This window comes from Conger conger, chromosome 9 (assembly GCF_963514075.1).
Source record: "Conger conger chromosome 9, fConCon1.1, whole genome shotgun sequence".
NCBI lineage: Eukaryota > Metazoa > Chordata > Actinopteri > Anguilliformes > Congridae > Conger > Conger conger.
In genome coordinates this window covers 30,424,714-30,568,892 of record NC_083768.1, presented here as the reverse complement: position 1 = coordinate 30,568,892, position 144,179 = coordinate 30,424,714, and the positions used below count along the sequence as shown (strand labels likewise).

Below are 144,179 nucleotides of genomic sequence, written 5' to 3'. Positions count from 1 at the left end.
TAAATGAAACGTTAAATTTTGAGCTAATTGAGCGTTACTCTTCAGTCTTAAAAGGCCACAAGACATCTATATTTTCTAATTCAGCAGATCTTATTTGCCTTTGAAACATTAATTCACTTTATTATATTGAGTTTCAACAGGCATGAAATATATTGTAGCACATGTAATTTTGGACCATAAATAATGTCAAAAAGATACCTCCCTGTGTATAACCTTGTCCATATTAATGAAAAGAAGGAAGCCTGCACACTGATATGCTCTTAACACACTTATTGTAGACAATGTTTCAATCCCAGTGGATCTTCATCAGGTCTTAAAAGATCCACTGGGATCGAGACGTTGTCTACGATACAGGTGTGTAAGGACCATATCAGTATGCAGGCTTCATCTTTTCATTTATGCGTTTTTCAGCCCGACACCTTACTAAACTGGATGTGTATTTGCTGCCGATCTTGTTCATATTAGTTCCAAGACTTGGGCCACGTCTTGCATCCTAAGATGGTGACTTCCTGAGGCATACTGAGGTTTGTCCCTCACAATTGGCCTGCCTTGTGGCTCAATCAGAGTTTAATATGGCCAGGGCTGCCTGAGTTATTTTCAGTGAAAGGCACACTTTTCATCCAATCAGTGCTCTCTCCCCAGTGGTCTGGCAAGAAAATCACTCGTAGGCCTTGCTTCATGTGCGGTATTTGTTACACACATCACAAAGTACAGCGCTGCGTAAAGAGGCAAGGTTAGTGATTTCAAAATGGGGAACCACAAAAATGAGGAAAAATAACCCTCACCTTGGGTAAAGTTGAGAATTCATTGACTGGAAAACTGTTTGAAGTTTGTAATTCACCAGCTGGGGAAAGTGTAGTCCCAAAAGAGACAGCAAGTGAAAGAAGCACAGACTCAATGGACAACTTGGCCACATTAATCTGAGCTATATAAACTAGAACATGGGTTTCTGAGGCTGCTAACCCCAGATTTACTGTTATAACGAACAACCCCAGATTTACTGTAAGAACAAACATATAATGGAGGGCCATCTCTGCTTCTCTGCAGAGTAGGAAAAAAATGACTGATGGTAGGTGCTCTCTGTACTAGAACTAAATGTTGTTGTCTTACACGTCTTCTTTTGCTGCTTTAGTTAATTTCCCTATATTATTTAACTCCTGACATGATCTCAAAAGGGTGTTTGTCAGTGGTGTGCTTAAAATACTTTATTTATGAGGCATGTGGTTGATTTGGTTGATTCCTTAACAATGAAAGTTGCATTATGAAGTTCAAGAGCAAATATTAATAAGCATAGTGATCACGAATAACACATTTCTTCCTGCCAGGAAAGCAGTGCTTTTTAACGCCTCTCAGGTTTTGCCTCACGCAAGCGCTCCATCCGTTCTTGCGTGGCTCACTGCTGCCCCCTGTTGGCAAAGTGTAAAGCTGAGAGTATTTCCGAGCTGTTGATCCATCAGCATTTGTCTGGGCACGCCCTGCCAACCATGGGCCGTGAAAAAACTCCTGCCGTTTGTGCTACAGCGCACTTAATTAATCAAAATACCAAGAGCTCGGTCCCTCCTGGCTGGGCACAGCCAAAGTAGAGCAGGAATCTAATAAAAGGCTGAATTCAATCAGCGTTTTAATTCTCCTGGCAGTCTCTGTCTTGCCACACAAAGTTACAGTCCAAGGCTCGGCCTCCCACACACCACGTCGCCACAGGAATCCCTTCTGAGCCACTCGGCTCCGGTCGCAGTGGGCGTATGAAATCCTCATACGCAGCGCCCCGGTTCTGACAGGGCCAAAAGCGACTGCAGAATCGACTCGGAAGTGGGGTGTTGGGTTTCGCTTCGCTGTTTTCGTTTTGTTGGACGCTGTTTTTGTAATGCAATGTGAAGGAACTTGCTGTATAAAAAAAGTGTCAAATCATAGAACATTGTACGTGTTGTATGTCTGTGTTTTGGGTGACACTGCTAAGTGTATTTCATAAAGCATTCAGAGCTTAATAGGTGCCTAACGTATCTTAACTATTACAATAAGCAACATAAATGTTGTAGCCAGCTCTTGTTGCCAAGTTTTACTAGGAGTTGTGACACGACGGCATGTCACTAATACCATAATGATTTGTGCGTGTTTGTATTTTCTTATCACACGGATTACCGCCTTAGTTTATGTCGACATGCACACATATACTTGTCTATGTACACATGCTAGAATCCCTCTGTGTGTCTGTTTGTGCATTCATGTTTATCAGGCCGTCCTGGTCATGAAGCCACAGGGCGTAATATTATTGGAGCACTTTTTATTTAGACCTTGAGCTCCATTCATTCTCTCGGCCGTGGTCTCCCGGCCCTGGGGCTGCAGCTGTCCACTTTAATATGGCCACAGCGGTGTGGCTGTGCACTGTGCAATTATTGCCCGTTCTGTCTGCTGACAGTGGTAATGAATGAAGCCTAATTACATGCATTATCAGCGGACGCAGGTCCTTTTCCTTTTCCAAAGGCCTTCACTTCTCATTAGACTCTGTCGCTCCTCTCTGGCCATTAACCGTAGCTATCCTGTTGCTGCACTGCAGCTGAGCAGTTTAATGAAGGCCACTTCGTTACCTGTTAGTGAGGTGGCGATAGTTACTCTGCAGTACTCCATCTCCGCTTTAAGCTCTTGGTTTCAACAACGTTGGGTTTAACTTGTTTTTCTCATAAGCAGTAATTGCAGTTCCTTCTGGTTCAGATGTTGTTTGAAGCTGCTTGCATCAGGTAAAACAGTTGTATCAAAATTTGAATCTGTGACAAAGTTAAATTGCACTTCCGTCTAGCGCATGCCCATGTTGAGACCATACTCCATACTCTGCTCCATGTCAGCTTTGACTGACTTCTGAATGTTTAAATTCAGCCTCGCTGTGTCTCTCTCTCTCTCTCACACGTTCTTCTCTTTCTCCATCCCCAGCATGGCCAGCAGCTGTACAGGCACATCTACTTGGGGTGCAAGGAGGAGGACAACGGCCATAAGAACTTTGAGCTGCTCTTCACTGCTTTGGCCCTCATCACCATTGAACTGGCCAACGAGGAGGTGGTCGTGGACCTCATCCGGCTGTCCATCGCTCTACAGGTGATATCAGCATCGTTTCAGGATATTGACAGGGACCAAGGCTTCACCGAATGAAGCCTCATTGTCCTTGCTGTAGTCGTGGGCGCTAGGACCCTGAAGTGAGGTACCTGAATCACTGGCATGAAAACCTAGATGTACTGCATGAAGGGGACCTAGTCATTTTAGGAAGGCGACCCTGTATGACCGCTTAATATTCCAATTGTGCCTCATTTTAATCGTGGTCACGTGAGTACCATGCTGAATGGGATTCATGTGGCAGCACTCTTACGGCAAGCTTTTGCTCCGTCTCAAATGTGTAGAAATATGTACTGCCATACCAGTTCTGCTTGCTTTATTTCAGCAAAAGTTTCATTGCAGTGGGACTTGAATGTAGGGTCAGGCAAGGCTGCCGAGAAAAGTCACAATTCCGCCCACGTAGGCAGACACACCTGAACAGAGGTGACCTGAAGCCCCAGGAGGGGCACACTGCCCCTGTCATTCAGTCCCCTGCAGGTCAGCTGATCAGCTTTAAAGGTCAGACCAATGGCGGGGAGAACGCAAAGCGGGACAGCCACGCTCAGCGGATTATACACGTTTTAATCCCAATAAAGGGCTTTTCAGCGCGCGGGAAATTGTTTCCGCAGTGAAAAGGTCACCGCTGTCGCTGTTTGTAACGCTGCTATCTATGCGGCAGGAGTGGGCATGAGGTGAAACCAAAAAGATGGGAACTGTCACCGTCTTATTTTCTTGTGGAAGTGCTTTTTAATGATGGTAGGATTCTAAGGTGGAGCTGTGTAGATACAGCCAATTAAAATGTACTATTTCTTATTCACACCATAAACTAAATGGGGCTTATGGTTATGGTTGTTTGGCTCCTGATTGAATGTGAAGGTCCAGTTAACATTTTGTTTTTAACACCTAAATCATTTTTCTTAACACTTTATTCTAAGGCTGCTTGGATGACACATGCACAAACATACATAACTCTTCACAAATGTCTATTCCACTGGGTGTCGTCTGTCCTAAAGGGTGATTATGTCACTTTCAATGTCAAATTAACATCATCCTTTATGTCAACTGACATAATCATCAGTTGACATATGCTGTCATACTTCTATGTTATGATGCTTTCAACATCAAAATCACATAGCACTTTATGACAACTGACATTGCCATTCTATGTATTCCACATTAAGTCAAACTGACAAAGCAGTTTTTAATGGAATGACCTAGACAGCCTAGACAGGTTGGAAAATATAATATTTCAGATCAATCCACAATATCCTTACTTGACATTGGTTGTTGTGGCACCAAATAGTGGTATCAATTATTTGTTAACGCTTTACTGGAATCATTGCTGGAATTTTAATGGGATTTGAAAATAAATTCCCTGTCTCTTATAGCTGGGCATGTATGAAGGTTTGGGCAAGCGTATACTACTGTTCGTAACAGCTGTGAACACTGATATTCACCTAATCCAATCCTTATCCTAATCACTTCGTACCATATTGGGAAACTGATCCAGGACCAGCTAACCCAATCCTCATGCTTATCTCCAACCTTCTTCTGGAAGACTAAGAAACTGATCTACGGCCAGCTAATCTAATCTTTATCCAAATCCCCAAAGCTTCTCCCAGACTGTGAAATTGATTCATGTCCAGCTCTCAATCCTTATCGTAACCCTCAAATAATTTATTCTAGACAAGGGAACTGATCCAGGGCCAGCTAACCCTGTATTCATGCAAACCCCTAAACCTCTTATGCCAGAGAAGGAAACTGAACCGTGGTCAGCACACGCCAGTCACGACTCAACCTTCTGGTTCAAACCAGTGTGAGATTCTCTTCAAAATACACAGAGCGGCTGCTCAATCTATATTCCTGCTACACGGTTTCTCCCAGCTGAGATCAAGGACGAGGCTGCACGGCGTAATGCTGTCCGGACCTTACCCCTGCGGTGGTAAAAATAGAGGTGGCAGGAGTGATCGTAGGCGGCACGGATGCACAGAAAGGAGGTCCTGGGATCGAATCCCGGTCGGCCGGGGCCTCTCTGTGTGGAGTTTGCATGTTCTCCCGGTGTTTGCGTGGGTTTCCTCCGGCTACTCCGGTTTCCTCCCACAGTCCACATGCAGGTTAGGCTGATTGGAGAGTCTAAATTGCCTGTAGGTATGAGTGTGTGAGTGAATGGTGTGTTTGCCCTGCGATGGACTGGCGACCTATCCAGGGTGTATTCCTGCCTTTCGCCCAGTGTATGCCCCCTGTGACCCTGTTCAGGATAAGCGGGTTAGGATAATGAATGAATGAATGAATGAATGAATGAATGAATGAATGAAGGAGTGATCGTAGTGAGGGAGTCAAGGCCATCGAGGCAAGATGGCAGAATACAGCGCTTCACTCGAACGGCCGACATTGCTCGCATTGTGCATCTGCAGCATTAACAGACACATGATTACAGATGGTTATTAAAATAGTACCAAGCAGCTAGCTGGAAGAGCGAGCTTGTGTTGTGTCCTCTCCTTTGTGTTGTGTAGTGGGGTTTTAGAAGCGTCAATACAAAGCACCGTCTGGCTCTACCTCCCACATCTCCTTCCCCTATGCTATTTTTCAAGAAATCTTTAGCATTTAACGCTGTCAACGAATAGGTTTCCAGTTAAGAAATATGGGCTTTTCCCTTCACTTCTCATTCCACATCACAACACAACCAAGGCTGTTCTGTGAATTCAGAGGCTGTCGATGCTATAATTAGGACCGTAAACCCATGCTTGTTGTGAGTGCACTGCTCACTCCCGAGGGGACTCAGCTGGAGACGCCTTTGACCTTCCAGGCTATTTTCACCACAATCCAGCAAATGTGTTCAGTATTTAACAGCAGAGCTGCAGAAATGATCACTGCAGTCACCTTCCCCTTGGTAACATTAGCAATTTGGATGTCGTGCCCCTATGGTCACACTAACTTGTTCTGATGTATGTAGGGAAATATACTATAAAACAAATTGTCACTTGTAGTGCTTGCAGTAGTTCAATTAAAAAGAAGTGCTGATATAGTGGAAATGGGAATAGTGGAAATGGGAATACTGTGTTGGTCTGGATGCTTTAGTATTTTTACGGGTTTTATGTGTGATTTGTTCTTGAAGATTTTACTACTTTCTTGTAGAATGAGACTTTATAACCTCTTGTTCCTTTTAATCATTGGTTGTATGCTCAATGTGTGAGGACTACCATACAGGTCTTATTTTTATTTTTCATGAATGTATTTGCATGTTTATGTGTAGGACATGGCCTTGGCCAATGAAGAGAACATGGCTATGTTCATCCGCTGCAGCATCATGGCCTTGGTGGCAGCCTACCTGAACTTCCTCAGCCAAATGATCGCAAACCCGCCCTTCTCCCAGCACGTCAGCAAGGTAGGGCCCTCACCCTTCTGTCTCCATGGCAGCAAGGCCCCCTCCCCCCCTTTCCTTTTTTTCCACACTTTATCCCCCCCAGTGGTGAAATGACCCACCCACTAAAAAATGGCAACAGCAGAGTCACTGTCTGTATTTAACCACAGACTGAGAATGAGCCTGTTTAATTCCGTCATGGCTCACCTCATGTACTTTTAGTGGTAGGAGCCTCATTCGCTAGTACTACATTCTCCGTCTCCCTTTTCCGCTGACGATGGCACTTAACCGTATGATGTTGTTTACTGCATTTTCTGCTTCTAAGTAAGTAGTAACAGCTACTATTGGTTGTGATCCTAATCACTTGGCATCAGCTGCTCATTTGTATGCGCGTACGTATGTGAGTCACTCTGGATAAGAGCATCTGCTATATGCATGCAAGGTTGGTGCCACACTCTCAGCATGTCTGTTGGTTAGGGGGTCTGAGTTTGTCTGTAATCTTTCCTTTTCTTTTATATTCTCTATTTTCTGGCCAGTATTCCAAATGAAGTATAAATTTCCACGCCTGCTTTCTAGTACCTGAGAAAAAATTGAATGAAAAAATAAATTGCTTTGAAGGATTGTTTTAAAAAGATCAGTAATAAGCCATTTTTATGTCATAATATTCCAATATCATATTTAAGCTTTAAACTATTACATTTCTAAAGGTTCACGTAAAGTTTTAATTCATTGTATTTATCAGTGTTGTATTTTACTGTGCAGGTAGTTTAAATATACAGTTATGTCCTCAATCAATGAGTATGTAATTGTGCATGGATATAGTATAGTGAGCTTGGTGCTGATGCACCTTGATGGAGAGCAGGCTGATGTTAGCGTTAGGGCTAACAATTTAATTTCCTGTCATTTGAGGCTTTCAACAAATGCAAACATTTCACTTAAAACATACAGTTTTTGTGATTAATATGCCCTTCAGGTGAATATTTTGTCCACTGACCAGTGCTGTCTCTTCACTGTCTCCGTGTCTCCCTTCCCTGGCGGACGTACAGGTCCTAGAGATGCGCAACCTGGAGGCACCTTATCTTCTGCCCGAGCACGTCTTCAGGGAGAAATGCTCGTAAGTTTCCACAGAATTTCCCGATTGTTAAGATCTTATTAATAAAATCAGAAGTGTTTCCTGGAGAATATCAATTATCAATAGATCAGTCAAAATGGAACAACATTGTGTAAACAATTTTAATTTAGGGTCAAGGTCAATATAAAGAACAAAAAAAGAACACTTCAATTCAGATTCTATTTTTATCTGTTTTCATTAATTGAATTTAGAAAACCTTGTGTAAACTGACTGCATTTGCAGGTCTTCTGGAGATAAGATTTTACTTTTTTTTTCCATTAAGTAGATGTGTCCGCATCAAATTTGTTGCGAGATGTGGATTGTCTTAAATTCCAGCATACCTGCCGTGTGGTGTGCTTCCTGCAGAATGGTGTAATAAACTGTGGGAAAATAAGTATGCTGTATGACCTGCAATGAGGCTGAAAGTGCTCTTGGCTTCCCGCTGCTCCATTCCATCTTGCCGACTTCCAGGCTGCCCAGCACACTGGAGAGCGAGGACCACAGCCTGTACTTCCTGCCCAGTGAGATTGCTGAGTCATTAGCGGGCCCCGGCTACAACGTGGACAGGCTGTCCGTGCCGTATGTACCGCAAGTGACAGGTAAGTGCCCATTCCTGTCCCAGTGCTGTCAAACCATGGCTGTGCAGGAACGGCTGCGAGCTAATGATTTACACAATGAGCATTAAAGGGCACCTTGACTCGTCCCTGAGGCTAAGTCAATTTATCCTACTGGCGCAGGTCCAAACAATGCTAAAGTTTCTGAAAATTATTTTGAAAGCGGTATTAATCCTTGTCTGTGCTATACAAGTCACAAGTTAGAATGCACCAAACAATACTGCACATTGCATTAATCCTTCGTAGGGAGATTTAATTGCTTGGTGCATGCATGCTGTGGAGGAAAACCGATAACCTGTGTTAATCCTAAAAGAGCGTTTGACTTTGTGAACTCAGATTTGCTTTCGGAGGTTCAAACAGTCAGCCCGCCTTTGAAATCGCTGAATTGTTTGGAATAGTCTGAGCTTTGCTGGTATGAGAGGCAGTGCACGGAGACTACTTTTTCAAAGGCTTGCAGTTATTCAGACTCCGCGGATATCTGGGCTCAAAGGAAAGGTCTGGACGAATTCACTGCGAGTCCATTTGGATTAGGCTTTGGTGCAGGGAGGTTCTTACTGTTGCTGCTGATGTTATTCTGGAAGCTCGAGCTGTGTATCAAGGTAAATGTTCATCTTAAAATAGCGCAGCTATGAACAAGTGAAGGAACTGCTGAGGCAAGAGGAAAACAACGCTGGCATGTAATAATGTCACCGTCCTATCCAGTTACTTTTTTCAAAAGTCATTCTTTCCCAATTTTCCTCATGGTAATATGTCCATGTCCTATGTACATAAGATAGCTTATTTCTCCTCCTCTTTTTTTCCCCTTTTCTTTCTTTCTTTTCCCCCCACCTTTGAATCAGTACTTTATACTGTAGGGAAGATACTCCACAGGTGCAGGCAAACTTCCAGAGGTAACTTGTCAAAGCCGTGTGTGGACTTGAACATGACAGGCCACAAGTGTCCTTGTAGTTCTGACAGCATAGCTTGTGTAGAGAGAACCACTGTTCCCTGAATCCTAAACCCCAATCCCACCTTGAGCTTGGACATTTTAAAACCTTGAGCCACCACAACACTACCCTACTTCATAGCAGCTAGACCCATGTCATACCTATGACTGTACTGTACCATCTTTGGTTAACTTTGCAGTATTTGTGTTATATATATATTTGTGTATTTGTGTAGTAGTGTTACTAAAATCCCCCTCAGTCCATCACTTACCTGCACATGGTCACTTTTTCTCAAATTATACAAATATTGGACTCCTGCACACCGTCTTCTTGCATAAACTCTTTAATTGAATGGCAAATCTTTTGGAAATAACCATTCTTCAGTGTCTTGGGTAAAACGATAACAAAAGTCACCAACTTAATTCAACCAGTTTAAGACACTGAGGGAGGATTTATTTGTTTTTCAAGGAAAGAGTTTGTGCAAGATACAGGGTGCAGGAGTTCAATTTTTTTATATATTCTAATGTCTTTTTTTCCAAACACCTGTTTATTATCTGGTCTTTTTTTGTCAGGTACTCATCAGGTGTGCAAACCGTATTCTCTTTTTAATCACATTCTCTCGAGTGCAATTTTAGTGTAATGACTGGTATTCTGAGATAAATTACTACCACGCTTTCATTAATCTGATGATGAATCTGTGCCCATGTGTTTCTGAATCTGTCCTCCCTGTCAGACCATAAGATAAGTGTCAGCATTGCAGTATAGCTGCGTAGTGGCCTCCATTTTACATCATACTCTTCCTGGTTTGAGTGTTTCCTGTCCCAGTTGCACATGGGCCTGTTAATTCCCATTCACCCTCTCTGTAGATAAAATCCTGTAGAACTTCTAGATTACTCATCCCATTGAATACACTGTATTCAACTCCTTGCTTAGACAACAAGACAACTGTCCTGGTTATTGATATTGGCACTGCAATATACTGTACTTCAATTTCAAAAAGCTTTTTTGATTGTCATTGTGATTTCTCTATACAATAGCAGGTTCTAAATGTGCCCATTCAATCAGGTTTCCATATAGGGCAGAGATTGTATTAGCGCATACAGTAATGGTATGATGGGCCCTCCCTGGTAATTTGGGTACATTTTGGCTTTCCAAACCAAAGGGGCCCATGCAATGCGATTAGCAGATATGACTAAATTCCTATGTCATCCAAAACCTTTACTGACCAAATGGTGGATATATTCTGTCCTCCTTACTTTGTGAAGCATTGGTAAAAGATCAATCATTACCGAACTAGTCACAAGGCAACACCAAGCTAAAAAAATAACTATGACATACGTCAGAATCGCACCTCCTCCCTCACTGAAACTCAATGTAGATTTTTTGACAGAAGATATGGTCAGAATCCTCAATAGTTTTTCTTCAATAATCTTTGCTTGCACATGGATGGCCGGTATGGTGAGTAAGCACTTTCTCCAAGATTGTTTGGTCTTAGATGTCAGTGTATGTGATTATCTGTGCAGTGGAACTCCCAGCTGCAATCTCCCCAAATACTGCAGTTTGTGTTTCATAAAGCAGCTGTGTACAGTAATATCAGAGAGTGCAAGTCCTATGGAAGTTTTTTGTTGTTCTTTTTCCTTCATAATTCATATTCTCTCCCTGCCAGCACTGACTTCAGCTTTCATTTAAATTCTCCTGCGATATTGACTCTCCAAACCGTGCACCGTTTCTTTCCATCTAACCTAGAAGGGTTATAAATAACTAAAGAGGCGCAGGCTTTTAGTAGTTTAGTTTTACGTGTCTGAGAGCGCGGGGGTATACCATGGTTCAACGGGGGGCACAGGCCCGCTGGCACTTGGCTTCTCGATGAGGCCCTTCAACTTGGAAAAAGCCCTTCACACTTTGCAAGCAGGAGTTTAAGCTCTGATACCTGCCATCATTAGCAGAGCAGATCTAATGAAAGTGGCCGTACGGCGCTCTACTTCCACTTGTCCTCATTATCAGATCCATCTACCTCCGAGTCTTTTCTCCTAGCCCATTAAAGTTTTGTGCCAGACTGTTTGATAGTTGATTAGCCACAGCTCCTCAAGCCGGTCATTAAAATAGCAGGGTGCCATGTTATTGATGGGTCATTAGCCACAGCCAGGACACCTGTGGACTGGAGAAGCACCACCACCCACCATTTTGTCAATGTTCACCACCTGCCATGAGCCAAGAGAGGGGCTGTTCTTAAATCTGTCCTCCTCTCAGGAATAATGAAGCTACAACCAGCAGGGAATTCAAATTGAATAACTGCGCGTGTTGGGAGCTTGTGTGGCCCTATCAAAACATAAGCATAAGACCTGTGCATAACTGGATTTATGACACAGTTGAGGATGCCTCTGTTATTAAGCACTATTAAGCTATTTATGATGATTGTTTCTTTGAATGTGTGTATATACTGTATGCGGTAATTGGTTCATTACATTAACTACATTTATTTTCTTGAAATATTGCATGCCATATTGTGCTTGTTATAGTCTCTCTATTTATGGTCTGATTGTGTAGTAAAGTAGCTTTTCAGTTGATGTTTTACAGCTTTTACAAAATTTGTGTCAACCTTGTAAAAATCCTCATTTTCATTTTCAGCCTTGACCACATTTTCATAGTGTTGTATTTGTGCCGTGTTCATGGACCGTGAATATAATGGCCTGAAGACAAAGAATTATCATCGAGTAGTCTCCTTTAAACTGAATATAAGAACTTCTAACCAGGGGCATAATAATTAAAAGAACATTTCCTTGTATGGATCCCATTGCTCTTCAAAATAGTATAATAGACTCAATATATTCTTTATAAATATTTTTTTTCACAAGGTAATTTCAGTTGACTACTTAACATAAAAATATGTGAGAACAGTATGTGAATCTAGTGTAAACATTTCTCAATGTGATACACAGATTTTCCCCCAAATGGTTCAAAAACAGTCTGTCACCTGTCTGTCCAGACGAAATCATTAGAGAAAAAAAAATATCTCTGAATTAGTTCAATGGTCAAGGGAAATTTCTCACTTAATCTGAACTTCCATTCCTATGAGAAATTTCCGGTCTTTCATGTACAAGTCTCCAAGAGAGCGGCTAGACAGCACAGGTGCAGGGCTGTGTGTCAGTAAATTAAATGCAAAGTGAATATGACATTTTAGTAATGTGGAAGTGCAAGGAAGGCTTCCACATTTCACACACAAAATGGTGGTGCTATGATTTTTTTTTTTGGTGATTGAATGACCGGAATTCCTAACCAAGGGAACATTGTTCCATCGAGTTGTTTACTTTGATTGGCTAATGTGAACTCACGACTGACTTTACAATAGATTGCAGGTCACCCTTCCACAAGTATTGATTGTCCATTGCTAACATTTGGGATTTAATTCCCCATACATGTAAGATGTTGCCAGAAACCAATACATGTTTCTATGGTAGAGGCTTAGTCACCATTTAGGCATTGTGAAATGTTTTTTTTATCACCATTTTATCCTTCATCTTAGTACAGCATTCTTGCTAGGCTCTATGGATCAACGTTTGTCTGTGAAGCTCCTTTGAGATTTCTCCTCACTCCTCAGATGAAGACCGGCTCTCCAGAAGGAAGAGCCTCGTCGACACAATTTCCCTCCAGGTGGATATCCTGTCCAACAACCAACCAGACAAGGTAAAGCCCTATGTGATTGGATAGTTTAAACAGTACTCACTGTTGCTTGAAAAAAAACTTAAACCACATATTCATTTAGTTGAAGAATAAATAATTGCACTTGTTGTAAGAAGCAGATCAGGGGTTCATTTAAGCACAAAATAGCACCAAAGGATCTGAACCAATGATTTATGCTTAACTGAGCAGAACCAAGTAAATGCTTTGCTCTCTACAGCAAGTACATTTGGCTCTTTCAAAGTCGGTTTATTGTTAATGAAATTAAGCAGGTGTTAAAAGTGTCCACCACTAATTATATGCACATTAAAGGACTTCGGGTTTATGACAAAATAAGGACTACTTATCACTCCTTCAATAAATATGATTCTTAATTCACAGAGAATTCACAGAGAATGTACATATGAGCACTATGTATAAGCCAAAGCAAATTCAAAAATATTCCTGTGAGCATTTCACAGGATTGTGCTATGTGCCTAAACAGTACTGCAGATTTTCTGTTAAGATTCGAAATGAGAGCGCTGAAGATAAGTGATGGATTGATATTGGGTTTCATATACTGGCTTGAAAGCTTCAGGCTTAATGGGCTCTTGTCTGCATAACTTAAGCCTTCCACCGCCCTCAGCGAGCTTTCCGTCAAACCACAGCTCGTTGCAGCGAATCTCAATAGATCCCCGTCATGTCACCCAGTTGTCTCAGTTTTCCATTGGTTCCATGCTCCAAGCTCATCAGCAAGATTGATGATGTTGCCCTCCAGCCATTAAAGTCTGCTCAAACTCTGGTTGATGTGTCAGCTGATTCATTCAGAAGCACACTTCGACAGCCCTAGGACATTCATCAATTTACACATAACGTCAACATTGCAGTGTTGTTTAGTTTTCTTCAATAACGTTTCTTTTTCCTCCTTTTTCAGTCACAGCTGGCTGAGGAGATAACCTTTGAGACCCTGAAGAAAGCCATTGGTGAGTCTAGTTAGTGTACAATATGCCGCCATAGACTAGTAGATGTCAGTTGTGTGTATGCCCTTCACTTATCACCCCATTGTTATAAGAGCAGTTCCAGTGAAATACCTGGGCATACCTCATGTTTGACCAAACCTGTTTAGTTGGACCTTATGCGACAACCTCTCTGGCATTCTGTTTTTATATTATTTGAGATTTCAGTTTTGAGTTTTTATTTGCACGTTATCAGATTTTGTTTGTCTCAGATGACTGTTTAGTGATTTCAGTGATGATAGACTGAGTTCTATTATGGTGGCTATTTAGACATTAGATTTGTATGCCATTGAAATGGCATTGTGGGTAATATACAGAAAACTGATAAAAAAGTGACTAAGGGAGTTTCACTGTCAGAACCTGGTACAACTCTCAACCCCAGGACTCTGGTGACCTGAGTTATGAAAATTGTATTCATATAATTCCCTTTTTAATTTTTACTGTATGTCACATTTGAACCCAGAAGATGAATCTTTGAAACAATTAGCATAATTTATGTAAGGCACAGTTCAGTCAAATATAGATGATGAAAATTGAAGTGAGGAATCATCCTTGGGAACTGTGCTTTGGCCATTCAGCTAATTGGAATTTAATAATGAAATTGAAAGAATATCGGAATCTTTGGGGACAGACTTTGCATTTATTTCCGACTGTTCCCAGTTTTACGGCACATTTTGTTATTGAACCTGAATACTCCCACCTGGTTGATTATGTACAGAGAAGAGCAAATGCTATGCATGATTTCTAGCTGAATGCATCAAGCTTCATTGCAGGACTGAAGCAGTGAACTGGAACGGTGTGAGATTTTACCTGACAAACATGATTCTGGTAAAGCCAGCAGCAACAAAATACCGCAGCTTTAGTGCTTGATTCATGCAATAGAGGAAAGACACCTTTTGTGAAAGCTGCAAATTTAATTTTCAAAGATGTTTTCCTTACCAAAGCTATTTGTTAAGAAATGTACTTGAACCGCTAAGAAAGGAAATGTAATTCAGTGAGACTGAAATGAGTATATGCTGGTATACCCCAGGGAAATTTTACTGCCTACTGTGCAGCAGTGCCGTAATGCCTCCCTAACATGCAGCAAGGCCTCATTGATATGAGTATATGTTCGGCTCCTCCTCAGACACCACAGGCATGGAAGAACAGGAGAAGGAGAAGAGACGGCAGGTGATTGAGAAGTTCCAGAAGGCTCCGTTCGAGGAGATAGCTGCTCACTGCGAATCCAAGGCAAGGATCAATTTAGCAACTTGACAGTTATATGGAGTTCACACGGTTACCCTTAAAGGGGTAGATTTCCACTGAATAATAAAAATATAATTTTGGAGAATAAGAAATAATAAAACTGTAAAGAACAAACTGAAGCAGAAAGCCATATGAAGGTATACCACTGTTATGTTTTGAGACCTGCTTTAATTCTGACATTTTCCTCATTTCTTTTCTTTGCTTAAAGTTTACCATTGAACTGAAAAATATGTTACATTATCGTTCTTTATATGCATTTAAATATAGCCAATATTAATCTATTATTATGGAGTTGTCTTAGGTCTCTATATTCACTGTGCTAAGCTGCAAACTGTTCTGTTGGTTTTACAGGCAAATATGTTACACAATCGATTAGCACAGATCTTCGAGCTCACGATCCGGTAAGTATTAAGTTAACGACCAGTTTCACCTTAGACCAAGCCTCCCAAATGACATGATTAGTGTTTGTTACATTATCCAACATGTACCTGATATATATATATATATATATTGCATTACATTCAAGTGGCAGGTGCTCTTACCCAGAGTGGCTTACAATGTAAATGAACAGATCTTCATTTTCTTAAAGTTGTAGCAACAGCATCAAATCTGGTTTACAGATTTTCCAGACCGGCCATTTTATGTGCAACATGATTAAAGCACTCAATGTAGGCTAACTGACGGCAACCTAGAATCATATATTATGTTGACATCCTTAGCCATATAGCACACGAGAAGAATTATATTACACAAGATGTGGATGAGAATAGGGATGAAGTGATGGCCGTTGATTCTGCTCTCCTGAAATCCATTCCACCACTGGGTGGCCTGTATTGGCAGGTATTGTGACTGGGTCAAACAGCCAGGAAGGAAGGAGAGGATCGACATATGTAATCTTAAACAATATGTATTTTTAAACTCCTTTTATCTCTCTTTCCCTCCCTCTTTCTCTGGTGCATTTAAGTGTTTCTTCAGAGGAGCCTAGAGGGTCATGTTTATGTGGCTAGTTGCCAGGCTTATTGTCAACTGGCCTAACAAGGGTAGTGCATTCCTTCACCTCTGTGTGAAAGGTCACGATGGAACAAGCAGGTAGTGTGTTTGTCTGTGATGGCTGGATGCATTATCTCAGTTATCTCAAGTCGTATAACCAAAATCTCCTCTACTGTGGTCTGTGGTAGCCGCAAGGATTTGTTTCTGCAGCAAGCTCCCAGCTCCTGTGGCTGTACCCACATGCCTTAAAGGGCATGGTGGTTCTTTGAAGAGGTTCTGAATAAACATAAACTCACTCCTCTGTTTTTTTATGTACAGATAACCACTGGTGTTTTGCTGTGAGTCCTGAATTATGGATTACATATCACAGAAAAGATTGGAATTGAGCTGTAATTTTGTCACTTGATTTCAGACCTCCCCCCAGCCCTTCAGGCGCTGTGACCATCACGTCTGGCCACGCCCAATACCAGTCTGTGCCCGTCTACGAGATGAAGTTTCCGGACCTGTGCGTCTATTAGCACCAGGCCAGTGGTGTAGTGGCTTCAATTGGCCTCTGTGGTTCTTATCCTAATGGTAAACAAATATGCTGAATAAGGAAATACCTTTTATTTACTTTTCTTTTCCAGAACTTGAAGTGGCTAGATTAACCAAGCTGAAAAAGCTAGTGTAATTAGCAATTCATTGGTACAAGCGCTGTTTTAGAAGTGCTTACACGTTCGGTTCACATCACATTGGTACTTTTGGACTTTTGGACTGCATTTTGGCAGAGGGTTTAGCTTCATATTCGGGTACTCCACTTGGGTGCCTAGGTTAGACTTGGCTTACCAACGTAAATGGAAAATGCACTAGGATATGTTTATTATGAGGCAAATCCTGCTGACTGCCTAATAACTGTGATAAATTTGTGAAAGGGTATAAACGTCATATATGAATATATGTTAAGATATGCATTATGATCCTCAAATCTAGGGTGTCATTTTTAGCATATGTCAATATTGACTGCGTACAGTAAGTCTTAATAGAGGTGATACAGGTTAACCGTCACACTCACTCAACTTAAACTTGCTGAATGAATCTTGTCCATGCACTCACCCAAATTGCATACACTTTCAAAATAAAAAAATGGTTTTCAGTGGTTTTGAAAATATAGCAGCCCTAACTGTACCACTATAGCATATATTTGCCACTTTTATCATGGTCATTTTTTGTACAGATTGCAGATAGATTTCACATTTTACATAACATATTCTTTAATACATGCATTAGGTGAGGATATTGGCAGAGTCTATATTGCCTTCAGGTGTGAGAGTGAGTGAATGGTGTGTGTGCCCAGTAATGGTAAACCTGTCCAGGGTGTATTTCTGCCTCACACCCAATGCACATGCTGACATAGGATTCAGCCCTACAACCCCAGAACTAAGCAGGTTACTGTAGATGATGGATAGATACATTTACATGAATGTGGAAAGTATATATTTTGAATGTGTCCAGTACCTACATTTGCAAAAAAATTAAATAAATTTAAAGGTACAATAGGTAATTTCGGATTTCTAACGGTCAAGAGAGGAATTGCAGCAACAAACCCGCTCAAACCAAAACACTGTTTATCCCACCCCTTCTCTGTGAACGCACTGACGTTGAAATGCCATTGGCTGTGGCAATTAGAACCAATTTTCGACCAATGAGCTTGAATTATTGTTTTGGCACAGAGTGCCGGCCCGTCAACTGCATATTTTGAAACTCGAATTTAAGGACTATAAACACAGGCAGAGGGTGAGTCAATCTTACCTATTGTACCTTTAAAGTTTCTTCTGCCATGTTTATTTTGCAATGATTGCACAATGTGCTGACAATTATTGAAAAGTATTATTGTAAAATGTGTTAGATTATATGAATAAGATCATTTATGGGAGTGGTAATACTGTTGTAGATTTTAGCAAATGAGATAAAAACGAACTTTAACATATCTTAACATATATTTACATATATTTCTTTTCCATGAGGAACATATGATGGACATTGGGCCATGTGATGGGCGGTAGGCAATAGAATATGAAAATCTTTGTTTTCAGATTACTATTATGTCATCAATTAGAGGAATAGCTGTGTAAAATCATGTCAATCAAAAGGACAGCAGTAATTTTTCATCACAATCCAATTTAGAAACCGGTGCATTTGATTTCTGCACTTTTTAGAGATTTCTCAGAATGCACATGGGTTTTCAGTCTTAATAAATCGTATAAATATTCAGTCACATGAGCAACAATAAGAGCCGTAGTCCTCTTAAATGGCAGTTTATTAAGCAAAGACAAGGGTTGATCAAGTCCAGGTAATCTGCAAATGAAATCACTAAGGACTCTGGGTCAGCCTGCGCTCAAATTGTGTATTCCTTATGGATATAGGCTTTCAGGCAAACAAGTCAACATAGAAAATGATAAACATCGGTATACAATGGCACACTAAAAAGCCACTAACAGGCCACAGTATTCTATGATATCTTTCAATGCAAAGCGTTTATTCTGGTATATTTATGTACAGTATGTGTATTCCAAGACAGTCTTAAAAAAAGAGGAAAAAAACAAGAGGATGATGTCTAAATATGCTTTTCCCCAGCTTTACACAAGTGTAAGTGGAATGGCTAGATAATATCTGAATGATCCGTACACAGTTAACGGGATTGCTAGCTTGTAATTTCTTGTAATATTAGACGAGTATAGAATGAGCATGTGTTGTGTTCTACTGTGTTATTTGTTATTGGCCATCAGCAAGAAGCAAAGCACAAGTTCAAGTAAGTGATTTTATATGAAAGGTAGCAGGAAGTGCCGGGAGTGTGGCAGGAAGAGGAAATTGCGGACATTTTGTTTGGTGTAAAGAAGCAGTGGTGATTCTGGGTCGGTGTAATGACAGGCAAGATTGTGAGGCAGGTTTTTTTTCGTTGTTTGTTTGTTTTTTGTTGGTGGCTTGCAATTTGTGGCCTCACTAAGTGGCTGACGGATGCATTTTAATCCTGCTAATTTTTTAGATTAACTAGTCAAGCCTAGTAAGAATAAACTCTTCGGTAAATGCAGCTATTTAGAGTTTGAACAGCTCTGGTCTTAAACAGCTCTTAGTGAATCCTATCCGTTTCTGTGTTCGTAAAAGTATGGTAGGAAATTCTCTTGTAAGGTACAATCGTAGATCTAAAGCACTGCATAAATGTAATTCATCGTCTGGAGCTAACAGCGCGTAATAATAAATAATGATGTAATATGAACAAATTATGTCATCCAGAGACTAACCATAACATTGCAATAAGATTTATATTGATATCTGCTGGATTATTGCCATTTGAAATGTATTAAAAGTGCAAATAGACACATTTCTCAAGATGAGTCTGAGCCAGTTGTCTTGAGGGGTTTTTAACTGATTTAAATCGCTCAGTATTTTTGAATGTTTGACACCGTAATGTATCTTCACAGCTGGAATGGCAACATCATGTATCACAGCATTTGCTGATGTACAATAGTAGACAATGTGATATTGTAATAGTAGGCTGTCTATCCCTTTAGTTGCCTGAAATTTGGTGATTACACACAGGAAGGCTTCCTTTCTGTATGTCAGGTACAAGCTGAATGTTGCCATCATTGCACAATTGTTATTTTGATGTTTTCAGACGCTAGTGTCAAAACGAGCAGCCATCTGCTTGGCTAATTGTGGTAAGATAAGAAGGCAGTTAGGTGAATTATGTCAACCTACTCACCAAAATAATGTAACGGTTCAACTGAGGACATCATGCAGATTGAAAATACATTTGAACACCAGTTTTTTCTGCAGACCCTGTTCTCTGTCAGCTTTTGTTTTTGGTTAAAAGTGCATTGCTGAAAGGAGTCCTCTTTTAGCTGTCGGGCAAATAAATTCTGGCTGCAAATCCATCTGCTACACAAGCAGCACAACGGATAAGGCTGCACTTCTTATTCTCCTTAGCTTCCTATGATTGAAATGCTGCCTTCTTATCTCGTACAAATATGCAGTTCAGCATTGATGCAAGTGATTGTGGTGAAATTAGATAGCAACATTGCAGAGTGTTTGAGCCATACAAGCTGCTGTTAATTCTTTGGCTAATTCTGAAATCAAGATTATATTGTATATAATGCACTCTTACCAATATGCCTGGTACAGTGGGAAATTTCCATTTGTTATTTTGCAATGGATTCAATGTGTATTTTTGCAGAAGGCCATGATTTATGCAGGAAGATAAATAAATTAGTTTAGTTTATGTGTGATATATTTATATACATTCCTTTATTGTCAGGTTTTGTGACGTTCCAGAATCATATAGCCTAATTTAGTGATATTCCAGAATCATATAATTTAGTGATGTTCCAGAATCATCGATATTAGGGTTCTGGTTCTAGAATTCTTCAGGGACACATGCACCTGAAACCTGAATACAAACATTTATCAATACAATGTCTTCTTTATATGTTCCAGGTTTTGCTTTTTAAGGCTGTTTTTAATTTTTATCTTCTTACTCTTCAGAGGGTTCAGGTAAAATGGCAGCTGGCATGGCGGTACCACTGTGGTTTTAAATGCTCATTTCCTTTGCATGTTTGTAAAATAACTTTTTGTCTGTGCTGAAAGTCTTCACAGAAATGGCCATGCATTTCTTGTACTTGACGGATTCTGAATCTGAAAGCATACCAAAGTCATATCTTGATCTGATGTGTATCAAATTGGAGCTTGACAGCCATTGAGTTTCCAAGTTTGCACAGTAAAATGTGTGGATATAATCAGCTTGAGCTGTGTTAAGGAGGATTTATGGTCACTTTATCAAAAAAAAAAAAAACACATTCCTTGGGTTCATTTTGTTTCAAAGACGTTGTGAGTGACATTTCAATTGAATATGACCACTACACTGCACCAGGCTGTTGGTCCTCATATCATATTCATGCTACAGCATGCATATTCTAGAGATTACTATTCTAGAGAGTCTATTTTTAAAAAAAGATACTGGTGAAATATTGATCCTTCAATGTCTTTTGTATAAATGCAGTGGTGTCATTCATAACCAATGAACTGCTAGTGCTTACCTATTACATACCTTTTGGCAAATGAGACCACTATGTTACAGATTATCTTCAGTAGTCCATTGTGTGTAAAGTACCGTTTATTGTAAGAGACATATAAAGAATCTATTAAATTTTCTATCAAAATTTCCAGAGCTGAGTTTGTGTGTTCTTGATACTCTCGCTCAAAGGATGGAGTATTAAACGACAATTTAAAAGACATTTTATTCAGTTATTCGCTTTTAAATCTACATATTTTTCTATGTTTTATGTAGCTGCCTTTGAAGTCACTATTTATTACAAGAAATATGCCTGTCTATGAAGATAATTGTGGAGTCCAGCACGGCTGTCAGCAGTGCAAGAACTACTGAGTCTGCACAGCCATATACCTGTAGGTGCTTGTTAGCAATGTTTAAAGCCTTTGGGTCATCTCTAAGCAGCCTTCAGAACCACAGAAAAGTCCCAATTACACATATGCCATGTGTGATAGGTCTGTTCAACAGCTAACCTCTGAAGTGGATCCATCACTGGTCCAGGAGATCAGCAGTTTCTGAGATACTCAAACCAGAACAATCATTCCATGCTCAATGTCACTTAGATCACATTTTCTCACATTAATGGCGAACATTAACTGACTTTCATTGCACCTTTGACACACGATTGACTGATTAGATAATCGCATGGATAAATAGGTGTACAGGTGTTCTTCATAAGGTGCTCAGTGAGTGTATATCACTATTGCAGAGAGGGTATGTATCTACATAAATGTAATATTCACAGGTATCATTGGGTAGGTAAGTAAGGGGGACTGCCAGAAATGAATTCACTGACACTGACAGATCTTAACTGCAGGGTTCTTCAACTACTATGTCCTAGAGCCTGACTCTTTAATAATGGTGTAAATGGTCCAAACATCCTGAAAATATTGAAGAAACAAGTCATGAAAAACACGTATTGTTATATGCGTGTTATATGTCAGCAAGTAATTCTTTCTTAAAAAATGTACAGCTGTCATTACATTTTCTAAAAATTCACTAGTGGGTGAAGATGCCAATTTGTCTATGCATCTCAATAATATACATTCTGATTAACAAATGCATGAAACCATTTCCCTGAAGGTAAGTTGTTTTGCATGGCAACCAAAACAAAACAAATGCATCAAAGGATAAGCACACATCTATGGTGGCCACAGTTGGCTGAGCAGATGCTGGGTATTAAACACACTGCCAGTCAGTCAGCTATTCTAATGAATACAATGCACTTAATGAGTCATTTTTAGAAAAGCATTGTTGAGTGTGATTTTTTTCAATTAATATAACAACATATTGTGCACTCATATGGCAGTTTATTTTTCATTCATTTTTTTAAATGAAATCACATGAGTACAGAAGCATGAAGTAATCTAGCATTGTATGAAATCTGATCTGCATACTGGTAAAAAGTTACCCTTTGAACACAATGAAATTCTACAGCCTGGTGAAAAATTCAGTGGAAGGCGTATATTATCAGGGGAATGTTTAATTGCTGTTTAATGTGGGTGTATTCGTATTCACCATGAACTAATGAAGCTTCACATACTGTATGAAGGTGTAAATAATTGATACAGTATGTACATAATTATAAAATGCGGTTTACTGTTTACTGTTCACAGTACCATTTTAGTTTTCCGTTATTCTGTAGTTGAACTAGGCGTCATGTTTGACTAATAGAGCTCTGGACTCTGGTGGCACTTGATCAAAGATCTGAGAGAACCTCCAGGTTGCAGTCAGACCCCCGGTTCGGACGATGCAGTGGCCCTGCTTCTCTAGTCATCCTCTTCACTGTTCTCCACGCTGGGCGTCTCCTGTGTTGATCGAGTCTTCCGTGCTGGTAAGGGGCGGCCCTTGGTCACCCTGGGCGACCTGCTCTCCCGCTGCCGGCTCTCTTCGCTGGACTCTGGCGGCTGGGGCTGGGGTTGGGGCTTGGGGCGGGGCCGGCCCCCGATGGGCCCCCGGCGACAGGAGGGCCGGGGCCCACTGCACTGCCTCAGAGGGGAGCTGTGGTTGAGGTGGGCCCCCGCCATGCACTCAGCACTGGCCCTGTCGCACACGCACTGCAGCTTGTCACAGACGCTGACCCCGTAACCTAAGGGGGCACAGGATGTATGTCCAATGGGTCAAAGGTCATACTGCACATGGCCAGTTAAACATCTGAGATTCACTTTAAAGGGAACTTAATGAAGCTGATTCTTGAAAGCTAATCTTGCGGCAGATTTGCATGGCAATATCCATAACAGCCACATACCAAGTCAGTGACCCTTTCAACAGCTGTTTTATAAATACTTATTATGATTACTACTTATTATTGTATCCTTTCTTGTGTGCTCAGAATATAACACCACAGTACTTATTCTAAGAGAATAGTGGGTATGGGGACACAGATTTTGAGAACGTAGCTTTTATCCTACAGTATGTGATGTATTATATTGAGGATTTTTCTTTATAACTTGTCTATGTTTCTGCTAACAGTGTCACACTACTCTTTTCGTCAGGTCACTCACATCGCGCTTGCCCGTTCTCACAGCTAACGTGAGCGGAGACCTTGCGTTCCGCCCGGCAGCCCCTCATCCTAAGGTGCTCCAGGCAGCACTGGTGAATGAAACAGCATCTGCAAACCACAAAATCCAGCGTTCAGTGGTCTTTTCAAAACGCTTCCTTCTTTTACACAGTGCTGCACGTCATGTTGTGCTCCCGTAATGAGGAGGGCCTACTGCAGCTTTCAAACTGTTGTCTTCGTGCATCACAGCTAGAGAGACTTTATAATCGCTTCAGATGATTGCCTTGCTGTGACAAAAGCCAGCGCCTCTTGCTATGGGGCCCAATTACACTCTTATCCTGGTTTCAAAGGGATGACATCACATCCTGTAGCAGACCGTCACACGCTCATTCATGCCTCTGAACTCCACTACAATCATTGACAAAATCATTAATCGCTGAAACTGAATAAAAATTAATTGAATGTAAAACAAGGTGGCTGCACACCACCACTGGTGTATAACATACAAAATAGAATAATTGAAGCTTAAACTACAGCTACTTGAATCCGCAACTTTCAATAATGAGTTATTTGGTGCTGTTTTAAAAAGTTATCAAAATAGAGATTCTGTGTTTAACAAAATGGCAGCAATAAAGCCTAATGAATCTATGCCATTTCTGCATAAGATGTGATGACTGTTGTCGCATGGAAAGCATTTCTGACATATGTACTGTACTTAATCTCTTCCCTTCCAACCTCATTCCACCCTCTCTTCCCCTTAGACTATATAATATACGATGGAGACAGCAGCACTAATAGAAACCAATGGGGAGAAATGAGGCCACACTGAGCAGCAATTGTGTCCTTAGTCAACTAAGAAAAGGCAGGGTAAATGACATGCCTCTACAAATTAGCCAATGAAAAACACTTGGGCCGTTGCCAAACAAGGACACTTTTATATCCGAGCATTTTTTGGGGAATAAAAACACATCTACCTTTGTCTGTGTGTTGGAGAGAAAAAATATGTAGCCTTGGTTAAACATCAGTATATGAGCGGAAATGTTTTTCAGTCCAATGGGAAAAAATTGAGAGAAAATAGAGGTATCACTAGGGGACGACCTCGTATCACTCAAGAGAAACGAATAGCTTGAGAGCTGGGCCCTTGCTCCTCACCTGTCGAGCTGGTCCTGCGGCTGGCCCCGGCCCTCCTGTCCGCAGTAGCAGCCGTGCATCTCGTATTCGTGCGGGCAGCGCTCCGTCAGGCAGTGCAGCATCTCCCCCAGGGCCGGCATCTCCCGCTGGACTCTGCCACTGGCCCCGTACACAGTGAAGGTGTGACTGCACTCTGGAGGAGGTGGCAGTTTCCGCAGAGACAGACCGTTAGCATACATCAGCTACATTTGACCCCAGCAAGACAGAGATAACCGAAGCAGGGAGATATAACAGCGGTTACGTTCTGTACCACATTACATGACACAAACATGAATCATGCAAGGATTTAGGTGTGTTATGTACTGATATGCTTTTTCAGCTGCTGCACTCTGTAGATATTATGTATCTTTTTCTAGATTTGTAATTCACCATTGCCTGAAGGGTTGGATTTTGACACAGATTATCCCTGTTTTTGGTATTACTACAGTGTATATTTATGTCCAGTATATGTGACCGATTAATTTGATGTTGAATTACGTATTATATTTACATGTATGTCCTGTATATTATTATTGACATTTTAAGGATACATTGAATTTGTATTTTATGTAATGAAGAAAATATGGAATATGCTATGTACTTTTTAACTTTTTTTTTTTTAACTTCTCAGGAAAAAATGACAATAAAAATGTGAATGTTTGATTAAATTGTCTGTGGAAGTCAGCGAGTTTAAGCTCCTCTCACCTTCAGTGTCAGGCTCGAGCAGCTCTTCCTCGATCCCGAGGAAAGACAGGGCAAATAACGGCACCGCCTTCGCCATGGGAACTCCCGACTCTGCGAGGGAAACGCACACCGCAATCAACCCCAAAATACATTTGAAAAGATTTCTATTTAAAACTTTAATCTGCAGATCAATATCTTCCCACAGTATCCCTGGCCTGTTCTGGGCCTGTGTGCAAGAAACAATAAGCTGCAGTGCAAGTGAAAAATATGATACTACATTTCAGCTTTTTCTTTGAAAGCGTACACGGTGTAGAAAGAGAATGATGGTCATTGTGGATCTCCCGATGGAGCGTTGATATGGTCTGGGTTTCATCCAAGACTGCATGGCTCATCCATGCACCACAGCATGGTGCCTTAACCAATGAGCCAATAAGCAGCCCCCTTCCTTTTTCTTTTTCTTTACTTCATTAACAAATATGTGACCCGTTCTATCATAATCAGTTGTAAGTCGCGACGGCCAATTTCACATAAATCGGTTTATGTTGGCTGTTTTAGGCTTTCATCTTTTCATCATTTTATAGAACAACAATTTGGCTTTCATAATCTGTATGTCCTTTGTTGTTTTCATGGTCTGTTTAACTTATTGTCAAGACTAAATGTTCATATAAAAATATAGTTTTATATATAAGATGACAAGTTTTTGAGTTTTATTTGCCCAGTGCTGGTAGTCTCCCAACTCCCAAGCTGTTTTTTCTCAAAAACTTGTTTTGAGGGACACAACTCCCTTGATATGTGGAGAAGAGATATAACTTTGGTATGATTATAAAGCTTACATTCTCCTCCCCTAGTTTCTAAAACTCATTCTGGGGTCAATGCAACTGATTTTGATAGAGCAGGTCGCATATGATCGAGATAATAATTTAATCTATATGGCTACCTTCTGCTTCTTTCTCCTGTGAGCTGTCGACAGGCTCTTTCTCTGTGCAGGGCTCCTTCTCTTCCACTGTTTCTTCAGACACATTGTCAGTTGTAGGGGAGGGCAGCCATGTTGTTCTTCTGGAAGTCCTCGCTATCGTAGGAGTCACCGATGCAGTTATCATCTCCTGCCCTGACATAAAACATAAGCACCAATACCATTTTCATCTACACTTTCAAGTACTGTATCAAATATCGTAGCACACAGAAATTGTATCTACATTAATTCTTTTATAAATCAACATTATTATATATTGAATACAGTATGGCACATGCAGTACTGGTGATAGGCAATAGCCTGATCAAAAGTTGGCAGCATGTGTCAGTATATTGACCTTAATGAGCAAGAAATTGAGATGGAATACTGCACAATATGCCACAACAAAATTAATCCCCATCCTCCAATTTCCTGTTACAAGTACAGGAAATTGACATGTACAGAGATATATCAAGCAGTGATACATATTCAAAGCTCTTCACTTCAAAGATACAGCATGAGTCATTGAAGTGTCTCGCACAATATTCAAGGAAATGTGAATACTGCAGCAATCCCAGTGAGCCTGAGTCTGGATCAAGGATCAATCAATAACATCATACAGCAAAAAGGTTACCTGCTGCCCTGGTTTTCAATGGCAAACTCATCTCTTATTTTAGCATGCAGTGGAGGCAAGGCTTCTTTAGTCATGGATTCTGGAATAATCTTTCATCTCCTGTTCTGCCCACAATTGCAAAAGTGTATGTACTGCATAGTACAAGCTTAAAATCGTTGATTATACCAGGACAACCTGAATACTTGACTGAGGATGGACAAGAAGAGTCTGTCGGTGCCATCCTTTTGGGCAGAGTGAATGGTTTTCACTGTGTTCTTACTGTCTCTATTCAATCAAAGTACGATCTATTTTCCTTAACTTTCTGTAAAGAATTTATAAGAGTCTAAAAGATATTTTTTTTTGCATATATACACAAATGGTGTGTTGAACAAATTAACAAGAACTGCTGCTTGACAATCCAAAGAAGGATGACTGAAAATGAATAATTCACGAGTTGATCATTCATAGTGGTTATTATGGATAAGAGCACTTGCTAGATTAATACATACTCTAACTTGACATAAAAAATGCTCTTACCTGATACTACTACAGAAGTATGTAGACATATTTTCTGACTTGTTTCAAACCTACCCTTCTGCAGAAAGCGCTAATTATCAGGAATCAGGCTGTTAACAGGCTGCTCCCCAGCCTGTACCTCAGATTAATGGAGTGTGTGTTTCCGGAGTGTTCTTCTTCTATCACTGAACAATGTATCTAATCATGATTTAAAAAACACAAATCTCACTCCTCCCTAGGTGATTATGGGAGAACAAGACTTATCTATCCATGTTCATATTCACTGCCCTGACCTAAAACCAAATATATGGATTTTGTCATAAGATCAATGCTTATTTCTCATGGGCTTGAGATGGCATGGATGTTGTGAAGGCTCTCTCACCTTCTGTGACAGACTCCCCCAGCTCATCCGACTCGAGGGAAGACTGTGTCGTCCGGCCGGTTTCTGACTTTGCTGTCTCCATGGTAACAGTTGTTGACTCCGTTACGGGGTTATGAAGTACTGACCATCATGGAACGACAGATGAAAACCATGTCACTTGTGAACATTTACATCCTTGCTAAATCAATGAGGGATCTATCCTTAGAGGTCTGGTATGTTTTGGATTTCTTGTTGCTGTTGACATTTCATTTGGGTGAGAGCTTGCTTATGTGATTCAGGCTAGTCCTGGGGCCCAGGGGAGAGACACAGATGACTATTAGCAGCACCATAATGTAAGCTTCAGTGCCGTGATTAGACTGTATTTGACTGTGTGCTTGGGTCTCTAAGTGGCTCCAGTGGTAAAAGAGATTAGAAACTCACCACTAGTGCAGGCTAGACCCTATAGTCACAGATTTACTGTTCGCCTTGCTTGTGTCATTCGCCAAATCTGGCTGGGAGGATATAGTTTCCTGCATAAATCTGAAATGTTTTCAAATACAATAAAATTCCCCTGCGCATTGCAAGTATATGTGTAGTTTAATCATTTTTCATCAGAAGATACATTATTCATGCGTGCTGTATCAGACAATGGTAAAACATGAATGCGAGAACAGACCCACCTAAACATAAAAATGTTTAAAGGTAGGATTTGTTTTTCTTAATGAGGGTAAAATAGTCGATGAGTTGATGTACTCACCTTCCAAGGAAGACTCCTCCATCTCCATGGAATCATGGGTAAACCCTATTGTCTCGATGCCTTTTGTAGTCAGAGCAGCCATGGGTTTTGTCACATTGATATTCATAACTGCCAGGCAAAGAAGGGAAATGTAAATGCAGTTGCTATAGTAATGATGGCTGTATTGTAATCAGTATAATGAAGATTCACTGTCAGATATACCCATATTGGATGTCATATTCTTACTGACAAATAGGTAAGAATTCAGCAATAACATATCAATATAAACTGGGCTGAAACTGCTTACATAGTAATGCATGTTGTGGTTTAAACTGGATCTGGTATGTAATCGCAATAATCTATTACAAAAGTCATTGCAGCTTCTTCTAATACAATTCTATGCTTCCTCCTCCTGAAAAGTTGAATATAATGTGTCATTGTTAATGGTTACTTTTTAAGCCTTCTCATTCCTCGTTATAAGACAGAGAGTGTTACAATATTGCTAAAAGACTCAAGCAGTCGGCATAAATCGAAAAGATGAGTTTGTCTTTTATATCTATGAAATTTTGGGATGTGAGGAATGTTCTCACCTGAAAATGGCATTGGCCAATGGGAAGAGTGTGTTGTGTTGGGTTTCTCTGTCTCTGTCTCCTCAGTCACATGATCTGTTTCTCCCTCTACTTCTGTCTCCTCTGTCACATGACCTGTTTCTCCCTCTACTTCTGTCTCCTCTGTCACATGACCTGTTTCTCTCTCAAACTCTGTCTCCTCAGTCACACCCATTGTGACTATTTCAGCCACTGCTGTTTCTGTTTTGCCTTGCCCTGCAAATGTAAAAAAAGAAACATATGGCCAATAAGACTTTCAACCCACAGTTACAGAGGAGACATATTCAGTTTAATGTACTTTTGCAATGCTAGTAGAATATGTGAATTTGTGTGTAAAAAGAATCATGATTTACCTTCTGTAGCAGTACCCATAGAAAAATCGAATGCCAGTGATGTGCCATTCCATTCATTCCATTCTGTATCTGCAGCTACTGTCCCATGACTCAATGTTTCATTTTCAAGTGAAAATTGATCTAAGGCAAAAAAATGAAAAAATACATGCATTTACTTCTGTAGAACTGAACATAAAAGTAGAACATGTGAAACTATATACTGTACATACAATATAAAGAATTGCACATTCCGAGCTAGTGCTGGCTGTCTTATTATTTATTATAATATGTTGGAGAAGTATCAAATGAGTTCACTAACAAGTTTTCAGCAAGTTTTTATGTGATCATATACAGTACAGACTGCATGTCATTATCAAGCAAATGACATAAGAATAGAACTACGTACATTACTTTATTCAATAACATTGCTATTCTAGTTGATAAGTGATAGTGGCCATTATGGATAATAGAGTGTTTGCTTTTTCATATTTTTAAGTGAATATACTCAGTTGACATTAAACATGCTTTCTCCTGATAGAATACAAATACACAAGTATGTATAGATCTATACTGACTTGTTTCAAACATAGTCTTCTGCAGAAAGTGCTAATTACCTGGAATCAGGCTGTTAACAGGCTGCTTGCTAACCCTGTACATTGGATTAATGGAGTGGATTTTTCTAGAATATATTCTTGTGAAATAATAAGTGAAGTAATGAACAATTGATGTGCATTTTCTGGTGTACAGTATATTCCAGCATACTATTTAAGTGCATTGCATTTGTTTTGTTGATCCCTGTTCATGCAATATCTCAAGGAAACCTTGAGATAACCAAATTGTTATTTGCCTATATACGTCTTGCACTTACATCACAAGCTGTCTGTTAAAATGAAAGTGTTGCAGCTCTGAGAGGAATCTGACAAATCTGTCCTATATTTAGCATACGGTGGTCAAGAAAATGCATTGGTGTTGGCATTTTGTTCCTTTGTGTGGGCATGTAAAGGTCACTCCTTTAATTGGCTTGTTCAGGATATAAACTGTGACTCATGTGGTCACCTGGAACCTTTGCTGAAGTTTCCTACCTGTTCCGTATAAGGCATTTCCAACTGTAGCGTTGTTTGATGTAACTGTGAGACATGGGAAATTACAGATATTTCCATAAAGACATTCATAACCATGCATTTCTCTCAGTACAAAGCACTCTCCACACGGAATCAAATCAAGTGCTTTCTCCTTGACTTTCAGTAACGAGATCAGAACTCTCTCTTGTGAGATGCTTTGGTCTAAAGTCCTATTTATATAGTCCCAATGTGATAAATGGGCAGATGTTATTTTTTGTATTTGCTCTCTTTCTCTTTTTCTTTCACATTGTGAATTGTTTGCATAGTAATTATGAGCGACAGGACCGTTTTACTGAGAAACACCATAAATTACCAAACTGTAAATGAATTGTCATGTGTGTACCACACATTTAAGCAAGTTTGTTCTACACTGATCAGGCCATGTGATGACCGGTCATGCAATGTTGAAAAGAAACGTAACTTACATTCGTCATTAAAATAGAGTACACAAAGCTGTTTGAATCAGAGACAAGGTCTTGATTCTCACACATTGTATTCAGTGTGTATCGGTAGCTACAGTACCTGTTGCAGAGGCTAGTAGGCAGAAGTAGCTATCCAGATGTCTCAGTGCAGGGTTGTATATGGAGTGAGCTATGCAGTCAATGGCTGTCCTGTCACACATACAGTACTGCTGCTCACAGAAGTCAGACATATCTGTAAGAAGAAAAAAGTCCAAATGGATTTACCAGACATGAATGGGCCTGTTGTACTTTTGATTATCATATATGCACATACATTGTCAAATCTTAAATTATCCACAAAAACTGTAGTAGCATATGTACAGTAAAGCATTACTAAGTCATTTTGAACAGACTTAAAAGAGTTGCATTTTGACCCTACATTCTCAAACATCTTTTTTACATTTTGCATTATTTGCCTAGCAGATTGTTGGATATGCACTGAAGCCATTTTGGCTCAGGCATGTCACTCAAGGGCTCAAGAAACACTGTAACCATGACAGCGCAAAAGGGCACACATCCCAGTATGTTACCGCAGGTGGTGTTGACTTCGGCACAGGTTGAGCTCAGTGACAGTCTTCCTGGGTCCAGTCTACAGTGCTTTGAGGCTGCATCTTTGTAGCAACTTCTGTGCTGGAAACAGCAGCTTCAGAACGAAGGAACAATGATCTTTTTTGTAAATTCTGGATGAATAACAGTGCCGTTTGTTTAGCGACACCACTTGCTATTGATATTAATGTTAAAATGTTCATGTTTTGAATTTTAATCATCTGCATGACTCATTCCAGGGCCCTTTGTCCCTTTGTCATCCCTTGACTGCATAAATGTGGGTGTGCATCTGATACTGTATTTCAAATGCTGCAGTAGGAACACATTTGGGAAAATCATATATTGCAGCATAATTAATGTACCATTATATTGCATTATATTAGGCTATACTTCAAGTATATGGGTATGCTCTTTGCACTCTGTTGTATGTTGCTCTGGATAAGAACGTCTGCTAAATGTCATTAATGTGATGTAATCAAAGTACGGAGCCTCCCTGATCACCCTTGGTAAAAAAAATGCAATCTGTGTAATCGGTTTGCCAATCCATATGTTCAGTTTTGTAAACCGTGCAATCAATTTACCAATCCGTACCCTCAGTTTCATAAGCTGTGAAATCGGTTTGCCAATCCATACCCTCAGTTTTGCGAAGGCAACCGAACCCATGGCTTACAGAACTGAGGGCATGGACTGGCAAACCCAATGCATGGATTGCCAAACCGAGAGTACGGATTTCTGCATTTAAATATTTTTTTATTTACCTTGGCTGCCTAGGGTTGCTCCGTATAAAAGTCTAACATAGTACACTTAGTACACAAATATACTGCATATCAGGATATTACTTCTCACGTGAGAATGTTTTTCCTGGCTAATCAACTTACAAAAATGCTTCCCTCACCTGTCCATGTCATCAATTGGCCCATCCTCCGCCTCGTGTCTACAGGAACACCCATAATCCTCAAAATCGCGAGGGCACAGGTGTGTGGCACACCGCAGCTTCAGTGCGAAGTTGAAAAGGGACGGAAAATTGTTCAGAAGCGTCTGGAGCCAGGTGAAGCGCACACCCAGGCAGTCTGTCAACCAAAAACCATGTTACATTTGCTTGAGGTCAGGAAAAGTAATGCAGTAATCATGGTTCTTAATCAAGCTTCTTTATGATTGCCATTTGAAGTGCTGTCTGTGAATCACCAGATTAAATCTTGATTTCAGCATTCTGGCACTAATTAAACATTAAACATATTACAGCATGGATATACGGCAACTGTGAACCGGTACCCAGCAGTTTAAAATCTATCATGTGTAAGAGTGAATCAATTTGCAACTGAACCAGTCCTGTTTTCTGGAACATGAAACGCAGATAGAAATGTAAAATTATTCCATTATTTTTATCTTTACGCTTACTTTCAAGTGAAGTTAAAATTGCAGTGCAAAATCCTCACCAATAAGAAGTGTTGCCTCCAAGCCAGTTGCTTCCGGGCAGGAGGTGTGACTGCTGCCAAGAACTTAAGACAGATACTTATGTTACAGAGATTAATGAGTCAGAACTGGCTTTAACAAGTACTGTGGTATTGAGGACCAAGTCATTTTCCCTTTAACTAACAACTGGTAAGGGTCTACTCCACATAATTGGGCCATTTACATTATCCTTTGAAGGCTTGACTGATGTTGGAATTTAGTATCATTTGCACTGCAGAATATTTCATTTGGCAGTGTTTAATTCTGTAGAATATAGGAATATTGAATACAGAATATGGGAGGTTTAATTGAGTTGAAAGTGAGTCCTAATTTTGGATTTGCTGTACGCTTGTATATCATATTTAATAAGGCATTGATTTCCATCCAACTTTTAGAATGTTATGATTAAAAAGTAAAAAACAGTGCTGTGTGTGTGTGTGTGTGTGTGTGTGCGCACACGCACGTGTGTGCATTCACATGCATTCCATCATTACAGCTGGACTTTCACTTACCATTTTGAATCGGAGACAATATTAAAAGTAATAAGAGCAGCATATTTCTCTATAGAAGATGAGGAAACAAAATATGAAAACACAATTCCTTCAGCAAATCAAATTATTAAACAAAAAAAGGATACTACTCAGACAGACTGAATATGACAACTTATGAGTGAACAAAAACAGTCTTTTATTAATAAGTCTCTTCAATATTCATGCGCTTTAACCTGCGCTTCTGTATTTATTTTTTTTGTCTGTATTTTTCGGTATATTACCAAACCCAATGTCTTTTATTTAAATGGTAGTGTCTAATGCTACTTTCAATGGCATATATTGTCACTTGTGCTTTGGAAATACAGAATAAACATAGCAGTATAACATATCAAAATAGTAATAATTCTCATTATTATTATGGAATATATACGATAAATATACAATATCAAGTGATGAATTAGATTTTCAAAATAAGCAGTCACGGTTATCAATATTTATTTATATATATATTAAGTACACTCTCCTTCAATGCATTTCCATTTGCTGCCCTGAAAAGCAGCTCATAGTAAACTCATCTGAGTCTGGCTCATAGTGTGCGTTCGCCCACTCATCCGGTCCTGTAACTGCTTGGACAGGAGTAGGAACAGAACGAGTGGGCCCCTTATGTTCTGAGCCTGCTTCTCACACATCCAATTCTGTCATGGCACACCAGATTAATGCCTCCATTCCATCAGCGGCATTAATCTTCACCGCAGCTGTGAAGTTGTAGTATAATAGTAAATCAAATAGTTAAAATGAGTGGCTGACGGAAAAGTGACATGTAAAATGGGCCTTTGCAGATTAATGAATTTTGTGAAACAGCTGCCAATTTCATATTTTCTAAAACTGCATTTCAGAAGTCTTTACCTGTTGCCAGTAACCAGCTACAGTAAGTTATAGGTTTATGCATGATGGTACAAGTTCCAGTCCATATAATGTTATAATTGTGCACATAAGATGTGCCAAACATATGAGAAAACTTTAAAAAGTCACCATAAAAGCCATTATTTTGTGCTACGCACGTGTAGGTGACATTGCGAATGGAAGGTAAATGAACCTTTATTAGAAATGGCAGTTGGTATGTCGAGCAGTTGTATTCTTTATATGTGATAGAACAGAAGAAACTTACCTTTTTGTCTTCCAGATCCATGTGTTCACCATAGCTCCTGAGTTCTAATGCACTTTTTTTGTTCTGCTGGCTGTTTATAGTGCCCGGTTCGAGGCCATGTGACAGTTGAAGTCATGTCACTAATGGCCTTTAGCACCATACAAAGAAGCAATAGATGCCAGGACGTATCAATATTTAAAAACCCTCATTGGATATGTGGTGTGGACCAAGGCTTCAACAGGCCCTGGTATTCAAGGGCAGATCACAGAGAGAGCGAGGTTCATGCACTGCTGGCCGCAGTAACGACCGGTTCTCAGAGGAACAACTGTTCCTCACACTGTCGCACAGACGAGAGACGGGCGTTCCCCTTCGCTGTAACCGACACCTGTTCGAGCAACAAAGGGGTCTCCGGAAACGGCAGACCAGCGGGCATCTCTGAGGCTTAACCTTGTCATCTCTTCACATCCTGAGCCAGCCTCGCAGAGACAATGTGACCTCAATAAAGCAAGTCCCCACGCGCAGAACAAGGGGCCGTCCGCATAAATCTGCTCTCTGTTTGTGGCAGGTGAACAGCACGGGCTATTGTCCAAGCTTGTGATTGGGACCGCTGTTCTGTGACGGCCTGCTTGTGGTGCCATGTTCCACCAGCAGTACCAACGTTAGATCTGTCATTTTTCCTACGTTTGCCTTCAGTCTAGTCACTGGGAACCGTGGAATAGTCATTTGGAGTGATATTTTGGAATAGACAAACCTCAAAGAATGAAATATCACAGTCATGATTCGTGTGGCTAAAGCTTGAAATGGATGAAGAAAAGTTTTTTTATTCAACAACAACCACCTACTTTAATTCAGGGTAGATGGGACATATATACAATATATCAAGCAGAAGATACATACATGATTATTTAAATAAGGTTTTTTTCGATACATATCTTGCCATACAGTCTAGGGCAACCAAGCATATTCTCTGAAAAATATTCTAAGATGCTATGATAATTGCACATGATAATTATAAATAGATTCTGTTTGTTTGTTTGTTTGTTTGTTTGTTTGATAATTCCAAAACATAGACTAAGTAAAAAGATTGGGCTGATTTTTTAACCAGTACAGCACAAATTCCATTGGTGAGATTATACCATTGAGGATGGGGAAGCAGGCGTTTTAATTTAGTTTAATGTAATTTAGGTGAATTGACATTTTGTGGTGAGACATTTCAGCACGCTGCCACAACTATTAGTCATCCTGGCCCCTTTTTAAAGAAATGCCTCTAATTTCAGGCAATTAAGTCTTTAGTACCAAGGAACCATCCAGAGAATCTGCACCGTTTGATGGGTGGAAAATCTACCACACATTAAATGTTACTTTCAGTGATTGCGTTGCAATACAAATGCCTGTGTTCATATTTATTGAAATGTACTTACAGTATGTTGGGAAAGATGACAAGATGTAATCCCAATTGTATAAAAAAGTCCAGCAGTTTTTATGCAAACCTTAGTTTGAAAACAAGGAAAGAAGTTGCAAATGAAGCCAGGTTGAGTGCCTTATAAGTGCAAACAGTGAGTGGTGTCTGTAAATTCAGAGGAACGTTCCAGGAAACATCGCTCAGCGTGTCAGAGCTTGGTACACATTCTGGCCAGGCACTTCTGCTTGAGTTCTGCATGGAGACATTTGTATCATAAGATCAACATTTCAACATTTGTTAACACAATAATGCACTGAATTTTTATTGCAATTAAAGACAAAACATACACCCTAAGCTGTAGACTATCTGATGAAATACAAAGGTTACACACATTTGCACACAAAAAAAGACAACTCCATATTTAAACACATTTACATTTGGTAAAATGTAAGCTAAGACTGCAGTTTTTTATCCATTGCACCATAGATTTATTCAGGAACAGCTGAATAAAGCCCAGAGCCATATTTGCATTGAATTTCAAAGTTGTTTCAGCCCTGGTTTTCTTTTGAGGAGAAAGGAAATATTAAAATTAACTCAGCCTATGAGTTACAGAAAAGGAGGATCAATGACAAAGAAGAGGCCCATTTCTCAGCAGGAATAAGTGTTCAGAACTACACCTCCATGTAACCAAGACCTACTGAAAGATATGAGAAAGGGGCTATTGTAATGGAAGAGAATAAAGGCACACACATACAAGTTTACTCATGTTTTAGTTAATTTAACAGGCAGTTACTATCAGTAATGTTTTATTGTTCTGATCTTGTCAACTTGTTTTGATTCTTGTTGAAATTCTGCACATGCATGCTCAAATGGTAGTCCATCTTGACACTGTAATTGTGTAGAGTGTCAGGTTTAGGCTGAGTAATTGGTCCTCTGAGCACTTATGAGTGAGGTTGTAGAAGGCGACACGTTTCAAATGAATCCTGTTTCAATGTCAGACTTCTTGAGCCTTCTTTGCAGTCTCAACTCACACGATTCCTCAGAAGCCCCCTTGTCATGTAAGTTCAGGATTAAAGGGTTATTATCTAGCTGACATAAAAATAGGTATAGTCTATGTTAGAGGAAATGATTTTTCTATGTAACTACCGAATTAAACATCGGAGATTCCTTTTTTTCAACAGTAAAAAGATTTGAAAGAGGTCTTGGTCTGAAGCTTGACATCTCAAAATGATGCTATGAGTCAGTGGCATCCTATAATTCCAAGGTATTGTGTTTCAGGTCCATCGAGAGCCATAGTAGTGTAGATGTACAATGCGTCAGAGAGAGAAAAGCAGCAGAGTACTGAGCCCAGCACCGGCATGCTGAGAAGACTGAAGCGCACATTGAGCATGGGAGGAACTGGACAGGAGAACAGACCTCTTCATTCCCACGCACTCTCCATCGCTGTTCTGGCCTTCACAAGTGCCAATTAGGCCCATTGAAGGCCAGCCAGACAAAAGGTGTTACGTTGGTATGCCACCACTCACGTTCCCATATTGCACAAAAAGACTGCCTTAATCACATCAGCATTGAAAAGCCATGCGCTGAAGCCATTTCCTAATTTTAGTGGTTGAAGCTGGGTTTCTAAAGCCGTTGATAATGAGATGGGCTTCTGAGAAATGATCAGTGATTTTTGCATCTGACATGAACAGAAATGTCTGGCAGGGTCATATGAACCCATGCTAATTGCTTTGCTTTTAAGCATTAAGCATGACCAATTAGTACACGGGAACAATACACTTAGTACTCTGCAGTGACATAAATGAGACATAAATGAAGCTATACTTCAAGGAACATGGTTTTTTTCAAATTCTATGAAAATGTGCACCAAAAATATTACTTTCAGCAACATTAGTGTTTATAAGGCTCAAGCTGTCAGCAGCCTTTAGGTTCAGCAGCCTGTAAGTTCAGCAGGTCGTGAACACAGATTGGCTCAATCACTCACCACTTACTTTTGGAATAAGCGATTCTTTTAACCCTCCTGCATATTTCTGAGGTATACTGCACATACCAAGGATGGGTATCCACACAGTACCTGTAACACACAAACGCAACCTCCATCATACTGCTTTTTGTTTGCTACATGTTCACGTAAACATGGGGAAAAATACACAACTATGAATTGCACATAAAATAAAAAAAACACTGTTGCATATTAATGGAGTGTGATTATCATTTTCCAGGCAGTATCGTTTTTTGAGCTCACACATTCAGATTGCTGCCTTGGTTAATTGGTTTCCAGGTGCAGTCTAATTAATTACCAATTATCTGTTATTGGTAGGCGGGCTCTACCCTGTTTAAGACTCATTGTCCCTCCGCTCTGTGCTTGAGTGACACATTGTGTTTCAGACACTGAGCCAGGTAGAGGTAGCCTTTTAGGCTGATTTTCATTAGAGAATTAAAGGGGTGTTACCGTGTATTTGGGTAACCACATTAGATTTTCTTTATTTTCTTTCATCTATTAAGTCAAAATAGACTCTTGTAGCAGGTTTTTGGTACTATTTTAGATGGCATTTCGCCAGGGAGTTTCTGTCCTGTTTTCCGTTTTCCCCTTTCTCCTCTAGTGGTTCTCCTAGATTATATTGGGTAGTATTAAGTGCTTACTATGAGTCTTTCTCTGTCTCTCTCCCAGCAGACAGACAGCCTTTGACCTTAATGTCTCTGCTTCTCCTAGAAGGGGATAGGTAGCTCTGCTTCTCCTGGAAGGGAGTAGCTAGCACATTGTGGTCTTGCAGCAAGGTCAACAAGGGGTAATCGGAAGACAAAATACTGATAAATGTTAGTGGCCAGCTTCATGTCTTTTTGGTTTTGGTACAGCCCCCCCTTCTGGGAGAAAGTACTGAAAACTGTATATAAGTCTTACTATGTCTGATTCAAATCTGAAAGCTGGTAAGCTTTCTCACTTTCTGTTATTTCTTTGCAAATAAATACAAAAGTTAAACTCAAGTATAGCTATCGTTGTTTTTACTGGGATCTGTTTCATCAGACGATGCTCACCTGTGGCAGAGGGCATTTTTCCCTAACTAGCCCTACACTATATTAGTGGTTATCGCACGTTCTGGTGGTAACTTCAAGATTCCCTTTTCGGTCACTTCTGGTCCTCTGTCCCCGCTCCCTCACCATATAAGGTCATAAGATGAGTTATCACTGACCATTCAGGGGCATCCTGTAATGATCCACTGCATACTGTACAGTGACTTCCCACACCAATGCTTTGGTGGCATATTTGGAGCCAGCCACCATTACGTGTCTATCTACGTGTCAGCTTATGGGAGACATACTTGAATCTTGGGCCACAAGAAAAATACTGTATATTCTACATATACTTTTAAGTGCACTATATATTTAATACAGGCTATTCAAAGTTCACTGTACCATGGCTTTGGAATCAGAAAAACCCTGGTATTCCTCCAATAATCATCAGAGAGAAATAAAGTTATTCCAATAAATCACTCCACCATGTCAAACGCATGTATGTGCTGGTGTGTGGATGCGATGGGGGCCGGCCTGCCTTTTCATCCCGGCTTTGGTGTAGGTACGGCAGAGGCACTGGGAGAAGAACTTGCAGAGCTCCAGCAGACAGGGCTGGAGCCTCTGAGCAGTAACGGTGGTGTTGGTGACTGATGCCTCCTCTCCTCCCACCTGCCTTAGCCCTGGCCTCTTCCGCGGACAGCCTGCAAAGACATACAACTCAGCTTCAACAACTTCAATAACTGGGCATTTGCATGTCAATTCAACAGCCCACACGCCTATTGATATTGTACATTTTTAAAGTCGTCCCCTTATTTTACTATTCTATGACCCATATGTAGGTTCGACAGGATGAAACTAGTGTATGTTCTGCTTTACGTCAATGTATGCCCTAGTAGTGACAAATATATGGTCCATCATAATACTTGTCCGATCAGATATTGATATATTGCTATATTAATATCAGGGTTGGATCAATTCCATCCCCTGAAGGCACTGAATCAAAGTGGAATATACCCAAGAAGCTGTCTGATAAGCGATAAGCATTGCTATTGACTTTGAGCAAAAAAGCAATTCTAAGCCAAATAACTGCTTTTCTCCCTTTACAAGTTCTCAATATGTATTATTCACAAATAAATAACTGGTCTTTTCTTATCTTTCAATTCTACAATTCTGTTTCCTGCAGTTTGTCTCATATAGACCACAATCTTCCTTAGAGCCTGTTCGTTTTGATAACATTCACAAGATAACAGGTGCATGGCAGTATGATTACCATCTAGAAAAAAGAACACCATCGCACACAAAGTGACACGTAACCTCTGAGAATTTCAAGGATATATATAGGTGCACACCCTTAAAACATGGGCTTGTTGATTAAAATGGAAAACGGGTAGGCAAGTATATTCATGGCAAAATATCAACGGATTCATATCATAAAACCCGAGATATACATAATTCTTCCAGTTATGGAAGTCAAACCTTTGATACTAAAATAAAATAAAATCAGTGAGAAGCTGCTGCCATCTAGTGCTAAGATTGTATATAACAGCTACACGTGGCTAGATAAGCAAGCTGGAGCCCTTGATTCAGCCTGCATGAAAGGGACACTTTAAAGTTTACTTCCTGATATTATTTCAGCTTCAGGCTTTCAATTGGCCCAACCAGTTTTTGTGTACAATGAAGGACAGCGTATTTTATATTCTGACAGCAGTTGCGATGGTTGGTTCAGGGGCATTTAGGCGTCTATAGCAGGGAAATACAGAAATGAACTCCAGACTATATGCATTGTATTCACACTTATAAATGTGAATATTGGTTTTTAAACCGTGTTTGATCTTATTTTCCTTCCCAGTTCTCAAGCAGCACACGCTGTTTACTTCAAGAACCAGAGAGGAATGATTTAGATGTAGTTGCCTGGCCAGACAGTAACCTGCCACTCTGCCAATGTCTGTTGTTGTATGTTTAACATTTGTCTGCTTACAAGCTGCTTACAATTTAACAATGAAGCTATGGTTATGTCCAACTATGAAGCAGAGAGGGAAGAGAGCTTTAGCTACACCGCCAAATGTTATTAATTCAAGGCCAAATTTACAGATGATGATATGCAACCAGCTGAGGCTGGGGGGGGGTCACAGAGCAATTGGCTTACTGACACTTTCTATACGGATTGTAACAAAGCAGAAAATGTAATTATGTAGAATTTTTAAAATGCAGGTTTTGATAGTACACAAAACAAGTGCATCCATTCAGAGCAAAGCTGCACATTTATGCTGGTTGCTGGGAATGCTGGGAATGCTGCTGGGAATGCTGGTTTCGGGGGGTGTAGGGTTTTGGAGGAACATGAAGGAAGGAACATGTAAAATTCAGCATTTGTACAAGCTTTGGGTAGCCATCACATTACAAAATAACATTTACAGAATTATTGGCAAGCTTGCCAAACGTACTAATTACCCAAATACTGCCAAATGCCTTGATACCAACCAGTTTAAAGTTCTAAAATAAAAATCTAAAATATATCTTATAAGTGAAACTATCCTTCCACTCGAAGGCAAACAGTTGTCTATTTTTTTTGCCGGTGAGGGGATGCTATCGGTCCTTATTCACCATAATTGAGGGTATAAGTCCTTCCTAAACTTACCACCGGTACTTGACAGCATATCCACTAAAACACCCCAAGCAGTTCTACCCCTGTATCAAGACAATACAACTTACCTTTGAATATGCCATATTTTGTTCTCTTTCTATGAACCTGCTCTTACCTTTACCAGAGTGACACCCCTTTCCTCAAAAGATTCAGTTATGGCGATAAGGATAGATTGTTCCATTGCTTATTTGTAACTATTGACCCATTTACAATGCTTACATTGCCACATCATATTAACAACAGAGTTGAATCCCCTCAGATGACATGGAGACAATCAGATCTCTGTAATCTAATTAAGGAAACCTCTAGAAACCACTTTTTGACAATGACAACGACAGTTTGACAAAGGCTGGCTGAGCTGTCCAAAATGTATTTATAAGAGAATTACACATTTTGGCATTTTGAATTAATTAATTGATAATGTTTTTGGCCTATCTTTCAGATGTTGATTTGTTAGCAAATTAGTTGTCAGACTCCATGTACCTCCATGAAAAGAAAGATTTTTTAATCTATTTGGACTAAATAATATTATTTTTCAAGGAATGGTCAGACCAATCTCCAGCGCAGCAATTGTCACAGACTGTGTCCCCTTCAAAGGACAGGTTAAAATACTACCTTAATGAGTCATTGAAGAGACCTCCATTAAAAAGGTAATGTTTGATCTTTGGCAGCATGCCAATCCTCCCATAGAAAATGATGTATAGAACTATATAGACTTAATTTGCTTTTTACCTTGTTATGAGCCACAAACTTGTTATTGGTATCAAGTAAACCATGCCTGCCCCCTAGCTAGCTAACAACAACCTACAGTAAAAGCAAGACTATATTTACTGATGCAGTGTGTACCAACTCAAAGAAGCAAAATATAAAGGGAAAATGTGTTTGGAGTCAGTAGCTGACCCTGTCCTAACAACCTAAGGTGAGGTTGTTAGTTAAGGGTAAAGTGTCATGATGCAGTACCGGGTTTGACCACTGGATGGTGGTTTGGTCACTTGACAGATTTTTCAGCCTATTTACTCACAGGTGTAATTATTTCTGTGCAATCAGACAGCACCCTTCATAACCCCCTCCTCTCACTGCACTCAGGTGCTTCTGCGTAATTTGCGTTACTTGGAAGCTGGTAAACGGTATCGCTGGTCCCCTTAGTGAGAGTATTAGTTTACTTTTAGCAAGAGAAGAGTTTGTGGGAGTCTATCTCTCCTGTTGTGAGCTTATTAGTTTCTTTTTTCAACAAGAGAAGAGAAGAGTTTGTGGGAGTCTAACTCTCTCTTAGTTTACTCCTCCGTTTTCTTTGAGAATAGTGTTTTTTGGGAGTCTAATCTCCCAGTTTTAGTTACTAAGTTTTCTTTCTCCATATTTGTGGGATCTATTTAAGTTCACCTTTGTTATCCTCCTCTTTGTGAGAGGTTTTTCCCTGGTGGGTTAGTTTTCAGTTAAAGGTTATTCCTCATTTTTATCTTTTTGTTTTCCTGTCCCTTTTAGTCTGCTTTGCAGATTTTGTGGTTGTTCATTCGCGAACAGCTTTTAGAAACCCTAGTGTCTGCATTTGGCCTAACACCCATGCCCCTCCTCACATAAGGTTAGAAAAATGAAGTAGGTAGGACAAGGGTTAGTCTTGATTTTTAGATTATCCATTTTTTTTTTTTTCCGAAGTGGGATGCATCACTATAGATATTTATATTTTAGGGACATATTTTCCTGAATCAAATTCATACGATGCAATGGTACAGCGATGCGGGCGTACTGGGCATGGCTAATGAATCTTGAAAAGTCAAGCGAAGGAAAAATCTGAGATGCGCAAGAGAACTTCCAGGGAGGGAATTAGGTTTTAGGGCCACATACGTTTCCATGGCTACTATCACTATGTACCTTCCTGCTCGTCCCTGTGCTTGGAATTGAATTGCAGCTTTGAGCCATCTGCAAATCAAATGATACAGATATGGATTGATTTGTGGTGGGGAAAAGCCTGCGAGACTGGAACACATATTCTCAGCCATTCCCATAATGTTTTTCGCCAGCTATGACATTTAATTTCAATAAGTCATGGGGTGACTTTTGAAAGAAAAAGCGCATTATGGTTTCACACTCAGAAAACAATTTAAGAGCTAATTGAACTGGAACAATCTGGTATTAAGGAGCTGACTGTGCAGGCATGCTAGGTCGTCTAACTTAAACATACGATACATACATACATACATACATACATAACCAACAATAACTGGGCTTCATCCCTCCAAAGGCAACATACAGTAGCTGTTACCATGTCCCTGAGTTAGCAATCCATGAGTTTGTACAAAGAGCCTGGCATTTTGTCCTCTGCAAGAGAGATGTGTCCACTCAAATGAGCACTATGCTCTGTCTTATGTCTGTATTACTGTGTGGTATGTAAAGTCAGTGCATCAGGGGAACATTTCTTCGCCAAGTCATTCTTTTCTCAGGTGCGGCTAACACAGCCATTACAAGAGGCACAATTTTCATTTGTTTGTCTTATTTTTTCATCATGTGCATATCTATACATTTTCTCCTGAAATGAGTAGGATTCTTCTTATGTATTTGATGATTGAATAATTAAAGTCTTGACGGTAGTCATGAATTTCCATATGACTGGCCGCAATAACGTTTTTAAGCAACCATGCAGAGTCACGTCAATTTAAATAACAGTATTCTATGTAATATGAGCAAAGACTATTTCCAAGTAATGCAAAAAGAGTCTACGTTTCAATCAATCATGACATGGAAAGCCAAGAGGGGTAAACTCATTTAAAATGTCACCTGCAGCTTACCTGACCTTTCTCTGAGGGGTGTTTGACTCGGCTTTCTGGTTGTGGTGGTGCTCGTCGTTGCTGGTACAGTGAATGAAACAAATGAAGTGATTAAAGTGAAGTCAAACAGAGTTCACTTTGAATCATTAATGTCCCTGTAGGCCTTCGTGTGAGTTTAAAATGGAAATAAGGAGGCTGCTGTGGTCCTTGGTAATGTGCTGACAGCAATGAATTAGGAGTCCACCACTCCCCACACTACCCCCATTGCACAATAACCGACTGCCACCCAAATATATAGACTGTGAGGTATGTAATGTTTCAATGGGTTCCAATCAATAGTGGGTGGGGGGGAACAACTACAGGAAAACATTTTTATACTAAGTACTGTACTAGGTGCATTTCTGAACAGTGTATTTGGCTCAGATACACCCAAAGCTCATACCACCAATAGCTATTTGCATGAAGAAAATACCATTCAAAAGGCGCTATTTTATCCTATGGCTTTTCCTTTATGCATCATGCTATGCTGTAAGGGCTGCCAGATGACTCATGTTTCATTTCTGGTGTCCCTGTTCCATCCTGATGAACCTCAGAAACAACATCCGTGGCACATACAGACCTGCACTGCCTGTTCTTCATCATTGCTGGTGCATTGTGTGCATGGTGACTCACCAGGCAAAGTGCTGTGGATTGTACTGGCCTGTATTTGATCGATCTCAGTTGAGGAAATGACAGCTGAACTTGTCGGAAAATGCTGCCACTCTTTAAGAACAAGGTGAAACAATAACTGTGGCGATTTATTTTTTTATAATTAATACATGCATTTTTTTTTTCTGTGTATTTTATCAGACATTCTATGAAGGTTACATTGCATTGATATTAATGTATTTATGAGTAAATTATGTTTATGAAAAAAAATTGAGAAATTTGCTCTTCATATTATTTTGACATATTAATATTAATTTCCACCATATACATTAAAAAGACATTACAATACATTGTGTACACATTGTATATGCATGACATCATATTAGCATATCATGCATATGCATATATAGTCCTTTGACAAAGCGTGTGAACATATTATTATTATTATTATTATTATTATTATTATTACAATAACATATAATTGTGTTTTGTTTTTGTTCTTGCACTTAGGCGAATGGGTATAATATAAGTTATAAGCTGTACCATACTGCCAGCCGACATACATGTCATTATATTGTGTTGATATACTACTTATGTACTTAGTGCATGGTACAGTACATGGTTGGTTATCACATAGGACCCTACAAGCAAAGCAGCCTGGTACTTACCAATGGGTGTTCCTGGGATTGACGTGTTGCCTGAAGAGAGTGGCGTAAGGTGAATAAGCAGCACTGTTTATTTCTCAAAGGAAGCCTTTTATGAGAGAGATACTATGCTTTGAAACTGATAAGGAAGTTTCTTGGCATGAATAGCCCCATCATGAGGTAACCACTTTTGATCTGTCTCCTAAACTGAGTATGTAATCAAACATCAAGAGGGTTATTACCCTCCTCTCATCACTGCAGAACAAAAAATTGCCTGGAAGTCTGTTCGATCTCAGTGTGTGTGTGTGTGTGTGTGTGTGTGTGTGTTTGTGTGTGTGTGCCTGTGCGTGCATGTGTGTTTCTTATCAGCACAGAAGCAGAAAGGGTGAAATTACCTTTGTGGGCATCAGCCGTAATGGTCTGATTGAATAGAGGCTTGATGGACTCCATCTCCCAGAGCGGGGACAGGTCTCTGTCTGAACAATAAAAACACAGCAAACCGATAAGAAGAAGCAAACCTAAAAACCTGAGTCGCACCATCACAGACCTTATGCTACCAAGAAAACCATTCAACTGTATCAAATCATCAAAGCCCATTACTGGTCCACTGGCAGCTCAAATTCTTTTCTGTTTTGTGTGTGTGTGTCTGACTTTCTCCTGATTTACCATGGTTATTTCAGATCTTCTTTTCCAAACAGAATAGAGCAGACAAGCCAGTGGAAACCATTATAATCACTGCGATTGTATGCTCCTGTATTTGGTTCATAAATTAAGAGTAAGTGCACAGTATAGTTATGATACTATATAATAAGCACCTACTGAGATACACAAGGCAAGGGGAACGTGAGTTCTCCTTAATGCTGGTCAGTCTTTAATATACACTCACCTTAGCTCTCAAAACTGCCTCAATTATTCATGGAATGGATTCCACAATGTAGAAATGTAGAAATTTTCCTTTGAAGTTCTGTGCTGTGTTGACATGATTGCATCATGCAATTTCTGCAGATTTGTTAGCTGCAGGTTCATGCTGTGAATCTCATGTTATACCACATTCCAAAGGTGTTCTACTGGATTCAGATCCAGTGACCGGGAAGGCCACTGAAGAACATTTAACTGATTGCCATGTTCATGAATCCAGATTGAGACGACTTTTACTTTGTGGCATGGTGCATTATCATGCTGGATGAAGTCATTAGAAGATGCGTACATTGTGTGGCCATGAAGGGATACACGTGGTCAGCAATTATACCCAAATAGGCTGTGGCATTTAAGCAATGATTGATTGATATTAACAAGCCCAAGAAAACATTCCCCACACCATTACATCACCGCCACCAGCCTGGACTGTTGACTGGTTGGGTCCCTGGATTCAGGCTTTTGGTGCCAAGTTCTGTATGCCTCAGCAGGAATCGAGATTCTTCTGACCAGGCTACGTTTTTACAGTCTTAGACTAAGGCTAACCACTGCAGGCTCAGCTTACTGTTCTTGGCTGGCAGAAGCAGAACCAGAACCACATAAAGATCACATAAATCTTGTGCTAGTGTACACTGCATGCTTATTATTTTTTATAGTTGGAGGTGAGGATTTCTTTCATACAGTTCCTCCATCTATGTTCAAAGACTACCACACCACAGGCCACACAATGTGCTCTGGTCATCTGAGAAACATATCTACCATGGGGAAATTCTGTCGTTTACTCTCAGAAATAAAGACAAGAAAAGTGCCTAAAATTCTTGTCGCTGGGACCGCGCCCTATAGGTACATAAAATATTAATTAATTTGTAAATTTTTTGCTTGAAAAATACTCATTTGTAACCAAAGAGAACATTACTGTACAGGGTACATTTGGGAAAATGTTATCATTGAAGAACAAAAATGTACCTTCACTGTTACTACCTGTAGGGACCAAGACAGCAACTAATGTAGTGGAAAATCAAGGGACCCTCAAAAAATAGCCCAGACTACAAAAGCACGACAAAGCCAATTATTACCTCACATTACATTACAGGCACTTAGCAGACACTCGTACTACGTGACCATATAGATGCAATTGGAACCCTTGATGAATACATCAACTTATGAACTAGCATACCACAGTTGGCAGCTAGAATACCTTGAGTACACTAATACAATACAATATCTAATACAATGCAGCAATATCTATATATAAATATATAAGTGCCATTATAATTATGTCCCATCACAGTAGACACTGTCTACTAATACTACTGTAGGTTGCTAATGACATAGCCCAGGCAGCAATGTGAAGGTCTACACTCACAACTGGGTGCATATACCAACTGAAACACTCCTCATTACTGCAGCAGTGAAAATTATGATAACGTAACATGACAACACTCACCAGTTTTCCCCGCCATTACGCATATATAGATGCATTCTGAATTGTTGCTCTGGTCCACTGTATTCAAATAAAAAACACAACACTGAATATTAAACTCAAGACAAACTTAGACAAAAGGCTAGCACTCCAGTCAAAGCATCGTCCAAACCTTATATTTTCCCCTGGGGCACTTCATATCACACCAGCTCCAATATAAGTATGGCTTGTTATATTGTACTGGGTAGTGGTATAGTGTAATGATTACATAAATTGGTTTGTAGGTTCAGCTCTCTGGTCAAGCCAGGAGCATGCTGATGCTCCCTTAGCCCTATGTTCCCTTAGTGCTGTGTGGTTTGCTGTGTATGGTTTGCCAAACACAATGTGCACACTCACACATATACACACACACACGCACACACACACACACACGCACACACTCAACTCACAATTTCTATTTCAATTTCAACCAGTTGAGCCCAAAGTATTGAAGTACCCTGCCCTTATTCCAATCTTCTGCTTAGAAACACACACACCCACACCAAATTTCCAGAGGGGGGCAGCATAGGTTTATCCATTACTGAAAACTTGTCCAAACATGCTCACCTGATAATATGGAACTAGACTTGAATATTTCTTGAAGGTAGCTGGTGGAGTTTCCTATTACATCCAGCAATATGGCTGTGAAATCTAGGAGCAGAGTTAAAAGCTGGCAGTTAATTAGATAGATAATCATTGTTCAAATGAACCACAGAGACATTTCATGCTGCCCATTTTGCCATTTTGTTGGTGACCTTGGAGCTGTGTGGAGGGGAACCAGGGAAAAGTGTTTAGATGGATGTTCAAAGCATTTGTAAAATGGGCCATTTTCTCAATGTTTGTCTGGTACATGAAACAATATACTTTCCCTACGATTGATTCTCATAGAGAATGTCCTCCTAAAGTGCAGTCACTGCATTTAAGGGCTATGCAGACTTCACTGCTTTGATTTATACTTTTAAGTTCATCTCTTCACTTAATTTAGTACAGTTTTTAGCCTCATTTTCATATTTTGATCTGAAATCCAAATGCCTGAAGTATACAAAAAATAATATTTCACTTTACTGTTACAATGAATACTTTTCATTTATTGACTTATGTTAAATGATAATTACAAGGCAAACTGCAGTTTGTTTGTTTTAAATGTAAAGAACATGTGTTGTCTGCAATAGTCTTAATTTAAATTACATTATTAATTTAAAGCAACAATATATTAAAAAACATTGATACAAATATAATTTATGGTTATTTCTGTATGCTTACCTGTTAAATCATTTGTCTTGTTGCTTACACAATAACAGAACCTCATTGGAAATAACTTGGTCTCGAAGTTCCTGAAATTTGAAACTAGAAAGAAATAGATCACCCTTATTTTTGTGGAGGATCCAATCCAACCAATATTCAAAAATGCATGCAAAGCTCTTTCTAAGAGAGAACATCCAATGTTACAGTAATAATTTATCAAGCATAACATTTTGAAATCATATTCAATAATATTGGTTATGCAGGTACCTAATAATATATGATCTCCCTCTAATTAGATTAACAGAAAAGTAATTTTGCATGGCTGCAAAAAAAAATTATTCCATATTAATTACAGTGACACTTTATGAATTTATTACATTAGGCACTTCACTGTGTAAAAACAGAATATAGGATGATATAGGATGCTGTATAATAGTAGGTGTGTAGGTTAATGCTTACTGTTATACACCAGTAGGGTGAATTTATGAAGGGACAGGGAACTGTGGGAAGTCACACTCAATAGGGAGAAGAGTTGTTGTGACCCTAAAAAAGGGACATAATATTTAGGAAAATTCTTTTTAAATTAATTTAAAGGTTTATTGACTTACTGTCCATAGATAAATTGTAGAATTTGAGCTAAACCTTTTTCTCTTTTCATAGATGTTTTCAGTGTATAAAAAGGCATGACTATATTCAACAATACAAATGACAATACAGTTAACTTTTTTTTACATATGTAGTACAGTATATACAGTATATATACTAAGTATAGGTGCATAGAATTAACTTCTACAGGTGTGTAAAGCAGTTGTAGCAGCATTTGTTCAATACCTTATCTGTTTCCTGGACTTATTTCAGCAAAGAAAATCTATAAAATGGCATACTACTTATGCGATTATTTTGTGGCATTCCGTTTGCAATATTTACTACATGACATTAAAGATTCATTATATTGATGAATTTCTATAATGAATTTCTGTATATTACGGCAACCTACCTGACTGTGTAGAGTTAATTAATGTGTTGACCAGGGAAGTGAGATCAATTGAATTTGGATCTATATATTCTACTGGGATCTCTAGGAAAGAGAAGAGAAAATTATATACATGAAAAATATATTTACATATAGAAATGCACAGGAGCTTGATTAAGCAATGTGCCAATTAAACATGATAAAAAGACAATCGTTCAGATGAACTCATTATATGCAAGAAATACATAATGGAGTTTATGGTAAGGCCTATTTTATTAGACCAACAAAGTTCACGTGATGAATTTGGGCCAATCATAGTTAAAATGCCAATAAAATACCCATGCTGCTGCTTACCTGTTGATATCAGAAGTTCTCTCTTTTCCATGCTGCCCAAAGAGTTATTCTGCAGAACTTAGAACAAAAGCACATCATACTGAGTCAATAGTGTGCCCATGTACTTTTCCATGGAATTAATTTCTATGACTTCTGTTCACAGGACAGCTGCCTTTATGCGCTGGTAACATAAATGATGTAAGTCTTTAAGAGAAACCCGGAAGTGCCGCATCTCCCTCCCAGGGGTGTCACAGCATGCCTTTCATACACGGAGGTCAAGAGACTATAGTACATCCAAAATCAGGCACAGCTACCGACTGACAACAGCTACCGGTTGACTACCAGATTGACAGCACAAGCTACTCAGTTAGCGGTTGCCTGACAGTGGTTTAAACCAAACCTACAAAAGGTTAGTGAAAACAATCGCTACATCAGGCAAAATGTCTGAAAGACAATGATGGGTTGATGTCTTGCCTTCAGAACTGTTTTGAAAACCAGCACTAAGAAAGTATTGTTGTCAGCCACACACTGTATGGAAATATTTTCAAAATAACATAACCAAAATAATCTGACAGCCAGTAAGGAAAGCAGGAGATCATTATGCTGAGAGATACCTGCAGGTATAGTGCAGTACCTGTATGGTAGAAGGCCATGAGCAGAATAATGGCTGCACATGCTTTGATGCAAAACCAATGGAGATTTCTTGATTCCCCATGGTCTGCCATTGGGATAAACTGGACAACTGTGACATAAGGCAACACGACATTACATTACATTTTTGGCAACATTTTACAATAAAGTTCCATGAATTGGCATGAACAGACTACTAACTACTACTGAGAAGGTAATTTGTACAGCTCTGTTAATGTATTTGTACATCATTAATTAATGTTAAGAACTACATTAGTTATTGCCAATTCATATTGGAATGAAAAAGTCATATTTGTTAGTGGTTAACCAATTATAAGTTCATCCTATGGTTTTCTAATGTATACATATCATGTAACAAATACATTTACATCATGTAACAAATAAGTTTTTAACAAATGCATTAACTAATTAAAAGTTTATTTTATGCTTAATTAATGTATTTGTCCATCAATAATTCATGTTAACAACTACATTAGTTAAGGCCAATTCATGAACTTTATTGTAAAATGTTACCAAATTATTTATCAGTATTGTTTGGATATACAATGAAAACAAAAGCTTGGATTTTAAATAATAACACTGGGCCATCAAAAGGTAGCTGTTAAACAAGAGGTACCAATCCTCTTTATAGTCATTCAGTTAAGAGCGCAAAATCAGTATCCACATAGATTATTATAATTTTTTAAAGACCTTCAGGAACTGCACTCCTATATATCCCAGTGATTTCACTTGACATAAACCATTTAAAAAATGCTGCTGGCACCCAAGTGGTTAATATCCTAAAGTTGTCTACAACTTCAGTGAGGAGTGAATTAAGAGCGTCATTTCAGGCTACTATTTTTCATCTAACACGTACAGTACCACTTTTGTGTGATCACATGTTGTGCGAAATAAAAGCCACTAGCATTTAACAATGCAACATTTCTGAGCACTCAGTCCTCCTCATACACTTTACTGTGGGAACAAACGAACAAGACTTACCTTGTTAAATGCTTAGTATGGTGAATGGGGGACCGCAGGGCATACAGCGAGGTGATATTTAGTCTGCATCCGACTCACCCTCAGGAGTAGCCAGGTAACTGCGTCCGGATATGAATATCCTGAAGGCAACCCTGACAGAAAAATAACATTTAACTGGGCTCTGGAGACACCACGGAGCTGCGATAGCAGGCGTGCTGAGTGTGGTCTTCCTCCCATTGGCTTTTCACAATTACTTTCTAAATAGCCGTAATAACAGGCCAGCGTGTTATATGAAACTCTGTGGCTGCAATTATTCTCACAGAGGAAACTGAATGGTCTCTTTAATGGCACAGTGGTGGCACTCTGAGTCACAGACGCACAGCTTTAATTGCCAGTAGGAAATAAGGCTGGGAGTTTTGGGTATTTGCAGAAGCCTGGGAAAAAAATTCACAGAGGAAAACCGAGACCAGGCTCCACCGCCTGAACACTGTTATATATACACACAAGAGTATTTGCATGTAAAAAGCACTACTCCTTTTAAAAGAGTCACTCACAGATTGACCAATAGGAGGTCTAGGAAATAAAGATTTTTCAAAGCATCACTGTAAAAAGATTTTTTTGAAGTTTACATACATTTTGTTTAACTTAAAGTGAACCATCATACTTTCTGTCACTGATTAATTTTAAAGAAAGTGAGGCATGTAAACATCAGATACGCGATTGATGCTAGTATATCTACTGTAGAAACCATTGTGATGTGAGCTATCTGACATGTCATGTCTGCATATACTGGTTCTGGTCTATGTTGTCACACCCACCGGAGAGCGTTCAGTTCAGCCACTGTAGTTATGGTCTTTCCTCAAGACGATAGCCCAATCTCCAGCAACTCTGATCGAGGTCCATCTCTCAAGCCAAAATGAATCCACTTAAATCTACAAAGCCCTCATCTCCCTGCTCTTTAATGAGTCAACTTAAATGACTTCAATGTCCATTTTCTTAAAAAAGATTATTCTCGATTAAGCTTTCCAGATGGAACCAGAGACTTTGGCACCGCAACACTGTCATCTCACCTTCTGAAAGAAGGTGATACTTTTCCATGTTTTGCCCTCTTGGCTTTGTATTTTGTCGACATTCTTGCTTTTGGATTATCTCCGGAAAGATTTTATTGTGAAAATATCATTATGAAAAATACATTTAGATTGACTGTTCTAATTTGCACTGATTGATTGATTGATTGATATTTTTGTTTTTTTAAATAAATAAGAAGTAAATAAATAAAAAGAATAGAATATATACTATATATATTAACCTCCCTACATGTGTACATAGTGAGATGTACATAGTTGTCCCTCTCAAAACAAAGGCAGGGTCCACCAGGAAACACTGAATTTATGAACACTGAAGTTATTTCTTGCCGTATATTTACAGCAATACCCTTTTTGAGTTAGGTGTCCAGTTGCATTAATCGTGCAGGGAAATTGGTATTGAGTAATATGCAGGGGTGTGTAGTTTGTTATTGCTGGTTTGAATGGGATTGGCTAGCTTTGAAAGGCCACGGGATCTTAGGACATGTTGAGTCTCTGTAACTTTACCTGCGTGTCCTTTCGTCTTGCTCCAGCTTCCTCTTGGGACTCTCTGAGCTTGCTCTTAATGGGCCTCCTATAAAAGTGACTCATTGCATGGAGTGGAGCACAGTGTCTTGGAATAGTTCAATCAGATGAAAGCAGGTGTGGTTTCTTTCCAAGGTAGGGGCGCCCACTGAGGGCTTTTCATGAGTGCCTAATATCAAATTTAATGTAAGAAGCCCGCATATACACTATGCAGAAGATTTGTAATCAGGTTAAATGTATTGCATAAATGTGATGCAATGTTGTGAAAAGGCATCTTTCCCCATCCTGATCTCCTGTATTACTCCCTTGTCACACTGAATGGTTTCATAAAATGTTTAGGGTGAATCTTCCCGGGAGTGGCAAACCTGGTTTAAGCGACAACTCACCCAGGAAATTCTTTGGTGACATGGGTACCATTACTTCTGGCATAAAGGAAATAAAGCATTTAATAGTAAGAACATCACAAGAGTCAAACAATGTGATGCTAATGTGATGGTGTGGGGGGGACCTGGACAAATTGCAATTATTGAAGGAAGCATGAACTCCTCTCTGTACCAGACAATCCTTAAGGAGAATGTGTGGTGTAACATACATCTACAGTAGTGAATGTTCATAGCTTTTGGGTAAATTACATTTGGGAAAATTCCACACAATTTCCTCACAGAAGAATCTGCGTAAAAAGAAACACAACTGGACATATTTTGGCACATCTGTTTCATTTTTCATTCAAGAAGTGTTGTATGATTTAAAAATGTAATTAATAAGACAGTGGTAGAATTGCATTTTAACATCTCTTTATTAATAACTGGTGCAGTTGTAAAGACCAAACATAAAAAATCAAGTAAGAATACAATTTGCATATTATATCATGAAAGGAAAATATTAAAACTTGTCTGATCCAGAATATAAATTCCAAGTACCATTTAAAAATTGCAATGAAGAAAATTATACATAGCTCTGAAGGCCACTTGTATAAAAGGCGTGTTCCCTTTGTTTAAAAACAGAAAAAGAGAATGAAAGAAAAACCAGAAGAAGCTGACAGGAGTAACAAGCATAATATTGGCTATACTGAGAAAACTCTTAAGAGGGCAAGGCACAAATATTTCATATCAGTCATATGCCCACAATTACAGGTTATGCAAGGTGTGTACATTTGTGCATTGGACAGTATGCAGGTATACCACTCAAGTGTTAAGTATGAACTAAATCTTAACTATCAGAGCAAGCAGGAACCCTTATTCACATACGTTTCTATTGCCGTTAGGTGCACCTAATCTGACGATAGTTTGAACTATGGATTTTGACCCTTGAAACTTAAAATTAACATTATATTGATATGAAATGTAATAATATAATTTTGTGACATCTGAAATCATGTATCAACTGAGTTCCTTAACATCAGATAAGGTGCATCTTACAAAATGATAAAACATAGCGAACACAGTATTTTTGTAACACCAATCACTAAGATTATTCAATAAAAGCAAACCTCCCATTACTCCCGAAAATCTAACTATGCTGACACACTCCGAGGTATGTCACCACTAGCTGTACAGTGAACAAACGATATGAAATATGACACGAGGTGATTGGATAGAGATGACTGGTCTCGAGTCACGACCAGGGTGGACTTCCATTCGAACAGATGACAGCCTGGCAAACAGATGTGGTCAGTTCATCTAAAGTGCAAGCCTAAAGCAATGGGCAAGATGTGAAAGTCTTGGGTTCTAATGCTCATTAAATATCCAAATATATGTCATGAATCAGTGATGTGAAAAGGAATGATAATGGTAACCACAATGCTGAAGTAATGGGGGCAGTAAATCAGTTAGGCCCAAACCTGACTGAATCCCCTTGACTGATCTCAGTGTGTGGGCTGAACACTGTGCCACTCGAAAGGTTCTTTACCCATATCTGTGCGCTTTTCTTAATTCATGTTTGGAGCTACACAACAAATTGTATTTAAGAAATTGATGTGACACCACTGTATGACAAACGGATGTTTTTTTAAGAACGGCTCTGCATACGGTCATTTTCAGGTCAAACTGTATGCACCATTGGACACGCACAACATACAGATGGCTTAAAGCTTAAATTAAGGTTTAGTGGTCTTCCACAAGTGTATGATGAGAAAAATAGCATGGAATGGTCTTCTGGGTGTTATTCCAGATGTGCAATATTGTTAGATGTGATATAAATTGAACATAATGATCAAGTCATTTTACAATCAATGGAATGAGTCTCAGGAATATTAAATATACCTACCAGTTTTGGGCTTCACATTTTTTTGCCAGACAAATTGTAAAAAAATTGTCATTTTAGTGACCTTTGTGCATTTGTCTTAACTAATGAGAGTGTTTGCATTTGAGAGTGTTCAAAGTTTAATGAATCCTCCTCCAACTGTCTTGGTAGTTCAACGGACAAGCAAGGGAACATCAACAGCAAATGAATTTCAATTCCACTGTAAAAGCTCCAGGGCCTTCCTTAAACAAACTTACTTTGACTGAAGGTTTCTGAGCGAGGAGAGTATGTGTTCCATTGTGTATGTGTAGCTAGTACCTTTTGTCACTTGACATAAAAACTTCACAAACAAACATTCAAAATTGCTGTAAAGGCACGCCTGATTCGACTAATTAGCTGCTCAACAAGACGACTAACTGTTGAATGAGGTGTGCTTTCTTTTTTCTCTTTTTTTTTTGGAAGCCAATTGTACCCTATCTATTCCAATTATCGCTGTTTAGCTGAGGATACACCGTCAACAACCCCGTTCCAAGGCGGCCCGGATGGATCTAGTGTTCCTGAGAACGACACGCCTTCGTCAAGCTGTATCGTCTCCCAGTCACCATGATTCCGAGGCACCCGGGGCGCTATAGTGCGCAGCAATCCTACTAACCCCTCCGAGTCCCTCCCTCCCTTGGAGCGGCGAGCCAATTATGCCCCTCCACGAGAGCTGGCCAAACTCGGCTTTGGCAGGACCGGGAATCGAACCCCGGTCCTCGGTGTGCAACTGTAACAAACTGATGCCTGCATCAAGGTCTGTAACTTACTCTGAGGTGTGCTCCCTTGGAGCTGGAGTGAGAACCTACAGGACAGTAGACTGGACAGTAGATTTTCAGGAACAGGGTTGGAAACCACTGCCCAAAAAATCACTTCCCAAACATGTATTTTTGTACATTTATACGGAACATATATATGGGCGGCCTGTAGTGTACTGGTTAAGATAAATGACTGGGACAGGCAAGGTTGGTGGTTTGAATCCCAGTGTAGCCACAATAAGATCCACACAGCCGTTGGGCCCTTGAGCAAGGCCCTTAACCCTGCATTGCTCCTGGGGAGGATTGTCTCCTGCTTAGTCTAATCAACTGTATGTCGCTCTGGATAAGAGCGTCTGCCAAATGCCAATAATCTAATGTAATGTAATATATATATGAGGGCATTAAACACCACACACACAAGAGGAACACATACCCCCAAGGCACAATCACAGAGAATGACAGTTCACCATGAACTACTGTAACCATATTGGATTCTTTTTTCTATTCCAGTGACTATCAATATCAGCAACAGTTTTCCTTGGTGGTAGTCTTAATGAATTCATCACTGGGTGCTCAATATAAGTAATTTGGTCATAAAACCTGTGTAAAGAAGGTATGCAGTCAAATTATATTCCTTGAGTAGCTTGTAAAATGACACAGGGCTCTTATACAAGCAGGATAAGTTTAGGGTTCCGTATAATGTATAATACTACTGTATAATGCCTTTAATCTGGAACAGAGGAAAATGTAAAAAGAGGAACTCCAGTGGCTACTATTAAGTATATTCTTATAAATATAAATTGGTTAATATTGTCCAAGTAAATATTTCTACCTAACACTGAATTTTTGTCATTGTAAATCATCTAGCTAAGGAATTAGCTTCCCTGTAACGGTCAGCAAACCAAATTGCTGAAGTTGAGGAAGAGGATGATTTTGACTTGAGTAGCAACATATCGTTAGCTATCTGCAGTGCAGGCAACACTGGTGCTTGGTTCATGGCTATTAGTGGTATTGTGTTGGCAGCAGGTGAATGCATGATTAATGGCAGTAAACCATTTCAGTGAAACTATCTATCCATGTATGTTTTAACTGGCAGGCAGAGTTCTTTACGGGAGTTAAATGGGTACCTAGCTAGTCAGCTATTCATCTAGGCTAAAGCTGTGAAATTGACATCTCTGTTGTTGGAATATACATCAATGCATTCATAAAAAGCTGCTGCATTCCAGTGTTAATTATAACCATATACTATGACTGTGAAGCCAGATTGTGCTAGCTGAGAAAGACCATACAGGCTTGTATGATTTCACTCAATTGCAAAAAGAACAAATTTAGCACTTGTTCCCTAGTGACGGATTATTACCATTCTCAACCAAAAGTCCATGCTGGTTTTTTGCCTTAAACTGATATGATATGATACGATGTCAATCAGTGAAAATGTTTTCACCGGAGTTCCTCTTTCATTACATTTGTTATGATTTATTTGAAATTATTTGTTTATGTGAGTAAGTAACAATTGCCTAAATTTGCTCATAAATGTAAAAGATAATGCACACTGCAGGAGAACTGGACAGAATCTCAACTCCCAATGAAGAGTTATTAGAAATGCATTACAGGGCAGCTGCTTTGGCTTTTCCCTCCAATCAAATGTTATATTTATTGTTGTTCTTCTGGATTCATTGCATTGAGAGGCTGCTATATTGAAGTGCAGGGAGCATTTAATGTAATGTAGATCTTATTCTGCATATCACAGTATGAGTTTATGTGATGCAGATACTAAACATGCATCTAATTTTCTAGAATGTGATGTGCCATTTATGCCACATGTAATAGTTTCCTGACATGACACAGGACATAGGAATCCTCAAAATTAGCAGGGCTACATTTTGTGTATTTTGTGCACAAATTATAAATGACTAAAAATGATATTTGTAGTAGATTCCATATATTTGGGACCTATAACCTCTATGAAAGTGGCAGGAATATTTTCTCTAGCATGTACTCCCCTTGAAAACACATAATCCCAAATTAGTTCATATCCTATTAATGTTGTATGCGAAGGCTAATTGTTAATGTCATTAATAATCTAAGGAAGGCAATAATCTGACCCAATACGTATCGGGTTTTGAACATGTCTTTGATAATGCAGGTGGGATTCAGAAATTTGTGATAACAACACTCTTAATATGGATGCATGTAGTTGTGCCAGAAAATCAGTCACACTTTACATAAAACAGACAATATACCTATGTAATTACAGTGTAATTGTACAAACAATTACACTGTGTAACTGTAAGTACACTTTGCTACATACAGTACCTTTCTTTTTTTCCCAAAAGTGATGGGGTTGAATCTTGTTTAATTTCATGAATGAAGCTGTGGTTTGGGGCAAGGATTACCTGCATTCAATATCCAACAGCACCTAGGCAAGGGGTACTTACATAGAGGTTACACAGTAACTACAGTGGTTTGTAGGTATATTGGCTGCTTATCATATAAATAAAATATATAACTTTTGCAAAGTGCAAATTTAGTTTCTTGCAACTAAAATGAAATGATATCAAGAATATGCTCTCAGAGAACTATAATGTTACGTTTTATACCTTTCATCTATTGCAGTCAAGAACCTTATCAACCTTTATAAAACCTTATAAGAAAGGTTTGGAAGTCCCTCAAATTATCCATAACATGTATGACAAAAAAAGCAAACTGAATATTTTGTTTTGCATTCTTTTTCCAGCCCAAACATACTAAGCCACACATACTTGACTACAGAGCAGGAGAAATGCTGTTGACCACAGTTGAACATTGTTTCAACCACTCTGAAATGGTGCAGCTTCATGCAAACCATGCATAAAAACTGAAGTGTTGTTTCCTTTAAAAAAATAAGTATTACAAAAATGGCATAGCATTTAAAGTATTCCTTTGAAATTATATATTTTTTTCATTACCTGAACATTGCAGTGCCTACCACTAAACTTGCATGCATCACATGCATTGCTCTTTGCTTCGCAGCGATAAAGCTTTGGGTGATTTTTTTTTCCTTTGTATAAGTTTGCAATGAATGCTCTGTACAACATATGTATACTTTACACTTTCCTCCACCAGCTGATGGGCGGGGAAACTCCTCCCTCTCTGACGCCCGGCCCATATGGGGTTAGGGGGGCGTATTCCACACCGAGTCCGGGAAGCCCTCGCCCGTGGAGGACAGAGGGAGGGGTCCGCTGGGGGTGAAGGGGTCCGTGTCCGTGTCCGTCTCTCCCTCCGCCAGATAGCGCTTCTCCTTCATCCAGCCGGGGCCCCCAGCTCCCCCCGCCCCGAAAGTCAAATCGTCGCGCTCCTGCGAGATGCTGAACCCGCTGGGCGAACGCTCCAGCTCCTCGTGGGTGACTGACAGCAGCGAGACGGGCGTGTCCGTGTCCCGCCCCGTGGTCCGGCCCTGCTCCTGGGAGCCCGGGCCCCGGTAGGGGCCGCGGGCCTCCTGGTCTGAGCCCCCGCGGGTGTCGTTGAGCGAGCTGATGGGGAGCACGGTGGGCCGCTCCATGTAGGTGGGGACTCCGTGGCCCACGAAGGCATCTGCACCCCCGCCTGGGAGGCCCGGCCCTCCCATGCCCTGCTGGCAGCTGTAGAAGGGCACCACCTTGCTGACGGGGACCTGGTAGGACATGTGCGGGCAGGCCTCGGCGTAGTTGAAGAAGACGCGGCGGATCTCGGTGAAGCCGCAGTCCTCCAGGTCGGCTCCGCCCGGGACGCAGGGCTCCATGGTCATCCGAGCCGCTCCCCCGGAGTCCACTTGCAGGTGCTCCATGTGCTGCATGTGCATGTCCACCAGAAAGTCCAGCTTCTTCTCCATGTCCTCCACCTGCAACAACAAGCGCTACATCTTCAGACCGCACTGCCAAATGACTCCGGGCCTGCAGAGGGACCACGCCACCGACTAAATCATATTGGTACCTGTCTCTCCACTCTGACAAATCTTCCCATCATGCTTTGGTCTTCTGGCTCTGGCATGGACGCTTTGGCTAGGTAGGGCTCATGTCTGAGGGGGGGAAGAAAATAGCCTGTCTAATTTTAGATGCTGAAATGCACTGGAAAACCATCATACAGTAGCATTCAACATACTGGAGGAAAGTGGAATTTGAGAAATGGGACACTGAACCTGGGAGACTGCTGAGATGGGTAGGTGAATGGTAGTTTCTGGGTCTTCTTGTGTTTTGGGGTTAATGGGGGTCCGGGGGCCAAGATCATGTCGATTCTACAATATGACCAGGACAAAAGGCACAAATCGGTTATTAAAAAACTAGTGTCTGGGCACAGAACTGCAAACTCACAAAAAAACATTTCAGGATTGGCCCATGAATCATTCAAATAAGTCTGGGGTTAACACTGGGCAGTTGGACAATGGTCATATCAAAGTTATTTCCACCATTGTTGGCACTGTTGGCACAAAATGGTAGCTATCTGCCATAAGCAAAAGCATTGCCTTAACAGAACGACAGACTCTGAATGCTGCAGTCTGTAGGCCCCTGGTTAACAGACAATAAGGTAGACATAAGGAGAGTAGAAATGAAGGTAGGATAAACTGGAGCAGCCTGCTGTTACCTTGTCTGGAGGTATTTGATTCTGCAGAGCATGTCCAGGTGCCCTGCAGAGTACTGCTCGATCACATCCTTGACGTCATAAGGCCTCAAAGTCTCCTTGAACTTCTTTTTGTTCAGGAGGAATTTCATGATCCTACGGAATAAAGATGGTTTGGTCAAGCAGGTCTCAATTGGTCACCCCGAGAGAACAGCCTCAGGCAATCGGCAGTCTACCGCAATCTTTTATGCAGCTGTGAAAGGGGGAAATCTGGCTAAGTTTAGCGGTGCATCTGCAATATCCTCCAGTGGAAGTTTGTGCTAGAAGAGCTCCAAACCAGAACACTACTGAGGGGACCGAACTCTACATTGAGGAGCATGACCCTTTCAGGGTTCTTTACCCTCAGATAAAGGCTAGGGATGAGTGAGACCCACAGAGTGCGCTGCGTGTGTTATAATATGTGCTTCCTCTGCTTGTTTGGTTATGGCTTTAAATACATTGCATGGTTCTAGATTAATGGTATCCCACAGTAAGATAAGATACTACCATTTGCTGTGGTTAGCGGTATGTGTTTATATTATATGTAACTGTTTTTCCTCATTTCAAAGGCTTTGAATAATTGGACAGCTTCTGCAATCTGTAAAACCCCTGCAGTTATGTGCATGGAACTGCCCTGACCTGACAGCCCGGATGACCAGCTTCAGTGTAGGGATCATCTCCTCCAGGAGAATATCTGGGGGGAACCCCCTTTCCTCACACACTGGGTCAGGAGGAGCCCCAGCATCTGTGGACAACCAGTGAGAAATGAGAGAACTTGAAAAACCCCCAAGCTCTGATAGCCTCTGGGAAGTGGCCAATGAAATTGATGATGTAATAACTGGTCACGTTTGGTAACTAAGGATAGGGTTCATCCATCCATTATCTGAACCCGCTTATCCTGATCAGGGTCGCAGGGGGGCTGGAGCCTATCCCAGCATACATTGGGCGAAAGGCAGGAATACTCCCTGGACAGGTCGCCAGTCTATCGCAGGGCACACACACCATTCACTCACACAGTCATACCTACGGGCAATTTAGACTCTCCAATCAGCCTAACGTGCATGTCTTTGGACTGTGGGAGGAAACCGGAGTACCCGGAGGAAACCCACGCAGACACGGGGAGAACATGCAAACTCCGCACAGAGAGGCCCTGGCCGATGGGGATTCGAACCCAGGACCTCCTTGCTGTGAGGCGGCAGTGCTACCCACTGCACCATCCGTGCCGCCAAGGATAGGGTTCATACAACAGAAATCACTGCGGCCATTTCATTCCACAACTAACTCATATTGCTTAAGCATCTCAAATTTGGTGTCACTCTAAATTCTTTTTAGATGACTTCATAGCATGAATAAAAGTTAACCATGCCCAAGTCATACAAAGTATTTCTGAAACACAACTGCAGTGGGTTGCAGCATGTAGCGACTGACTAGCCTACTTGAATTTGCCTGATGGAAAAGGTTTATGACAAATATGTCAGTGCTAGCAAAGGAAAGACCCTGTTTCACGAAGCAGGATTGCTGAGTTATGTAACTGGATGTAACCATGTACAGTAATAGGATATTAGTGTGATATTATTATAGTGTGAAATTGCAATGTAATCAACACCTACCAACACCGATCACAAAACCAACCAAAAATGAGAATCTTACATATTGGCACTTCAATATGTTCCTAAACCCCTTAAGGGCTGGGCCAATGTGGGTTTTTTTGCATTCTTCCCTTTTCCTCACTGTGCAATTTACAATATATACACTGATTGAAAGCATTAAAGCTCACAGCTCTATCAGGGTAGCTTATTTAAAGCTTTAGCGAGAACAGTTGGATGGCAAAACAAGCATGGGGGGCTGTCTACTCTGCATTTTTAAAAATCATGTACTACAAGAAATACGGTAATGTCAGGGTCCTTTTCATGGCAAGGGTAGCTCAAACCAAATATACAATAACGCAATTCTAATGACGGAGAAAAGCCGAGAGAATGTCCATCGAATACTTTGAATTTCTCTGGAACAATTGTTGTCCGTTTCGCCGTTACATACTTCTATAAAAGTACTTGTACATATGAATGATATTATCTACATTTTGTATAGGCTCTCTGGAGCCCACATTTCTCTGGCCAGTATTGGTAATGTAGTTGCACTGTATAGGTGTGACCCCCATCCGTGAGCAACACAATACAGTACAACTTTTCAAATGGTGTATAGTTTGTTTGTATCGGTCTGCATCTAAATACATTCTCAATACATTTTATAAATAAGGTGCAAGTCTGCTTTTTAAAAATAAAAAGCATGTGAAATTGTGTAATGTATTTGACTTGTTAATGGGGGTTGGGCATTTGCGAAAAACCTAAATCAATGGACCTCAATGAATATTACTACAGAACATCATTGTGATTATTGTATTGATTATTGTACTGAAAACCTTTTCAGTGAGAAAAAAAATCTACCACCAAAGGGTAATCTTTCAGAAGAGACCAGGATTATGCCTGAGGTAAATTCTTTTGGAGGAACACATTATTGTAAAATGTGCCCTTGAATTACTGATTGGTGCCCTCAAAGGACAAATTGTTCCCTTGAATGAGAAATGAATTCCCTCAAATTACCCTCATGGTGACCATGACATTTAACATTAAACTTTGCAAGCCAACATTAAATGCTTCTTACCCACTCTGCATGCACAGAACACTGCACAATACCGAAAACGAGCTGGACTTTAACCAGAGTGATGGAAATTACATTCTATGACAATGTCAAAGTTTAAACAGGGGAAAAATATGTTATTTGTGATAATTTGAGAGCACTAACTATTGATTCAAGGGCTTGCATGAAAAAATCATTGAAACAAATTAAATAATAACAGATTACTAATTGGAGGGCACCATTTAGTAATGGGGGGGGGGGGGGGGGCAGATTACTAACTCCAGGTAACAGATTACAAATACAAGGGAACAGGTTACTAATTTGAGGGAACAATTAGCTAATTTGACAGTCTGGATTTATCACAATTGTTTCTTATGACCTCCCAGGGGCAGAATGCAGAACTAAAGCTCAGGGAACACAAAAACTCTGATAAGCAGAACAGAATTTACATAGCTTTAACAGGGCTTGCTTATCTTTTACCAGACGATTTCCCTTTGTAGTAAAGTTTGATGGCATTTCTGTTCAGCAGTGGGTGACCGACATACATCTAGTCCAAATGTAAAACAAAAAAAGAACCTCAAAAACATTAGGGGACTCAGTGCTGGTGGGCAGATGAAGTTCCCAGGCCTCAACACACCCCCACTCTGAAATCCAAGCCCGCAGGGGGCAGTTGTCACCCCCCTTACCTTCAGAGCTCTGTCGGAGAGCGTAGGCCTTCATGCGGAACGCCGTGCGGAACCTCTCACGGTTGCTGAAGCCAGCTGGCTTGGGCTCCTTGGTGGGACTCTCCTGTATGGAGTCCGGGTTCAGAGGCATCATCAGCTTTCCCTTTATAGCGGCGGGGGCACGCGGGTTGGGCAGCCGGACGCGCTCCAGAAGACTCAGCTTTTGGCTGGGGGGGGAGAAGAAGACCTGAAGCACTGCCACACACTGCACCACAGCATGAGCACACAATGAGACACGCGCACACACACACACATGCACACACACACACACACACACACACACACACACACACACACACACACACACACGCACACACACACGCACACACACGCACACACACGCACACACACGCACACACACACACACACACACACGCACACACACACACGAACACGTGCACGCACACACACACACATGCACACAAACACACAATGAGACACGCGCACACACACACGCACACACATGCACGAGCACACAATGAGACACGCGCACAAACACACATGCACGCACACACACACAAACGCGCGCACATGAACACACAATGAGACACACGCACACACACGCACGCACACACACACACACACACAGAGTGCGCACTTACAGTGCACAGATGTATTATTTGTATACATAGAAATGTATTTAAACTATGTATTTTATGTATGGTGACATATAGAGCACTGGGAGATTCATGACGGTTTTATTTCAAATAACGTCCATTAGTTGAAATGATGGGGTGTATTGGTTGCTTATCCAGGGCTGTGGGAATTTGACTTGATTCGTTTCTGGCTTCAGTTTCTGTGTGGTTCCACAGTGCTAGCTGTTGCAAATGCTTCTTAAAGCCTGCTAAGTGTCAATGTTCAGTTTTAACCTTGAAACAAACTAAATGTCAGACAACTTTTAATCCATCCTGAAATGAAACGCATACTGTGCCGGCTTTTCTTCTGTAATGTCAGGGAATCTTTCCATCAGCAGATGTGATTGCCATTTGGTATTGACTAAGCCCCAGCAACCTTTAAAGCATATGTGGTATGCCAATTATTAGATCTGACTTCTTTATTGACTGCTTTATGCAAAGCCCTTTATTTATTGAAAGGGCTTTGCAGTTTAGCTTGAATTACTTTGAACTAGAATTTTTTTTTAATCTTTATATCAAACAAAGATAATTGTGTTGGAGCATGGATCACATATAAAGTCAACAGACCATAAGGCAGATATTGTATGCAATCTGTGGTCCTACCAAACCTTCCACGGCTTATTACCTCCTTTCATATGCTGTGCACCCTATGGCCATTTACTGTACATATCACAGAAGCATAAACTAACCTTCCTTTATGCATTACAGTAATCCCATAGCGTGGTTGTAAATGAATGGAAGGGGCAACTTTTTGTAAAGTAGGGCCACAGACTTGCACACAAGTGAACATCACTTAGTGCACTGATGACTGTAATAAATTATTGGTGCAAAAACCTCTCTAAAATAGACTTAATAAATGCATTATCTTAACGAGACAATTCTTTTAATGATCGGAGGTCAGTATTCAATTCTCAACCTTATTTCAAGGAAAGAGTAACCTTTGAAACAATTAATAGTGTGGATTATAATGGCCTTCTGCTGGGCCATTTGTTCCTGTTATTCAATCCTTTCAGTGGCTCGGAAAGGTTAAGGCAGTCTGAACCATAATTTCCACTCTTCTCAACTGACAGATGCTGCAGCCAGCTACCACATAATATGCTGAACAGAGAGGATCCAGCCAGTTTCTGATTAACTTGGGTACTTTGAATGACAGCTCATTTTAGGTCTAATTGTCTTGTGTTTGAAACTGATAAACTCCTATAAGCCGAAAACAGAGCTTCTAACAAACTTGGTTTAAAGTGATAATGGCAGAGAGACGATCACGGTAACTACAAACAAATTGTAGATCTGAATTTAAACAAGATCTGAATTGAAATGGTATTTATAGACATGGTTTTTATAAGTCTGAAGTATCATCTGCCAATAATATTCCTACACCTGCAACATGAAAAACAGCAGCAAAAAAACAATCTGTCAGTCGATGGCAATACACTGTAACTCAATACATCTTTCACCAGTTATGGTATGTGGTGCTCTGTATATCCTAAAAGGTCCCCACGGCTGATGGAAACTGACAAAACTGGGACACAGCGTTAAAGATTAAGCCTGCTCTCTGTGTCTTGGTTTCGTCTTGCCACCCGCTTCTCAGGGGTATTACAGTCCATCGCTTCAGCACAACCAGAATCTGCCTTTGTGCACGAGGGAAGATTCAAAGGCTGCCAGAAAGCAAGCTCTTTATTCTGGAATTACTGATGATGTTTGGCAGTGACAGAACCGCCCTGTAAATCTAAACCCTCGTTCCCCCAACTGGGGAAAACTAGCTCCCTGAAATGTATTCTCTGCGCTCTGCTCCCACACAGAAGGTACAATATGGCCCTCTATCACCTGAGCGGCATAAAGGCAGCAGATTGAGGCGCTGAGAGTCCGGAGAATGGCGGGACATTAAGTCTGGAATGGACCCGGACAAAGGGTTTCTCGCCGGTAGTTTCTTGCGAGTGAATAAAGATGGGAAAGCCACACGAGATAGCCGCAGGCGAGCGGCCTAGCTGTCCGCCCGTCGGACAGGCAGGCCCGGAAAGGTCACAGCCCCCGCCCCCTCCCCTCCGCTCTGCAATTTGCCCTCTGTGGCAGCGTAATTCCTCTCATTGCGTCTTCAACGGCCCAATTTAGAGGGTTTTTTTCCCCCTCCGAATAGACGAGCAGGAAATGATTGTGACAGGCCGGAGAGAGAGCGAGAGATGACTCAAGCTGTGGGTTGTTCGCTGCGTTGTGGCTCATTTGTCACCCGGTATGGGGCAGAATGTTCGGTCGTGTCTGCCAGGTCGTTCTGAAAAGTGCCGATAATGTCGACAACACTAATGCCCGACTCCTAGATCCTATCGCTGAGGCTTAAAGCCCTTCAGCTTGGCAGGGTGATTTGCTTTGACTTTGGTCAGCTGCCAACAAGGATTTGGAAGGCAATTCAATACGGGGCACTGGGCGTGGATTAGCGAGAAGCTAATAAAGTAGAGGAGTGGCATGTTGGCCAAGGTACTGGAGCGTGACTTCAATGAGGCTTTTTAGCACAAGGGGAGTCAACTGCGTGACAGCAGGGCTAAAGAACACGGTGGACAAGGTGGGAACAGTGAGAGGAAACAAAGCCATGCCAGGGTGCCATAAGCTTTCTGGTAAAAAGAAGATACAACAAATCAGAGGTGCTATCGCCCAAAGGGAAACCCCTCCCTCCCTAAGCAATGCTGCAGTGAATATGTATAGCTTTGTGAGAATCAGGCCTTAGCATGACCAGGTTTTACTTCTGAATTATGAGGCATGACACTGTATCACTGTATCAGTCACCTGTTTCCCCAAGAGCAACTCCCCAGAATGTAAACAGTCAAGGTGAAAAGAGAAGCCTTGGTTTTGCGTGGCTGACTTCACCTTCAGTCGACATTGTTAGCCATTCGCTCTTCATCACTGGAAGTACAAACAAAGGCACTCTCCTGGAACAGCTCCGGGCGTGAGAGCAATGCTAACAGGCTGACAGACCGCAAAAAAACAATAAAGACATCCCACGCCGCAAAATGTAATTACGGTTAAGAAGATTGCATAATTGTTCGTATGGCTCTCGAAAACCTTTGTGAATTCTTTACTTCTTCAAATGACCCCCAATTGTGAAATCTACTGAGGATATGTTAGTTCTGCATTACCACTGAAGCTGGTAGCAGTCAACACCACCTATTGACAAATCCTAACTCATAACAGGTGAACCATGTTAACTGGTGAAAAATGTGCATCATGTTACCTACTTACCTAGCCTGCCAAAATATGCTTACAACTAATAACTTAAAACTTCTTGGCTGTGGTAGACTGTGGTAATGACTACAGCATTCTGCCTGAATTGGCACTACATAGTACTTAATAACTGATAGTCTACTATATAAGAGATGTAGCATAAAATCTGACACTGGAGTGCTCATATACAAATATACATAGTTATAAATAGAGGTGCTCATTTGTCTATGGGATTATGAAAATGCACTGTCGCTTGATCAAAATACATAGCATTGCAGCTTAATCGTGACTGCGATCTGCAGAAGCCCAGGGGTTCTGATGAGAAGATATAATCAAGCACACTTTGTTTTTTACACAGAAATCAGATCTGCATGCAATCCTGGCACATATACGGTTTATTGTTCATGTTGATGTGAATAAGCGGGGTTGGCTTAATGATTCCCTTCCTCCATTCAATCACATCCTTAATTTTCCAATGATCGTTTTTAATGTGGTTCCTTGTTAAGGTTAGACAGGGTAGTTGAGGGGAAATTTTACAACAGAACCAGACAACTAATTACAACTCGAATAAATCCTGTTAAAAGCACTAAGCACTGTTTTAGGACAGTCTGACAGCTATTCATTACTGATGGAGGGGTAATTGAGATACAAACTCAAAGTCCAAATGTCAGGAAAGCCTTGAAACTTAATTAGCAGCAGTGACTTCCTCATTAGTTAACAGGAAATGTAAGACTCTATTTCATATTTAATACATATTTAATGGTGGCCATTAACCACTTACTCACTGTTAGAGACACATTAGGCATAGATTAATATAGAAGGTTATTTAAAGACGGCTATTTTAGGATCTTCATTAATCTTCGGATTCAAACTTTATTTCAGAGGGACAGATTCTCATGTACACTCATAAGTCTCTGACATAGCTCTGTTGAGCTTTGAAAAGACATTACCCACGGCCTTGTGAATCTAAAACGCACTGTGACCCAACTGTATTTCCAAAGGGAAAGTCACGTACCTTGCCATTACTTCCAAATGATCCTTCCTTTAGATGGGAAAGGGGTAAAGAGAAGACATCTGATGAACTTTAATCTATTTCTAAATACACCGATAATGCATTTCTCATATAAAACTCACACTATTGGAACCCTCTAAACCAGTGGTTCTTAACCTTATTGGAGGTACTGAACCATGCAAGCTTCATCAGTGCATTCACCGAACCCTTCGTAATTGGAAAAATAAAATATGATTTCTTCAAAACATAGGTATATATTTTATTAGTGCACAATGGCTATACTGTGTGTGTCTTGACCCCTGCCGAACCCCTGAGACTGTCTCAATGAACCCCTGGGGTTCGATCGAACCCAGGTTAAGAACCACTGTTCTAAACATTACTTGTGCTGTTCTGCACATCTGTTCGTTCAAAAATAAAACTAAAATCAAATATTTTGATCATTCGCATTTTGAAAGTGGACAATGGACAGTGGTTCAGTTCTGCACTACTTTGATTAATGTTCTGAAAGCGAATTAACCCTGATTAATTCACACTGAAACTGGAATGCAAACATATAAATAAGAAATAATTTAACGAGCTGACACCTTTATTACCTTCCAGATATAGTTCTTGATATTGTGCCAGGAATCCAGGTTTCATTGGAAACAAAACCCTCGACTTCAGCTTAATTCATCTCATGCAAACTGAATATAAACAAATGAAGAAATGATAAAACAATAGTAGCAATGCCAAATTATATCACTTGCAAACAAAAGGCCTGCATACGTAGATTAATTAATAATAAAACAATAGATTGTACAAATGCAGGTCTGGCTGTCTGACTGGGATCCAGTTGCTATGGAAACCCAGGCCTTGACATCAGTTAAATTCAGCTCATGCAGAAGAAACATTCAAAAGTAACACAAAGGCATTAATGCAAAATAGAGATACAAACAGCAAATAGAGTGGTTGCAAAAACATGGCAAATGAAGATGGAAAAAGTATTGCATTTGCAAAAACAAACCAAAAACAAAGCAGACACCAGCACTATTAAAGAAGTGGCCAGATTAGATTTGTGTGATGCTCAGTGTATTCCACGAGCAGATGAATAATTGATGAGCTCTGTAGGGCTCACTGTTAAGACCACCTTCTAAAACCACGCTGATTACTTGCCTGAAGCAGGGCAGAGAGATGACGGTCTCGTAGAACCTCCAGGTGGCAACAAGGTCTTCCCTGATTGGGTTGGTGGCATAATATCTCCACGCCGACTGCATGAGGATTATTGAATATTTCAGTTTATCTATCGTCAGTTTTGTTTACACTGTTATCATTTCTAGTGTTATTACAGTAGCATGTAGAAATCATGATTCTGCAGTGGAAATTACAAACGACTTGCTGTACAGTACCATATTATCTTTAATGTTCATTATTTCTGCTGAAATATAAAACCGTGGGTGGTCATTAAGCAATCGCATACGCAAGCCTCTCATTTTTTCCCCATACTGTTCAAACTGAACACAGGATGTTCTCTCTCATCTCATCTGTTCACCTGAGGTTTTTCATCACTATAAAATGTCATTTGACATTTCAGCCTTTCCTTCCTTCTATCATTAATGAACAGAAACACACTGTGACTGCGTCATGAATAGGACCCCATGCATTTGTCAGGTCTGCACAGATCAAGCCGGGTTCACAGAGACGGCAGAAGGAAGGCAGAAGAACTGGTCACCTGGATGAGTCCAGCAGCAGGGTGCCTGCGCTTCTCAAAGTGCTTCTGTCTGTGCTGCTCCTGTACCTTCAGAGCCAGCCCTGAGCCCAAAATTCCCTGAGAAACACACACGCTTTTCACAACCCTTTCGGTATAGCATTACCGAAAAATGGCAACAACATTGACCAGCTCAAGATCTTTTTTTTGATTGTGGTCATACAATCAGTAATTAAAAATGTATAATAGAATAAGCAGTAGCAATAATAACATCATTATAGTATCACCTTGTCTATACCCACACCTATAATCATCTCTATTTATCATGACATTCACAAGAGACCAATCCAGATGAATGTTCACAGCAAATGAACACGGCAGTAAGATGGACTCCATTTTGTCACACCCCGTATCTCAGCCAGCTGAGAAAGACACACGGGTCGTCACTCACTGCAGGCAACGCGAAGAAAGACACGCCTATGAGAGCGAAGGTGCCAGCCAGTAGCCGTCCGGCCCACGTCTTGGGCGTCTTATCCCCGTAGCCAATGGTGGTCAGGGTGATCTGCGGAGCAGGTACAATGCCTTATAATACACAGTCTTACGCCAGTTTATGTTCAATTTAAAAGTGTCTATTTCTCAATGCCATTTAACACTGCTTTGCATTTCCTCAAAATAATATTCACAGGATAGAGCAGAGGTCTGAATCTCAAGTCCAGGAGAGTGTGGGTGTGGGTGTTTGTGGTTTCCTTCCAACTGCAGACAGTTACTGCAAGGCCTCGTGTGGATACTTTAGCCAGTCAGTGACTTAAATTAATCTGTGGTGCTATAGCACACTAAAAACCAGCAGACGCTGCAGCCCACTGGATTTTGACACTCAGAACGGGCACCAGGTGTTGTTTTCCACAGGAATTGAAGGACTGATCAGGTGGAAAGGGAGCCAGCTCTCAGGATGGGCGCTCTCTTACCAGGCCCCACCACAGGGCGTCGGCGTACGTGTCGAAGTCCTGCGGAGTGGGCTGGCCGGTGGGGTTCTCGCCGCCCGGGACCTCCATGGTGACGTCGTCCTTCTCCACAAGGTAGACCAGGAAGGAGGCCAGGATGAGGGACAGGAATCCGATGTACCAGGCAGTGATGAGTTCCTGGAGCAGAGGGGATTTTTCCCTGACCACTCCAAACAGACGACTGTGCCCTAACCAGACTTGTGTACATTTGGCTCAATGCCACCAATTCCTTCCACCCAACTCAACCATTCAAAGGTCTCACAGTGCATCTGTCTCAAGATTTGTCAAGTTCAGTGACAGTGCCATAGTATTAGTATTAACTTTTCCGAGCTGAAAAAAACTGCTCAAGCTAGGTTTTAAAACAGCTAGTAACTGGTTGACCAGTTCAGACCAGCTCCCAGCTCGACATGGTTTGACCAGCTCAGGCTATGTTTTCAAACAGCTGTTAGCCGGTTTACCAGCTACCAGCTCAGACAAGCTACCAACACTAGCTGGTTGACCAGCTCAGACTCAGCAATACCAGCTTATGCCAGCTTGGACAGTTACATATCCAAGTCTCCCTGAGTGAGCTCAAATTCACAAAATAAATGTCCAGTTAAAAGGGAGAGGGAGGGAGTTTTTACCAAGTGGAATGGGGTTGTGGGTGTTGAAAAGCGGGGGAGGGGGGTCGTGCAGTACCTTGCTGTGGGCGTAGATGGCGGACCCCAGCAGCTTCCAGGTGCCTCCCCGGCGGTCCATGCGCAGCATGCGCAGGATCTGCAGGAAGCGCAGGCTCCTGAGGGACGTGGCCAGCACGTTGCCCTGGTTCCTCACCGCCACCACCGGCACGGACGCGATCAGCACGAAGATGTCTGTCAGAGGCAGAAGAGCGGCCGTCACCCCGCGGCCAACTGTGCGGTCGCCCCTTATCACAGCGGGCACTGAGACTCTTATCCAACAGCGTTTATCCTTAAACGGTACTTTCAAATAAAGAGTTGCTTATCCTTCACACAGTTTGGTGAGTTGATTTTGGTGAAAAAAGCCTTCGGAAAAAGATACGGACAAATGTTGATCGCATCTAGACCTGTTTCACCATATCAGACCTCACACTACAGCACTTTCTGTTACGCCTTACCACCATCACACGCTGTACACCTTAGCACACGATGCTATAGTACACGATACAGTATGCCACCACATCTCACTATGCAGCGCACAACACCATATAACAGTACATTTACCTCAATCTTTACAACCTTTCCATCAGTGAAAATATCGTTGCTCTTTGCTGCCTGATACAGAATTCATTTGAAAGTTCATTTACAGCAGCTGCAGGGAGCATATGGACTGAGTGGAGTATGAAGTGAGAACAATGCCAAAATGACACTGCCTTGCGTTGGGGCACTCCGAGCCCGTGTCCTGGTGGACCTACTTGCCTAAAATGCAAAGTGGTTTCCGGGCAAACTTGAGGCGCCCCCTCCATCCTTTGTAACGACAGCAGCACCCAGCAGCCCATATTCTCAGCACAAACTCCGCACCAAAGATGAATATCGTGAAGGTTTCCTACGAGGAAGCAACGAGACACAGAAACAGCCCTTCAACACAGTTTCCACTGACAGGACATGCTTGTTAGGCACAATGAAAACTTTATTGGTATTACATGAATGCTGTCTTGATAACTGCCATGCAATAACACTTTATATGTGACAATTTATGGTTAATAATGGAAATGTCATTGTCAGAGAGGACCAGCAAACTGAATTGATAAAACATTTTTTTTACATATTAAGTGTTATTTCATGGCAGTTATCAAATTTTGACATTTGTTTTATTTTTAAAAATGGAATGGTGAACTTACCAATATTACAAGCCAGTGCGCTGAAACTTTTTCATGTTCCTTAAAAGTGGTTAAGATGGCCAAAATCAAACACCCCAGCACAATCAGAAATCTGCAAAAAACAAAACAATAACCACTGTTACGAAAGCAGTATACTGAAATACTTCTGAATGTTTTCATTTACCAAGATGTAGTGTCACTTAACATAATGAACTCCAATAGTGATGTTATGCAGTATTGATGAATGTGCCCCATGTAAATGTAATTATAGTATAATTTGAACTTGTAAGGGGCATGTTGTTTCACACACTTGCACTTGCTTCATTCTTTCACAAGATGGCACTCAGCCCCTTCTACTCTTCATTTTCAGTCGCAACAACTGGAATCTAGAGATTCTAATAGAGGCTTAAAAGAGTCTTAGAAATATTTGAATTCCATTTTCCTGTGATGTGTAATTTTTCTCAACTTAAAAAAAAAAACGAATTAAGCTTTGAAGTCCTTCCAATATTGAGAGTTCATATATTATGCAGCTATTCATAAAGACTTCAGAACCAGCTATTTGTTCTGAAAAACAGACACAATCTTCGCTTTGTTTTTTCTTTTTCCTTGTTTTGGTAATTAACTAATCGGCACAGTACTGACTGAGATATAAATACACATACTTAAGACTGAAAAACAACAGACCACATACATACAGTACATACAGAGTACATTTGTTGCATATTTATACATTATATTACAATATAGTCATTTAGCAGGAGCTGTTATCCAGAGCGATGTACAACAAAGTGCAAATCATAAGCAGCAAATCATACTATTATACTTTAACAGGACACAATAAACAGCAGGAAATGTACACAGGTATGTAGAATTATGTAATGCCACGGACAAAAATTGGCCTGTAGCTACAGGACAATGTTAACAGTGAATCTAAAAGAAGACTACAGAAAGTTTAAATGAAAGTTCCTTTCGTAGAAGGGGCAGGCAGATGCATTTGTGAAGGCCTACGGCAGGGGACAGTTTTTGACGTGACACTCATGGCAGGGTGAGGAGCCGGAAGCCCTCCCCGCAGTCTGTGCCCAGTGAACCGGTCTGCAGGGCAGGCTGAGGCATCAGTCCACGATGCAGAAAACACCGCGACTGGTGCTCACTGGGGACTGAGGGAGGTGGCCTGTGCCAAACGCAATGCTGTCAGAAAACGGGCACTGGCCCCCATGCCCACGGCACCGTAGAGAAAAAGATTATGAAGCTCTGTGTCTCTAACACATCTCAGGGCTGTGCTGCAACTCAATACCCCCCTATGACATTTAAAACTAAGGCACAAATACTCACAATCTGAGAAGAAAATGCCACGAGGCGAAGTCATGAAAAGTTGACACACCTGCCTCAGTTTGGGATTCATAAATAACGAGATTAACTCAGATCTTGACAACAGACCAGTTATTAAAACTGGATAAGTATAAAACAATAATAACAGTTTGTCATTATTATGTGGCAGACGACGGGCAGAGCTTACATTTGATAAATCATTAGTTAATTACTTTGTTGTCAGCTTAAGTTCAAGTGTCAATATGAAGCTGCCCTTTTAAACTGAAGCCTGGTTTAGCAGGTCAAATATAAACCATTGTGTTACAAAAAGGACATTTATATACTGTAGTGAGCTAGAGGGTAAGCCTATTTTTGGTTTATTTATTGATCCATTAGCCTACATGATGCACTATATACAGCTTGGTATTGCTGAGCTCACCACGGCTTTCTTTCTTCCTAACAATGTTGTTTTTGGCACACCCAATGTTTTGGCTATGTGCCTGATTTGATTCTGTTTTATTCTGATTTCTCAGCCTAAGGCTGGCCTGCTTTACTGACATTGACACTTCTTTGGTCCTGATAATGAGAGACAAAAGTAACAGACTTCAAATGCAAATTCCACATCTAGTGGCAGCTCTACGCCTTTTCTTAGCTTTCTTGTGCCTGAACTAATGATGCTAAGACTCACAGCAGGCCAAGAAACAGCTGAGCAGCCAATAGTCCCAATACATTTCCTCCTCTGAAATAGGAGGACTGTGTATAGAAAGGCCTGTAATTCCTGCACAAGTCACCCAATACAGAGGCAAATGCCCTGAATTTAAAGCTGGGCTTTTTCTGGGCTTAAATATCATATTCATATTATTTTATTTTAAATCCAACATGCTGGAATACAAAGCCAAAGAAACAAGAATTATGTTGCTGTCCAAATACTTTTGCATGTAACGGCATAACCTATGCATGAACACACAGTACATTACATTAGATTTCACACGCATGCACTCACGCACTCACAACACACACACACACACACACACACACACACACACACACACACACACGCACACACACACACATGGAGGAGTCTGTTTACAACTTTATCCCACTAGGTGGAGGCATGGAACAAGCACCACCCAGGCTCCTGAAGCAGGCTGATGAGGCATCTTGACACAGTCAATGCTTCAAACCACAAAGAAAAATCCTACAAATATTCAAAAATCTGTTGACTCCACAGGGAAAGGGAACCCTCTGAGGACAAGTGTAGAAAACTCCAACATCTCGCCTGCTCGGAAGAGACACTCCCTGCTGTGAGTGCTCTTTCACAATTACACACATTACATTGAGCTGCTTACCAGAAAATAAGCTCCTGCTGTTCACATATTATCCTTTTATAAAGCTGGATATTGTATTGAAGCCCATCAGGAAAAGTCTTTTTTTCAAGGGTACATTGACAATGCCACACCTTGGATATAAAAATATAATTTCAGTTGCAGAGTCACAAGGCCTGTTGCCTCACCACTACACTATGTTTTCATCAGATCGATAGAACCAGCATCCCCACATCAGACAGGGTCGTGAAGATGTCTCATTGTTTATAACACAGTGGACCTCATGTAAGAACCACTAGTACGAGCAGACTTGTTCTTAAATCTCTTGTATGAGTGATTCCTCAGGGCTGTGCCGGGGAGGAGCATTTACGAGTGGTCCTGACCTGTCGTACAAATCATGGAAACGCCTTCCATTCATTTTCTATGGAGAGTCTTGCAGTGCAGAACCTCACATCAAACTTTCAAACTAGGCAGATGAAATATGAATGAAGATTCAGTAACTGCATTGCTTATTTCTCGCCTCAGATGTTTTCAGAAATGTATATTAGTGGACTGTTTAGGGGGAATAAAAGTAAGTTTATCAGCGGTCGGTATATTATTACGTTTTGCCAAAAAAACGCAGTCTACCCAATCAGGTACCGACTATGTGAGATGCCCCTTGTTTTTTTTTGTTTTTTTTATTCTCGGATTTTTTCCCTTTTTTCTCCCAATTTGGTAGCCAATCGTACCCCGTCTAATTCAATTAGAGCTAGTATTAGATACACCGCCCACACCCCGTCCTTCGGCGGCTCTACAAGAGCGACACGCCTTCTTCAAGCCGTCACATGCTGGTAACCGTGATTCCGAGGCGCCCAAGGTGCTTTTTGTGCAGCGATCTACTAACCCTGCCAAGTCCCTCCCCCTGGAGCAGCGAGCCAATTATGCTGCTCCATGTGAGCCGGCGAAACTTGGCTTTTGGCAGGACCGAGAATCAAACCCCGGTCCCCGGTGTGCAACTGCAGCAAACTGCAACCACAAGTCTGCTGCATCTTAGCCTGTTGCACCACCGCAGCCCTTGAGATGTGCCTTGTTATTGTTAATCCAACTGACCATAAATCTGATGGAACCTACAGTAACGTATACCATCTTGTATAACATTTACTTCATTTATGAGAGTTAGAAGTGAAAATGTTCTTGCACGAGGCCCAATGTACTTACAGTCTTCCTATGAAAAAAAAAACATTGAACCCACTGTTCACATATTGGTCTTCTGAAGGTCACTAACTGGTGTGTGCTTTGAGTATACAAATAAACCCTTTCCTTGGGATTCATTGTCATGAAAGCATACATGCTAAACAACAACATACCGGTAATTCAACGTATATCCCGACATGAGCCCCAAGTAAAAATCTATATGAATGCCTATGTCCACGATTGGTGTTCAAAGAACTGGGCATTCCAAATTAGGAGAAAAAAACATGCATAAGAATTTGTTTTAAAAAAACAACAACCATCTTGTCTTCAACCAAATTGAAAGCGTATGACCTTCTGTACAAAGTGTCCTGTGATGTGCCTATTGTGGAGGCTCGTGATAGTAGCTGTCGCTGTGAGTGTTTTCCATAAAGGATGCCGTTGCAGTGAGGGTGTACAGCAGAACAGCTGCTTCTCAGCAGGAGTGTTTCAGATGAAGGGCTGTGCAGAGTCACACTGCAGGACACAGGGCACGTGTTCAGACGATGCCTCTGCATCGGTGTCCCTGGATCACAACCCGTTAAGCCCCTCCCCCAATTACCCCACCAGCCCCTCGTCTCCGAAGCGTTATCGGCCGAGGGCAGATGGCTCCCTCGCACGTTTCCTCACCGTTTTGTCACCCCCGTTGGCAGCGGAGGCTGTGTGAGATGGACGGTGGAGCGGGAGACGGTTTGTCACCGTTCTGACACGAGACGCACGCCACCGCAGACCCCCGCTGTCCCGACTCCCTGGCTCACTACCACCATTTACACTCAGTGAGCACTTTAATAGGTATGTATTAGAGGTTTGAAGCATTGTGTTTTCAGAGATGCTCTTCCGCATACCACAGTTGTACCGTGTGGATATTTGCATTGGTTTATTACTGTCACCTTCCTGTCAGCTTCGATCAGTCTGGCCATTCTCTTCTGACCTCTCTAATTAACAACACGTTTCTGCCCGCAGAACTGCGGATGTTTTTTGTTTTTCACACCATTCTCTGTGAACTCTAGACTCTCTGGCACAAACAATCATTCCACGGTTAAAGTCACTTAGATCACATTCCTTCCCCATTCTGACATTTGGTCTGAAAAACGGCTGAACCTCTTGACCACGTATGCATGCTTTTATGCATTTAGTTGCTGCCACATGATTGCTGATTAAGTATTTACATTAACAAGCCGGGGTACAGGTCTACCTAATAAAGTGATCACTAAGTATATAAGTTCATGGCCAGGCTACTCAAACTGAGAGTTTGGGGGTTGGGGGGCACAGTCATTCAGAAAAACTCTGCTTAGGGTCATTAAATGGTGTTGAATCTTGACTACCACACCCATGCACCTCATCTATTGAGTTTATGCCCTGGAAGCCTGGACACCAATTTTGGGGTGTCCCGCCAATCACACAGTCAGAAACCACATCCGTGTTCACATGCACTTTTCCATTGCACATATTATGGCATAAGCTTCATCATGGGTGTAATGGTAGGAGACCAATCAGCCACAGCCACAAACAGCCACAGCCACAACCAGCCACAACGGGCGGGTGGCTTTCCCAGAGTAACGGAAATGCTGAAATACTGACATTCATGCAGCCACCTCACACCCCATAGGACATAATTACAGAGGAGCCCACTGCGCAGGGAGGGAAGGGGGCAGAGAGCAGAGATTAATCCTGAGGTAGACAGACATGCTCTTCCCCAACCCAGACTTCCCAGCGTTAGAGGAACATTCCCATCTGTGCATGCATCAGAGTGTGAGAATTTGAGTTGTGGGCTGTAGCGCTGTATATAATGTACAGTTTCATTTCATTTCATTACATTAATGGCATTTGGCAGACGCTCTTATCCAGAGCGACGTACAACAAAAGTTTCAAAGTCTGAAAAGTATCTGCACTTATAGGAAGCAAACATTTGAAACCGAAATGACTCCTGAAAACCAAGCTCCACAAAACAAATCCAAACCTAGCAGCTGAGCCCAACCCCACCACTTGCATCCCACCCCATCCTATTTTAAACTTGTACTATTTATCTCCTATTCTTATCTTTATCCTAGCTTGTATTAAAATTATTTCAATTGTTATACAGTACATTACATTACACTTTGTTGTACGTCGCTCTGGATAAGAGCGTCTGCTAAATGCCACGTAATGTAATAATGTAATGTAACATGGAAAATAATTAAAAAAATGGCCCAGTCTCTTTCTCAAACAAAAGGTACAAAATGAATTTGAGTACAAAAATACATTTCTTTGTATAACAACAGCACATTTCTGAAAGCAGTCAAGAAAAGATTCAGTCGTGTCTGCCTGTCTTCTTAGTCATGGGCCACCACTGATTAAAAATAAACGCCCTGTAAGTATACACTGTAGCACATTCCCAGACACAGAAGTACGGTATTCACTGGCATAGAAACATGTTAAAACAAATGTTTCTACAGGCTTGCTTAATGTCTCTCAGGAAACATGTTGATCCACGGAGACTGTACAGCGAGCCGGCAAACTGAGATGCTTAATTTTTTAATGTTCAACACTTTCAATAAATGCCGGGCAGTAAATAATTCATGAAGTTGTTGTGCTGCCATTATGCAAAGACACTGCATCTAATAAGCTTCCGAGCGGAACACCAAAACATCATAAATATTTCACGGCGTCACAGCAGATCGCTGAGCGCAAGGTAATTTTACACAGCTAACTTCCGGCGACCGTTGACGGAGAAGGACAACCCCGCAGCTGTAATTACCCGTCTGCGTTGGCCCCGAGTCTGCGGACTGCTCCACACACTCACGCTGATTGGCAGACATCAGCTGCTCTTTCTGAGGACAGCTCAGGGTATGCGGGAGAAATGCGTAAACATACTGAAAGCCCTTATAGCTCAATCAAAGACTACCTCGCGACACTCCTTGGCAGCGGATTTGTACTGAAGATGAAGGGTCAGCGGATTGCATGGAAGGGGGTCACGAGGGAGAGGAGCCCTTGAGTCTGGATGTATAATTCACTTTCTCCACTGATGGACAGAATCAAAGGGTCAGTCGGGATGTGAGAGTTCCATCAAGAGGACACATCAAAAGCATAGGGGATGGAAAGCATCCGCACTCAATATAAAAGACCTTCAGTAGACCTCCACAGTATAAGCCAAGAAGCCAAGAAATGGACTACTCTATTTATGGAAAAACAACAGGGTGGGGTGAAATCCAGAAAACAACCTTAATTATTACAGGCACCACCCTAGTTCTGCTGATATGTGTACCACAAACAAAAATGGACATTTCAATTGATTAAGTCTAACTGCAGTAGTTGCTAAATTGATCCCATAATAAAAAAACAGCTATTTAAGAATTTATTAGTTTGAATTACCTTCAATATCCAGATCAACTGGAGTAAGCTGAAGTACTACAAACCATTCATACAGTAAATCACCAAATTTGAATGAGACTTTTCCTCAGCCCATCCTATACGGTAGCCCATTTGTGTTCATGCCTAGGGTACCCATGCTATTGATGCTTCTGCAACAGGTTTCAATAAAGTTTCTCTAACCCATCCTTGGATGCAACAACACAAGTGAAGAAATAGCTCTGAATCAACCAGTGTTCAGAAATAAGTCTGGCACAATCCATATTCAGAAATAAGTAACACTAATCATTGGTTCAGTGATTTTCCACAAGGTCACAGTTGAATCCTGACTGTATCAGAGCAGTCCACCATGGGGAACACACATTGACCGGTAGGCTCACTCAGGGGACAGGCAGGATTCCAGTTTCTGGGGTTTCCCTGGCGATTCCTCACTTCAACTGAGCTTGTTTTAGCTGTGTAGTAAACACAGTTCTCCAACACAGTGACTGCTGTTAGGTTTCGTGTTTTTCATGTTTTGCATTCTGCCTATGACAGAGGTGTCCAATCTTATCCTAAAAGGGCCAACGTGGGTGCAGGTTTTTGTTTTAACCCAGCAGCAACACACCTGATTATACTAATGAACTAATCCTGTTCTTTAATCAAGACCTTGATGAGTAGAATCAGCTGTCTTAGTCCTGTGCTAAAACAACAATCTGCATACACACCAGCCCTTTCTGGATAAGACTGGACACCCCTGGCCTATGATGTTAGCGTTTTCGTGTTTTTGTCACCTCCGTGCACCCCGTAGTCTCCCTGTCACTTCATTCATTCGTTTCACCTGTTTCACTTCCTGATTGTTTGCCCTCCTGATTCCCGTTCCCTTTCGTTACCTGTGTATAGGTAAAACCCTTGTTTGTGCAGTTAGTTGCCAGATGTGTTTATTCCATACTCTCCAGCGTTTTCGTATTGATACCTGTTTTGAACTGTTTTGTCCCCGACCATCGAGTTTAGCTTATTCCTTCTGTCTTGTTCTGACTCGTAGTTTTTCGACCTGTTTCTGTTTATCGACTTCCGTTTCCGGATTGTGTTTCTGTTTAATTAGCCCGTTTGTTTTCGACCCATTGCCTGTGACCGCAACTATTCTTTGGATTATCCTCAATACATCTGTTTGCTGGAGACCTGACCCTTTGCCCGGACTATCGCTTACGAACTGCCTTATCTCTGCTATAACTGTTTGCTGGCTATTGACCCTCGCTGTACCAACCTACCCTGAGAAAATAAAGACCTTATTTTCTAAAGAACTTACGTTGTGGTCTCGCTATTGGATCCCCCATTCCGAGTGCCTGCCAGATTGCATAGCTCAGTCTGGGGGCAACACCAACTGGCAGCACCCTGTATTCAAAAGCGTGAACAATGTGTATTTAGAAATAAGCTTGAATAACCCATATACAGAAATAACCCTGAAGTTATACAACATTCAGAAATAATACTGAAACCACCCATATTCGTGCAGAGTTTTCAATTTGAAAAAATTCCCCACATTTCCATGGTTGCCTAGTAACAGCCCTCAACTTGCAGTCGATTATTACACAGAGGCATCCACACGTTGACACACTTCTGCTGATGCATTCTCATGATGGATGTACAGTCAGAGGGTTGGAGCAGCAGGGCAAAATGGGATTACTTCTGTAAAGTACATCTCCCAGAACTCTTTACATCATCATTATCACTGTGACCCAGTCACTCGCCTATCAAGCAGAAATGTTAGTCACTCAAAAAAATTGCCATGGTGACAGATGCACAACTTCACATCCATAATTCCCCCCTCCGCCTCTTAATCCAAATAATAACATGCACAATCCTAATATTTATATATCAGACTTAATACTTTCCATATGTGTGCTTTCACACTCAGATACTACCCAAACAACTTAGTGAGTGCAACAACTACATCCAGAACTTAAGAGATAGCTATCAGGGGGAAATATCTTCCGAAAATGTTTAACCAAGCTACTTGGCTGGTTAAATTTCAGAAAGATGGAAATAATGACGTACTAGAACATAGCTTGGCAGAAAGGCAATGGGAATGTGCTACAGTGTATACTTACAGGGTGTTTATTTTTAATCAGTGGTGGCCCATGACTAAGAAGACAGAGAGACAGACACGACTGAATCTTTGCTTGACTGCTTTCAGAAATTTGCTGTTGTTATACAAAGAAATTTATTTTAGCACTCAAATTCATTTTGTACCATTTTCACCAATGCTCTCCTGAGTTAATGCAAACTTGACTCTTCATGGCTGCAAGAAGAAGGCCCTCTTGGTGATTTGCTTGAAGGTGTTTGAACTGCATGGTTTAGGACGCATCTCCAAAAACTAAAAAATCGGCCTGTGTTCCACTAAATTCCACATGAAGCAGACTGCTGTTTCCATGGCAATAAGAGTCTCGGTTTACATTTGGAGATTCACAATGCTTCGGTATTCAGTTAAAACTCTAATTGCAACCTATTTTGACATAAATAAACGAAAATCCTCGAGGAGCGCCATACATTTGGTGAACGTTGCCGGAGAAAGGTTTTCTGGCTTTTTCCATACAGGAATGCACTACGCTCATTAATTATGTATCATGTGTCAGCCGTTAATGTATGGCTGGCCATATAATCAGATGCAACAGGGACCCATTTGATTAGACATACTGTGGGCAAACTCATTTGGAGAAAGAATACATGATTGACTGCTAGCGTGTTTACTGTATGTCCAAGGGTAAAAAGAAAGGTGCCATATTTATATAGGCATTGTAAATGCTTACCACTCCATCTGTCCTTCCAACACTCTTTTTCACTCTATACACTTTGATGTACATCGCTCTGGATAAGAGCGTCTGCCAAATGCCTATAATATAGTGTAACATTAAAATGTAATATAATATTCCCTACTCCACCTCTATTCCACATTGTTCTTCCTCATAATTCTCCCTTTCCCTCTGTCAGCCAAACACACCTGTAACATGAACATGCACTCCCAATTCCAATGGGTTTTGTAATAGAAAAACTGAATGATTCTTCTGACATAACTAGTCTAGCTCACATGGGTCCATTCTTTTATAATCAGGAAACACCAGATGAGTAATGAGGAGAAAATCAGGTGATGCTATCACCATAATTTCCTTTAAATTAAATGCCTAATAATGCAATCATGAGCCAATCTCCATACCTCTTTCATATCAAATATTACAGCAACTTCATTAAAATTGGGGGATGCCATTATCTGTGGTGATTATGATTTGATTCCTTATTACCTTGTTACAGTACATTTTCTTTACAGCTGTCATTTTATTGTGATTCTTCAGTAGTACCCTTCTCCAGGGTATTTGTGTGGAAAAATAAATTAATTGAGGATTAGTGACATGCCCCTCATAGTCTGTTCCACTTTAGTTCCATATCAAAATACATGCATAATTGCAATCAAAAATGATTAAACTAAATTAGGTGTCAAGTACAGGACAGCAGATAGGTATTTTGAAAAGCTTTCCAGAAAATACTGTGACAATATTATTTTCAGCCTACAGATCAGCATGTATAAAGAAACAATAGCTAGGGCTCAGAGATGTCTTAGTCACCTTTTCTAACTATACAACTCTGACCTCTGCAAATGCCCTAAAGCCAGAAGTGGCAAAGTGGCAAGTGGCAACCATTTTCTACAACATAATGGAAAGCTACGATGCTTCTTATGACAATCATCGCATGCATGGCTGGTGCGGGAGAGTTACTACTTATGGCCACTTCTACACTTCTACCTCCAGAAAGAAGCTTCAGACATTTTTACTCTATCTTAATCTATCAGTCCCAACAATCTGTATATGAAAAACAGCAGTAATTAAAACCACCTTGCTCATCACATGTAGATCAGATGGCACTATTGGTGCACACAAGGTCTTTATCAACACAGGAAACATGACGAGTCACTCTATACATACAAGATGTGCCAACATACTAACAACTTGATTCATCCTGACCATAAAATTAGGTGACTAATGTATGATACAAAGGGGAATAGCTCATTCTGTAACATATTCAACATTTCAACACAAATATTGCAATGCCTTTAACATAACTTGAGCTTGAGTCTGTGCTACATGCAGTTGTGCCACACAAAGCTTGATTATGCATAGGAATACTAATACTACTAATAATAATAATTTGTTAGTTAGCTGAAATCATCAAATCACAAAACCCCAAGTGCAGCCATCACCATACTGTATTTCTTACACATGGCACTTTTGGAGGGATTATTTTTTAAAGACCAAAGGAAAAATATCACCTAAACACTGTGACCAGGATTCCCCTTCAGTCACATTCAATTTTGCTTTGTGTTAGCAGAACTAATGAGGCTTGCAATCCAATTTTCAGGATCCCTAAAAGGGGGCCACGTTGTTTTTATACGTGTTAGGAAATGGCCCGTTTATGGGCAGAGGAGTGTGTATCGACCTGCTACATCAGAGGAAAAATGTTTCCATCCCCACTTCACACACAAAGAGCAAAACAGAACACCGTCCAGGGACAGACTTGGATTTACTGAAAACCGAAGACTGCAGTTTGGAGAAGCAGGATCGTTCGCAAACCGTCTCGGTCGCAGATGTTTTTCTTGCCGGCATCACTATCGGATCGGTGCAAAAAGAGTGAGAAAAGTGAGAAAGTGACAGAAGAACTGCCTGCTGTGCTTTGAAATAAGTGAGTCTATAAAAAGAATCCATTCAGCATTCACTTTCAGTCAAATGAACAGGTGCCACAATTGAACCAATGTCTTGCTCAGATACAGTTAGGGGGAGCAGGGTCCCAATAACATAGGAAAGGATGTTCACATCTGAAAGTGATTTAGGTAAGACCTGAATATGACAATTAAGAGTGGTTTGGCATTGCAAAGCTATCTGTACTACCTTCACTGCTCATTTCTCTGCCATTTGACACACAAAGCGCAGCCATGGCGAATGCAAGCCATTCCTGGGATTTATAAAGTGACTTTGAGTGACAACTCATAACTTCAGCGAGGCGAAAAAAACCCACTAGCACATAAACTGCTCCAAATCAATAAATGGAAGACGCATTTTTCCATGGCTAAAATAGGATTGCTACAGAGAGGACTTGTTTTATGAGGTCCATAAGTCACTGGCAGTTTCACGTGGTGGGGAGGGGGGGTCACGTGACAGCAGAAATCCAGGCAGTTGTGTCCATCTCCCTCCGCACAAGCCAGCGCATTAGCAATGTGCTTCTGGGCCTTCCTGTTTGTGAAGCTTGGGCACGCTGCATGAACACAGAGGCTTCAGGGGAGACGGATGTGTGCACATTTGTAATGGGTGCGTTTAGTCAGCCTTCCTCTGCATGTGTTGGCTGATATTCCTCTCAGGCCCAACAGTTAAGCTCTGCACACCGACATGGTTCACCTACGACATTCAGAAACTGTGGGACTAAAAAAGAAGGAAAGGATTATGATAACAGTGCCCTAAAGAAAACTTTCCCATTTCAATTCCATAGGATCCACATGATTTCCAAGTTCCAGGCCTTATATATCACCTTTATGCTGCTTCTTAAGTTTTACATGCATCCTTGCATGAGGACAACAGTTATATCTGTATTCCATAACATAACAGCTTTTGATACATTTGACTGCAGGCACATTTACAGCATTTGCTTTTTACAGTATTTTTCTGGCATGCTCTAATCAGGTTACGATACAAATGTAGCTTGCTGTGTAACTTAATGTGAGCACAGGAATAATGCGAGCCTCTTCCAGGAGAGGGATAAGTGGGTGGACAGAACAGCCATCAGCGTCCACAGCACTCAGGCTACGGGGGGACATTTTCCACATCTCCCCAAAACCTGCCGCATGTGCACTGGTATTGGAGCGGAGGGGGTGGGGTATGATATTACACCAATCTCTGCTCTTACGTTTGCACAGCAGTGCCTTGTGCTTCAAGGCATCTGAGGGTTGAAGCTGACCTCCATCAGACGAAATTGACAAAGCACAGCTATTGTCTGCTCTCATCAAAGCCTACAGTACCTGCAGTTTGTTCTCTCTGTCTCTCTTTCTCTCTCCATCTCTGTCTATCGGTAGCTCTTTCCCCGATGCTGCACTTCTGTCACAAGAAGTGCTCTGCATCATTTATCACCATTATCCAGCCATATATCATCAGTATTTCCCATCGTATACAGTATGCAGTGTTTACGCATGTTATCGGGCTTTCAAGCAAAACCATGCTTGACCAATGATTGGTTATGGTATTTGTTTGGAATCAATCGTTGGTTGTGTTATTATTTTTGTGTGCTAAAAGGTTTTTGTGAGTGCTAAAGGTTTTGGTGAATCAGGCCTGTAGTGTCTCATGTGTTTTCAGATCTACACCCCCCAGGGCCTGGACTACACTGCTGTCCAATATTCTTCTGACCCAAAAGCGTCAAAATCGCATTTCCACCAACAGGCCACCATAAAAGGCTCATACCAGGCTGTGAAATACAATCTAGAGGGTAGCCATAACACCCCCATAACAGGAGAGGAGTGATAACTGGCTATGCTGAAAGGCCTGTGAGAACTACGACTGAGAATAGGAGCACTCAAGTGGGAATGAGTCTTCATGTTTCCTTAGTGAGATTCACCAGTGTGGCTGAACCCTGCGGAGGGTAGAAAAATGGAGGATGATAGATGGGTTTTTGTTCATTTGTGTTCCATTTCCTCCAGCTGCGCTGTTAAACGCTGTGAAACTGCAAGACAAGGACAGCACTTCTGCAATTTCACCCGAACACCTTCATATTACACTGGTGAAGACGTGTGGACAGTGTTCCCTCGAAGCTTGTGTATATAAAGCCATGGAAAGCAGTCATAAAAATCTCACACTGAAAATAAATAAATAAATACAATCTGCACAATCTACCTTGCAAAGTAACATATTGTATGTACTAACCGACCTTTGGCTGGTCAGTAACAGCCAATGGCTTAGGGGAAACTATAATTTATCATAAACACTTGGGCATAAACAGTGAAATATGAGATTTCAAATGAGGGATAAACATATCACAATAGACTGCTTGAACTGCGATGACTAGTATTTATTCAAATTGATGTTCAGTTAAATTGATTGGCTTTTCATGTGCAATTTGCTCAATGAAAGCATTTTGGATTTTTTTTTATTATTATTATTATTATTATTATTTTTCTCTTTTTTTAAAAAAATTTTTTTATTCAGTGGGCATAGGATATTCATGGTCTGGGCTCTATGTTAGCAGTGTACCTAAAGCAGAAAGACATTAGAACTGTGCAGACTTCAATATTTGTTTATGCATTGCAAGACATATTGTCATTACAATATTTAACGTTATTGCATATTTTCCTCATATTGTGCAGCCCTAATTTCAGCTCAATACTGTAACTTCTCAAGCAACTCTCATAAGATACTGCTTACTGTGCATTCTTCAGTAGCATGATTAACCATGATTAAGCATGATTGCATGGGAATCCCATAGAAGTGCTCCATCTACAGTATGTAACATCAGCTCCTCGTATATCTTCATAATTATCGTTGTATTTCAACTTAATTTAAAACAAACCTTGTGAAAATACACCTCTAAAGGATCTACTGCACTGATCACCAGACTCTGGATCAAAAAATGCATTCCTTTACATGATGTTCTGCTATCTCCAAAACACATTATGCAGACGTATGTCTTTGGCCCTGAGGCCATAACAAATGACTATCCTCTGAAGGCCAAAGTGGCCTTGCCTTAAGAACCGCTCATTTCCAGGCCTTGTGCATAAAGCCAGGGATAAGGGTTCCAGAACATAACCATATCTTCTCAGAAACCACTCTAATCTAAACAAATATAAAAAAGCTGAAGGTAGAATATATGTAATCAGGGGTGCCACACCCCCCAGCCCCACCCCGATTCTCTATTCAAGTCAACTGAACTTACCACCACCCCATCCCTTATTCGATTCTAGTCCTATTACTATTCGTAGGTGAAAACCTAAAACAATAACACAATGCTTTAAATTGCCAACACACTCTAAAAGGCTATTGGTAATGTAAGCAACTTACTAACACTGACATGCACACACGATGGCTGTCTTTGAGGAGAACAAATTATTTTGAGTGGTACATCTGCAATTGCAAGCATATTCTTTCCATGATATTTTGAAACCAAAACAAACATGGAACCTATACAGCTTGTGACAATTGTACTGGAATTACCTATTTTTAGCGCTCCAGGAAACACATTTATTCAGCTCACTATCAGTTGGCTCTTGTCTTTACTTTCATACCTAAAGATATGGCAACTGCTTTACACCATATTATTATTATTATTATTATTATTATTATTATTATTAGTAGTATTATTATTATTATTATTATAATATACAGAATAATAGTTATTGGTCATTCATAGTGGCGGCACGGATGGTGCAGTGGGTAGCAAGGAGTAAGGACAGCAAGGAGGTCCTGGGTTCGAATCCCCGTCGGCCGGGGCCTCTCTGTGCGGAGTTTGCATGTTCTCCCCGTGTCTGCGTGGGTTTCCTCCGGGTACTCCGGTTTCCTCCCACAGTCCAAAGACATGCACGTTAGGCTGATTGGAGAGTCTAAATTGCCCATAGGTATGAGTGTGTGAGTGAATGGTGTGTGTGCCCTGCGATAGACTGGCGACCTGTCCAGGGTGTATTCCTGCCTTTCGCCCAATGTATGCTGGGATAGGCTCCAGCCCCCCTGCGACCCTGATCAGGATAAGCGGGTTCAGATAATAGATGGATGGATGGATGGTCATTCATAGTTAGTCAAACCTTAAACCATTGAAAATACATGCAATTCTATTTCTTTGTTTCAGTTAAAACAGTTGGAGCTCAGCTCAGGAAGTCCAGGATGAAGCGTTAATAACATATTTTTAATCATTGATAAAAAAAGTTGACCCTGTAGTTTAGCCAGTACTCCAAAAAATGCATTTTATCCAGTAAAAATGCATTGGAAGATTACTTTGAAGCATATTGACTTCTGCATTGGCAAGTCATCATTCTTAAGCAAGAACAAACATAAGTCTTGGGACTTGGGAATTCTGTAAGCAAAACTCAAAACAAATTAAATTATTCTTTTTGGAGGATCAATATTAATTCATTTCAATTACTTTACTTTTTAGGTGTACTAGAAAGATAAAAGGGGCAGGAAATTATCAAGATGTATCCTGAAAAATGCAATCTCTACAAAATTGTTCAGCAGGCTATAGAATATACAGTTGGATAACCTGTCAGCACTTCATTGTAAGCACTTAGCTCCCACAAAAAACAAACTCATAGAGTTCATTATAATCTCTTAGATTGATACAATTGCTCTCATTCCCTCTTGCTAAATATTTTGATTTTGTTAATTTAATTGCTTGAAATTGCATGTGATTTTTGCCACATGAAATGAATATCCAGACTGCTCAAACTAATATTGTTCTGGTACATTTTTCTTGGGTGTTTCAGGACAGACGCGCACGCACACACACACACACACACACACACACACACACACACACTATAATGCATATTCTTTGGCCTTAAATTACCTGAGGTTTTTCTGGGGAACTAGAGCATGCCCAGTGGAGTCTGCCAGTGCTTCACATTGGCACACAGCCTGAAGTGCATTATTTAATGGATATCAGATCTCAAGACTACTGCACATTATGTGTCCGATTTCTGAATGCTCACCGTGCACAGAAGAGATCTGAAATGGCAAAATAGAGAAAAAAGCTTTTTCTCAAAGGGTTTACATCAAATTTAATATCAAATACATTGAATTTTCATGAAAAAAAATGTTTCCATGAAAATTGAAATCTCTTTCATAACAAAGTACATTTAGGAAGACATATGGCCCACTTTGCTGCTCTCTCATTTTGTCTATGACATATTTACACACATCCTGTGAGTACTATTGTGTTTACATACATGTTACAAGCATCTCTACTTGGATATTACCTCTGGGTATTCCTGACAGCGAATTTGTACATAAGATTCAATAAAAGACTGAAGGAATGTAAGAGCATGTCACTACAGAAATTACGCTGAATTACAATACGCAAACATTCATCTGAAGGACACCAAAAGACACAGCCAGTAAAACCTTGACTGATGAAGGACTGATGAAGAACTCCTTTCATCTTTGCGCTCAACCTCTGATTCAAACAAAGGCACAATGTGGGCACTTAAATATGCAGAAAACCCTGCTTTATTAGACTATATGATTCTGTAATAGCTCAAAGAAATGGGCATAGAAGCACAGGCCAATTTAAATGGGGGATGTAATTTGATTAAGGCAGGGGAAAGGAGTCGAGTATCCCATCTCTGAACATTAATAAAGACGCAAATCCCTAGCATCAGTCAATCAGGAGTATGGAGCTGTGTTTATTATACCCAATTGCTACAGCATAGCCTTTTAGCAAAGTCCTTTATTGCTTTAGTAAAATAGACAATGGGTACAAATGGATCTTGTATAGATCCTAGCCTATGTAGGTTACAACAGTCAATCTGGATAGGGGGTGCATGTTTAGGGAATACGATAGATTTTCCATAATTGCTTTCACACTACAAGCACCTGGTATTCATAGGCTGAAAGGTAGACGATTTGCCATTTTTCACAATATAGTTGAACCCGTGACATATTCTTGCCATGAATTACTCTTTTGTGTCAAACTTTAATAGAAGGCCACGTTTTACTTCAGTGCTCATAATTTAATCGATTGTATTAGGCAGCAGTGACAAAAGACCAATATAAACCTGAAACCTGACAGAAAGCAGCATTGTTCTTTTTTGGTTTCACATGGAAAACAGAAACCCTTAAAAAAGAAAAGCATTAATATGCTAATGTAATCTTCTATCTAAGAAATTGCCCCAGCAAAAAGCACTGCCCCCGCAATTGTCAATTGAGCAAATGTCACTAATTTTCCTGTATTTTCCTTTGACTTTAATTCCGTTTTATTTGATTCATTCTTTAAACAGACTTATTTATTCCTCGATACATCTTCAATCATCCCACGGCAGTTTGGATTTGGAGTATTCCTGTAATTCGTGTGCTGGTTTCACCCAGGCTTAAATACTACAACCCAGCCACATTATCCAGGCCATAAGGAGATCCAAAAACTAGTTCCGAAAGTAATTTCCATTCACCTGCTTCAACCTGCAATTAGTCACCCTCAGCCACAGTGGCAGCCTGAAATGAGACTAATTCCAGGGTCCTGTTATTGATCACCAAAGGTACAGAGCATTTTCTCCTTGCATTACAGTACAAGAACTCAAGTTATCAACTCTTCTGTGGGGTGCGTCTCTGTGTATGCATGTGTAAATACTGCACAATACTACTTCAATCAGAATACAGTATATTACAAGTCATCTTTTTGAAGTTGGGTTCAATCAACATTAGTTCTTAGTTTCAGAATTTTCCAAAATGTCAAAGTTTAGTGAGGCAATATGGAATGGTAGTATACACCAATGCCAAAACAGCTCTGACCTGCCGAGGAATGGACTCTACAAGACGTACAAGGTGCCCTATGGTATCTGGCAACAAGATGTTAGCAGCAGATTCTTTAAGTCCTGTAAGTTGCGAGGTGGAGCCGCTGTGGATCGCACTTGTTGTTCCAGCACATCCCACAGATGCTCAATCAGATTAAGATCTGGGGACTTTGTTCTCGAACATTGTGTGCAGTGTGGCAGGGCACATTATCCTGATTTATGAGGTTAAGGTCATCTGGGAATACTGTTGCCATGAAGGGGTGTACAGGCTTGTCTTCTTCCCACTATGCATCCTGGTGCCATCTCTTCCCCAGGTAAACGGTAAACATATACCGACCATCCACATGATGTAAAAGAAAACAGGACTCATCAGACTAGGTAACCTTCTTCCATTGCTCCAAGGATCAGTTCTGATGCTTGCGTGCCCATTGTAGGCGCTTTCGACGGTGGACATACTGATTTGGCCCTTGTCAAAATCACTCAGGTCTTTACGCCTGCCCATTTTTCCCACATCCAACACGTCGACTACAAGAGCCAAATGTTCTCTTACTGTCTAATATATCCCAAACCTTGACATGCGCCGTGAGTGACTGGTCATAATGCTTTGGCTCATCGGTGTATATTTATAGAAGTATATATTTTTAAGACAAACATAATGGCACGTGGACTGAATCCAGCCTAAAGTCTCTGGTGTTCAATTCTTTCTGCAGTGCTTTTCATAGTCTTACTGGAAGGGTGCTCCGATACAATTCAGAACACAAGGCCAGCCGTTGAAACAACACTTCCAGGTGTCTTATAGACCCCATTTCACGGACTTCCAGAATTTTACATTTTCAGTTTGTCAGTGCAGATCGACATCAGTACAACTGTACACAAATTATAAATTGGTTAAAAATATATATTTTTAAATATGCTGCAGGTTACAAATATCTATTAAAAACACATACTATGTGAAATCACGGCAGAGATACTGCACTCCTGAGTACTGGAAACATGAAATAGGTAAAGGTTCAGAAAACATCTTCACATAAAGTTTGTAAGCCTGCATTCATCCCTTGATTTGAAAGCAAACACAAGAGGGTAAGTACACCTCCAAATATGGCTACCTCAGACACAAGCCTGCAGACAGCATGTACAGCGATAATGGAAAAAAAAGGACAGAAAGCTCCATCTTTGGCAAGCACTTCACCGAAACCAGCATGAAAGACTGACAATGATTCCTCTGAGAACAGAGAAAGAAAACACATTTCCAGGGTCATGTCTGGTTGGCAAGAGGACTGTAAGGAAAGGGGGTGGGAGCCATTGGGGCTCATATATGCCCACTGAAAACACCTTTTCATCTGAACTAAACTCAAGTTTCAGAAAACATTTTCTCCACTCTTTGCCTGAAGCAAGTCATTTATTGGCAGCAGGTTAGTATTTCAGTTTTTGAGAGAAAAGAGAATACAGTCCCCTCTAAAAGCATGGTAATGCTGGAGTAAAAAATATATTTTATAGATATTTTTGCCAAGGCATTTGGATTCAAGACCAAATGACCCATCACCCATTCAACCAGCCACCCATTTTCTGGTGCTGGCGAGGACTGTAGTTCCTTTAGTGAGCGATTGTTGTTTCTCGCTTATTTCTGTATTTGTTTCTTGACTTTGATTTCTGCAGAGCAAAACTTCCACTGTGTTGATTGAAGGGTGATTTGATTCTCCTGCAGCTCAGGGTGTGGGAACCGGCTCTTAATTGGTCATTGAGAGCAGCCTGGTGCATTCCCCTCTTGGCCAATCAGGATGTGATAACACCCTTTCTTTTGGAGTTAAAAGAGGTGGTAAGCTGTCAATTTGGTTGATTTTCTGATCCTACCTTCTTGCAGACACAGTTAATGGCAGAAAAACCATAGGAGCTAGAAACTCTGATCTTGCAGGGCCTTTTGGAAAATTCCAACTATTTTGCCTGCATCATAACTTGAGGGTCTATACTTGCAAAGATATCCTTGCATATGCAAACCCAATATATCTGTTAGTATGTCTGAACTAGTTTCGGGTATGCATGTACGGAAAATCAATTGAGTGATGCAGAGCAGGTTTCCCCCTGCCTCATCACACAATGACTACTCCCCTATTAGATCACAGGCCCACGTTTGGCACCAGCTGTATAATATGTGCTGTTCTCCAGCACAACGCCTGCAGTGGAGTACTGAATGTGCAACGTGTGCACCATGTGCTCTGGAACGAGCTCACGGCAGCTTGTACGTGCTCTGGCAGAATAGCCAAGCTCTTAAAATGGCGATCTAATGACAGCATTTGGATAAAGAAAAAACATCTGACAAAAAAAACATTAAAAGACTAGAGCATGATTTGCTGCGCACTGTTTGATGCAGGAATCTGGTAGAACCGGCCTCCCTGTTTCAGAGTGCTGAGTCAGGGCCCCTCGCGCACTGGGTTCCACACTGATTCAGCGGCGTGTGGGCTGCCGCTGTCCTTCCCTTCTCACCTTTCTGCCTTTCTTTTTCCTCTCCTTCTCTGCTGTTGTCAAAGTTATGTCTTCCTTTAGGACTTTTTATAATGATGAAAAATAATTGACACCCTGCATTCATCTCCTGTAAAGCTCAATCTTCAGACTGAAGGTGACCAGAAATGAGTCTCCTGAGGGAGTCCACAAATTAGTAATCTCATTTTTTCCGTACAGAGCGTACTGTAAAACCTATGATTCCTGAAAGCCTAGTGTTTTAAAGTCTTACCCCCAATGCGCCTCCCACAGCCTATGTTCAATGGTCAAAGAGTCGCCACCCTAGTTCACTCAATGCAATAAAAAACATATAAGCATTAGTATATGCTATATATCTATCAGATTATAGAACGGCAGCCAATTAGTTTGATAAAAAGCATATGGTTTCCTAAGGCTGTAAAACATAATTAGACTGACCCTTTTACACAACGCCCCTGTACTGTAGTTATATACCAATAGTCCAAGAGTACGGAGACAGAGGGAAAAAGATGATTAATCCTCTGGTACCACTGACTGTAGTTAGATGACTGCCTAGAGCCATCAATGTTCTGAGAGGGCAATAAGTAATAAATAATGAAATATTAAAATAATAGAATTACATTACCACATATAGCCTACCTGTCCTTGTCACTGATATACGACGTCTTAAGAGAGTCGGTGTTGGTTCCTAGTATTAAAACTTCAGTGTTAAAACTTGACTTTAGCAGGGCCCTATCGCAGTGAAGATCGGAAAATACCACAATGAACAGCATTTTAGAGGGCGGTAACACCAGTGTCAAAAGAGTAACACCATGACACGCCTATCACACAGCAAAGCAATGCTTTAGTCATAACATCAATAATGCATGACTGAATGCTGCATTGGCTGTCAAACGGCTTCCTTCTCAGGTCAAAACTGTTTGCACAAGGTATTCATTTGAATGAGCATGACCTTTCAATTCATAATGAGGTCAAAGCAAAATATCGGGATGTGAACGGGGTCAGTTAGATTTGGTAGAAAACACACACAGCTGTTGTCACGGGTACCCGAGTGAAGTAGATATGAGAGATTAATGCCTGCAGGAGACAAAGTTGTCATCGGCAGAGACCGCACACTGGTCAGTTGGACTTCATTCTGTAACAGCTCTGCCCCCCAGGAAAACTCACCCCACACCCCAGTTTCCACCTTGAAATGCCTCGGTCAAAGACAGCGAAACCATGCCAAAGGCATAACTAGCTCTGATGGAGTTGCAGAAGTATGAAGCGTCAAAAATGTATTTAGAGGATGACGGTCCTGGGGCTGTGAGTACTCATCATGAATATTAATAACAATATCACAAGGAGCAGAAGCAGAGCCCTGTGTTACAGCACTGCTGTAGAGCTATAAGCTGTTCCAGCGGTTATGCAGAGCTACATTTAATTGCTTCTGTTTTCTTAAGCCTGTTAGCGATGAACAACTTTAAGTGCTTGACTGATACCACACAGCATTGAATCAATTAATCAATTCCTTTTTAATTAGTAATGACCACAGTGCAGCATTGCATACAGAGCTTAGCAGCTTCAGAACACAGGAAAGACATATTTACAGCAGGATGTTGGCTGACCTCTCACCTTGACCCAGTACACACGTGCACACATGCACGCGCACACACATGTACACACATGTACACACACGTACACACACGCCCACGCGCACACATGCGCACACATACACACACGCATTCGCACAAACATGCTGCTCTCAAGGTTGACGATGATAAAGCAGTCTCTAAACATCGCTCATTATCACCAGACATTGACGACCCCAAAATGTTTCCATTTGTTTTGCAGCTGTCAGAAACACCCAGCTGGTGACACCGCCCTTTGCACACGGCGGTCCAATCGGTGATCCCTAATCCATCTCTGAGACACCGGGGGCACTGGCACACATGGCCTCCTCCCGCCCCCGGGTTTGCTGACGGTGCGAAATGGCCGCCGCAGGGAGCGCGTGACCCTGGTAACGTCAGGGAGCGAGACTCCAGCAGGGTTCCCTCCGCGCCGGATAGGGAACGACAGCTGACAGCCTCAGAAGAACGTAGGCTGGAGTGAGAAATGTCTGCAGTTAGAGAGGCTCAGCGTTCGCAGGCTGCCTGGTTAAGATGCCAGAGGCTGCCTGCCATGGTTGCCGTTCACAGGTGAGGAAATAAACTGTTATCTCGTGAAAATAAAACACTTCAATCCACTGTGAGGCTAGCTCCAGACAACCCCCTGGTGGCCAGATAGGATGGCGCCTGGTTTCCTCCTCATCGTCTTCAATATAGCTGCATAGAGGTGTTTATCATAAAAATAGTAAGACATTATAATGCCTTATACAAAACCCACTACCTTTAACTTTAGCCATTGCCCCAACATCCTGATATACTTATGTATAATGTACTATATGTATAATTCCATATGTTCTGCTAGTGTCAATAAGAAACACTGAAAATATACAGAAATAGAAATGTGTCTACTGCACTATGGAACTCATTCAATAAACATGCATTCTTTCCATTACAAGACGGAACTGCTGTTCTGCTGTTGTTTGGGGAAATGGATTGATTTTTCCTGCTGGTCTGAGGTGCCAGACAATGAAATGAACCCAGCAAACATGGATCAAACACACTACCCCACCTCTTTCTGAAAGCACCTTTGGAATATCACTGGAAATGGGGAGATGGAGAAAGACAGAAATCATGGGAGGGATTTGATTTGCTTTCCTGATAAATCAATAGTGTAGAAACAGGGTAAGAGGTTACCATAGGTTATTGTTTTTTCTGCTACTGAGCCTAGGGGTGCAGTCTATAGACAGAATGCAGCATTGTTACATGTGTTATTGTGTTAAGCATGGAGCATGTTTGAAATGAGAATTCTGACAGAAACTGATCCAAAAGTCAATGAAAAACATGTGTAGTGCATTAGTAGTAGACTGTTTTATGAACATGGTTTATAGTCAATTTAAAAAAACGGATGAACACACAAAAACCTTTTGAATTTATGTTCACTCAAAACAGTTATATTGCTGTACAGTATAACTTGTTAAAAGGCATGCATAGCATAAATATTTACAGGGGTTTACAAAGCTTAGAGTTTTAAAATTGAGGCAGTATTCCTTGAGTAATACTTCCTGAATAACAACCTTTAGGTTATGGTTTTAACACCTCAGAGAGAAGTTGAATCTGGGACCTTTCTAAATCCAGCTCAAGGATTGTATTTACAGAAAGATGTTCTGTCCAAAACGTATTATATCACATATGTGCCCTGCTATGCCAGCTTGACCAGTTTAAAAATTGAGCTGGTCATAAGCTGGTCTAGCTGGGTATTAGCTGGTCAATCAGCATGGCCAAGCTGGTCATAAGCTGGTCTAGCTGGGTATTAGCTGGTCAATCAGCATGGCCAAGCTGGTCATAAGCTGGTCTAGCTGGGTATTAGCAGGTCAATCAGCATGGCCAAGCTGGTCATAAGCTGGTCTAGCTGGGTATTAGCTGGTCAATCAGCATGGCCAAGCTGGTCATAAGCTGGTCTAGCTGGGTATTAGCTGGTCAATCAGCATGGCCAAGCTGGTCATAAGCTTGTCTAGCTGGGTATTAGCTGGTCAATCAGCATTGCCAAACTGGTCTAGCTGGGTATTAGCTGGTCAATCAGCATTGCCAAGCTGGTCATAAAGCTGGTCAAGCTGGATAGGAGCTGGTCAGCCAGCTAGTGCTGGTAGCTCATCTGAGCCGGTATCTGGTCAATCCCTGGTCAAGTAAGTGGACTAAGAGGGCTGGGGGTGATGGGTGTCATCTACCAGGATTGTTTTCCGGAACCTTTGATTGCCATGTTCTACCATTTCGCAGTAGGATGCAGGATTGAAGGTGCTGGTAAGCTTCTCTAAAACAGCAATGCAGAATAATTAATGTGACTTTTCTGATGACCTATTTTGGAGGGTTACAAATCAGCCTGGAGGCTTGCAAATTAATTATGTGAAATTGCCATCGTGTATAATTACAGGCTCTTTAAAGAATGAGTCGGTTAATGCTTCACATTTCCCAAGTTCCCATTTTTATAATGAATTGAAACTGGGCCATTTTATTACTGGGAAATGCAAATGCTAAATGCAAATGCAAAGGCCAAAATGAAAGAAATCCGCCAATGAACATACAGTATTTTACAGTGATTAGCATGTCATTAACCTATAGACTTCAAAGACTGCACTCCATTACTCTCTCCTTACAATAATACACACCAGCATCATGGCGTTGCTTCATAGAAGCAGCAGACCAGAAAACATCACGTGTTAGAGAGGTTTGAGGAGTCAATCCAGACGGATTAAGTGTGTTCCAGCCATACTTTCGGTATGTGGTAATTCCTGTCTGGAAATAGGCCTCCTCTGTCTATAGAAGCAAATCGACTTCAGGTGAAGCTCCACTGAGCTGAAGCGGCCCTCTAATTCCTCCATCGCAGCAGGGTAATCGCCCAGACCACATTCTCCATGACCACATTTCCCAGAGTGTGACAAACAGCAGTGGGAGAGAGAAAAGGAGAGAGAGCAAAAAGCCATTGAGCCCATCACCAATCACCAGCCTGACAGCTGGGGGGTACAGGAATCAACTGCTCTCATGCACCATGAGATCCAGTGCTTGTACAATATGAGTAAGCCAGGTTCTGGTGTCGCACATTAAAGCCCTTGGATGCATGGTGAATCTGAGTGGCTGGCTTCTGTGAAAAACCTGTGGAGTCAGTCTGAACTCTGGACCTGGTCTAGTCAAGACTCGATTGCAAAACATGTCCAAAGATGGAAACAATTACAAAACCATGTTAACCAGCTAGTAAAAGCAATGACCTCAATACTACAGCCTTGCACAATGAGAGCTCACATCATCGAAATCTAATTATGGTGCCTTGTTGTTTAGTTCCATCTCATTACACCACTGAATCGCTCTATGCCACCAATTAGGATTGAAAGAAAGGGAAAAAAACAGACACCGTTGCTGTTCCCTCTGACTTTGTCTGTGACACTTTAATGTGATCCCAGGGGACTGATGGATGGTAGCCTCTGAATCTTTCATGGCGAAGGTATTACAGGCAATCAGGTTTGCACAGGGAAATATGCGCCAGCAGCACTTTCTGCAGACGTGTCCACCTCTCACACCCGGCATCCGCTCGTTAGCTTCCTCCGCACGGCCACGCAGAGGCACTTTAGGTTAAATGGCACATCTGCAGTCAGTGCTTCTTTTTTTACTGTCAGCTTGACACTCTGGACAAACCCCACCAATAGACAAGTGTAACTGTTATCGGTGTACAAAATCAGCTGGGCACCTGTTCAGTTATGCATTTCGACGCTACGCCTCCTTCTAAAATTACCTACCTACCTTCATCACATTCCGCTCAATGGTACTTAATGTTTTTTCGGTTGCACAGATTTGTAGCCAAATGATACCCTGGCAATCGGATCCCCTTTCAAACTTTGGAAAGAAACTGGATTTTGTGTTACAGTAGCTCAAAATAGCTAAATATGATACTTGCTTATGAAGCATTTGTTCTGTGAGAATATTGGTATAACATTCTCAAGTAAGTCACATTTAGCTTTAGATACTGGATCTTATTATTAAATATCTTAACATCAAAACAATTCTACAAATGCAAACAGAAACATCATATAAAAAATATTATTCAAGTAAATAACACATGTTTGAAAGGTAATATGCTACACACAGAATCAAAGTATGAAGTTGGGACAGTGTTCACATTTACGTTTTCAACTGGTTCCATCAAGTCACTCTGGATGAGAGTCTCTGCTGAATGGCAAAATGGAAATGCCTACATTTAAAATTTTAGATGTGAAACGTCCAAAAAAACAACTCGCAGCACAGCCCAGACCAAAGCCCTTACCCATTCAAACAAATTGTACTCAGGAGGTAAAAAAATCTATTAGATTTTATTTGCTTGAACCAAATGTCATATGAGCTAATGTTATTACGTTGGGTCAAGATAAAACATACACCAATAGAACAAGACAAAGGAAATTGCATAAACTCAAAAATACAAAAGGCAGACATTGAGGATAGGAGAAAGCCATTTGTATTGTCATCCAGCCACAGAGCAGCATTTTCAGAGAAACACTGCCAGTAAAGGATCCAGGCACTGCTCAGAGAAAAAAAATAACACAATTATAATAATTTAGGACCTGTAGCCACGTAAGTCAGCAGAAAGCTTTAAAAAAAAAACAGAAGAACCACCACAACAGAATTGAGACCACTTGTGGTATTTCCAATGTGAATTACAATCACCTGCAGATTTCAAGCATTAACTAGATTTTTGGGCGGCACGGATGGTGCAGTGGGTAGCACTGCTGCCTCACAGCAAGGAGGTCCTGGGTTTGAATCCCTGTCGGGCAGGGCCTCTCTGTGTGGAGTCTGCACGTTCTCCCTGTGTTTGCGTGGGTTTCCTCCCACAGTCCAAAGACATGCAGGTTAGGCTGATTGGAGAGTCTAAATTGCCCGTAGGTATGAGTGTGTGAGTGAATGATGTGTGTGCCTTGCAATGGACTGACGACCTGTCTTGTTCAGGATAAGCGGGTTAGGATAATGAATGAAATAGATTTGAGTAGAACCACACTTTTGTTTCTGCGTATATACTGTATGTACACTCAGTGAGCACTGTATTAGGTGTCCACTTAAGAGTTTGATGTGTTGTGTGTTCAGAGATGCTCTTCAGCATACAACCTTTGTTATTTGCATTACTGTCACCTTCCTGTCAGCTTTGATCACTCTGGCCCTTCTCCTCTGACCTCTTTCATTAACAAGGCATTTTTACCCACAGAACTGCTGCTGACTGGATGTTTTTTTTTTCACACCATTCTCTGTGAACTCTAGAGACTGTTCAGCATGAAAATCCCAGGAGATCAGCAATTCTGAGATATCCAAACTACCCTGTCTGGTGCCAACAATCAATCCACAGTCAAAGTCACTTCGATCACATTTCTTCCCCATTCTGACATATGCTCTGAAAAACAGCTGAACCTCTTGACCATGCCTGCATGACTTCATGCATTTAGTTGCTGCCACATGACCGGTTGATTAAATATTTGCATTAACAAGCAATATTTTTGATAATAATTACAATTGGAGTGGACAATATGCCAAAAAGATGTCACATCATGTTTTTTCCATGTGTTTGAATTCACAAGCAAGTGTCTGCTAGTTTAAACTCAAAAACTGGACATTAGCTTTTCAGTTTCTCTGATTACAGCAGATCCTCATTGATAGGAGTTTGACTGACAATTGAATATGTCATAATCCCAGATGAAGCATAACCAGTTTTTACTTTAAATCCTTATTATACAATACATACATTGTCTTTGAGAATCTTGCACCAACGTGTGGTACTGTAATCTTGAAGATTCTCGAACATTCTCTCCCTTCAAACTGCAAGGTCTCTTTTACATAACTGTACTGTCACAGAAAAATCCAGAATTTTTTTAAAGTTTGAAATTGAAAGTAACATGATAGTAATCATCCCTTTGATCTTTTCTTGAGCAAACCAATTAGCAGCATGATGAACTGTAATGAAAATCGAGCATCACAAGTGTCCTTAGATGACTCATCCGGAACAAAATGGCCAATGGAGCTGATAGAAGTGACATGGGACTGGCTTTATTGAATTGCCAAGAACTGAACTCCCACTGGACCAGTGACTGCAGCTGTTCATCCATCTCTCTACTCTGTGCCTTTAGTAGTTCAGTAATGCTACAAATGACATCCTTCTCCTGAGACAAAGTCAGTACCGGGCACCACAGAATAAGGGTAATCCCGAGCAATTTCTATCATTCCCTGTTTTTTTCTAACAAGACTGTTATCCAGAAAGTGCATCATGTAAGAGCCAAACAAGACTGCTGATGCTAGATGCAGCTGCCAAACTCATCAGAATAAAATTAAATGAGAATTTCTTCAACAACATCTGAGCTAATTAGTCAGATGGGCCTGCGTCAGGCAGTGCTCAGCCAAGACGTATGAAGGCAAGAAACGGCACACAATGCAGCTTTTGAGAGGGTTAAAGTTGTGCCATGTGCAAACTGCAACACACAGCATAGCCATTGTACATTTACAACAAAAGTCTACTGTCTACAGCCTGTATTGCTGAGTGACAATGTTGCTGTTGCTGTTGCTGTTGTTGCTCTTATCAAAGAGGAGAATTATTCAGGTTAAGCCGACTGCTCTGAAATCTACAGTGGAGCAGTCCAAAGTACAGTTGTGTGAAAAGACCAGAAAACCTTCACCTTTAAAAAGTTAAAAGGGAAAATTCACTTACAGAGGGCATACAAGCTCTGATTATACTGTAGGACCCAGGAGAAAAAACAGTGGTAACCACTATTTCACGATTCACCACTGCCTTGACCCCACCCCTGCTGAGACACTAGGAGCACGATCATTCATTATGACAGGCCATGTCCTCCTAAGATCTCAGAGGACCACAGGGCGTCAGTGACGGTCACCGACAGGAGGGGCCTCATCCAGAAAACACGCTGAGGGAGAACCACGACTTACCCCCGCCCTTCCCACCCACGCTCAGTGCCGTCACCTCCCTGTCCCTCCTAAAGGACAATCTCCCCTCTCATCACAGTCCATTTCAGCTCTATCATCACACATACTGCTCACTGACCCATTGGAAAACAGACCAGTCATTTTATATGATCTGGAGGTAGAGGCCAATAGGCACTCTGGGATGGTCACAACAGGTTCACAAGGCATTGTGGGTGGTTTTAAATATATCTGTGTTTGGGAGGCCAAATCAAGTGGGAAAGTTTTCTCCCTATGTCCCTGGCTAGAAGGCTTTTGTTTACAAATGACCTGTCTCACTCTTATCAGGGGACCCATTAGAAAAGGAGGCGAGAGTCTGAGCAACAGTTCTGTTCACCCCACATGTGAAAACCCTTCCGCGTTAGGGGCACGCATGTCACATAACGAAAGTGTCATTAATAATGATGTCACACTCACCGCTGGGTGTCTGTGTTCCGGTGAGGTAAAGATGGATTTTGGTCTCCTGGCTCAAGAGGTGTTGAATAAATGTCCTTTTTTCTAGAGGATGCTGCAAACCGATGTATTTAATACCGTAAGAGCATGTTTTCATAGTCTCTCCATTGCCTGGCACCAAGCCCAGGAGCCATACTTCAGTATTAATCTCCAAATGTGTGAGTACATTATACTCCAGCGTAGGTTTTTGGTCTTCAAAACACTTAGTTTACGAATGACAGATTGATAAAATGCATCACATTATTTTGTAAGATTTGCCACACTTGTGATTTACATTGCCATCAATCATTTACTGGTAGTTTATATGGGAAGTGATGGCAGCTTTTATTTATTTCTGAGTGGCATGTTGAATAGATCCTTATGGAAACTCTGCGTTTCACAGCAGGGGAATTATTTTCAAAGTGCATATCATAAAATTGATATCCTTGCTTTATTTAATGACTACAGCGTACACATTCCCTTCACTCAAATATTTTTTTTAGTGTACTCAAGAAGTGTGTTAGTGAAAACATCATCTAACTAATGGACTAACTGGGCCAATAAAGGCCAGATATATGAATTGAACAAACACCATGAACAGGTCTTGTAGGAGCTGACTCTGACCCCCTCATGTTAAATGTTCACCCAGGGCCAGATGCTGGCAACTGGGGGTAGGGGGGATTTCTAAGCACATACAGCTGAGTTGTATGGGGGGGAGACTCCAGATCAGTTGGAAAGAACAGCACTGGAACACAGGCTACATGGATCTCATAAATGTGATCAACATTGGTACATGTTTGTAGAGAGACGGAAGGGAAGAAAATAATGAAAAATGGAAACTCAAAATTTTTTTTGGAAAAAAGCTGAAAGAAGCCTCTTACCAGCCTGAGATTTATACTGCCTATGAAAAATAAAAAAGCTGCATCTGTTTATTTTCCCTGATGGCTGTCCTTTAAATCACAATGACTGTTCTGTCAGTGGGTGGACAGTCTCCAGTTTTATTTCTAAAAATGTCAAATTTATTCATCTCTAGCCATGAAAGTAAACACATATGAATCCTTTTCCACCTGCAGCTGGAGAGATAAAGCCCCAAACCTGTCAATCAAACACAGTGACGATGGTGACTGACGTTGTTTTTCAAAACTTCTCTTCTCATGACTCAGATAGTTCCTAATTTAACTGCTTTAGCTGCTGTCCTGACACAACTGTAAGTGCTCCTGCACTAATTAATATCATTTCAAATTGTTTTAATTGAAATTCAGGGATATTCTGTTGTTCTGACGCAGCGTGGTAATGGACTGCACTGTAATACACTTACAGTACTGTTGGCCTAATGGCCGCTGTTGGCATTCCCCTGTTACCCCGTAGGAGTGCAGTCTGTCCACTGATTTAATAATCGCTATCACGACTGTGCCCTAATCTTCCATTTCAAATGCTCCAGACCGCAGGGACGGAAACAACCACGACGCTTCTCCGAGAGGCAGGACAACCAGAAAAAAGAGCACGAGACATCTCGGCTGTTGTTTTTCATCGGCTTTCCAGCAGAAAGGTCAACCACGTCACAGACCGCCATCGCCTTCACCCCGTAAACTGAGAGCGAGCAATGGTGGGCCTGCGGGAGCCGCACACAGGCGGCCTTTCAGCAGAGCGCCCAATCGATGGTCCTCATGCTGCCTACAGCCTAATTTAAGCGCCAATGCCAACAGTACTCAGTCATTTTATTTCATATCGAGCTTCGTACGAAGACGCAGGTTTTTGTGAACGCATCCCATATCGGTGTATTGGTAGTCAATTACAAAGGAATGAGAGGAGTCAGGGAAGCATGAATCTCGGCCAGTGAGACCGGGGGGGCGGTAAAGACCGACCCGTGACGTTTTCTTTTCAGAGATTGTATTTATTGAATGTATTCCTTCGCTGCACCCTCATCCATCACTCCGCGGTCGGGTAGAGGTGCGAGGTGAAGCGGCCTCCCCTTAACTCTCCCGCGTCACTTCCCGGCTCAATCAAAGGCGGGTCCCCCAGAAGTCGCGTGCTGTAAATTCCCCGGTCTGACGGGCGACCGACATAAATCGTCCGCTTCGTTACCGCGCCCTCTGTATTTCACAGAAACCTTGCCGCTGCAAAAAAAAAAAAAAGCCATTCAATTTCTCTGTCACTTCTAATAAAAATCCTTCCGCCTCAGAGTAACTCTGCTGGTTAGGCGGACTGCGGAAGACGTGGTTACTCTGTGTTCTGTTCCACGGCAGACGCTGCAGACACTGTTTTATGAGGGCCTGCGTGATGAACGATGCCTCGTGGCACGCCTTTAAAACAATGAGGAGATGGCTCCCATTTATGCAAGCTGGATTAACAAAAACAACGTTAACACCACTGCCTCAGCACGAAGGCATTATGTTAGACATATCAGCGTCTATGAAATTCAATTTCACCTGAAATTCATTCACGAAGGGTTAATGAAGCAAAGTGACCCCGATATCGATAAATTAGCTAAAATGAATCTATGCACAGCCTTTCTTTAGCGAAATGCTCTTGTTTATGCAACGTATGTTTCCCCATATAGTGAACTTTGCGCTGCCCCTGTGGGGCTCCTGGCCATAGCCAGCACTGGCAGAGTTGGACAGGGGATTGTGGTGTTCACTCATGAAGGTGCTTTAACCGAGGGAGTTCCCCAACACCACAGCAGTGTTATATTAAATTTGTGAGGACTTCAACCACAGCTCATCCATCCATTTTGATTTCTGGTCCATAACCCCAGTTTGAGCAAGCCTTGTACTTGGCTTCACCTGTAATCTGGATTCATCACCATTTGCCAAATTGTTTTCTTAAAGTAGCTTTCTTAGGTTGCATATCAATGATTTTTGGTTGTCTCGTAAAAAAATGATTAAACAACAGAAAATGTGAGCCTATTCCTGTTTATTGTGCACACCAGTGCTAGTGAAACTACGTGCCTGTACACCCAGATAAAGAGAAAATGCTATGTTAACCTGTATTCATATTTAAAGGAAAACCAATGAATAATACGAGTTCAGATCTGTCTCGCAGACAAGCTTCCACTGAAGTATTTTTCCACTGACATTTTTTGAAATTCCCAACAGGAAAACAGGAATCATGCTGTTACATATTTATAGGAAAGCTGACTGATTGTATGGCAGAGGGGGAATGCCTCTGAAGGACATATTGAATAAACCGCACCCACAAGCACTGCTCCACAATCCTAATCTCAAGCATTTTCTGCAATGACTGATAGTGATCCAGGAGCAGAGGACATTTTCAATCCACTCAACCTTTTAAAGCTAAGTAACAACTGGCAAACACCGACTGCATTTGGGGTAAGGCCACTTGTTCACCATGCTTACCAATATGGAAATACTTAAACCCTATCAATCAAGTGCCCTGTTCAGTTTTGTGCCCTCAAAGATTCATTTTCACTAGGAAAAAAACTGTGGGAATCTAACCCCAACATTCTGACTACGGAAGCCATTATACCCTATAGACAATTATAGAATGAGACGTGCTGGTATTTCTTGGGAAATGCAAGTTTATTTCCCTTGCAGGATCCTGAAACATTTAAGTTTAAGTTTTATTTTCTGTGAAATTATTTACTGGTCTAATGAGGATGCTTTAACAACGTTCCTCTAAGTGCTGCATTTGCAAATATTGGGCCCCATCCACCCAGCATACAGGTATATGACTTTCCTGTCAAAAATTGTTATGTGAGAACAACAATGCCACGTGAATTCTGTAACATCTGTAACTCTCTGGATTATCATCCAAGAATAACATCACCCGTGCAGTTATTATATTCACAGCTTTGAGTAAGAAACGCAGAATCAATACCTGTAACTGCATTAGGTCAGAAGTAGTTTTTATTTTTTCAAAGGAATGCCTTTGTGTTTAGATTTAGACATCTGTTAGACTGGGATAACATCCAATTTAAAACTGATGTTTGGTTTAATACTTTTATTTTGCTTCATTAACAGATGAGTTAATAATCAAGTCAATGTTTCAATTAATTTTAACTAACGTGTTTAACAAGCGTGTTGGTGCTAAACAATAATGTGATAGTTAATGGAGTGATGTATCTTACGTCAAGTGAAGTGTCAAATCCACACCTAATGATGGTTTAATTTGCAGAATCTGCACAGATCAGAAAAACAGATCATCATTGTGTGGAAAAGTAAGAATATATTGAAGTTAGGTCACAACCTAAATATCTTCATACTGTAATTAGCCATAGCTGTTGCCATTGATCATTCAAAATAATATACTGTAGAACAAAATAAATTAACTGAAACGGGTTCAGAGAAATGATTTAAAGTGGCTTAAATGTATTAAATGTTCTACCCCCTCCCACCATCAACAACTTAAGGATAAGTTGCCACTGCACTGTGAGGCTAACATTGCTAATGTGAGACACTGACAGACTACTAGCTCACCTGACTCCATGTCACCTTACCTGTATTGCTAGCCCTGCTGTTTGCATCAGGGCTCCAGAGGAAGGCTATTCATCAGCACGCTGGCCTTGGAACGGAGATAGATTGTGTTACACACTGCATCCCAGGTGTAGCTGTCACCCAATATAGATGTGCCAGGGATAGGGTGGCATGGCTTGAGGCCCTACGAACCTCCAGAGAAGCCCACAGCCAGGTGATAGACTGTTGGATCACAAATGGTCCCAATGCGGCAATAAGTGAATCCTCTGCCACACTGGACATTTCAACAGAACTGCCATAGTTAACAGTGTGTCCTACTGAAAGTCACGACTACATGATAAAGACAAAAATCAATAGTAGTTCTAAGTCCAAGCACCCCCCATCCCACAGAGTCAGCTACAGACTTCACACAAGTTTGACCCTCTTAGTTTACTGCCAGTTTGGGCCTTTGGATCTATTTTGGCAGTAACTACTCCCTCTCAGCCATCCAAAGTTAGCACTACACAACAAACAGCAGTGGTCAAGAATGTGAGCTGACACGCTCTTTTAGAACATAAAAAGGGGAATGTGTCTGATCCAAAACTGCTCAATGTCCATCAACGTGTGAAGCTCTTTCTCTTTGTCGTTTCCTCTCTCTCCTGAACACAGTAACCTGTTAGTCAATGTTTACCACTCGAGTTCCACTTACACATCAGGGTGTAATGCCATGATGCTGCACTTACAGCACTAAAACCTGAAGCACCAGGCACTAAGCACTGCACTAAACTCTGATTCTGACATCCCTCTCCTCCCGTACCATCTGCCTTCTTTGATACCCACAATCCCATGTTATTTCCAGTTACTTCCCCCACCACCACAATCCAGTAGGACATCACCTTATTATTAGATCTCTTCATCTGCAACATATTACACTGTCATTATCAAGCCGGTAAAATACTTTGATTGAACGTGAAGTAGGATGCTTAAAAACATTACAATTGAAAATACTTACAGTAAATAAAAATAGTGGCCCAGCTGTTTATTCTGAACCATAAAACCTGGTGAATGGCTTCAGTGGAATACAGCACAGAGGATAAAAATGATCTGATATAACACAAACTTTTATTCATACAACAGAATACAGTGTTATTCCTAAGCCAAGGTTTCTAACCCTCCAGTTAGACCAAGTCTTACTAAAAGGACAGCTTGGGCATGTCACAATATTTTGCCTTTCATTTCTCTACACATAAATAGTGTGCGACAGGTCAATGTGTTGAATTTCCTCTCTGCACCTCCTGGCAAATAGAGTCTGCCCAGCCATAACTCAGGATCCGAATGAGAACATATTCCATCTTTCCGGAATGCATTCCTTTTTACATGATTTAAAGTTTATACATTGGCAATTTGGAGGAAGTGCAATATATTTGTTAATATGGACTCTTTCCCATAGGAGCCGATGATTGTAGCTCGCCGCATATTAATAATAACGGCTGGTGTCGTAGATGTTTTATCGGGCTTTTCTGATTAAGTTTTGATTGTTGTCTCTGTGAATGGTGCTGGCGTTATTCTGTAATTTCAGAGCAGTGTGACATTGAACGCAGCGATAAAGACACGGCGATTAATCAATCTGAAGGCTCTTAATGAAATCCTGTGTGTCAAAGGGGCGAACCTCGACGTGCAACAAGACAGACATGCGATGTTACCGTGCTGCCCGGCTAAATCCTGCGCGGAAAGCTGATGCATGCATGTACATGACCACTGGCTGCGCGTGGAACGATAGAATAATTTAATCCAACAAAGAGCTGGAGGAGAGGCGGATGAACTGCTGTGAGACATTGAAAAGGAAAGTGAAATCTGCTCATTAGCATGCGGAATGAATAACACATCTACAGCCATCGGCATTTCACGAAGAACAGCTCAGAAGTGAAAAACTATATATAATCTCCTTTGGAATAATGAATATGTGCTTTTTGTTTTTTTTTTACCATGGAACTAAATAACTGTATAATAAAGAAACTAGATCCATTAAATTAATGCATTTCAATTTGAAAACCTGAAAACAATTTGAAAACAGAAGCATTATGTACAGTAATATGCTATGTTGGAATGAATTCATTTTCTGGAACTATGAAATATTGCAGCATTTAGACTTTCTTTTATCAAGCTCCTACAGTAGCTATCCTAAGAATCTGGTGAAAATTAAAATGAAGTCATTCTGACTTTTATCAATCTACTCAAAAGTAGCGGTCATATGAGCTTAGCTGAAATACTGAACATTGAATGACAGAAATATGTAAAAGGCAATGTGTTTATTATACTGTGTACATACATTTTGTGTTCTAATAACCTTTGTGTACATAATCCACTCTGAGGGTGTCTGCAATTGTGGAATAAGAAGCCCCCCTCTGCAGTTCTTCTGCCTCCGTGTCGGTCATTACTCCACAACAGCAGACCGCCTCGTCATGGATTATCCCTTATGCAATAAATACACAAGCCTATTGTTGCCAAAGGAGCTTCACTTAAGTTAAGCTTGACAAAAATTCCCTTTGGGAATGCCCTGAGTTTAGCCTTGCTTCCAGGAAAAACTGCACTGCAATATTCCTTTCTCTTGCCAGTTAAGAACAAAGCTTCCTTGTCTCTTGTATCAGCACTTCACATCGCCTTGCTTCTATAGAAACGTGACCATTAAAGACAGCATCAGAGAATGACCTTGAGTGATGACTCAATTTCTATCTGAAGCGTTGATGCATCATCTTTTCATGAAAAGAAGACATTACATCACATTATTGGCATTTGGCAAACACTCTTATCCAGAGCAATGTACAGTTGACTAGACTAAGCAGGGGACAATCCTCCCCTGGAGCAATACAGAGTTAAGGGCCTTGCTCAAGGGCCCAACAGCTGTGCAGATCTAATTGTGGCTACACCGGGATTAGAACCACTGACTTTGTGTATGCCAGTCATTTACCTTAACCACTACGCTACAGGCCGCCCTAGACAATACATATTACTTTGATCAGAATAAAATGCAGAAATGATGATGAAAAGCGACATAATTCATTGTATTATGTTTCCAGTGGTATTTGTTTAATCAGCTTCCAGTAATGAAAATGTACATGAGAGATAGTGACAGAGGTGAGAGGGCAGTTCTGAGTGTCTATGGAAATAATGGCATTTAGCCTGTAGGCCCAGACCTATGATGATTCAAACAAGAGTGAGGACAAGCATACTTACTAATGGAAAAGCACACATGAACAAGAGATGTGTGTACGGACATATTCACACACATACACGCACATACCCACAGAGAGTCACAGGCTAAACATACATTATTCATGCTGAACGAAGCAGGAGAATATCAGAGGAGATCTTTGCGAGAGGAGCAGGGAACACGGCCCGGCCGGTGCATGGGACCCGGGAGGGTTAGCCTGTCAGGCTGGAAGTGCCTCATCTCCTCGTGACTGATGCTGACATACTAAAGCCAGGGCTGTACCACTGAGTACTACTGAGGGCTGTACCATTGTGTACTACTGAGGGCTGTACCACTGAGCACTACTGAGGGCTATACCACTGAGTACTACTGAGGACTGTACCACTGAGTACTACTGAGGACTGTACCACTGAGTACTACTGAAGACTGTACCACTGAGTACTACTGAGGGCTGTGCCACTGAGTACTACTGAGGACTGTACCATTGAGTACTACTGAGGGCTATGCCAGTGAGTACTACTGAGGGCAGTACCACAGAGTACTACTGAGGGCTGTACCACTGAGTACTACTGAGGGCTGTGCCACTGAGTATTACTGAGGGCTGTGCCACTGAGTACTACTGAGGGCTGTGCCACTGAGTACTACTGAGGGCTGTGCCACTGAGTACTACTGAGGGCTGTACCACTGAGTACTACTGAGCGCTGTACCACAGGGGGATGGCACACCAATGACAAGCAGTAGACCTCGGTCACGTTCCAGTGATGCCTTTTATTACTCCCCCTCCATAACTTCACCCCTGATAACTTTCATGTTGTGGTAACTCAGGGTAATTGACTGCTGTCAACTCTCAAAACTCACCATACTGTATATTGAGCGTGAAACAAGCAAGGGCTGGTGCTTTCAGTGTCATAGGACAGAGCTTCAGTGAGGAATACATACATGTATATGATTATCAATATTGTTATGAATAAATTACAGTATTAAATATTATTTTTCATGAAAATTGTATAACATGACGACTGGGCAAGAATAAATACAAAATGGATACATTTTCTGAACTGATCACCCCAGAGGGAATGTTTCAGAATTCGCGAAGTGAAACAATGAATAGGCAACAGATTTTGGGCTGTCAGAGTATATTTACCAGATATGACACCAGGATTCTGGAAATAGAAATCATGAATCCCTCTATGACAATATCTGTGCCTGGACATACATGTTAATAAAAAGAATCCTTATACATACCATTGCATAAAAGATTCCACTTTGCCAGGCTGTCAATCATGATTCAAAATTGGCATTAAAATGAGGGCATTGTATAATCCAGTAGTAGTCCTCTACTTGCACGCAATAGTTCAACAGCCTGAACATTCCAGTGTTTCTGTGGCTAACTCTATGTAACATTTGAAAATATAAACTATTAGCATTCAACGTATTTCTATTGTTACCATTAATAGATTATTGCAAGATATTAGGCTCATTCCCTTTACAATGGACTGCAATAATATGCATAAAATGGCACAAGCGAATGCTAATAAGATCTAATGCACAGTAAAACCTCTAAGGCACAACCAAGCATATGCAGAAGTAGAGATGTCAGGGGAGATGCTAGATTTTGTGCATAGGGGGCACCCACGAGGGGAAAACACCATGTCGTCTGGCTCTATTCCACGAGCAGGGCGAGTTATAAAACAGCTTGTTCTGCTGGGGTTCTCCAAGGTGATTTTAGATTTGGTGGTACAGAATCTTGGCTCTCCTTCAAAAGGCACAGCAGTCGAAAGACCTGCCGTGTTAGCCCTGGCTCTGAGTGTGCTCGACAGAACATCTGCTGCCGTGAATCCTCTCTATTTCCGGACGGACGCTAAAGAAACATCTCAGGTAAAATAAAGGTCACACTCAACAGTAAGTGGGTGGGAAGCGTTCTTTAAGAGTACAGTAATTCAAATTCATTGTAACAGTGGGGTAAGTATGTGCTCTTGGGGGAAAAATGTTTTAGTGTAGGTTTGGAAGTGGACATTTTTAATTAAAGTAGAAGGAGAAGGGAAGCTGTTTAGGACAATCTCAATGAACTGAGTCACAACGTTGCTGGTCAGCCAACACAACACAGTATGGATTATGTAACACTGCGATTACATACAAATGAGATCAAAGTAGACATCCAGATTCCATCCAATAAAAAGGGAATGGTTTGAGTCTAAGGTCTGTAACTGACTTACAATAGCACATTGCATAAATAACCAAACCGAGGATGCACATGGATCCATGAAATCCATGAACCTACATCAGAATTGAAACAGTACTGTAATGTTTGTGCTCGAGAATCTTATCAATGCGAATGTACACATACAGTCATTGTCAGCTACCTAGAGAGAGTTTCACACTGAGAGATATTAGTGAAACTATTTAGAAATGAGGACCGTAGGGGGTTGGCTTGCTGCTCAAACGTGGCAAACAGAGGAGAAATTTGGTATTTCCAAGCAAAGTACTTTATATCCAGTATGAGGAGGAATGCTGTCCTTATTGGATGAACACAGAACCTGCTGAAGACGATGGTCATTCTGTCCATTTAGAACCTGCTGCTCAGGCAAGCAAAAGGGAGGAGGTACGGAGTACACTGATTTCATTACTGGCATCGGTGTGAGAGGCGCCTCTCCTCCAATCAGTGCTACCTTTCCTGTAGTACTGTGTCACCTGTCGGGTTGAAAATAGGCTCTAGTTTGCAAGAAAACTCTACAGAGGAATGCACAAAGTTCAGCAATAGTGTTCCATGCGTGGAAGTTGGTTGCACAGCAGTTACGCAAGATGCCCAAGTGGAAATATCAATATGGGGAAAGGGCAACATATACTTTTTAAAATTGTTTTGACACACACTCAAAATGTTCAAGGACTAGCTGCATATTAGAATCCTCTGTGTCTTCTCTTTTGTCTCTAATATTATTTTGATGTATGATTTCTTCCAATAACTGCGTGTCCCTTTTCATTGAAGAAAAAGCATTCTTTCATATTTATTTTCATTACCACCGTAATAACACAAAAAGCAAACCCATTACTTTTGAGGGCACGTCTATAAGACCTCAGACCAGCTTCGGCTATGACACATCCACTATAATTGGCTTTTTTGGCTTAAATTGATATTCTTTCTCTGGGGCACATTAATAATGGCCCAAAATGGAGAATCTGGGCCATTAATAAAAGACAGTGACAAAAAGCTGCAGAGTGAACAGACTTATTACAGCAGCGCTGGTTATCACAGTAGACATGAAAAGTCCTTGACCTTCACTCCTCCCAACATGCCAAACGCTCGCTCCACTCGGCGTCAATCTGGAGCAGAAAAACCTGGAAACCGCTCGGCGGCTCCACAAGCCATCCAACGTGCCACTGCCCTGAAGTTATGTTGTGAAAACCGACCCTTCACGGTTCTTCAAGCAGTTGAACAAAGAGGCACAAATGCAATTATGTTCATGCTTGACACACAAGTCTCAACAAGGTTATCCACAAGGTTTGTATAGAGGGACATTATGGTTTTATAGATTCAAATTCCAGAAAACCAGCCCAGTATGAACTGCAGCATTGTGCTGTCTGCCTGGTCTTCACCTACTGAAATTCACTCACACCACACCACTTTAAAACACCCTTCTCTGGCTTCAAGCAGCTGCCCTCATTCAGTTGAAATCACTTTTACTGGCATGCTGAGCTTTATATGGTACGGCCTCTTTCTATCTTCATTCCAACCAGACCTCTCTATTCAGCCTCATCTCACCAGCTGGCTTTCCCATCTCTTCAAGCACCCAGCAGCCACTTCTCATAGTCCCGGCTCTTCTCTGCCCTAATCTCCCACCTTTCCAGACTACATCTCATTGCCTCCAAAAAGCATGTTTTCTCTCCCTTATTATAGGTCTTGAAATTGGCATCTCAATAATGGCATTTTTATATTTTACATGATTGCTTCATCTCTTGCTCTATTGGTGTTTACGTACCATGAACAATTACTTCTGTAAATAACTTTAACTAAAAGCACCTGCCATTCAATGTACCATACATTCTAAACTGCAAAAACTGTACATAAATAACATACTGTACATGAATAAGAATGACTTATCTCTGGTTATTTGTTCCATAATTATAAGTACTGTAATTCTAAGATTATACATCAAATTAGTTTTAGTTTCAGATTTTTGGTATTAGTTGATAAGTTATTAGTGCTAGTTTGTCCCACCCATATGAGGGAAGAAGCTTTTGCTGGCACTGCTGTCATGCTTTTGGTATCGGAGTATGTTAGACGTTATACAAGCTAGTGTGAACAGGACCAAAGGACTGAATCCAGCACTATCCATGATTGGGATGGTAAATCCATGTACTATCCAAGTTTGCCCAAGTGCGGACAAACTGAGAACACCTGAGGCGGACAGTGGAAGTTCAGCACGTTAACGTTAATGGTGTGGAACAAAACAAACTAGCTCCTAGTGGCTCACTCATCCGTGCCATTGCTCCGTTTGACCTTTTCGTGGAGGCTGGAACCTGGGTGTCAGTGATAGCTGCAGTTCCAGGGTCCAAGATTCAAGATCTCTTTTAATCTAATTGGGAGCACACACACTCCTGCCAGCCTGCTAGCAGGAAACATCCTCCAGTCCTCCACATCGATCACTGATACAGGGCAGAGTGGAGTGGGCAGTGGTACTGACTTACGAATAAAACCTGGCCAAGAACTACTGCAATAACATATTTTACCACTGTTAAGGTCGGTGTTGGCTGACATTAAATACTAATGGCTGCTTTATTTGCAGAAGAGGAAAATGGTGTTTGGTATGGGTGTTTGGTATGGGTACAACATTTCTTTGGCTACTGTACAGCAGCTTGCCTAATCACCTGGAAGCACTTCCGCAATTATCTGTCATCTCGCCACCATTAAACCTGAGAAACGCACCATGTGATAAGTAGTGCCAAAAGAACATAATAGGGAGCGTGCATAAGACCGTTTTAAACACTAGCTATCTGCCATTACTTTCACTGTTTTCTGCCTCTTTAAATAATGGGTGGTACTTCATCTTCACTCTCCAATGGCTTAGGCCCAGATATGACCAGGTGTTTTATTTCAACAGTAATAATATGCTTACAGCCAGAAACAAATCACTTTAATGGCACATACAGTATGCACATCTGGAACAGCAGCATTTGGCAGCATTTCTTGACAAGAGCTAAAAGAGCACTATTTATCACTACACATTTCTATCAGGGTCCGCATCATAACAAACATTATGCCTTCATTACAATACTGTAGATATTAACTAATGAAAGTTGAACAGTTGGATGGAAAAGTAACATACTCATGAAGCCACGTCTGGTAAATCAGTGGAGAAGTTTCATTGTGGCATGTCAACTACTGTGATCAGGTAAGGAGAACACCACAGAAGCCTAAAGATTTATAAAATTGTTTGGTTTAATGTAATTATACGTGATGTATGTACTTCTATAAAGTGATAGATCAACCATCATTTTCTGAGGCAGGGAGGCTGCAGGTAGGGTATCATTATTCTAATAAATTGGAGCTACATTTTTCAAAGGCAGAGATTAAAATTTTTTTTTTTTTTATAGCACAAGCACTACTCATAGATATACACTAAACAGAAAAGACTACTCAGGCGTTTTACTGGACAAACATTCTGCCAAGTTAATGCATATCACCGTAGTGATTTGTCCAGATATTTCTGGAACAATGTAATGACACTGTCAGAATGTTTGACATGATGTTTGACATGATATTGGTACTGTTTGACATGATATTGGTATGTTCAAAGCAAAATACATACAGTATCAGACTTAGCCATTACCTTTCATAATCAGATCATTGTATAATCTCCTGTTACCCTTTATACATTGAATGAGCTCTTATTTATTAGACATATTCTTTTAATTATTGGTCTTAGCCTATCGACAGGTTTGATGCATTGTGTGTTCAGAGACGCTGTTCTGCATGCCACTGTGGTAATGTGTAGTTATTTGCGTTACTGACACCTTCCTGCCAGCTTTGACCAATCTGGCCCTTCTCTTCTGACCTCTCTCATTAACAAACATTTTTGGCCACAGAACTGCTGCTCACTGGATGTTTTTTGTTTTTCACACCATTCTCTGTGAACTCTAGAGACTGTTGAAAATTCCAGGAGATCAGCAGTTTCTGAGATACTCCACCACCACCCTGTCTGGCTCCAACAATCATTCTACGGTCAAAGTCACTTAGCTCACCTTTCTTCCCCATTCTGACATTTGGTCTGAAAAACAACTGAACCTCTTGACCATGTCTGCATGCTTTTATGCATTTAGTTGCTGCCATATAATTGGCTGATTAAATATTTACATTAACAAGCTGGTGTACAGGTCTACCTAATAAAGTGCTCACTGAGTGTATATTAGCCTATAGATAGGTAAAGTACGAAGCTGACAATGAGAAGCCTTTGTTTCTTGAAGCTGAGAGAGAAAAGTAGTCTATTGCTGAATCTTTTGAAACACTTACCATAAAGTCACTAGTGAGAGGTTTTTTTTAGGAGCCATTAAAGTGACAGACTGAGGCAATCTCTCTCACGCAGTGCCTTTATGTCTGTTTACATCTGAACAAAAATCAAGACCGACATTCACAATCATGGTATTAGTAGGAGTCTTCTCCACTTCAGTGCTATCTCCTCTACAGGAGGGCTGCTTTCTGTAACAGCCTTCCCTCTCTTCTCTCAGAAACTCTGAGCAGTGATTGGTTAATACGTATGTCAGAGCCACAACCTGCTTACCTGAAGGGTGAGACAGCAGGTAAAAATGCATCCAACAATTTGCGCCTGGGTCAAACCAGAGGCCCATTCGAGAACACCCTCCCAGTCTATAAACTCTAGCAGTTAGAGCAGCAATGCAACCCAGGAATCGTACACACTGCCATGTTTGTGTACTGTAAACCCACAGCCTTCTTATCAATTTTAGCAGGTAGTTTTTTTGCACAACCAGCTCTAATTATAAAACTGGATTTACGCGGTATCATTGTTTCTGGAACAGCAAGAAAACACATAAACAAATATGAATAACCAGAAAAAAAACAATCCCTCCTTTTCACTCGCAAGCTTCTGTCGTCTACGTGAAGTGTCGACTGCACTGTGAACTCTTCTTTTCTTAGTTGACATCCCTTAACCATAGCAGCACACGATACAAAGCAGCTTATGATACACTATATTGCTATAAAGTTGGAATTCTGGTGAAGCAGCTCAGGATCGTGACCTTGGTCACCAACATCACCCCAAAACCTGCAAGCTCTTGACACTATTGCGTCCACTGCCAACGCTTCCTCCACCAATTTATAGACCAGGAACAGAAGAGGAAGCTGACTCTGTTGCATAAAGGTCCTAAAATATGCAGCAGAAGCAGACCACCAGCTGATCTATGAGATAAAAGCTGCCGGGAGCAATCAGATGGTTTGGCAACCTACCCAGAAAGTGGCTTAGCCGCCACAGCACCCCTGCATCTGCAATATGGGCTCTTCTTCACGACTGATAAGTCTATGTAATTCTATCCTGGCCAACGCCAAACCTGGCCAACTCAACATCATCACCATGGAACTTTCACATCTGCTCTGGTAACTGGGAGGATACCACATCATGAACTATTAATGAGGGCTGAGTCTCTCAGGGGAATGCAGGCAACTGCAAAAGAGAGGGAGGCAGATACAGAGAGCAGTACTGCATGGACAGCGATTTCAGTGTGGTGAGGGAGGGAGAATGAAGTGGCCAGTGGAGCTGAATAAGGCAGCAAAAAACGATGAAATTCAGCATTATAAAGCACTGTTAATCTCCTCAACTTGAAACTCACTGCCATGCAAGACTTCTACACTGTATGATCAGTGACCAGCTCTTCTAAGAAGCTTGTTTTTTTTGTTCTCCACTGTACTGGACATAATTTATTACCCCCTGCTACAATCACCCAGATTTAATTTGTACAAGAATAGTCATCACGTTCTATATCTCAGAAACAAAAACAGAAACAAATTACTGTTCATTGTGGACTGTACAAATCACAGTCCTCCCCATAAGAGAAACCCCCTCATTTTGTGTTTGGATGCTACTACAAACGTGAGGGTGGCTCTAGAGGCCAATTCAAACAGCAGCTTGCAGTTCTGAATCATCAGGCCTCACCGGAGGAGGAAAACCTGTATGGCTCAGCACGTTCAGGGAATACAGTCCAATAAGAGTGGGGGTTTTTTGTGCGTGAGGCTCCAGTTCTTCACCACAAATAAAATATTGTTGAAGGTTTTGCCTGCAGCTCCTTACATGATCATGTGAAATGAAAAAAAAGTTAAAAAAAAAAAAAGAGCTGGTTACACACCTGACTGTACTCTGTCCTCTGGAATCAGACAATTCCCTTCAAAATAATCGGAGACATACTGTAGGCAAATGGCTCCATTACAGAACCACAGTAAACCACAGTGCACAATGGGTACTGGTATGAGGAATCCTCACATGAGAAAATTGTCTTTGAGGAAAAGAGGGGGGTAAATACCTTTTCACAAAATTGTCCAAGCCCTTCTATGCCTCCTTTCCAGTGTAATTACATAAATACTCGGAAATTAGTATTCCCAAAATTAATATTTCAGTTTAAAATAATGGAAGGGGATGTAGAGTGTCCATTTTGCTTAATTGTGGTGCCTATGGTATAGTGTTCAAAGCAGAAAATGAAAAGAGCCCTGTGAAAATTCACGGGAGACCAATAATAGCAGCTCTCCCAGTCATCCCTCATTTCGCACCGCCGCACAGCAATCTGCCATTGTTTCTAATGTGAGCTTTTTTCATTACAGCTAATTTCCTGTACACAGGAGCTATCAATACTCTCCCCATAATCCCCTCGGCACTGTTTACAGCACGACTGCAGCATGGAAGAGAGCGCATGGAAAATGAAGATGTCAGACATGACTAAGTATTACACTTCCATGCAAGTCACTATATTAGTAAAAAAAAAAAAAACTTAATAAACGCTGCATTTGAACAGGATGCACAGTTTTTGTAACAGATTACACCTGGGCTCTGCCCACACATTCTTCTTTGCAATGTTTGGGTAGAGAGGTCAGTGCTCACAGCAGACTCTCCTGTGGGTCAGGACTAGAAAACCTAGGGCAGTGTCATCCTCCTCACACAAATCCAAACAGACTAAAGTTCACACTCTCTCTCCGATCTAGCCACGGTCTTTATACTACTGTTCTATTCCTTTCATCTCCTTTTTCATTTGCTTATTACATGAGAAATATTATTGCATTTCATTACAGAGATATGTACATATGTATTTTCCATATATTTAGTTGTTGTGCACATCTTGTCAACAGCATTTAGCTGACCTCTCCGTTTTGATAAATGTAACAATTTATTAAATATAAAAACGAAGCAACTTGACAAATCCCAAATAAAAGGCTTTCATGCTGACTGCATAATAAACATACAAATACCAAAATGTTGATTTGTTAACCAGTTGCACCAAGCCAAATTATGTTTTGTTTGCTGCAGGAAATGCATTTTGATTTGTGTAGGTGTTCGGTAGGAATGGGGAAGAGGTAAGAGGTAACCTGCACAGCTGGATTATGTCAATAAGGTACTGATTAATGTTTCTGCTGCACTGAATCCTGACTGGTCATAATGTGGTTTTTGAGAGTGCTGGGATACTGGAGGACAATCATGCCACTGTGATGGTGACTGTGATAAAGAAGCAGTCCTGGCTGGAGTGAGATTGTGCGTGCATGTGCATTCATTCATGTGTTTAAAATAATAAAGGAGAGGGAACAAAGGGAACCAGAGGACAGAAAGCAGGGTGAGACTGATGATGAATCAGTATTATCCTAGCCTGGAAACATATTTGCATGTTTTCCCCTTAATATATACCTAAAAACCTTCCTCTCTGTGAAATTACAGTGAAATACAGATGCAATTTGACATGGCATTGCACTTGGATATTGAACAGGCACAAATTCCATCTCCTTTGCGGTTTAAATCAACTCATTTAAAAGTTACATTTGGTGGATGAAATTAATTATTCTGCATGTTATTTTTTAAATCTCAGATTCCCGATTCATGAATATTGGAGTGGCGCATCAACATGGTTTCACGTTTGACAATATTCCGGTTATTATTCTCTGAAGGTATATTTGAACAGAGAAATCTAATTTCCACCTCTCCAGAGGGGGCTGTCTTCATTATAGAACTGGCTGTTAGTGCTCGGCTAATGACAGAGACTAATACACTGTAGACATGATTTAATATAATGATTACAAAGGCCTGATGGTAAGATACACTGAAAGCAGGAAGCATGCCTAAGTCTTGGCATTGACCACATTGGTAGCTTATAACTAGCAACAGGAGACATAACAGTCTAGTGATTACAGGGAATTACATTAGTAAATAACAAATCTAGATGACGGCACATAGACTCATTGAGCACTTTATTAGGAACTTACTTATTCATGCCATTATCTAATCAGCCAATCTTGTGGCAGCAGTGCAATGCATAAATGAAGCAGATACGGGTCGATAGAGCCGGTTAATGTTCACATCATCCATCAGAATGGGGAAAAAAATTGATCTCAGTGATTTCGACCATGGCATGATTGTGGGTGCCAGACAAGCTGGTTTGAGTATTTCTGTAACTGCAGATCTCCTGGGATTTTCACACACAACAGTATCTAGAGTTTACTCAGAATGGTGAGGAACAAAAACCATCCAATGAGCAGCAGTTCTGCGGATGGAAACGCCTTGTTGAGAGAGGTCAACAGAGAATGGCCAGACTGGTTTGAGCTAACAGAATGGCTACAGTAACTCAGATAACCACTCCTTACAATTTTGGTGAGCAGAAAAGCATTTCTGAATGCACAACATGTCAAATCTCGAGGGGAGAACAGAAAGCAGAGGCTGCATTGGGCACAGGCTCACCAAAACTGGACAGTCCAAGACTGTAAAAACGTAGCCTGGTCAGATGAATCTCGACTCGTCAGAATTTGGCGCCAACAGCAGGAATCCATGATCCCACCCTGCCTTGTGTCAACAGTCCAGGCTGGTGGCGGTGGTATAATGGTGTGGGGAATGTTTTCTTGGCACTATTTGAGTATTGTTACTGACTATGTGCATCCCTTCATGGCCACAATGCACCCATCTTCTAATGGCTCCTACCAGCACCATGTCACAAAGCAAAAGTCATCTCAAACTGGTTTCATTAACATGACAATGAGTTCAATATTTTTCAGTGGCTTTCTCAGTCCCCAAATCGGAATCCAATAGAAAACCTTCGGGATGTGGTCGAGCGCGAGATTCGCAGAATGAACGTGCAGCAGACAAATCTGCAGAAATTGTGTGATACCATCATATCAACTTTGAACAGAATCTCAAATAATGTTTTCAACATCCAGGCCACGAAGAATTGAGGCTGTTTTGAGAGGCCCTACCCAGTATTACTATAGTGTTCCTAATAAAGTGCTCTGTGAGTGCATACCCTTTAGTATGAAGCTAGCAGCTCTGCTACACTTGATTAGACCATTTCAGCAGCCGTCTGTGCAATTTTGAAAATGAAAATGCTTTTCAACAAGCCTGAAAACATGCCTACAGTTCTTGCTGTCCTATCCTGCCACCCACACCAACCTCTGATAGACTGTGCAAAATCCTGCTTTCCTCTTATAGTAAGATTATGGCTGGCTGACAAATCTGGCACTCTGGCTCCATTTGTTGCCAAGGTAACAGCCATCGCTGGTGGAGCCTTACATATGAACCTGGGGGGGGGGGGGGGGGTGTAAATTCAGCAAGAAGAGGAAAGAAGAAAGAGAAATGACATGGTGAAAAAACAACAGCTACTATGTGTTCAGTCTTTCCTTTGTCACTGGCAAATAAATGGTTACAAACTGCTGACCTCCCCTGTTTCCCTTATTTATTGGAGCCTGTTGGTTTTTTTTTGTGGAGCTTTAGAAGACTGACAGAGACATGGAAATTATTTACACGCTATAATTCGACAACATCCAGGGTCAGAGCAAAGAGAAGTCCTGGTTGCTAAGCAAACCGTGATGTCGCAATGACAACCTCCTTTTACTTTCTATTTTAAAAGAGGTGTCGGATGTGACAAGTTTCCAGAGCTACACTCATATAGAAAGTAATTTTCCAATTACAACAATTAATGAAAAGCCTGCCATTTCTATTTGTAGTACTGTCACCAGCATGGTAGTACTCACCACTTCACTGATTCAATTTTAGAATTGACAGATTTGTCAATGGCATCGATTACTAGAAAAATAAGCCTGGCTTAAGCATATTGCTTGGGAAATGCAATAGTGTAAAATGATGCATGTGCACGACTTATTCAATAACTGCATTTGGAGAATTGTGACTGATTTCCCTGCCACAGTCTTTGTTTTTTACTCTCTAATTAGCACGCCTGGTTTTGACGCTTCATTCAAAACAATGGAAATCTGATTACGAACAGAGCCTTTGTTTTCATAAATGGACGCACAGATTATTCTTTAAAGTGAGTATGAATAGCAAAATAGGCTTTTCTTTTTATTAGCAAACAAGCAGTGGAACGAACTGTCAAACAAACAATGGGGGTTCTGAGAGAACATATTTTATTGGGTTCAGCTTAAAGGGAAAACTCACACAAAAATAAAATAAAGCTATATTTCCACCTGGAGCGCTATCTGTCCATTCAGATAATTTAGCAGAGATTTTACACAATCTCAGCAGCTCACCAAGACAATAATTCCATGCTCAGTCATTTCGATCGTATTTCTTTCCGATGTTAAGTCTGAATAATATCTTAACCTTTCGAACATGTCTTTTTTCATGCATTGATTTTATGCATCGAGTTTCTTCAATATGATTGGCTGATTAAATATCTGCATTAATGAGCTGGTCTGCAGGTGTACCCAATAAAGTGATCATATAAATACATGTCAGAGTATCAGGAGACATGTATTCCTTCTCATGTTCTGGTGTATGAGCATGCAGCTTGTTGCCATGGATACAAAATAAATCAAACCAACATGTTTACACAAGTGCTGAGCAACACATCCCACCTCCTGGAGTACCAAGAATTTACACCGTGCGATTGTCCAGCTACCTCTGGGCTCGGCTGACCACCGAGCATGTGTGAGACAACAGCACTCGAGCAAAGAACCAGAGAGGTTTGAACTGGACACATCACAGACCCCAGAACAACTATGTGAGAGCAGGGAAGAGGCTCTCCACCGTCACCAACAGGATCGCTCCATGTAGGAGTTACCATGGCAACACACCATATCTCCACCTTGGGTGCCAGAGGAGACTGGAGAGAAGCTTGCTGCTGTGATTGGGGGGGAGGTTCAAAGGTCAGCGTTGCGAGTCAGCTAGATTTGCTTATCTGAAGGCACGGGTGGGGCGGGTGTTTTCTCACTCCCATATTGCTTGAATGCCTCACTGGCTCATCTCTTGCTCATCTGGTTTCCTCAGTGTTGTGTAATAAAGTGACAGGGGGAAGGGAGGAAACACCGTCTTGTTCCATAATGCACCAAACAATTAATCCACTCCCCAGAGCTTGTTCCAAACCCAATTATCTGGAATGAGGAGAAAATGTAATTCTCACTGTGGGGACAATACGTGGAACTCTAGGCCCGTCAAATGAAATGTGGTTATGCAAACAACAGCCAGCTTAATGACATGGTGATGATGAGGATTATGACAATAATGACGATGATGATCATTTGTATTCCTAAAAATAACAATAAACTCATGTTGTGACTATCTGATATGCAGCATATACTGCTACTGTTGGAGCACTTAACCCCAACTGTGCAATTGGGAGAGATATACCGATCATAGGCAGCATAACTTATTTGGGTTAATAATAAAATGTCAATGGAAATCGATTTTATTAATCACATGCACCAGTATTTACAAGTGTGGTACTCGGGATAGATTTAATACCATTGCCTGTATGAGTTGGAAATATACAGGATTCAAGTGTAGAACAGGCCACTAAAAGCATCCACCCTCCAACCTGCAGGGTGGTAAATGTACCAAATGCATGCTTTTCCAAATTTAAACTGCATTTAGTACATACGTACCTTACCAGCTTATGGGTTTAACCCAAAGCCTTTTCAGTACTACAGGCGAAGCACAGATGCATTTGTGTTTGAAATTTGTGTTTGAATCCACATACAGTAAAAAGACAATTGTGTGTTGCATAGAAAATACAAATAGACATACTCTATTTTTAGGCTGGAACTTACACAAGATAACCGCCCCATTACCTGCAGGAAAACGACATGTTCCCCATGCAGTTTTTGTCACAGCCTGAATAATGACAGAAATGCTGTCAAGCCAAGACTGAAGTGCCATAACTGCAGAGATGCAGCCACAAAAAAACCTAGCTGCTTGCCCAGACTGAGAGGCGAGAACAGGCGCCCACGTTTTTCACGGAGGAGAGAAAAGCCTGGCTTTGGACGGAAGCCGCGCATGGTGGACAGTTTCACCGGCGTCATTCTCTCAGCTACACCAGCGTAGCAGTATAGCAGTCAGCCCAACACCCTGTGGACACATTTCTGCCCTGCTCGGCGTGATGGCGGAGAAGGAGCGAAGAGGCAAGTTTATTGATTCTATGGGAGAAGAACGGAGAGAACCCACGGCCGCTCAGTCTAATTACTCTCAAACCGCTGACCTGAGCTTGCAATGCCGGTGGCGACACCAGACAGACGTCCTGAAGACCCGCACCTTTGATCAATTATTAACGGGCCTGAGCCTGGCTCTGAAATGTCAGCTGGTCCTTTGTACGATTGCACGGTGAATAATATTTTGGGGGGGGGCGGGGGGCGTTTGAACTCTGGCAGCCCGTCATGCAGAATCCTCCGTCGAGTCCCGGCCCCACTTTGGACCAGTCCATTTTCTGGAGACTGCAGGTTACAGGGCACGGGCAAGTCCATGACCTGTCTGGCGGGGGGAGTTCATAGCAAATCCAGGGCTGTGTAGTCATTTGCTAGCAGTGCTCTGAGGTAAAGAGGAAGAACCAGCAGAAAAAAGCCACCATTGTGAGGGGCACAGGGGAAGCAGATTATTCAGCCTGCAGAGCTACAGAGTAAAAGTTGGGTTTTCCTAATGTAGATTTTGCAGTACGTTCTATAACCATTGATTTGAATAACTTTAGGGGTTGGGATCTGCTTTTCCTTCTGTACATGCATGTATACGAAACCTCCATGCAAGAAAGTACATGATTAACTTCCAGAATGCCAGCAGAGTTGACATTGGTTATCTTCCCTGCTCTGTAGATTTAAGGATGACCACATTATGTTCACACAAGCAGGACTATACATAGCTGTCTTGGACCTTCCTATTAAAGCAAGAATCAGCCATGCGTTAAAAAGGTGAGGTGGAAGAAATGCAAAATGAGAGTACAAGTAAAAGCATAAAACACACTGTTGTGGAGCTCTGGCACACCCCATATCTTTCTCTCCTTGCAGTGGCACCTGAAAACCAATTACAGCCCATTTCCAAATGAGAATAGTCGCATAGCTGGCCCCCCAGGGAGGCATCGGAAAAAGAAGCTGAAGACCCTGCATCACTTTCTTTTTTCATGATGCGTTCTCTTGCCCTTCTGCGAATGAAGGTGATGGGGGACCTCCCTGTCCCACAGCCATCTGTCAACCCCGTCTGTTGAACCGTTCCAAAGAAAGCACACCGCTTCCACGAAACCATTCGTTTCAATTCTTAAAATACATCCACGGCTTTGTACAGCCGGGCGTCGAGGAAGGCCGTGATGTAGCATCACACCTTCAGGAGCAAAGTCCGAAAACACGGTGAGGGATTGCTTCCCCCATTGTGGACACTTAGAGGGGAGAGCATGGTCAAGAACACAGACCTCATACTGGAATTACTATGCAAGTCCACTGTGACATGTTGTTACTAAAGCATTTTACTTGTAGACAAGCTTTTTGTAATTGTACACACCTTTTCCTCTTAATATTGTCCCAGACCCCAACCTGAATCCTGGTGCTGAATCATGTCAACAAAATTCCATAAATAATAATTGTATATGTGTATTTCCATATTTTGTTAATTGCTATTGCAGCTAATTTACATCTTTTTTATGTCATGGGTCAGATGCATTTGACGTGCTAAGGGTGTCTTGCACTATGCATAATGCACAGAAAGAACCCAGCAATTTTCCTCAGACGAATTATGGAAAAAAGGAACTGTCAATTCCTAAATAGTTTTAATGGACCCTTAAAAGGTTCCACTGTCCTTAATGGGGGACACAGTGATAACCTTCAGAAACACCAGATCTCCTCATGTCTTTCTGAATTACATTATTGGCTTTTGGCAGACGCTCTTATCCAGAGCGATGCACAGTTGATTAGACTAAGCAGGAGACAATCCTCCCCTGGAGCAATGCAGGGTTAAGGGCTTTGCTCAAGGGCCCAACGGCTGTGCAGATCTTAATGTGGCTACACCAGGATTAGAACCACCGACCTTGCATGTCCCAGTCATTTACCTTAGCCACTACGCTACAGGCTGCCCCTGAATGGGTGAACCAAATCTTGACCACAGATGGAGACATTCAAAAACATGGCTGCCACAAAGGGGTGCATTTCACAAAGACACAATTCATAGCATGGGAGTATCATCCACGTGTTAAAAAAGCAGGCTATTTCCAAGTTGGCACCGAGGCCCTGTCAACTGGACCCTTGATCCTCTGAATCCACTCTGAATCCTCTGAATCCCAGGCAGAAATGAGCTAGGATGTGTTGGCATTTCACGTCTGTTCCTTCTGTCTGTCTTCACAACACGTCTCAACTTGGGTGTTTGTTCCGTCTGTGAGTCTGCTCCCTGTACAGTCAGAACACTGTCTGTGTCTACAGTTTCTGTGGACCAGATTGGCTGCAAGTAGCTTTGCGAGTGCATGTGCGATCGCAACTGCGACTGCAAGTGCGCGTGTGTAATTTCAATAGGGCCTCCTTGGCACTACATAGGCTGTCGCATGTATAATGCCCTATTGAAATTGCTTCTGTCTTACCTGCTGTGCTTCTGTCTTACCTGCAGTAAAACAGTGTTTTACTGTCTGTGCCAAATGCCCATGTTTTCCTTATCTGATAGCAAACGGTCAGCCAGGACATCCATCCATCCATCCATCATCTTAACCCGCTTATCCTGAACAGGGTCGCAGGGGGGCTGGAGCCTATCCCAGCATACATTGGAGGAAAGGCAGGAATAAACCCTGGACAGGTCGCCAGTCCATCGCAGGGCACACACACCATTCACTCACACACTCATACCTATGGGCAATTTAGACTCTCCAATCAGCCTAACCTGCATGTCTTTGGACTGTGGGAGGAAACCGGAGTACCCGGAGGAAACCCACGCAGACACAGGGAGAACATGCAAACTCCACACAGAGAGGCCCCGGCCGACGGGGATTCGAACCCAGGACCTCAGCCAGGACATGCTTTTCATAATTTTGTAACTTCTTACTCATCAGAGGGAGTGCAGTTAATGCAAGGCGGACATGGTGGCCACCTTCAGCTCCCTTAAAACCGTGCCTCAGCTGACTACATTGTGTCAGGATTCCATTTAAGAGTTTCTCCCATAGAAGATGAGTTATGAGGCCCTGTTAGAAGCTTGCAGAGGAACTCGACTCAGTATGTGCAGAGAGCAGGGAATGGGGAAAATCTGTTTTCAGATACAAAAAAGCAACACTTGGCTGGGGATGTTTTCAAGACCGACTGCAAGTTTCTCGCCCTAGTCCCAATCTTGCATAACTGATTTTCCGGTTACATGGTTGCCACTGTGCTCCTAAAAGACAGCATCACATTGAATTCGGCATTTGTGGTCATGCTGATTAACATTTGGTTACTGGGGGCAACAAAAGACATAATTTCCAGCTGCACCACTGACCATTGTCATCACACAGTCATCATAAGCTACCAGGCTAAACACGCATCATCAAAAATACTCATACACAGGTCATAAATATATACAGCTCCTTCAGCCGTTCTGTCCCCTCCACTAATCAGATGTGTGCACCTATGTCAACTACAGTGCGGGGGTCCAATACTACAAACACAGCCAGCAATGCTCCATGTCAAAGTAGAGCACACAAGAATGACCTGTTCCATTACATGACCCTGTACACAATTATTTCAAAGATTGAGTTTGGGGGATGGAGAGTCAAGTGGGGGGTGGGAAGTAGGCAGCATGCATTACAAAGAGAGCTTTCACACTCACAGGGCCTCGCTTGATTAATAACAAAAAAGACTTGCAAGCCAAATGCGTGATTGGAGATAAAGCATCTCGATTAAAAGTGGATCCTGGAGATGGGCCGTGAGGGGGCATTAAACACAGTGAATGGGGAATGAGTGAAAGGAAGAGGAAGAGGGGGAGGGGTAGAGGAGACGGGGAGAGACAGGGAGAAAGGGAGCAGAAACCAAGAATAAACAGCTTCCTGTAGCTATGAAGGGGAGGAGACAATGGTCTATTTATTAACTAATTAACTGAAGCGCCAAACTAGTGGACATAGCCAGAGCAAAACATCCATCATCATCCATCATTATCAAAACATCCACCATTGGCCAGGCAAGGTCCAGACAAGGGGCTTTATCAATGCCAGATTCCACTCAACACATTCGGGGCAGACAGTTCAGGCACTTTCACCCGAGATCATTCCAGTTGATAATGGTTCAGGACAAAATCCATTATGCCCGTTCAGACATCCAAATAACCAGCTGCTCCCAAGTACCAGGAATACTATGGTAAATGTAACTGGAGCAGCCTAAAATGCAGATGAGAAGTCTAGGTTAGGTTTTTTATTTAAAAAAATGTTTACAGTCATTGAACAAATCAAAAGGTTTAACAAACAGAAGCTGGTTTGATTCTCTAAGTGCGCCGTTTTAAAGGTATTTTACAGACACTTCACAGGAAGCCACGAGAGCTGCATGCTAATTTGCAGCTATGTGCCCTCTCCAGGTGTGAGGATCTATATAAAGCCGCAAACCGTGAGCTGCTGCCGTGCTGTTGACATGAAATAATCTGTGTGCAGCGCTCCACGCGCCGTCCCCGGCCTCACCAACGGAGCCTAGGAGAGCAGGAGTCAGGAGGAGAGCAGGAGTCAGGAGTAGAGCAGGAGTCAGGAGTAGAGCAGGAGTCAGGAGTAGAGCAGGAGTCAGGAGTAGAGCAGGAGTCAGGAGTAGAGCAGGAGTCAGGAGGAGAGCAGAAGTCAGGAGTAGAGCAGAAGTCACAAGGACTGCAGAAGTCAGGAGGCGCACAGCTCGGCGAAAGCCACTTTATTAGAGGAGATTACACTCCGCGTGAGATTTATCAGCTGTCCTCCCTCTTCTGCCTCTAATCACGATGCTCGTTCCGCATCCCGAACGACACCCGAAATTAAACTGCCGGAGAAGACACTCGCAGTCCTATCAGCCGAGTTCTTCAAATTTCAATTAGCGCCGGTGCCGCAGGTGCGGGAGAGGGCCTCTACATCACCCAGCGAAGGTGAGGCGGGGGCAGCACTGCCCTCAGTCAGGACTCCACCGAGCAGCAGGGGCAACAGACCCACTTCCCCCAGTGTCAGTGTGGCCCTGAATTGATGCATTGAAGAGTGCCAGGATGCCAGGATGGAAGGAATTTCTTTCCGCAGCGAGGGCTTCTGACTGGAAAAATGGGCACACCGTGAACTGGAAGATCCTCAGCTTCCCCGCTACCCTGGATTCAGGATGTCCTGGTCGATTCCAAGCACTGTGCTTCGCAACACACCCAGCCTTTCAGTAACAAGGATGACCAATACCTTCCTGCTGGGGTGAGCTACGCTGCAGAGATGACATCAAGAAGACGTGGCACATCTGACTAGGCTACAGGCTGCCACTACCATTGATCGTTATGGCAACTCTTTGCTCCAACAGCAGGACACCACATCCAAAGATTTGCCTTTGCATGGAAGATGGTTGAAGCTCATCCCTTCCACAACAGGTCCTTCTGGCTCCATGGAAAATCCAGCAGGTGGCTGGATGGCAGAGCAGGCAGAATCTCTCATCAGAGATTCTTAGCAGGGGCAGCTAATGAGGGTTAAAGAAAAACTGCAGAGGGATCGCCTGACACTGAATGCAATTTCAACCGATAATGAGGCATTTCGCAGAGAGAGGCCTTCTCCTTGGCACCATGCCAGGACTGACCCGAGAGGCCGCAATTAGAATGCTCTCTAAGGCCAGGCTGGACCCCACTGCATTTTGCCGGAGAGATGCTCTGAATGCAAAAAAGCCCTGAGCCACACCACACGATCCAACACCAATCATGGGACGGAAAGAGCTTCAGGCTCAGACATTTGAAATTCATGGATAGATGAAAGTGTACTAGACTGATTTCCTGCTCGATGAGGACAGCACAAAGCTTTGAAAGGTACCGGTTACAGGAACACAGACTTACATTCACAGGGGCATTTAGGGTACAAAATTACTTTGCAAAAGAGTTTTCCATTTTACTTTATTATGTCACTTTTTTCTAATTCTTGACAGCAATAGCAGTTTGAACACAGACCTTTAGCTTTTAATGGTTTAAGTAAATCTATAACTTCTGCATCCCTGTTTCTGGAAAGCCAAGATTAATTTTCCAACAATTTAACAAGCGATGTGAAATTAATTGACTCTCTACTGTGTGCAATCAGAGGGGTTCTCATTATTACCGTAGCAGCAGTCCAAACAGGTCAAAACATAACTTAATTGCGTCATGGTCACCTTTCAGAAATGCAATACTTTATAACCTGGAGCACAGTAAATCCCTGACCCTGCATTTTAGCACTTGTTTTCAGGCTCGATTCCATCTGATATTGCCTGATGACAAATTGCAATTGCATCCTGGCTTCTGAGGGACTGCTGGAAATCCTTTCATTTTCAGGATCCAATGTCAATTGTACCCGGGGCAGTAAGGTTATGAAAAGACCAAGAAGCAATTGAGCCAAAAGACTTATATAACCCCTTGACCTTTCTGTGAGTGAATTAGAGGTGAATCAGTACACCGATTAGACAATATACCATGTTATTACATTATAACATAGTAATACCACAAAGTATACTACAAAACCAATCATCACACACCCTACTGTGGGCTTCAGCCTGTTCAAAAATATGAAAAGGAACAATTGCAGAAAGACTTGATTTCCCCACACAATCAATAGTGGAATGGTAAGCTCTTGGAATGCGAATACAATAGATTTGCCCCTTGTGCACAAGTATAGTTGACAGTTTTCAGAGGATGCCTTTTTTGTGGCCTGTGATTAATTAAAACCCTCCGTATGGTTTTGTTTGACTGTCTGCGGTGTCTCTGGCTTAAAGAAGAAAGATTAGTTTGTGGTAGAAAAGAAGACCCCAGTCTGTAATGGAGGCAGTGGAGAAAGGAAGCCTAGCCCACCCCCTCATCAGCATCGCTCGTGTATGTGAAAACATCACAATATCGTACATCAGAGATTTTCCCTGATATGAACGTAAACTCGTCTTCGTGTTTGCAAATTCACATCTAATTGATGCTACAGCAGCACGTTGGCATGCCGCGCTGTGCCCACTTTTGTGAAACTTACCTGCTTACCACCTAATGCATTTTGCCTGACTCGTTTTATTTTTTTATTTTAGGCAATCCGCCCATCTCTTCCACTCTGTAGTTTTCTCTTGCAGAGGAGAGGGTTTTCCCTTACGAGGACATATCCCCTTTCCACAGCCTGTAAGTGCATCCTCCTCTGGGTGAGAACCCCCTACCCTGCCCCTCTCTCTGCTGTACCCCACGCTATCGATCTCCCCTCTGCTCTGAGGATGTGGGGGATGGGGGAAGAGAGAAAGAGAGAGATGGAGCGATAACACTAGGTCCACGGGGGATAGGAAATGTGTAAGACGATGAGAAATCTGAAGGGGTAGACTCCGGCTAGCGGACTCGACCATCTTCTTTGTTGGTGGATAGGTGGATTTTCTGTTCGCTGCTGGGTTTCGCCAAATACCGAATCCACCTCCAAAAATATCACAAACAATTGTTAGATGCTGCCACTTACTCAGGCACCCTGTGTAATGAAAGTACGGCTGTTCCAGCTCACCGCTAAGCCGTAAGTGGGGCTCCATATCTCAGGCTCCATACAGCCTGACTGGGCAGTGAAAGCCTGGGTTATTAGTCAGCCTGATCTCGTGGAGGATATGAAAGGAGACCACGTGGGCTCCGAGGACTCTGAATTCCCCTCAGATCAGAGCAGAGAAGCATGTGGATAGGGCACAATGAACCCTGCCCCCCACACCGTAATAGATCTCTGATCTCACAACAGCACCCTACCACATTCAACCGAGATAAATGCCCGCGTTAGGACAGGTTACGCCGCTTCGTGTGTTTTCTGTTACCACCACATAAAGCACTGATGAAGATGTGCGCTCAAGTGATAAAAGAACCCTGGTTATTTACCTCCGATCAAACAACCTGTTCATGGCAATGGTGCGTACATTTTTTTCCGCGTCGAAAGCAAAGAAATTAAACAGATTTAATAAGCGCTTTCCGTCAGCGGATGTAATGAAACAAAGGGAGGAAATTATCAAGAGATTGCCTTCCTCCATTATAAACACCGGAATGGCGCTTAAAGGCCACATGGACAGCCACACGGTAGGCCCGAGGCAGACAGTGTGCTGGTAATTGTCGGTCTGCCATTGCGGTTCTAAACAAATTGAAGCCGATTACGAAAAAGGAGCCTGGGAATTGTGGCAGAGCCTCAGGGATGGTGTGGCGCAGTCTGTGGTCCCGACCCAACTCTGCACAGAGAGAGAAATGCCAACTGCCAGGCGGTTTATGACCAATGCTTTTTAATTGATCTAAAACTCATAAGCCTTGATGTGCTTTGGTGAATCCCCATAAAGTACAACATTATGGTTTGACGTTAAGTTGCATAATCTCGTTTTCATATGGTAATGGCTCCCTAAGCCTGGCACTAAATCCTGACTGTACCCGTTGTGACAGTGACTGGCAGTCTCTCAGTCGCATAATAGTGCCATATAGTCACTCAAGATGGCAGTGATGCGGTCAGTGTCTGCGTCTTATCACACACCAGCAATCTCTTCTGCTCGATCAAGCTCATGTAGTCCAACTGGAGCATGCACACAGTGTGCTCATCTGAAAACTGTACAGCTCGGCTGGTGGACTGCTGAGTGAAAAACAGAAGCATCTGGTACTGGCACAATGTGCTTCAGATGAGAGCTAGTGCTCATCCGCACTCAGACAACAATGAGGTACACCTACAAACATAATCAGATATTCAAACCGGGTACCGGTTCAAACAACCTTAATACTTAGTCGCACAGTATGTACGACAGAAATTTAGCAAATTTCTGTTGAGCTTCTTCAGGAACGAGGTCCCCAATTGCGGACAAAGACACAGACAGTGTCCTGTTTCAGTACGACGGACAGTGGCACAAAGATGCCCCCCTCCAGTGCAAAGGCCTCTCTCTGCCCCTCGCTCCAGACTGATGGTCCTAGGTGGTTGGCAGTAACGTGTGCAGCACCATCTGCACTTGCAGCCTGTGTAATTAAACAACCCAATTACATAAGGCAAACACAGCAATTAACCTCGCAGGTACAAAGCCGACCCCCCTCCTAGCTGCCACCCATCCGCCCGCCATTATCTCACAGACTGCGTACCCTCGAGGGTTCTTTCTGTTACTGCCTGGTCCGCAGCACACACTCCGGCTTAATGAGATGGCATCGGGTGGTTTCGCGCTCCCTCGGTGAAATTTACCAAGGGTATCGGAGGCTGCTATGTCGCGTTGTGGCTGAGGGATCATTTTATGTACAGGAAGATATTTTCTGTGATTTCTGCCTGTTATAAAACTAAGTACTATAGAACATATTTACTGTCATTCTAGCTTACAGTTTTACAGAAAGGCTGTTTAAGAAAATGGGGAGTTGGTGGACAGGCCTGATTTCTAACATTTTTCAAAGTCTGGTGCGAAGTCCCTGCAGATGCCTGAGGCTTTCTATTGATTGAAGCACTGTAAACATGCTCATGCTCCCTCATGACTCCGTTTGATTGGGGCTCGCTAACTATTGTCGATCTCAAAGCACAGGCAGACAGATTTGCAATTAAATGGGCTGGATCAAACAAAAGCTTCCCTGCCTCATATCTGTAACTACCCCTGTACCGCACATGATAAAACGGAAGGGAATAAGGTGCTGCTTGTAGTGGAGCTTCAGCCTCATACGCATTCCTCCACCTCCCTGACCAAAGACCACCCTTTCTCTCCCAGGGCTATGAGCCTCAGGAAAGGCTTTTAACTAGTGATGGGGGATTGATCACATTACATTACATTATATTGAGGCATATAGCAGACACACGTGCGTACAAAAAGGTTTAGGCAACATAGAGTTGATGAGTCATTAGGGTCATGACCAACAGCAGGCGCTAATGCATTACTTAGAAGTAGTAAATGCATAAAAGTACATCATAAAGTTAAGTGCCATAGTAGGTATAGGTGAATGTAGTGCTTGGGGGAGAAAATGGGCTTGAGGATATAGCTTCACTACTCCACTTCAGAAGAAATCTAATGGGTGGAGCTCAGTGTAGCCCCACCCATTATGGGGTCATGAAATCTCATTCTCATTCTTTAACAGCTATACCTGACATCCACCACTGATGATGTTGTATCTACGGTATCTAATGGACCACAATATACGATTCTCACGATTATCTGTGTTAACGAGGTCCACAGGGGAAAAAGCAGTGTGGTGATGATATCATAAGAAGAGGTAATGAGACATACATTGACACTGACATTCCGTGTAAGGTGACATCCACGCTTGGAAGGACTTGGATGGCATGCGTCTCCTCAGACTGTTAAGCCTGCTGCTTCTGCCCCGGGGATCCTGGTAGGGGAGCTTGGGAATGATCAGCAGTTTTGGGAATGTGTCGTGATGCTGGTAATGCACTGGGAATCCAGGCCATCTTCTACAAGTACAAAATTCTGAGAATGCACGGCAAGGAAATCTGTGGCCGTGAATACGCCTCCCCCACGTTAACTTTCAGAAGGAGCAGCGTAATGAAATGACACTGCCACAGACACAAACAATAACACTTTGACACAATAACAAATGCCTTTCATAAATGTGTCTGAAGCAATTTAACTGGAGCTGGGTAGTCAGAGGCCACCTACTCACCAGCTGACCCCTACTCCCCTTTTAATGTTCCATTACTGATTCTCTGCCTTTTCTGACACTGCAAGAATCATCCTTCACTAGCTTCAAATTCGCAGACCAGCCAGTGAGCCGTTGTAGCCACTGGATTTGCTTATTTATTTAACAGCCTTCTGTTTCTATGAAATAGACATGCATACATTCTGTCTTTTTAATATTACTACACCCAATACTATAGTGGTACATGCTCACTTGCACCATGGAGGTATGTACTACCAAATACAGAAGTAGGTAATCTGCTACTAAACAGTTTTGAACATAGTAACCCCAGTAACATTTGCAGTCTGGGGTTTCACTCTGTAACAGATCTGTTGTACAAACCTGATCTGTTCTCAAACCTGTATCAGTTTACATACCTACAGTTTGTCCATTTGATGAGAACAAATAAACAGAAGGTATGAGAAAATCTGGCCAGTGTTGTATACTCCATCATCACATGTTCATGTTTAACCTAGTGAAAATTCTGCATCCTCTTTTGGTATGATCCTTGTACAGCGAATTATGATGTTATTATGCAAAAATCTAAAAAAAATAGACTCAACTCAACAATGATTGCATTGCTTTTCCCTATTTCAGTCAGAGTAAAGAAACATGAACGTTTAAGAGGCATTTTATTTCTTATGCAATGGTTTTGGGTTTCACAGTGCACCCACACACAGAACAACTAAATAAAAATGCACTATGAATCAACAAAAAATAAGCAGAAATAAGTACATTAAATTGGTAGACACCATGAGTGCTGCTTTTAGAAAATGGTATTATAATGTGTCCTGAATGGCCAGAAGTTCAGCCTACCTTTGTCCTCGCTGAAGGACAGCACAGCAGAGGAGAATGCTCTTTCAGTATGGAATAAGGTTGGTGTGAGGAAATGGATTCTGCTTGAGCTGAGAGGCCCATAAAGACTAATGAAGACTGTAATGCCCCCTACTATGTACACCTTACACGGTGCTGAGTGCTTATACAAAGGCTAATACAAAACCCCCATGAACCCCATGCTCACACTCACACACACACACACACTCACACTCACACTCACACTCACACTCACACTCACACTCACACTCACTCACACTCACACTCACACTCACACTCACACTCACACTCACACTCACACCCACACAGTCACACTCACACACACACACACACACACACACACTCACATACACACACACTCTCACATTCACTCACACACTCATACTCTCACTCTCACATACACTCACACACACACTCACACACTACCCTTCCATTCATTTCACCCTCATCTCCATTGCAAATTGCATGCGTCAGCAATCAGGATATGAATGCAATATGCATCTGAAACATAACATCTTAGGTAATGATTGATCTTTAATCATGGATCAATTTGTCCTAGGTGACACCAGTAAATGCTTCATAATCTTGTTTTATGATATAATGGGCCAGCATCACCGACACCGAATCGGCATTCAAAATTGAATTTAGTCTGGCATTGGGCTAAATCTGAATCTGTGAAACTAGCCCCATACATATTAGGCACTTTAATTTGTGATTGAATACTTTAATTTTCATGTAACCTTTATAAACACAGAGCGGTTTGACTGAGCACACATGCTCATTTACAGCAGCGCCCTGTTCATTTGGTTCCCGATGTACTGACTCATACACCGAGTGAAAAGCAAGCCTCGCTTCTTCAGGAAATCATCCACAAAGGATGAATTTATTTTTGTTTTAAGTTATCAGTGAAACTCCTTATGAAACTGTCAGTATGCTAATCTATACATCCATAAATATACATTAAGTGTTTCTGCCCAATTCTGTGTCTTTTAATGATAGGAGAGCCTCCATGGTAAAAGCAACATTTCAGACAGTTCTATATTTATCCGTTCACTTAGATAATCGACTTGAGAAGACTCATCAGAATGTATACTCACACAGCAAAATACTGTCATAATAGGCAGCACTCACTTTCTTCTGCTATCCAAAACTGTGAAACCCCATTTCTGCACTGATGAATATTGACATACAAAACTATTGCTCTAAACTGAGTACAATGACAATCATACAAATGCAAGACATTATGACTGGGGTTGCCTCTCACTAATATTTACAGCAAAGCGGCAGGAATTCTTGGATAGTTCTTTTTTTACACTCACAACTTTAAACTTTTTTTTTTAATTTTCGACATTTTTCCACACAAGATTACCCATTGCATTTGTTAGACTGTCCCATTGATGCAAAATCCATCCATTCAGGAGCATCTGGACTGGCAATGGTTTCAGCCCACACACACACCTCTGCAGTCCACCAGCTGAACTCTAGCTCCTCCCCTGGGCGTGCCAAGGTGCTTTACACATCACCTCACATAATCCAATCCAACAAGTGATTGGGTACATACTGCATTGTAGCTGCATACTACAATCCATGCACTGGATTTCTGATTCATGCAGGCAACACCACTGTCAAAGACATGGCTTGACACTCCAGTTTGATATGCCGGAAGAGTAATTGCATGCTGGTGAAATGGCATGCACAATCACAGCATGGTAAGTGAACATGATAGATTGAGCATTTGATTCAGGCACCCATGGTGCACGCATATTTAATTTAATTTCCAGTCCAGTGGAATATGCCCTTTTTTACAATGTATCTTATAATATGCAAAGTCAAAAATTGATTGCTCGTGAACTGAAGATGTTCGATCGTCCACTTGATTTTGAATTCAGACCTAATTTATACTCCTGGGATAGAAGACTTGGTGGCATCTCGGTTAGACAATATTTTCATTCCATCTCTGTTATTCAGTTTTTTGATTAATTGTCCCATTATATTAAAGATGCTCCATCTACACCAAATCTATATTTGCATCCGATCTTAGATTTTGATTGTATTCATGGGTACAAGCAAATATACACAACATTTTACATGGAACGGACTTGTACTGGAAATGAGCATTGAATAAAAAAACTCTAATGGAATTAATATTGCACCATGTACCAATGACAACTTACAACTGAAAGTCTTATTTCTGTCTCGATGCAAAGTGTCTTAAAATTCACACAAACCGTTAAAGCCAGAAAGCTTTCCATCAAAACATCATCCCAACGATTGCCAGAGGTTGTGAAAACCTGCCAGTGGATGAAAAACGTACCAATGGGGGAAGCACACAACAATCTATATCCTAACATCAATTTTCGCAGCAGGACCGTGACAAACGTCTTCTGGCCAGGGCGGGGAGGGAGTAACATGACCCTCGGCCAGCCCTCGAGCCACTGCTTCTGGGGTGTGAAGTCACAGACAGGAGCCCTGTGACATCAGGCTCAGGGCTGGAGCTGAGCGTGGCAGTGGGGCGCCAGCAAGAGTTACAGCTCCTCTGAAACCAGCGCTTTGGGAGCCAAAGTAAACAGGGACAGCCCCGCTGGGCATAGGACGATGAAGTCACAGGCTGAGATAAAAGGAGGCTTTTGTTACAAACAACCTTACTGTCTTGTATTACAAACAGGTATTTAGTGTTCAAATAAATGTGAGTAAATTCAGGATGCCAGTGGAAATGCGTGGCCCATCTCATCAGAAGCATGGGTAATACATAAACTAAATTAAATTCTGATGCTTACAAATGTTAATTTCAACTGTCACTGTCTGCCCCCTCCCTGCTAGCACAATCAGTGACTGCATTATCCCTGCTTGTGTGTATAAAGCAGTTTTTTTAATTATACTTTCTATATGCATGAGGATTACCAAACTACCATTGAGAAAGGGCCATTTCAAGATTCATTCAGCAGCTGTAAAATAATCTATATAGTATTTCATTCTGTGGATACATTAATAATCCAAAAGATAAGACCGTTAGTTTCCTACAGTATATTCATGATTGCTATTTGACAGCCCCTTTTAAACTCATTGTTTGCCAATAAAAACATAACACTCACAGTAATTTACACTTGCTAGTTTCATACACCTTTGCACAAAGGATAATTCACTACCTTATTTTTCATTATCATTAAAACTTTTGCTAACTAACTCACCCAGGCCAGTGCTGTTAATTCACATAGACTTCTCTGTGGTCCTCAGAGCCAATCTGACGTTCAAACATCTAGACACCTCACCAAACAACTTCACATGATCAAGCTAAGAAGCCAAAAAAGCCATCATTTATTTAATTGTTTTCTTAGATCAATTCACCTTCTAAATACATACTACATACTTTGTAGCATCCCTGTGTGAACACTTTTACAGAACATTAAACCTGGACGAACAGATACTGTTGTGTACAATCAAATACATATGAAAAATAAACAGTACAATGACACAAGTAACTATGAAGAATTCAAATATTTGAAACAATATGAACAGATTTATCTGAAAAAAATATTTTTTACGATTTATTTGTGTACCTTATGGTTTATGAATAAATAACGCGCATGAAGCCTACAGGAAATACTGTACACGTCTAACAGGCACCAAAATGTGCAATGGTGAGAGAAAGGTGTTCACAGCCTAAGTGGGCTTTTGGATGAAGAGGCAGATCATTTGCATTTGAAAGTGTTATTTGCACATCAGAATCCAATTTCCATCCCTATTTGGAACAACGAACCGCCCCACCTGCCAACACTGTATTTATCTGGACACTGAGAAGAGTTTGGATCGTTCTTAATCCAACACGAATCTGCTGAGGCAACGGATACTCTCGGCGAAGGCACTCTCCCTCGCTCAGTAACATGAGCCCAGAGACACAGAGCAGGAGGGATGAAGCAAGAGAGAGGGAGGCGGAGGGTTCGGTCTGTCTGCAATTCCAGTCCCCATGGTAGAACGCTGTGGGAATGGGGGCACATGCGAACAATCTTTAAATCGATACCTAGTTTCCAGCGGGGTTTCGAAAGTGCCACAGGTCTCCGTTTCTCCATCAATCGCATTCTCAAAGTGCTCTCTTGCTTATTTCTCTTGTCACTTGAAACATTATAAAAAAATATATAAGTAAGTAAACTAGTTGGAAACACTGGCAACTAAAGCAAGGATGTAATTTTTTTGTTTATTTCTTCCATGTACATTATCTAATGTGACAGTGGACATGTTTCTTCTTTTTCTTCTTGTGACATACAGTCACACCAAACCAATACTAAAACCAATAATAATTGGCATTTGCAACATAAATCCGAATTCATACACATACTACTTGGTGCTGAAAATCCAAAAAATGTGCGTTCCCCACAATTACATTTGTTTCTTTTTCTTTAACAGGTGAAGCACATAAAAGCTTAAATATTTTACCCGGTTAGAGGCTTTTGAGCTTACTGTAGGTGGGATAAGATTCACCATGACCATAACAAATCCTTGAGGATGAAGAAAAAGCTTGGTCATCTTCAGAGTGCGCATTGTGCCACTTAAACATGTCCCTGTACAGCAGGCTATATTTAAATACAATAAACCCACAGTCTAAGCCATTCTAAGATGCATCCACCTTTAAGTGATAATGCTACTAAGAAATATTTATTGGCGTGCATTACAAATCCAGGTGGGTGCTCTACAGTTGTAGCCTACACAAAGTAAACACGCAAACGACTTGTGTGGAAAATAAACAAGCAGAAAAGCGTTTAAAATTATGTAACTGAATGGAATCACAGTAACCTCGTTATCGTGGAAGGCAGGAATTTAGCTTTTGGATTCGGATTTAAGAGAACTGTTATGTGATCCTTTCATAAACATTATGATACCGTATTTTCCCAAATCGTCCGTTGTAGCTTGGGGATTTAATTAAAACTCACTTTCAATACAGGTTTGTAAATCCGTTCACTGTATTCATTGTAATGCGTCCATGTGTTTATTGAAGCTGTGTTGAATTGAATTACTTACTAATCAGAAATTACTATTGGGTATTTGAGTGTGAACCTAGTTAAAACAGCGTACACCTGTCCAGTGACTTAAGAAAGTTATAGTGCACATGGACTATTAATGAAAAGGTGGGATTGTGATTACTTACACAAATGCGTGGTAAAGCAGCGCCCATCCTCTTGGTCTTTCAAGCGCGTCGTAGATCAGATTCTGAATTCTTCGTCTCCTGATGTTATTCCGCTTTACTGGTCTAGTGTACCCCAGGGGAGTTTTGGCTAAAAGTCCGATACTCTGAGACCCTCTTTTGAAATCGTCTCTGCCAGGTCCCACGAGCAAAAAGGCTCCATCTTTATCTGCCACAGCCCCTTGGTCCAAGTCCCCGGGCAAGCCTGCCTTCTTCTCTCTCTGGTCTTCCGAACCGTTACCAACATTTCTGGACCTGATCCCCATTTTCTCTAGTGATCCTCAGCGCCGCGCTTGTATAAATCTGGAATGAGCCACATGCCATGATCTAGGCAATAGATCACAATGCCTTCAGCAATAGGTCATTTAAGGATCGGGTCTCACACGAAGGGAGGCGCTCCTCAGTCTGGCTGAATAGAAAACATAGCAAGATCTACAACAGAAACGAGAGCACCTTGCACACTTGGTCGCGCCTTCAAAATCGTATCACTCACACAATTTGCACACGTCTGCACTCGTTGACTCGTCAACTGGCTACATCGCCTTTTTTACAACGGTGTGCTAAAAACGCGTCAAGACACTAACATATCCAAATAAAATCAACCTGAACAGAGACGCACGCCCTCTGTTTAAACAACACAGGTGCTATGGCTATGTCGCGCAGCAATTTCATTGTCTGGTATTACATGTCCATTTACAATAAATGACAACAGTCGCGCCCGTTCATGACATTTCTTTGATGAAAATTGTCATAATAGCTACCTCTGAAAACAATATTCTCGAATGAATTGT

General features: G+C 41.4%; 4 protein-coding genes across 5 annotated transcripts in view; 1 reads left to right on the top strand and 3 right to left on the bottom strand.

The window, feature by feature from the left end:
- The window catches only part of efr3a (EFR3 homolog A (S. cerevisiae)), a 114,890-nt gene extending 93,693 nt beyond the window's left edge, over positions 1–21,197 (top strand). For both annotated transcript variants that reach the window (XM_061254940.1, XM_061254939.1), the window contains exons 16-24: positions 2,926–3,087; positions 6,335–6,466; positions 7,489–7,556; positions 8,025–8,152; positions 12,692–12,777; positions 13,685–13,733; positions 14,893–14,996; positions 15,363–15,412; positions 16,414–21,197. In XM_061254940.1, the coding sequence (XP_061110924.1) occupies positions 2,926–3,087; positions 6,335–6,466; positions 7,489–7,556; positions 8,025–8,152; positions 12,692–12,777; positions 13,685–13,733; positions 14,893–14,996; positions 15,363–15,412; positions 16,414–16,519 (885 nt within the window). In that variant the 3' untranslated portion in view covers positions 16,520–21,197. The remainder of the gene's footprint in view (positions 1–2,925; positions 3,088–6,334; positions 6,467–7,488; positions 7,557–8,024; positions 8,153–12,691; positions 12,778–13,684; positions 13,734–14,892; positions 14,997–15,362; positions 15,413–16,413) is intronic.
- Positions 21,198–22,850: 1,653 nt separating this feature from the next.
- Positions 22,851–34,813, bottom strand: oc90 (otoconin 90). The gene is made up of 11 exons (XM_061255965.1): positions 34,793–34,813; positions 32,577–32,719; positions 31,666–31,778; positions 31,197–31,328; positions 28,635–28,742; positions 27,899–28,018; positions 26,373–26,543; positions 25,457–25,546; positions 24,734–24,905; positions 23,586–23,692; positions 22,851–23,170 (listed from the first exon to the last, which is right to left on the bottom strand). Exons 1-11 carry the CDS (start codon positions 34,811–34,813, stop codon positions 22,851–22,853), a joined length of 1,497 nt encoding a protein of 498 aa, XP_061111949.1.
- A 1,422-nt stretch (positions 34,814–36,235) lies between these two features.
- Positions 36,236–52,576, bottom strand: LOC133137621 (HERV-H LTR-associating protein 1). Its single transcript, XM_061255964.1, has 12 exons — positions 52,441–52,576; positions 51,443–51,550; positions 50,830–50,886; positions 50,500–50,580; positions 49,962–50,045; positions 49,521–49,604; positions 48,825–48,908; positions 48,243–48,299; positions 46,276–46,356; positions 39,738–39,886; positions 38,165–38,267; positions 36,236–36,425 (listed from the first exon to the last, which is right to left on the bottom strand). Exons 2-12 carry the CDS (start codon positions 51,531–51,533, stop codon positions 36,382–36,384), a joined length of 915 nt encoding a protein of 304 aa, XP_061111948.1. The 5' UTR covers positions 51,534–51,550; positions 52,441–52,576; the 3' UTR covers positions 36,236–36,381.
- Positions 52,577–60,218: 7,642 nt separating this feature from the next.
- Positions 60,219–143,654, bottom strand: kcnq3 (potassium voltage-gated channel, KQT-like subfamily, member 3). Its single transcript, XM_061255137.1, has 15 exons — positions 143,353–143,654; positions 74,420–74,510; positions 73,998–74,124; positions 73,261–73,433; positions 72,547–72,720; positions 72,033–72,143; positions 71,606–71,701; positions 71,046–71,144; positions 69,901–69,923; positions 65,002–65,207; positions 62,318–62,423; positions 61,664–61,795; positions 61,221–61,316; positions 61,016–61,100; positions 60,219–60,923 (listed from the first exon to the last, which is right to left on the bottom strand). Exons 1-15 carry the CDS (start codon positions 143,652–143,654, stop codon positions 60,219–60,221), a joined length of 2,526 nt encoding a protein of 841 aa, XP_061111121.1.
- Between the last annotated feature and the right edge of the window lie 525 nt (positions 143,655–144,179).

Coding starts and splice junctions, on each gene's coding strand:
- oc90 (XM_061255965.1), bottom strand. CDS start 34,813: ATGGATCTGGAAGACAAAAAG. Junction 31,779..32,576: donor CCAATTGATGACATGGACAG/GTGAGGGAAGCA, acceptor TTCGTTCTGAAG/CTGCTGTTTCCAGCACAGAA. Junction 24,906..25,456: donor GCTCGAGCCTGACACTGAAG/GTGAGAGGAGCT, acceptor CACCTCCTCCAG/AGTGCAGTCACACCTTCACT.
- LOC133137621 (XM_061255964.1), bottom strand. CDS start 51,533: ATGGCAGACCATGGGGAATCAAGAAATCTCCATTGGTTTTGCATCAAA. Junction 50,887..51,442: donor CATGGCCTTCTACCATACAG/GTACTGCACTAT, acceptor TTTTGTTCTAAG/TTCTGCAGAATAACTCTTTG. Junction 50,046..50,499: donor AATTAACTCTACACAGTCAG/GTAGGTTGCCGT, acceptor TCCCTTTTTTAG/GGTCACAACAACTCTTCTCC.
- kcnq3 (XM_061255137.1), bottom strand. CDS start 143,654: ATGGGGATCAGGTCCAGAAATGTTGGTAACGGTTCGGAAGACCAGAGA. Junction 72,721..73,260: donor CCATCTACGCCCACAGCAAG/GTACTGCACGAC, acceptor CCTCTGCTCCAG/GAACTCATCACTGCCTGGTA. Junction 71,145..71,605: donor CTGCTGCTGGACTCATCCAG/GTGACCAGTTCT, acceptor ATCCTCATGCAG/TCGGCGTGGAGATATTATGC.